General features: G+C 43.3%; 1 protein-coding gene across 1 annotated transcript; it reads right to left on the bottom strand.

Moving 5' to 3' along the window:
• Positions 1–54,850: 54,850 nt before the first annotated feature.
• ABCB7 (ATP binding cassette subfamily B member 7) lies at positions 54,851–121,167 on the bottom strand. Its single transcript, XM_063141755.1, has 16 exons — positions 120,989–121,167; positions 109,012–109,089; positions 103,548–103,634; positions 95,616–95,735; positions 83,952–84,084; positions 81,081–81,349; positions 79,388–79,476; positions 79,211–79,298; positions 77,069–77,243; positions 75,979–76,136; positions 74,742–74,905; positions 74,467–74,596; positions 72,218–72,389; positions 66,250–66,353; positions 64,890–64,997; positions 54,851–57,502 (listed from the first exon to the last, which is right to left on the bottom strand). The coding sequence occupies exons 1-16, from the start codon at positions 121,157–121,159 to the stop codon at positions 57,284–57,286; spliced, it is 2,265 nt and encodes a 754-aa protein (XP_062997825.1). The 5' UTR covers positions 121,160–121,167; the 3' UTR covers positions 54,851–57,283.
• Positions 121,168–121,896: the final 729 nt, after the last annotated feature.

Genomic DNA, 121,896 nt, shown 5'->3' on the forward strand with positions numbered 1-121,896 from the left:
AATCAGGGGGGCTACCATTGAGACCGGTGTGTCCCCTTTGCCGTCCTTCAAACCTCCCTCGGAGGAGGGCTGTAGATGACAATGGTTGTGTAGGGGTAAGTTCATATGTATAGAAGTTATATGTATAGAACTTCTATACATGTAAGTTCATATGTATAGAAGACCCTTCAAATGCCCTGGTCCTAAACCATTTGGGTTTGAAAGGTCAAGATCAGCACTTTCATTTTAGAATCACTGGGAAAGAACTTCTCTTTGAATTCATTTATAGACAGGACAACTGTTCTTCACCCACAGCAGGGGTGGGCAACTTCAGGGGGTCTGGGGTCCATTTACGACCCCCACCCACCCACCCCCACAGGCCACACTCTGGCCACTGCTATCAAAAGCAGCGGGGGGGGGGGGGAGAAAATGAACACATTTTGTTGTTGCATTTCAACAGCAAACCACAAAGGAGGTTTTCAAGCTACTTTTAAGCTTCTGTTGTGGTTTGCTGCTGAATATGGCACCAATATGCAAATCTGTTTGCTGGGGAATTTCAGCAGGGGCCACACTAGAGAATGGGCAGGGGGAGGCTTATGCAGCCCGCAGGTTGCGTGTTACCAACCCCTACTCTACAACCTCAAAACAGCACACATCGGGTTCCCCACCGACTCACATCCAAGCCTGCTCATTGAGTAAGTGGTATTATTCCAAATGTTCTTCATGCAGCCCAAAGGATGGTCAGTCAACAACATCATTTCTATTCCAGGCTTGCATTAACTACCCACTTGGTCATTCATGGCAAATGAAGATTACAACTAAGAAAATCCCCTAAGAGCTAATGGGGGACACACTGAAGCATTCTGATGGCTGTACACTGGACCCTGTCCTTGGGCTGAATTGTGCATGCATCTAGAATCATAGAATAGTAGAGTCCAACCCCCTGCTCAGTGCAGGAATCCACCCTAAAGCATCCCTGACAGATGGCTTTCCAGCTGCCTCTTGAAGACCTCTAGTGTGGGAGAACCCACAACTTTCCTAGGTCATTGGTTCCATTGCCGTACTGCTCTAACAGTCAGGTTTTTCCTGATGTCCAGACGGAATCTGGCTTCCTGTCACTTGAGCCCATTATTCCATGTACTGTACTCTGGGGATGATCAAGAAGAGATCATCCCACACACTCCTCTGTGTGACAAACCTTTCAAGTATTTGAAGAGTGCTTTCATGTCTCCCCTCAATCTTTTCTTCTCCAGGCTAAACATGCCCAGTTCTTTCAGTCTCTCCTCATAGGTCTTTGAACTGCTTCCTCATTGCTTGGTTATTTAGCCACTGATGACCTGACACTGAGGAACAATGCATATGAGATGGATATTATTATTATTATTATTATTAATAATAATAATAATAATAATAATAATAATAATAATAATAATTTATATAGCACCATCAGTGTACATGGTGCTGTACAGAGTAAAACAATAAATAGCAAAACCCTGCCGCATAGGCTTACATTCTAATAAAATCATAATAAAACAATAAGAAGGGGAAGAGAATGCACCAAACAGGCATAGGGTAGAGTAAAACTCACAGTATAAAAGTCAGATCAAAATCAAGTTTTAAAAGCTTTAGAAAAAAGAAAAGTTTTTTGCTGAGCTTTAAAAACTGCGATTGAACTTGTAGCTCGCAAATTAATATGAAGGGCTATTAATGTTCCACCTGATTATTCAATTGCAACAGTTCATTCACACACGCAAATGAAAACACCGTGCCAGAGGAAAGTGCTGTTCCTGTATTGAGACTGGTAGGGAATCTGACCAATCAGACCAAAGACCAAGAAATTCAGGTCGTTTAGGGTGCAGTCCTATATCCTGGAAGGAAGCCACAATAAATTAAATGGAGGCTTACATGTGAGTAGACACATATAGGATTGCACTGTTAATGAGGCAGCAAAGACGACTCTCCTTGATTTATCAAACTAAGCACAGCTTTTCTTAAGTCTCTTTTTAAGCTTTAGTAGTAGTTCTGAAGACATTTAAAAGGCTTTGGAAGCTTTAGTTTTCAAGCCTCACAAGTTACTTATGAAAAATGCAAGATCTGGAAAGAACAAGAGTAAGAAAAAACCTTCTGAAGATTTAATATTCTTTCTCTGGGCTCTCCTACTGCCAGTGGTTACTGATGTGACTAATAAAATAATTAATACCAATAAATAAGCTTCTCACAAGGTCTCTACTTCCTTTTCCATCAAAGACTTATCCTTTCCTTGTAAACTGTACCAGGCACAACATTCTTCCAAGTTTTCAGGGTGTGCAGTTGGCAGAAAGACAGTCAAAGTTCCAAGGGGCAGGGCGTGTGAGGGATTGTGCAGAAGCATGAAAAGAAAATTCAAATATCATTATTATTTACATTTACATTTCTATACTGCCCAATAGCAGAGGCTCTCTGGGCAGTTCCAAATAATTCATAAAAATATAACATGAAACACATTATGAAACAATATTATAATAAGATGTGGTCTAAAATATTTAAATAGCTAAAAAACAATTCAATTTCAATAACAGACCTGTTCAAGACCGCAACATATAAATGGCAGTCTTCTAGATGATAGAGTTGGTATTTAGAAAGGTGGAGGGGCCTTGTTGAACAAGGCACTCAGATTGTAGCATCATCTTGGTGGGCTGAGCAGTGCCACCCTATTTGGACATGGACATGGCTTACTGGCCAGAGGTCCTGCCTGTCAAGTGGTTTTGAACAGGCCCACGCCTCCTCTTATAAGCTGGAGCAAAGGTGAGGAGACTTTGTGAGAATCATCTTTTGACTCATTGCCCAAAACCCCTCCCTGTTTGGATTCATCACCGTTTAGGACTTTGAAAGCTCTCTGCACATGGACTCTCTTCTATTTGGACTTTGGATTATACTAAGGATTGTGCCATGAAAAGTACAGTGAGGCCATTTTTTATCAAGTCAGACCACTCACTGATCCATCTAGTGGCTAGATTCAAGCCCATTACTGTCTTCTCCAGCATACCGCAACCTCATTCACTCCAGATACGTTGGATTACAACTCTCATTAAACCCCCAGCCAAAATCTCCAAAATATTGGGCAGGGGAATATCCTGCCCTGATACTTGAGATCCCTGAAAATCCCAAAGATTGGCACTGGGGCCTTCTACATGCGCAGCATGTACTCTACTACTGACCTTCTTCCTTGTGAAACCCATAAATTGGTGCCATTTAAACAATTAAATTATTAGAGAGTCTGAGCATCTTATGCATCAAGTGACAGATGGGAAGGCACACCTGGTTCCAGGATTGTATTGGCACATGCATGGCCATGCCCTGAAATACATGCACTGCCCCAACCCCGGTCTTCCACATTTAACAGTACCCAGTGAACAGGCCCACGAACAGAGCTGATGCCTGGATAAGCACTTCTCTAATTGCACGGCAAACTCTAGCGCAGTTTGGTATGTGGGCAACAAGTGTTTTGCCCATTAAAGTCCTACTGAATACACAGGACAACCACTGGATGGTGGCAACACAAATAAACACGAAGAAGAGAAACAGGTTCTCAGGATGCAAAAATATGGTTATTAACAAAAAGTTTTTGTTAATAAATGTATTTATTTATGCATCTTGAGAACCTGTTTCTGTTCTTTGTGACCCACTTTCGATGCTCACGTCCCTCTGCTTTAACACTGTAAAACAGCCTTCCCCAAGTGGTGCCCAACAGATATATTGGATTACAATTCCCATCATCCCTGGGCAATATTTATAATATAGCTCCAAGAGCCCAACTAGCTGCCTGCCCTTTACTTAAAACTATACAACCTGCAGGCTCAAAACCACCCTGTATATTAATTATGAACTCATTCTCAAAGCATGGATCTTTATGTAGCCAAAACTGTACCATCCACGCACAAAAGGGAGATATCAGCAGGCTTGAGGAAACCCCAAGGTTTGTAGAAGAACAACGCTAAAAACCTTTATAATGAGGGACACCCCAAAAACAGCCCAATAGAGATTGAGCATAGCTGACTGTGTGTTTGGAAAGGGGGGGGGCAGGGCGGGAGATACTGAAAACCAGGGGGCAGAAAGAACGGAGCCTCCTGGGAAAGGAGATGGACAGCCATCTCCCTGAAGGGAAGTACTCTATGCTGCAACATTTGAAGAGTGAATGAAGTGTATGAAGTGGCAAAGGCAAAAGCTACTGAAAGGAAATTTTACCCATACAGAACTTTTAAAACTCCTTATTAAACAACACAATGTTTGCTGTTCACAGCTTATAGCTTGGAAGTTCCCTACTAAACAATATAGTAAGCGCCCTAAAACACATTCATAAAATATTCTAACTGCGGGTATTTTCAGATCTTCACAGCAGTAAATCCCAGAGGTACATGAGGGTCCATCAGCATGTCATGAGAACTCTCCTTGAGGGTCAACAAACTACAGGGTGAAGGATGGAGACAAAGCAGCCAGAAAGGAGAATAAAGAAGGGCAAACAGGTGCTGAGAGAGAGAGAGAGAGAACGTCCAGTCAGGGAGCGCGAGTGATTCACAGCACAGCCTCAGCCTCTCAGAGTTTGGAAGTCTTTACTTCCATGCACAAAACAACTCCCATGTTTTTAAGACTTAGGGATAATTTTCAAGAGCATCATGAAACAGAGCTAAAGCATCATTTGGGGGAGGGGGCAATACAGAATTGTAACACAGGCCTCAGCCCACCCACATACACAACACAATCCTATCCAACACATACAATGACTCTCCACATATTCTGGCCTACAAATCCCCTCATCCCTCACCACTGACTATGCTGGCTGAGGCTGATGGGAGTTGAAGGCCAAGACATCTGGAGGGCCACAAGTTGCCCACCCCTGATCTAGGCACACTTAACCAGACATTTACTCTCATAAAATTTAGGCACTGTAAAACCTACCAGCAGAACTGGCTGCCACTGTCCCTGGGATCAATGTCCCAGGGTATTATGATGCTTTTTCTGCCTCACCAGCTGCCTCTCCCTCCTGCCTATGCAGAAGGAATTCTGAGTCTGGTAGTTCTTGATAGAGCATGTCACAGACAAAAGCCCAAATCTCCCTGCCTCTCATCCTGCAAGTCCTAGTTTAACCGCAGAAGCACATTTTTTTTCTGTTCTGGGCCAGCAAACCACTGTTCAAAACATTGCTTGTTCTACTTCTGATTGACTCCAGCAAGTCTCACAAGATCTGGACAACAGCTGCATAGATACAAGGAAACAAGTTTCCATAAATATCCTAAATTATGATCTACGACTTAGCCTCAGTTTATTTTCTCATGGTAATGGAATTGCAGTCTGAGCTGGCCTGGGTCCCACTGGAATTCCAGCCCCAGGTAAAGTGTATTGTCTGGCCACCCTGCGATGTGTGGGCTGACTAAAGGGATTTCCTTTCCAGCACGTGAAGCGAGTGCACACTGGCTGCTTTTAGTAAAAGGATTGTTGAAGTGACAGTATAGTATGACAATTCCTGAATAGCAGTGCGGAGACATTTAGACTGTAAGCGCTCCACCTGACGTTTGTGCACAGGACTCTGCACAGAAACCTCTGCACATAAAGTCCAGTGCACGTAGGTCTAATGCAACCAGTCTTTACTCATCAATGCTGTGGTGCACTTACTAGTGTTATTTATTACCTATGCAATAAATGTGTGTAACTTAATAAGCCAAACCTGGTTTGGATCATCATTTAGGGGCATTTACTATTGTTGCAAGGTGGCAAAACTGCTATGAAATTAGACCACGCAGGTTTGCAAAATAAAGGTTTTGCAAATTTAATCTAAATAAAAGACTAGGTAGACTCAAGTGGTGCTGCATGGTGAGGTGGGGTGGACTGGGGTGGGGGAGAAACCGGTGGGGGGGGGGGGGAACTAGGCTTTTGTCTTTCCAACCTCTCTAGCTACAGGATCCTAGGATGAGGACTTCAGCTGCCTTAAACCAGCTCTCTGCCAGCCCATTGGCTCCACTGCTGAGGTGTTATGAAATGTTTATAAACATTCTAACTCCTCAGACTTTTTTTTTTAATCCTGCACACCTCACACGTCGAAACCTAGATGAGGGTTTCAAATAGTAACATAGTGTGTTGCTGTTACAGCTGTACTATAGATGAAAGTTTCCTCAGCTTTCATGCTAAACAAAGGAATAAGTAAAGAACCTGGGTGTCCAAGTAGATCAAAGCCTGTGCTTCAGCAATACATCCAACAAATATATTCAGCAAACATTTTACATTATTTCCCCCCCAATAGAAACCTAACTGGAGCTACCATCTAAATCAGCCTTCTCTAACCTGGTGTCCTCCGTATATTTTGGACTACAGCTCCCAGCATTCCTGACCATTGGTCATGTCAGTTAGGGCTGATGGGAGCTGAAGTCCAAAACATCTGGAGGGCAACAGCGTGGGAAAGCTGATCTAAGCCAAAACTAATGCAACTTGCTTTTGGACAATTCCCACTGTGTGCTATTTATGGGTTATCGCCCCACCACCACACAACAACAACAACAACAACAATAATAATATATTTCTTACCCGCCTCTCCCTTTGGATCGAGGCGGGGAACAACATTAGAACAGGAATCAATACATCTTAAAAATTCATGATTTTACATTGATCTGGATAGGCCTGCTGGAAAAGGCTAGTCTTTAAAGCTGCCTTAAAATCACACAGAGAGTTAATTTTTCGAATCTCCTCCGGCAGGCCATTCCACAATCTGGGGGCGACAGAAGAAAAGGTCCTCTGGGAAATTGATGTCAGCCTAGTTTTAGCTGACTGAAGTAAGTTCTCCCCAGAGGACCTGAGTGTGCGGGGCGGACTGTATGGGAGAAGGCGATCCCGCAGGTAACCTGGACCCAAACCATTTAGGGCTTTAAAGGTAATGACCAACACTTTGTACTTTGCCCGGAAACTAATTGGAAGCCAGTGGAATGATTTTAATGTTGGGGTAATATGCTCACCCCTAGATGTACCGGTGACCAACCTGGCTGCCATATTTTGAACTAGTTGAAGTTTCCGAACTAGGTACAATGGTAGCCCTATGTAGAGCGCATTGCAGAAGTCAAGCCTTGAGATTACCAGCGCGTGTACTACTGTCTTTAGGTCTTCTGACTCTAAGAAGGGGCGCAGCTGGCGTATCAGCCGAAGCTGATAGTAGGCACTCCTGGCCGTCGCATCTATCTGGGCTGTCATTTGGAGCGACGGATCCAGGAGCACCCCCAAACTGCGAACACAGTCTTTCAGGGGGAGTGTAGTCCCATCCAGAACTGGCTGACACACCTCCAAACCTAGGTCAGAGCCCTTGACAGCAAGCACCTGTGTCTTGTCCGGAATCAGCTTCAGTTTGTTTTTCCTCATCCAGACCATTACTGCCTCCACACATTCATTCAGAGGAGACACACTATCCTTAGCTGATGCTGTTGTCGAAGGCATAGAGAAACATATTTGGGTGTCATCAGCATACTGATAGCACCCCGCCCCATGCCTCCGGATGGTCTCTTTTTCCTTCACAAAAAGGAAGTATAGAAGAAATGAATCAGTATCTGCCTGTATGTTAGGATATCAGCAAAGACAACACTGTTAGGAGGTGTGAAATGGATGCTATAATAGATTTTCTGCAAAAGCTGCACCTAAATTTTGAATATCTTATGCAAAGACCCATTTCTGACACCCTGAAACATGAAATAATCCATTACTTCAAGACTATTACATTTGCTCCATGCTCTTTAAGGAGATCCCATCTTTTTATTCAGCTCTACTGCACTGCAATCTTAGCTAATATCCTTAAGAGAGCTTTGGCTATTGGGCGATATAGAAATGTAATAAATAAATATAAATAAAAGGATGTGGTTTTCACAACTGTGCCCTGGAGAACCCTGAGATTCTTCAGCAGCTTACAGTACAACCCAATGCATAAGTGGAGCTTCAGTTACGGGGCAGTATAAAACTGCAAATAAAGAGAAAAGAGAAAAAAGAAAAATTGGCCCAAAAAACCGCACTGCATAGGACGCATTACACTGTAATCTGGAACCCACAAATAATCCAAGAACAATCATACAAATGGCTTAGGAAGGGAGAGCTGTTTTGTGAAACAAGAGGGTTCCTAATAGCCATACAGAATCAAGTTATAGCAACCAAGAACTACCAAAAATACACCATAAAAGTTAACAGTGTAACAACAGATTCATGTAGGAAATGTTATCAATTCCAAGAAACAATAGAAGATGTAAAATTCTGGCAGGAATGGACTATACAGACAGACACAATTCAGCCTGCAAAAATAATTCTGACCATCAAATAATAATAATAACTGAGCATCAAACTCAACCTCATCGAACCTACACCATACTACACATACTTACCTGAAACAACCTTGGAAAATGCAGATCATAACATATACTGGGACGGAACAATTCATAAAGACAAGACAATACTTTGCACTCGACCAGACATAACAGTCATTTTAACTTTTGAAAACTGCCCAGAGCGCTTCGGCTATAGGGCAGTATATAAATGTAATAAATAAATAATAACAAATAAACAAACAAAAATGAAAAACACACCTACCTCATTGACATAGCAGTACCTAATGACAAAAATGTTGTAGAAGAGGAAAAGAGAGAAAAATATACACCACAGGCTATGGCAGTTTAAGAACTATGGCAACAGGGAAAACTTACAATTATTCAGCTAGTCACACCAGTCTTCAGCATCACATCAAAAGTTTTTACAGAAAACCTGCAGTAACTGGGCCTACCAAAATACATCCACACCAATATCCAGAAATCCGTCATACTTAAAACATGTTTGATAGTTCCTTTCAACTAAGAATTCTTAGTGGACACAAAAATAAGCATGGTTACTCAGAAGTAAGCTAGGGACACATTGTGATTTGGCTAAAATTGGGTAGGGAGGAATCTGGGCAGAGGGGCCTCTGGATTTCATTTAAAAAACAAATCAAAACAAAATCACCCTTCCAGTGTTGTCCACCTGTCCAGGGCACCACCCAAAACACTGCCAAGGTGCAGCTATTTTAAGAGCATTGCCCTTTTAAGAAGCCAGCAGCCTAAGTGCAGAGAATGAAATTGATTGCTTGGCGTGGCCCCCTGCCCTGGAGCTTGCTATCAGGAACCCTCCGTCCCTGCAAATTGACAAAATTCCTACATGGAAAGCTCTGTCTGCCCTGTTCCTAATGAGCGTCAGAAAAGGCAGCAGATTTTAGTTTCCTCCCTGCCACTCACCATCCCTCTCCTCTCTGCTCCCACCCCTGCTCACTCACCACAAACTATCTCCTTTCCTGGCTACTCCTCAGTGCTCCACTTAAGTCTCTACACTAAACTTTGTTGCTGAGCAGACACAGAAGCACATCAGAATCTGGCAGGTAGGCGGGCAAGAATCCTCCAAGGCTCCGAAGGCCACTACTGACCAAAGCAGGGGGGTGTTTGCTGCCTTGCACCTTTGCCTATCCCATGTTCCTGAGCATAGGGGCATGGTTTGACTAGCGCAGTGCCAGGGCGGCTTGAAGTTTATTGATTTCTACCCCACTTTTCTTTCAAAAAAACGGCACTCAAAGAGACTTACAGGCATAACTAAAATGGATTTTAAAAAATAAAATACGTTAAAATACAATAAAAGCGTAGCAATTGCAGAATAAACAATAAAAAGAACCCAACCCAACTTTGCCTACTTACAGGCAAAAGGCCTTCTTGAATAAAGCCACTTTTGCCTACCAATGGAAGGACAGCAGAGAGGGAGCAAACTAGCTTCCCTTGGGAGGGAGTTTTGCCGCCTGGGAGTGGCCCCTGAAAAGGCCACCACCAAAAAGGCCTCCTCTGAAGATCTTAAGAACCGGGCAGGCAGGGGAGGAGGAGGAGGAGGAGGAGGAGGAGGAGGAGGAGCAGTATGCTATGTATCTTCATAGAACCTGCTCCCCTTTTTCTCATGGCGCAGTTGCTGAATTAACATTGACTGTACAGCTCACTGGTCTTGTCTTGGGGCGAGGGCAAGAGATGCGAAAGGTTGCTCCATCAGGAGGAAAAGTCAACCACGCTGGCTTTCCTCCCTTGGGCAGCAGGAGCAGGGAGAATTGTTGTAAACCGCCCAGAGAGCTTCGGCTGAGGGGCGGTATATAAATGTAATAAAATAAATAAATAAATAAATAAAAAGTCACCAGCAGAAGGGGCGAGGGGTGCAGGACGGCTTGTTCTGCCACTCTCCCTAGCTGGCGCTTGAATCACATGCTTCACCTTGCCTCATAGGAAGGCCACCCCTGAACAAGCAGTTTCTGCAATGTGGAAAGCCTCTACTTTTCCACCCAAAGGGCAGAAATAATCTTGCGGTACACAAAAGACCCTCTCAGGCATCCAGTGGAGTGTTCACTGACTACAGGATTCAATTTGGACCTCGATTCAATGCTTTAGAAAACAGCTTGATTTGGCTTCAACTGTCCACTTCAAAACAATTTGCCCACTTCAACATGGGTACCAAGCCTGAGCCAAGATTCAGAAAATTCAAGGCTCCATGCATCCTCCCATGCCTATCATGCAAAATCAAATAATGGCTATAACTCTTTTCTCTCTTTCATTCTTTGTTCGGGAACTAGATGGGATTTGCAGGCATAAGACAGTTTAGGACAAGATTATACCTGCCAAATTACTGGAAAATAGGTACCATGTGTCTTTGTATTTTGTTTTTCCCAAGGGAACCACCAATCACTTAATATTTTTTTGCCAAAACTGGATGACAAAGCAGTGACAGTTGCCCCTTTTGAGGGGATCAAGCCTGCCAAGTTTGGGATGAAGAGGTATAAGGAGTTTTGTGCAAGGTCAGCCTTTACATTTTGAAGGTATCTCAAAGAAGATGGGCTTATCTTCGTATATTCCTTATCGACCACAGACCACCATCTGTCAAATATGCTTTAAACTAGATTCCTGCACTGAGCAGAACTCATTGTGAATGGTCTCAATTGGACAGTTTGCACAATCAGAACAAGCCACCGTGGCTTAAACAGGAGCAATTTGTCCGAACACAGCCAAGGAGTTGGAAAAGTCCATTGAAGCCAATGACCCAGTTTGCATTATCAAAACAAGCCTCCATGGTTTAACTAAGCCACAGTGGCTTGTGAGCTGTGGTGCATGCCAGGCACAATCTGCATAATCAACAACCCACCACAGGTTACCATGTCATCCAAACCCGGGCAGCATGGCTTGTTGGAGGGTTAAACACTCAAACAACTCGTGGGCTGTTGTAGGGGTATTTGAGTGTTGTTTAACCCTCCAACAAGCCATGCCGCCTGTGTTCAGATGACATGACAAGCCACAGAGAATAGAGATGTTGTTTTTCAATTCCCTTCTGTACAAAAGTTAAAACGTCTCAAAATAAAACAGAAGCATGAACCAAGAAGCACCTGAATGAGCATATATCATATATAATATTTTAAATTTACATACTATTTAAGATGTACTGTGGCTAAAATAAATTGAGATTTTATTAAAAAAAAACATTTACAAAAATCCAAGACTGTGTGCTAATATTTCCTATGCCATAGTTCTATAAACCAAATGTCTTTATAAGCGTTTCAGGAGATGCTCTTATGAACATTCTGGTGTATAAAACATGAAACTAGCTATGATTTTCCCCCCATGGGAAACATCCAAGACAACATCTTACATCTGGAATACATTATTCCTGATTCTTTTCCTTGAGACAAGAAAGGAGAGCAACAGTATAAAATTGGTACTCTCAGATTCCCTGCAGGAACCTGGCCTCCTGCCTCTGGACACAAACGCCCACCTGGAATTTCAACTCTGCAGCTGCAACGTGTGGTACAGATACACAAAGAGCCCCACACAGGTGGAAATCTTACCATGGAAGAGGAGGCATGGAGAGAAAAATGGGAAACTCTGATTTAAACAGTCTTTTCCAACCAGCAGGCAATCGCTTTCACAAAAAGAAGGCATGGTAAGTGTGCACAGAGCACAACCGGGAGTCCACACGGGCAACAAACTCCAGACTTCATATAAATTCTTGCCCTACAATCACGAAAGCAATGGGCAACATCCATGGATGCAGGCTGAATTCACATTTGTGGCCAGACAGGGATCTCTGTTCTACAATTCCAGGCAGGAGTGCCTAGTTCAAATATTTAGTCGAATGATTTATATCCTACCTTTCCACTGCATTCTGGGAAGCTTCCAACAATTTAAACACAATTAAATCTAACAGAAATTAGCAAAGCAAGTAAGCAATATGGCCCTTTCTATCATCTCCTCTCAGCAAAAACTCTGGTCCACGTGCAAAGTCATCTCTAGACAACTAGACAGTAGAGGGGGTTGGCTATGGGTTCAGTGGGGCAGTGAATCTGCTCTGAGTTTCAGTCAGAACCAGTCAAAATCCTTAAGAGTTCTCCTTTAGAGTTCTGACTGATTCCTTGGATAGCTCATTTAGAGTTCCGACTGAAACCTGGAGCGGATTCATTGCCCCACTGGCACCAGAACCACAAGCCGCAATCTTTTCTTTTCTTTGCTGGTCTCACCTTGGTCACCTCACCTCTAGCCTGCTGCCAAAATCAATCACCTCTCTCACTGCTCTTATCACAAGACACCAGTCTTTAAATCCCTACACTGGCTTCCTGCCTATTCCCAGATCCACCATAAACCTCTCAATCTTCAAAGGCACTCATGGCCTTGTACATCACCCATCTCTCTGCTGTTAGATCTCAAAACAACTCTGCCCATGACCTTCTCTTCACCATCCTCAGTCTCCTGAAGGCCTCCTCCTGCCATGCTCTCTTTCTATCCCATGCAAGGAAGAGCCTCCCAGATCACCAGTACCATGCCATCTGACTTACAGCCCTCCTCCACCCACACTTACCCAGACAGAAAAAGTAGTTTACAGCAGCAGCACCCAACTGAGCATCATTGGCAGTGTTTAATAAAAGTCTCAAGGGACGGAGTTGTACGTCTATGTTTCTATGGTAGTTTTAAGTGGGAATCCATCAAACCTTTAATGTAAATTTCTGATCTACTTGTAGATGCCGAGAACTCAAGGAATCCATCTTGGGAAATTGTTCTTGGATTCCACATCTCATTGGACCAGATATTCGATGAGCCACCCAGTCATCCTTCCACAAAATGGTGACATAGGCATGCACAAGGGGTGTGCCAGGTGTAGCCAGGTACATCCTAATGTCTCAAGCAAAAAAGCGCCAAGTTGAGGGGGCCATTGAGTAAGGATCCAGACACAGCAAGAATGGCCTTCCAGCTGCTCTGCTGCCACCGTCGCCGACAGTGCGCCATTGCACCTGGCAGCAGGAGTGAAAAGGAATTGCTCTTCTGGGAACCTCTCTGCCGGGAGCTACACTTCAAAGAGGCCAGGAGGAGGGACCCCGAAGGCTAATATCACCTCGTAAACCCCTCCTCCAGCCAGTGTCACCACAACACACCACCAGTGCTGGGGCTTGAGGAGCGTCTCCCCATTCCCTCACACCTCCTGTGGTCAGGTAAGCCGAACGCAGAGTAGGGCATCAGGGTCTACAGTGTTTAATAAATAAATGAAGAAAATAAAGTCCTCTATGATTGAGTATTCAATAAATCTGGGTGCATACCTTAATGAAATGTGCCGTGCACACCTATGAATGGTGACTGGATATAGCCCCCCACTCCCCACCCCCAAGGGGGCCAGATCCTCAACATGAGGAGTCTTTCAGTAAATTGCTCTGACAAACCAAGTGAGGTTGCAGCTCATGCACCTTCCTATCCCACTCGACTCGTCCTTTCACTCACCTGTCTCTGCTGCCTTTACTTGGCAACATTACAGTTATGGAACGTAGGAAGCGGAGTTAGATCCTTGCTTCATCTAGCCCAGTATTGCTAGGGCTTCAGGCAGGCATTTTTTCAACCCTACCTGGAAACTGAACCTGGGACGTTCTGCATGCCAAGCAAAGAGACTCTACCACTGAGCTACAGGCCCTCCCATTACAGTGGGCAAAGACTGTATGCAGTTCCTGCCCACTGGATACAGGCTATGGCTGAGTGTAGGCAAAAGGCCCAGTGGAGGAAAAGGCAGGAGGTGCAGTGGCTACAGCAGCATTCCCCAACCTGGTGCTCTTCAGATATCATTGGCCATGCTGGCTGAGGATTGTGAGAGTTGCAGTCCACGTGGAGGGCTCCAGGTTGGGCTACAGTCAGCTTCAATGTTCTGTAATGTCTGAAAGTGTGCAGAGTCTCCAGGCAGTGCAATGTCCAAAAAGACTCTTTTGAGCAAGACTTTTGTATACTTGGGCAGCCACAGAAGCAACATCCAGGAGTCGCTTCCAGGTCTCTCAAATGTAAGAAGAGTGTAAAGAGAAGGGCATTATGATGCTATGCATTCAGAAATGGGATTAGATCCTCTTTTTTATCTTCAAGGCTTAGAGAGGAAGAGCTTCCATAGCAGCGTCTATCTCCAAATCATCACCTGAAGAAAACAGGAACCAAAATCCACCTTTTGAAAATCTGGTTGCATTGTGAATGCAAAACACTTTTTGAAATATCTGGCACCACATACACGGTTACCTTCCAGATGAAAATAGGTACCACATGGGATTGAACTATTTCTCAACTGTCCCTTTAGTCATATTGTCTAAAACCATGAATGGACTGTAAATTGCAATTACTAATCAGCAATGGTGTTCTGATTGCTTCACACACACTAATTGCTTCACACACTCTAATTTCATGGCTTTAAACTGCTGCCACCCACCCACCTGAAACCCAAACTCCCACATTGGCCTGGTTCAGACAACACACTAAACCATGCTGCTTAACCACAAAATGGTTAAAGGAACCATTTTGTGGTTAAGCAGCATGGTTTAGCGTGTTGTCTGAACCAGGCCATTGGCAATAGAAAGGACCTTTGGGAATTCCATGGTGCCTTTCATTCTTCCACTATTCTAGAAGGACAGAAATCTTGCTTGAGGCATAGATAGATTGTGGATTGGATTATGACCAGCCAATCTTCAAAAATGGAGAAGAAAAAGACACCTTTGGTTAAGAAACGCAGATAAGATGTTGAAATTATGGGGCTCTGGATAATAGAGGTTTCCACACAGAGAGTGATCAACGACGTTCTACGAAGATGTGAAAAACAAACCATGGTTCTCACTGCCATTTTCTTTTCAGGTTCCAGACAGGCAGCTGTTTTTGCCTACTGCAGCAAAAACAGTCTGAGATTAACACTTCATGCATCTGTTGAAGCGGACAGTGTCCACAAAAGCATATGCCAGAATGCATTTGTTAGGCTTTAAGCGCCATAAGATTCTTTGTGATTCTTTTCAGGTGGAATTAAGGGAATTCTGAGAAGGGGTTATAGACTTATATGCTGCTTGTGCTGACGACGAAAAGTCTTGGCAAAAGAAATGCTTTCAAAGAACGTTTACACGTTTTATTGCAGATCAAATTCACTTGGCACATTTATAATTGACCTACGTTGCGGCAGTTAAGCAAAGTATAGTTCACAGTCTTTATGGGCAGAGACAATTTTGTGAAGGAATGAATGATGGGAGGAAACAGAGCACTAGAACAGAAATGCTTTACAAGGAGTCATCTGAAGAAATGAACAGAGACCCAGGCCATAGCTAGACCTAAGGTTTATCCCTGGATCGTCCAGGGGTCAAACCTGTTCCTCTAGGTGACACACAGGGAATCCAGTGCTCAGGCAGAGGTGAACCCTGGAGGATCCCAGGATAAACCTTAGGTCTAGCTGTGGCCCCAGGCAAGCTTCTTCGTTACTACTGTTGCCTCATTTTGGCTAAGACAGAGGACACCTGAACCACTGTCCACCAAACACATGAAGTGATATCGCACAACTGACTTAAGCCATAGATTGTGGGGTGTGTGGATATTCTTCCTTTAGTTGGGAGCTTTGGGGATAATAATTCACTGGAACTGTTCCTGCAAGCAAAGAGCCCTAAATATACATAGCTTTATATGGTCCTCTACCATTTTCAAAGCCAATAATCAAGCCACGGATCAGTAACAATTATCACCATGAATTCCTAAGCACATTTGTGTGCAAATGTTTCAGTATATTAGTCTTATCACCTCTTGATCTCTCCTTCACCAATTACGGAATATAAATGGAATGCCGTCAGGGTGCCAGTTCTATTCCCAAAACAAAGATATAGGATTTGGGGTATAGGATTAATTAATTAAGAAAGATTTAAAGCATGAAGTTAAGTTCATTCTCTCCTAGAAATGAAATAAAGCACTGGTGCATAGCAGATTTATTCACTGAACAGGTTGATTTAACAGACATGATGCACGTCAAACCCTACTCATGGGCTTACATAATTGTTGACTACTTTAACCAGTCTGCTCTTTTGTCAAATATTTGTTTTTAAAAGCAGCTTACTGATTATTGCTGCCTTCTACAATATATTAGCAACTATATCCAAGCCAGCTGAAAGTAGAAACCGGATGTTTTCTGCCTCAGTATTGCTAGCCCCACCACCCCCACATCAGAGATAATGCCATGTCCATACTGACGATCATTGAAAGAAATACTCAAGTACCATCTTTGCCGGCCTGCCAGCTCTTTGGAAGTAGAAGCATTGGATCCTCTCCAACTGCTGTCATTTTGCCTGCTGAACAGCTTTAGGCTAGGGAGGAAGGTGTCAAAGGAAGCCTCTATAGCCTTAAAATTGGGATTCCATGACTTATTATTTAAAAAATACTCAAGCTATCCCCACCCAATGTTTTGGACTTTGCAACACCAGCCAACATAGCCAGGAGTCAGGAATTCTGGGAACTGCAGTCTGAAACCTCTGGAAGGAACCAGGTTGGGCAGAAAGTAAATCTCTAGATGTTTTGGACTTCAACTCCCAGGATTCCTGACTGTTGGCCATGGTGGGAGTTGAAGTCCCAAAAAACTGGAGATCTACTATCTGCCCAGTTACAACACAGACAATGACAACTTGGTTGGTGTGCAATCAGTCAAATTGTTTCAGAACTTTTGATGAAAGGCAAGCAAATGGCATTGGCTGCACATGAAAGGTGGTCTTATCTGCGATGTATTTCATAACACATTGCCTACCTCAAGTCCACTGGATTGAGTGGGCTACAAAATCTAAATAAAATGCCATACTATTTACTTCCTTGCTTTCCCACATTTCCCCCCCTGAAGGCAGGGTAGCTACTGCATTATCTTGCTTCTCAAGTGGTATGAGCAAGTAGGTACCTAAACAGTTGTAAATGATAGGGCTTATTGATAGCAGGGAAGGAAATTCAACCATAGAGAAAAGCAAACTTGATGGGCAAAAGCAGGAGTGAATACAAATAGGAGACAGGGCAGAACCAATTCCAAGGCCCAGAAAACGCTGACACAGAAAGAATCCACACACACGTACACACACACCCCGCACACACCCCTTCCTTGCAATGCCTCCTTTCATAAACATACGCTCCTTTAACTGATGTGAACATAGAACAGCCTACTTCAACCTGAAGTCCACTAGAATGGGGAAGGCTAATATAGAGTTATCTTCAGCCAAAACTAGACTTCCAGATGGAGCCGAAGACACGAGTGGATTCTTTGCTGCATGTTCCTTCACAGTGTGGTGTAGTGGTTAGAGTGTTGGACTGGGAGTTGGGAGATCCAGATTCTAGTCCCCACTCGGCCATGGAAACCCACTGGGTGACTTTGGGCCAGTCACAGACTCTCAGCCCAACCTACCTCACAGGATTGTTGTTGTGAGGATAAAATAGAGAGGAGGAGGATTATGTACACCACCTTGGCTTCCTTGGAGGAAAGAAGGTGGGATATAAATGTAATAATAAATAAATAATATATTGTGATGATAACTTACGCAATTAGGCAAATGCAGTTAATAAGAGAGTTAGGCGCAATTTTTTTTAATAGGTCAGCTATCAACATCTACATAGGTAAAATGCTACACTTTGTAAGTCAGCTATGCCCTTCTTGGATGGCACAAGTGTACAAGCATCTGAGAAATTCAGGCATCGAACTAAAAATTAAAAACTTTAAAAGCCCAATTTATAATTGCTCACAGGACAGATGTTTAATGATATTCATAGCTGCATTTTTCACTGGAGCAGAGTTTGAAATAATCAACAGTTTTTATTGGATTAGCTTGTTTAATGTGGAAAGTGACCATTCACTTTAATGATTTTAAGGGTCTTTTGACCATTTCTCTGCCCCCTCTCCCCCCACCCCGATATTTCCAGCATTTAAGCTTCTCTGCTGTAAATAAGCGGCACAGACTCATGTTAGGCAGTGTGTAAAGAACAGCACAGAGGGCTCACTTGTGGCCTCTTTCACCTCCATGATCTGAAACATTTCCCAGTTGTTACCAAAAACAAAACCCTGATTACTATCAGAATGCCAAGAAAAATGAAGACGACCCCCCCTCCCCTTCCCCGGAAGTGCTTTGAATGTCAAAAATTATACAGGGCTCTAAATTCCTCAGCAGAATCCTTTAGATAAATTATTGAACCGTTGACCAAGAACTACCTGATATTTTTTTCTCCATGAACACCAGTAAAGCAGGTACGTTTCCATTCTCAAAGAACGCGCGACAATACGTGTGTTTTTAACCGATTGCTGCGTTTAAGTTTAAAGGCAACGAGATGTCAAGAAAGAGGCAATTGGGGATCCATCGCGCACAGGCCCAGCGCGCACATCCTCGCGCAGAGACCCCGCGTTTGGAACAGACAGACACTCACTTTCCAGCAAGCCAGCAATCCCAGGCACGCACCCGCACATCCCGCTCGGCTCCCCCCCCTCTCCCGGGGGATCATACATTAAAACAGCTGCTAATTAATTATGATAACCTCTGGCCCCGGCATTCCACAGAAAACCAGGAGCGAGAATCCGGATTTTAAAGTATTCCACCACGTTTAACAAAGGCGATGGGATTGCGAACGACGTCCCTCCTCTTTTTAGGGCGGCGGGGGGGGGGCAGGTTTACAAATAAGAGACTCGGGAACTTAAAGCCACGCGCTCCTTCTCTGCGCCCCCCCCTCCTTGCGACCCTCCCCGAAGCCCCCTCGCGCCCCCCGCCCGGGATTGGAGGCATTTCCATTGGCACGATCTGGGCTCCTCTTTCTGGCACCCCCAGAACTGCTCGCTCGCCCCGACGAAGAGCCATTGCGAAGCCGCAAACGACCCCCCTCCCTCCCCCCCCCCTCGGCCAGCCCTCCTCCCTGCGGCTCGCTTGGCCTGGTCTCCCACCCCGCGCAAAGACGGGGCGGCGGGGGCTCCGGAGGAGGACTGCGGCGGGGCTCGGGCTGCCCGCATCCGCTCGCTCCCCACCCCCTCCTCGCGGCTCGCCTCCTGCCCTCCCCCCTCTCCCCTCCCCTCCCCTCCCCGCTCTGCTGCAGCGGCAGCTCCGACCAAGCCCGGAGAAAAAGCCGCCGCCGCCGCCGCCGCCGCCGTCCTCAGCCCCCTGGCACAAAAGGGGTCCGTCTCCCCGACCCCTCACCTCGCCCACGAGCAGGCGGCGCGGGCTCCCTTGCCGAGGGCTTACCTCCGAGCGCAGGCGGCGCCGAGGCCTGCCCGGGCAGCGGCTCCTCCTGAGGCGCGAGAGCGGGTCTGTGGCGGCGGCGGCGGCGGCGGCGACGGCTGCGGCTGCGGCACTCGCGGCTGCTTCTCCAGGAGCCCGGCGCTCCGGCGCGTGCAGGTGGACGCGCCTGCCTCTGCCGCTGCCGCTGCCTCTGCCGCGGCTCCTGCTCCTGCTCCTGCTCCTGCAGCCGCCTCCGCCTCCTTCGCTGGGAGGGGGGAAGGATGGAGAGGATGCCGCCGCCGCCGCCGCCGCCGCCGCTCGTGGTGCAAGGGGCTCCCCGCAGCCGTGGCAGCAGCCCGCAAGCTTCGGCCCCGCGCAGCGCTCGTCGGCCGGGCAGGGAGGGGGGCGCGCCTGCTGCCGCCGCCGCCGCCGCCGCTGCCTCGCCTTCCTCCTCCTCCTCCTCCTCCGCCGCCGCCGCCGCCGCTGCTGGAGCTTCCGCGCCTCCTCCGCCTCCCAACCCACCCGGGTTGCTTTTGCCCATTCAGAAGGTGCCTATTGCGCTCCCGCCGCTGCCATTGTTGCCTCGCCGGGCTCGCTCGCTCAGGCAGGCGCCCCTTCGCCAGGCGGGCAGGCGGGCGCACGGCCGCTCCCCCCCGCCCTCCATACTATGCACTCCCTCTCCCCGCTCCCCCCCCTCCGCTCAGCTTTTGAAGAGCGGCGCGCGCAACGACGCGCGGCCACCTGGCATATAAAGGGCGCGCAACCCCCGGCGCTCGGGAGGCGCGCTTGGAGAAGGCTCTGGCGCACGCGGCGCGCGCCCAGCTGGCCCAGGAAGGGCTCCCGCGGCAGGAGGGGGAGGCTGGAGGCGCCAGGCGGCGGCGGCTCTCGCTTGGCGTGGGGAGCAGAAAGTTCTGGCAGGGAGGGGGACGTCCGAGAACGGCCCCTTCCCTTCCTAACGGCCTTAGCAGTGGCCGCCGCCGCCGCCGCCGGGGCTCCGCCTGTACAGAAACACCCTCCCGAGCGCCAAGGGCCGCGCCTGCCTGCCTGCCTGCCTGCCTGCCTGCCTGCCTTCTCTCGTGAGTGCTGCTGCGCGCTCGCCCTCAGCTGTCCTTACAACAAGCCTGTAAGGTCGGCCGGCACTGTGTCCGACTCCGAGCTTGGCCTTTCCTGACGGAGGCAGAAGGCCACTCTCACCCAGACCCGCTTCTTACCGGAGGAATTTAGGGAGCTGCCATATACCGGCTCGGACTGCTGGCCCAGCTAGGCCAAGAGGGCAGGCAGAAACTCCCCAGGATTGTCAACAGGGTTCTTTCTCAGGCCCATTGGACCCAAGGTCTTCTGGGCTAGAAAGTCGCTGCTGCTTTAGCGCGGTGTTGAAGTGCGCCGATAACTGTTGGGGCACACGTCACATTCCCTTACATCGCTTTCAGGGCGTTCTTTCCTGCTCTTTATTCCACATTCACAACGATTTGTCACAAGGTGAAGATCTGGGCCTGGACGCAAGACTGCAGAGGGCCCCCTCTTATTTATTTATTTATTACATTTATATACCGCCCCACAGCCGAAGCTCTCTGGGCGGTTTACAACAATTAAAAATAGTAAACATTAAAAGTATACAAAAATTTAAAAAACAAAAACAGTATAAAAGCAACAGTATCCATTTAAAAACAACAATTCTGGGGTCCATTAAAAACAAACTTAACGTTGTTAAATGCTGTTAAAATGCCTGGGAGAAAAGAAAAGTCTATAACGACTATACTAGATGTCTATAGTATTGTTGTTTTGTAATAGTATTTAGAAGTTGCTTGAATGCAACATATATTAAAAGCCAACAGTTCAGTGAAATAATAAAATTCACTAAAATCCAATATTGTCATAATCAAAGAGAAGGTTTTTATTAAATAAGAGGAGATGAAGTAGATGGGTGAGTCTGCTTCATTGCACACAAGAATTTCTGTTCACACCACATAAGCAAGCAAAAGAGTGCTTCCTTGCCCCATACAGTATATCACTATTACCTCCTGCAGACCTCGGCCATAGCTAGACCTAAGGTTTATCCCTGGATCGTCCAGGGGTCAAACCTGTTCATCTAGGTGACACACAGAAATCCAGTGCTCAGGCAGGGGTGAACCCTGGATGATCCTGGGATAAACCTTAGGTCTAGCTGTGGCCATAGTCTTATAGCAAGAATACATAAAGCAGAGTATATTAGAAGTCACACGTTTAATTTAAAGTAGAGGTTTCACTTCCACACCTTCTTTCCAGTGCGAAATCATAGCGCTCAAAGATGTGATATAAAAATAAAGGAACAATTTTGAGCATATTCAGAATGCCCGTTCCCTCATTACCCCCTCATTACCAAGCATCCTCTTACGTCTGGGCTCTTTTCAAATCATGGGGGCAGGAGGCATTTTAAAGGGTGGCAACGTTTCATCCATGGGACTAATAGATGCATCAATTTAGACCTTGTGTAATTAACTTTCAATCACAGTAGCAGCCAACCACAAGTACAGGGCTCATTTAAAAAATAACAACAAACACAAGTGAACTTAGCTCAAAGCCCTATATGGCTGAAAGACCGTCTTCTCCCTTATGAACCTGCCCATGCTTTGAGATCTTCTGGAGAAGCCCTTCTTTCAGTCCCGCCATCTTCACAGGCGCGCTTGGTGGGAACATGGGAGAGGGCCTTCTCGGTGGCTGCTCCAGTGCTTTGGAACTCTCTTCCGGGGGAAGCTAGACTGGCTCCCTCCATGATGGGCTTTTGGAAGCAGGCTAAAACTTGTTTGTTCCAGCAGGCCTTTGGAGAGTAATCTGGTCCTCCATCTATGTTAAGGACTTGTAAAATTGTCATTTATTTTAAACCTTTAAACCTTTATATACCTTTATATTGTAAATAATAATAATAATATATTTATTTGTTACCCGCCTCTCCCTCCGGATCGAGGTGGGGTGCAACACAAATGCAAATGCCACAAAATACATATTATTAAAACATTCAAAACTAATACATCATTAAAAGCAGCACATTATTAAAAAGGCATCCTAAAATACAACTGGGTAGGCCTGCCGGAAGAGATCAGTCTTTATAGCTTTCTTAAAATCCAGAAGACTGTTAAGTTGACGAATCTCTCCCGGCAGGTCATTCCATAATCTGGGAGCAGCAGAGGAAAAGGTGCTCTGGGTAATAGTTGTCAGAATTGTTTTTGTTGACTAGAGTAAATTCTTCCCAGTGGACCTGAGTGTGCGGGTCGGATTGTACGGATTGTATTTTATTTTAATTTTTGTACATTTCTTTTCCTAGGTTTTAAAATGTATATGTTTTAAATTTGCCCAGTATTGGGCAAAAGGCGGGATACAAATTATTCTCCTATTGTGTTGGGGGAAACCCTGAGGCTGAGAGAGGGTGTTTGCCTGAGCCCACCAGGGGTACATCTTGACGGGGTGTGTGTGCCCCGGGGTAGATCCGCAATGGCGGCAGATCAGTTATATGATGCAGCCGCCATTGCGGAACCTTCAACAGGGCGTTCCCATCATGCACCAATTTTAAAAAGTTGTGTACTTACCCTGACTTTTCCCAGTTGGAGTGAGACCACGACAGCAGTCTGTCACCTTGCTTCAGAGCTGCAGCGGAGGCGTGCCCCAGCCAATGGCAAACCCTGATTGGTCCTCATCGGCTGGACAGGCGAGGGACACAAGCACACCTTCCCCCCCATTCTTCATTTCCCTTTTTGTTGTACTCTCTGCCTTTTCTTTTCTTTTAATGGAAAGGGGGACATTTGGCAATGCGAGCTGCTGGATGGAAGGCAGGCGGGCAGGGGAAAGAGACGGTAGCGAGGGCTGGCGCAAAGCGAGCTGCCCATAGAATAATGCCTCCGCACCTCTCCAGCGTGGCAGAAGGACACCATGCCGGAGAGGCACATAAACGCCAAAAAAAAGTTTTTTAAAAATACTTTAAAAACTGGGGGCGGGGGATGCGCTCCCGGTGGCAGCGGCTCCTTCCAGCAAACCCCACACTTGTGGTCCTTCCCATGCGGATAGCGGGAAGGAACGCAAATGCGGGGGATCGAGGACTCACAGCGCCAATGCGCTGCCAGCAAGACAAGGCCCAGGTAGGTCTGGCAGGGGTGAGATGACAAACCAGGACCTCCTGCTTCATAGATCCATTTCTTAAGGAGAAATCCTATGCATGTTTAGACAGGAAAACATCCTGCAATTCCCAGCATTCCCGAGCCATACACCGGATCATAACAATTACAAAAGTCACACATAATGAGCCAAGGTGGATATTCAAACCACTCACAGTTCCATTGTCAGGGTGGCATATACACTGCATGGCAACAGTCAACATGCTGCATCACGTTTACTCAAATTCTGAGCCAAGAAAAATGGGATTTTGTGACATGTGTAGATGTTGTGCACAATTGTTTCTGCTTCTAGCAGAGAAGTATTTAGGGGCATGTCTACACGCTCCATTGTGGCTGCAAAGTGGTGCACCTTTGATTACATGACCCAGCCATCAATTCGCATCTACATCATAGTTTTCATCGTAAAGCTGCATATTTTCGAGGTCTCATTTTACCATGTATTTTTACTGTGTTGTCGCCACGGTTGTTTGAGTATGTATCAGTGGCGGCTTGAGGATGCCTCACCTGGACACACCTCTGTGCATGTGTGAAGCATCAAAAGACTGCAGGATAGGGGGTGGGATCCAGATGAGTGTTTACAAATTGTCAACATGGCAACAGTACAGTACAATTGTTGGACAAAAGCAAGGACAGTAAATGTGTTTAATGCAAAGAATCAATGAACTGTCGCTTCGTAGGTTCACAGATACAGACTTTCAACGCTGCATAGTTGCGCAGAGAAAAAATACTCGATCTTTGATATGCATTACTACCATTACTCCCCATTACTTGATTTTTGCTGTGAATTTTATGGGCAGGCTAGTCTGTGTTCAGTCTATAATAATAATAATAATAACAATAATAATAACAGTCCTGCCATGTATCGCTGTCGTTGCCACTTCGCAGTTACACTGCTGCATGGTTTTCGGGAGATCAGCAGTGAAAGTGGTGCCGTATAGACGGCCCCTAGGATGAGCACAACTTGGACAGGGCCACAAAATGAACATCAAAGAATCATAAAATACATGGACATTCCTGAAATAATTCCAAACTCCATGTTGTTGTAAATACCTTTATTAGGCCAACCCCCTCCCAAATGTGCAAGTTTTAGAGATCCCCAATCTCTTCTTCAGGCAAGATGTTAAAAAGGCAGGTGCGGGGAGTACTGTTATGGGGGAGTGGGGGGAAAGGTGACTAGATGGTGAAATCACATCGTTTGCAAATCCAGGCATGACCTGCTAACCTACAGACTCCTCCTCCCACATGACACCCAGGATTATCTAGTCTGGATTTGCAGAAAATATGACTTCAGCATCTAGTTACTTTTTTATCCCTTCCCATCCCCCCTCCAGAGCCTCGTGTGGCGCAGAGCGGTAAAGCAGCAGTTTCTGCAGCTGAAACTCTCCCCACGGCCTGAGTTCGATCCCAGCGGAAGCTGGTTTCAGGCAGCCAACTCGGGTCAACTCAGCCTTCCATCTTCCCGAGGTCGGTAAAATGAGTACCCAGTTAGCTGGGGGAAAGGTAATAACGGCCGGGGAAGGCAACGGCAAACCACCCCGCTATAAGGCCTGCCAAGAAAACGTCAGCGAAAACTGAAGGGTCATTACTGACCCTTCAAGAGTCAGTAATGACTGAGTGCTTGCACGAGAGGTTCCTTTCCTTCCTATCCCCCCTCCACCTGCCTTTTTAATATGCCTGAAGAAAAGATCTGGAGATCTCAAAACTTTGCACAATAGTGGGGTTTTGGGTGGCTGGGGTTGGTGATCGTTCAGTTGGCGTAATAGAGGTATTACAGCAACATGGATTTTGGGATTATTTCAGGAAGTGTCCATATATTTCATGATCTTTTGGCGTTTCTTTTTTATTAAATGGTTGATACCATGCTTTCTTTCTACTATGGAGTTAAGAATGTAAGAAGAGCCATGCTGGGTCAGAACAAGGGTCCACCTAGTCCAGCATTCTGTTCACACTGGCCAACGAGCTGTTGACCAGGAACCCAGAAGCAGGACCCGAGTGCATCAGAAGCCTCCCACCTATGTGCCCCAGCAACTGGTGTTCATAGGCTCACTACATGTTTCAAAGATATAGTCAAGCTATAGGTTACTCAAAGGCTTATTCAGGGCAGTATGCTATGCCAGGTGAAATGGCAGTAGTGCAATGTTCTCAATGGCTCTCTGCCTGCAGCCTAACTCAGTAAAGCACATTCAGTTACAGAACACAGCTGGTGGAGAAAGAAAAACAAAGATATGCAATATTAGACAGAAGCAACTAATGTGTTGTTGTTTTTAAAGCATTTGGATATGTTTCCCCTGTGTTACAAGAAAATGCAGTGGCTGTGTGAATAGAATTGTAGTAGTTTGTACTTTGTTACTAGCACAACTGAAAGCAATGGCTTTGACCTATAAACACTTTACCCTGGGCCCAGGCTGTTATCAGAAGGGTCACCTTCCTCTGCAAGAACCTACCTGTTGATTCACATGGTCAACAGAGGCCCTGCTCTAGGATTAGTTTCAGGTAGTTATAGGGGTCTGATCCAGACTTTGTCATGTTTAAAGTAGACCCATTGAAATAAATGAAGCGTATGTTAGTTGTGTCTAATTCAAACTCCCACTGATTTCAATGGTCCACTCTAAATATGACTAAGCCTAGTCATTAGCTAGGCTGAAAACTGTATGGCAGGAATAACTGGGGCTTTCATTAGGGATTTGGGGGTTTCTGTATGTACAACAGGACTGCTACAGACCTCCTCCAGAGCTTCGTCTTTCTTTATTTTGCCCAGGCAATAGTGCAACATCTTTTGGGTCCTGGCTCAGGTACGGATGCTCCATTTCCCTTTGCGTTTGCAGCTTCCCCGTGTGGGGGGCTGAATACACCAAATCCTCCATGAATATATATATTTTTAAGCCATCTAAGCTTGTTCCCACTGCCCTTTCCAAAGCAAAAGAGGTCAGCATTGCACATTTCCAGAATTAAATCTAGAAAAGATTTTTTTAAAAAAAGAAAAAAGAAATTAGGAAGTATTTTAGCAATTACAGTAGGCGAAACTCTTGCAGGAAACGCAGCTGTGGTATCTCTTGATACATTTAATTTGGATGAATAGGGTTCTGCAAATGAAAAGTCATTAGCTTACCTGCCCAAATCAGGAGGGACACCACATTCATGAAGATAGATTTGAAACTAAATTAGGGACCTCTTGAAATCAGGAACAGCAAATTGATGATACAATTATTATGACATTACTTGAAAGGAGTAGGAAGGGAGTGAGAAAAATCACTCACAGAAAAAATGAAAGACAGTCTTTACATCAACATGGGTACTGAGGTCAATGCTTCATTTGTACAAGTCCGCCAGTCCGCCATGGGGGTGAAATTAAAGGGCATGTTTTTAGATAGTTTACACTGGAAAATTTAAGCTTTGCAGATCATTTTAAATGGAGCAGTGGAGGGTTGCCTAACATAATCTGAAAACATGTCCATTTTTCACAAAGAGAGATAAAGTCATTCTCGTAAACTTGCAAATCCAAGAGTATTATGCTAACTAAGCGCCATGAAGTGACCCAAACTACATAAAGCTAAATTACCCTTCCTCATTGGCCATCCACGGCTTAATGGAAAAGGTAAATAAACTTGATGAATCATAGTAGAAAAGGATTTTCCATTTTGAAGAGTAAAAATAAGATTTTAGGGATTATGCAGAAGACTGCGGAAACAGTATATGCTTTCTAATTCCAAATGTGTGATTGATTGACTTGTGAGATTTGTATTCTGCTCTTCTTCAAAGGAGAACAGTTCTGATCGTGCTGCTTCTCCTGCACACAACAGGAGTTAGTGGCCACTTCTGTCTTTAAAATAAGTCAGACTTACTGGGGTGGTTTTTGTCACGCGAAGAAAGCTAGAAGGGGCGGGAGGCAGACAGCGTCCTCAGAAGGACCCGCAAAAATCTGTGAGTGCCCAGTAACGAGAGTACAATAAAACGCTCGTCTGATGGAGCTCCTAGGCTAGGCTTCAGATAGGGAACTGTATATCATGGTCATGCATTTGAACTAATAATGCCCAGTGGCTATGCTGGCTGAGGTGATGAGTTGCATTGATCATACTGTCTGGGAATGATGGGAGTTGCAGTCCAATGCACCAGCCTTGTGAATGCTGTTCTAAAGCAGCTGCCTATGTTACTGGGGATTTCTTCATGTGAAGAAGCCTGCTTGGGAGATGACTTCATTCCATTGTCTTTTTTGGGGGAAATTGTTGCTCTGTAAAGCAAGTTTCTTTATTTTAAAAATGTATAGACTGTGTTTTCCATGTAAAATGCCCAACTTGGAAGCTTTGTAAAAAAAATTGTATTAATTAGTGTGGTTTTGGTTTTCCAATTTCTGATTATGTATATAGTGGAGTACACTGGTGTTTTATTGTTCTGTATTCATTTAGAAGTTGCTGGGTGCCATATCATAGAAAACAGGAAATTCTGTAAAATAAAATCATTACTGGAGGGATGGAAAGTAGCCAATGTAACACCAATTTTACCTATTATTTATATGGGGTCAGCGACATATGTAATGTTCTACAGAGCTAGCATAAGCAAAGATAAATAAAAATAAATAAAATAAAGACAAAAATAAATCCCTGCCCTGGAGAGATTATAGTCTAAATACTGATAACAGGGAAACACTGTTTACTTCTCTTTTTTCCTTTGTAACAGAAAAAATGACCAAAAAAGGACAGGTGGGCTACAAATGAAAGGTGAACAGTGAGGTTCTCTTACAAGTCAGTGCCAATTAAAATCTTCATGAATTATACAGAGTCATGGGTGAATAATGAGGTAGCCACATCTGCAGAGGTGAAAAGAAGTTGGGACTTCTAGATTCATTTTTTTAAGAAAGGTTCTGGACATACAGAATAGAAAAATGCTGATGGGGACATTACCTAAAGAGGTGACCTATTTATTATTTATTATTTATATTCAATATTTATAGACTGCCTGTCATACTACTATTTACAGGTGATATGCAAGAAGAGTAAAAATATATAAAATTCCAACTACAATATAGGATATATATAATAAAACCCAAGACTCTAACATGCATAGTGAATAAGAACTTAAAAGCATAACAGCTGGCATTACAAGCTGCCAAATGCGAAAGTAAACGAAGAGGTCATAGAATCATAGAATAGCAGAATCGGAAGGGGCCTACAAGGCCATCGAGTCCAACCCCCTGCTCAGTGCAGGAATCCACCCTAAAGCATCCCTGACAGATAGCTGTCCAGCTGCCTCCTGAAGGCCTCTAGTGTGGGAGAGCCCACCACCTCCCTAGGTAACTGATTCCACTGTCATACTGCTCTAACCGTCAATAAGTTTTTCCTGCTATCCAGCTGGAATCTAACTTCCTGTAACTTGAGCCCGTTATTCCAAGGATCGAGAAGATCATAAAATCACAGAGTAGTAGAGTTGGAAGGGGTCTATAAGGCCATCGAGTCCAACCCCCTGCTCAATGCAGGAATCCACCCTAAAGCATCCCTGACAGATGGCTGTCCAGCTGCCTCTTGAAGGCCTCTGGTGTGGGGGAGACCACCACCTCCCTAGGTCTTCAGCACGCGATGAAATTGTCACACATGTCTTATAACTGGGTGAAGGCTATTCCAGAGCATGAATGCTACTATAGAGAAAGCTCTTCTCCTGGTTGTTGCCAGATGAGCATGTGAGCTGGTTGTCATGTAATGAGAAGCCACCACATGGTGCATGAAGGGGTGGTGGCAGCAGTCTGAATATTAAAAAATTCAGACCGCTGCAGCTTATTGTTATGTGCAATCTGAGCGAGGGTGATTTGTTGAGGTGGTTAACAAGCCACTTGCAAACCTAAAACTGGCTGCCACGGCTTGAATTTCAAAAATGCAAAATGGCCCCACAGGGAAATTTGCCCATAGGAGTGTGCTGTTATGTGCGAGCCAGGAGAGTTACTGAAGGTGACAGGTCTATACGGGATAGACAGTCCCTCAAGTACCGTGGTCCTGATCCATTTGAGGCTTTATAAGTCAATAACAAAAACCTGGCAGTAAATGGGCAGCCAGTGCAGATTTCTCAACAAAGGTGTCAGATATATGTGGCCAGTAGGGCTGTGCAGGGACCCCCCCCAATCTGCCTCGGAGGCCAATCTGGAGCCCCCGAAGCAGCCCCGATCTGACTCGGGGCTGAAGCTGAGGTGAATTTCGGACCCTCTGAGGCGACTCGGAGTTTTCTGGGTGCTGGCTGTGCAGCCGGCACCCAGAAAACTCTCCCTATTTACCTGGTGCCTCTGCCGTCCACCACGGCTTTCAGCGTCCTCGAGTGGAAGCCGCCAGACGCAAGCTGGCAGCGGCGGGCACAGGTAAAGGGGGGAGAAGGGCTTATGTGGGTCCGCCGCCGCCTTGCATCCGGCGGCGGCAGCAGACACAGGGAAGGGGAAGGGGGGGCTTACTTGCTGCCTCCATCACTGCCACCATCTTTCTTCTGGCAGCTTCCAGTGCTCGCCAGAAATGAAAGGGAGTAGGCCATGCGATAACTTAAAATCGCACGACCTACTCCCTTTCATTTCCGGCGGCGGCGGGACTAGAAGCCGCCAGAAGAAAGATGATGGCAACGGAGGCAGCAGGTAAGGAGACGGGGCGGGGGCGGCCTGAAGCTTTGGAGCCAATTGGTTTCGGCTTCTGACTGCCTCGGCCTTCTCCCAAACCACCTCGGATCCGGTTCGGAAGGGTCCGAGCCACCCTGATCCGCTTCGGATTTGGGGTTCGGATCCAAGGTGGTGCACAGCCCTAGTGGCCAGGCATACCAGTCAATAGCCTGATCACCCCATTCTGTAAGCATGTGAGTAGCCCCACATAGAGCACATTACCATAATCAAGCTGTGGGATTAGCAATGTGTGGGTCACTGTAGCTAGGTTTATAGATTAGTCACCTTTAGGCTGCAATCCTGTGCACACTTTTCTGGGATTAACACCCCAACCCTCCTGAATACAGTATGCCTTACTTCCAAAGAAACATTGCGCTGTTAGGTTTTGGCCAGTGTCTTAACTTAAATAACGTGACAACATAAGAAGAGCCCTGCTGAATCAGACTAAGAGTTCACCTAGTCTAGCATTCTGTCCACACAGTGTCCAACAAGCTGCCTGCACGAAACCCACAAGCAGGACATGACAGCAAGAGCACCCTCCCAGTTGTGTACATAGGCACACTGCCGCTGATACTGGAGGTAGCACAGAGCTGACAGGTCTAGCAGCCATTGATAGCCTTCTCTTCCAGGAATCCATCTGATCTCCTTTTAAAGTCATCCAAATTGGAGCCCATCACTACATCTTGTGGTAGCGAATTCCATAGTTTAACTAGAACCTATATAAAGAAGTTCTTTGTTTTATCTGTCCGGAATCTTCCACCAATCAGAACTAAGAGAGGGAGAAAAATGTCTCCCTACCCACTTCCTCCATTCCAAGGATAATAATGTGTTTGTGGGATAGCTGATGCCAGGAACACCCCCCCCCCAAAAAAAGAACCCTCTTTTGCTCACTCACAGAGATGCTGAAGAAATTGATCCCCCCACCCAGGTTCCTTTTAAATACAGGAGGTCTCCATGCAAGGGTAAAATCATTGTGTGTGTGTGTGTGTGTGTGTGTGTGTGTGTGTGTGTGTGTGAACTGCCCAGAGACCTTCGGCTATTGGGCGGTATAAAAGTGTAATAAATAAATAAATAAAAATAAATAAATAAATTTGGAAATAAGATTGCAATGGTCAACAGTATTGCTGAGTATGAAATCTCACTTTTACCAAATCGATTTCTGTTGAGTTATTTTCCTGGTTTTGTCTAACATACTCATTCTGAGCTCTTGGGAAATCTTTTAATTGCAGGAAGAATCTGTGTTGCTGGTTATTGGAGAATTTAAAGTTCTCCATCTGTGAACAAAAGGGTTTCCTTCGTTACAGAGATGAAAAAGCTGATGAGATACAAACAGTTGAATTGAGGTATACCATTCAAAGACAGTTTTCTTCCAAATGGAATTTCTTTGCATGTTGCAAGAATGATCATTCTTTATATTCTATTGATGAATATAATATTAAGAACATAAGAAGAGCCCTGATGCTGGATCAGACCAAGGGTCCATCTAGTCCAGCACTCTGCTCATACAGTGGCCAACTAGCTGTCAACCAGGAACCAACAAAGCAGGGCATGGTGCAACAGCACCCTCCCGCCCATGATCCCCAGCAACTGGTGCACACAGGCTTACTGCCTCAGATACTGGAGGTAGCACACAACCATCACAGCTAGTAACCATGGATAGCCTTCGCCTCCAGGAATTTATCCAACCCCCTTTTAAAGCCATCCAAATTGGTGGCCATCACTACATCTTGTGGTAGTGAGTTCCATAATTTAGCTATGCGCTGTGTGAAGAAGCAGTTCCTTTTATTTGTCCGGAATCTCCCACCGTTCAACTTCATGACAAATAAAAGGAAGTACTTCTTCACACAGTTAAACTATGGAATTCACTACTACAACTTTGTAAATGTATGCAACAATCCTATGGTCATTGGGAATAATAATAATAATAATAATAATAATAATAATAATAATAATAATAATAATAATATCCAGAGCCCATATGTTATAGTGGTATTCCAACTCTGCCCACTAAGAGAAAGGTCCTCGGAAGCCTTCCTCTGTGCAGCAGTGCAAAGGTCTGCCACTGTTACTCCAATAAATTAATTTTAACTTTGCTGTTTTAAAGTTGTATTTTAAATTTGTATTTTTGAATTGCTGCTGTTTTTATCTTGCTTTTATCTTGTATTTTATATTATGGTTTTATACTGTTGTTTTATACTTTGAATTGTCTTAATTTTGTAAACCGCCCAGAGAGGTTCGGCTATTGGGCGGTATAGAAATGCAATAAATAAATAAATGGAAGAGGAGGCACAAGAGAAGCACCCTTCCAAGGACAGGTCAGGGGACTTTGAACCCTATTTCCTGACATACCTCAGAATGGGTGGTTGGGCTATGTTGTAATTTATTTACTCACACATTTGGACCCCTCCCCACAAACAGCCATTAAAGGGCAAAGGGGGGTAAACAACACCCCCATATTTCCACCATGGTGGTTGGGCACCATGAATTTCTTCTGCTCCTCTTTGGTTGCTTGCCTGATACGTTCATTTGAAGTGCACTATTAGAAATGTCTCATCTCTAAGAAGGCGTGTTTTGATAATTCTTCAGATATTTTCATCTACAAGGAAAATTCAGCCTCTTTTTGTCTTCATACAGTTGTCTCTTGAGTCTGTCAGAAAGTTAGTCTAAATAGGTCTACAATTATGTTGCTTCACTGAGTAGTAAACCCAATTTAATATATCTAGGATGATCACCAACACTTAAAAACTCAAATAAGTGAATTTGGTATGGTGTTGAGATAACTCAGTAGAGACCTTCACATACTTGTACCTTAAAAGATTTTATTCATTTAAAACATTTATATTCTGCCTTTTCTCAGAAGAACTCAAGGTGGCTAACAGAGGTAAAACCATAAATTAGCAGTTTAAAAGATCACTCATAAACAAATACTAAAACAGCAGCAAGAATTAACAGAATATGCCAGCAATAAAAAAAAAAGTTATACAAAAACCAGACACAGCTAAAACCCATTCAATAAAACAACCAATTCCAATCCAGATGCCTTCCCCAAATGGAAGGTTTCCACCATCTTCCAAAAGGCCATTAAGGAAAGGGCAAGATCCAGGGCGCTGGTGCCGTTGCTTTCACTAGGGAAGTATAAGAGAGATGGGGGGCATGTCTACACCAGCCCTATATCCTGAGGTAGTCCCTGGATCAGCCCTGTGGGTCCAAATGGGCAACCCGGGATGACCAAGGACTTTCCCCAGGATATAGGGAACCGCGGAAAATCCGACTTTTCTGAGGTCCTGGGACCATCTCAAGGATGGTCACGTGGTCACTGCTCCCGGGTCCTGCTGTCCTCCCCATGAATAGCCGGGACTATAAAATGGGCATGGAGCTGCATGAGGGCGGTCCGTGCCCATTGAGGGTGGGGAGCGGGGGTCAGGGCTTTTTTCTTTAACCTTTTTTTTTTGCGGAGGAGTACAGTTGGAATCTTCCTCCCTCTTCAGGAAAAAAAAGGTGGCTGCAACATCCTTCTGGGATGTCACGCAGCTGTCAAGACGCTGGGGGAGGATCGCAGAAGCTGGGAAGTCTGCGATCCTCCCCACTCCCTCCTCTACAGTCTATGGTGTAGACATGCACATGCGCGCACACACACACACACAGAGGGTGCTACTCTAGTCAGTAGTAACGTAGCAGCCCCTGTACTTAGGTGAGCTTTCATGGCCCACCAAGTTGAATGTAGCTCCCCAGCCAAGTATCATGGACCACCAGGGACTGAATCAACCACATTGTGTTGTTTTTGCCTGGGAGTGGAAAACTGAAGGGACAGTGGCGCTTAGCAGGGCACAAAAGATAGCTGGCTGGCAGAGCCGGCCCAGGCCATTTTGCTGCCTAAGGCAAAGAACAAGATGGCGTCCTCTCCTGTGCCATGTACAAAAAGCCAACTGGAGTGTTTCTTCAAGACGGACAACGGAACAGCATCCTCCACTGCACCTGAAGCTTTCGGGGGCAGAGCAGGCCACTTGGCACTCAGCTTTCTCTTCCAATACCTTGTTGCTGCCTCTCAGCATCTGCTCCCTGAGGCGACTGCCTCACTTTGCCTAATGGCAGGGCCGGCCCTACTGACTGGTTACATTTGGCTTGGTGTATTGCAAGTTGTCTAGGCCTGGATTAGTATATATTAAACCATAGTGTAGCACAGCGCCACAATGCTTCCATTTCTAGGGTTTCTCCTTACTGCCCAGGTGTACCACAGACTCCTGCTGATAGAAGGGCTGCCTGCCCCAGTACCAATCAACCGGGGATTTAATATCGGTCAGGCAGTCTTTGCTTGTGCTGCTCTTGAGGAATGTGGCCCGTGGAGTTGTCACATGTGACAGAGGCTTGGTGGCAGGACCCCAAGATTTGGCTGTTCCCCACACGGTTGTCCGTTAAAGAGCCATGGTTCATTGTGTTGTCTGAATGCAGCATATTTTCCACAGGGTTGGGTAATATGCTGTGTAAACATAGTGGCTGAGTTTGGACTCAATGGCCTTATAGGCCCTTCCAACTCCACTATTCTATGATTCTATGGATGACATGCTAATCAAGGGTTGTTTACCATTCTGTCCTTACTACCACAACCCCATTTGATTAGTGTGTCATCTGAACTCAGCCAGTGTGTTTTCCACAGGGTGGGTTATCTTGTTGTCTCAACGCAGCACATTTTCCGCAGGGTGGCTTGTTAACCATTCAGTGTGGTTTATTTTTCTCAAACAAGCCACCTTGAGAACCCCTGTCGTGTTGTTGGGTTGTAAAGGTGGTGTCTTAAACCAAAGTCAATACACAAAACAAAAAGGGTTTAAGAAAAGTAGTGCAATACAAGGTTCAAATGGAGGTACCACTATGCATATTGAGATAAAATGTAATGAAATAACTGATCCACACTATTTAGCATAAAAAATAGGGGCAGGATCTCTTCTCGATCATCCCAAAGTGCAGGACACGGAATAATGGGCCTGATTACAGGAAGTTACAGGAAGCCTGATTCCAGCTGGACATCAGGGAAAACGTCCTGACTGTTAGAGCAGTACAACAATGGAACCAGTTACCTAGGGAGGTCGTGGGCTTTCCCGCAGTAGAGGCCTTCAAGAGGCAGCTGGACAACCACCTGTCAGGGATGCTTTAGGGTGGATTCCTGCACTGAGCAGGGGGTTGGACTTGATGGCCTTGTAGGCTCCTTCCAACTTTACTATTCTATGATTCTATTCTATATTTGTCATTTTAGAGTTATGATTTTAATAGTGTTCATGTATTGCATTGTTTTTATATGGGTTGTTAGCTGCCCTAGGCTCTTTGCAAGGAAGGGCAGGATGTAAATATAAATAAATAGTGCTGTAGGTTGCCCATCCCTGGTTTTGAAGTACGTGAGGTTGTTACTGTATCTTGTGAGCACATAGGGCTGACCCGAGTCAGTCGCTTGGGAAAACAATAATTTTCAGAGCATAAAAGGAGCAGAATGTGATCTTGCTTGCAGCCTGGGATTTATTATAATCCTGCAGAGGATGCTGTTGGGACAAGCAACTCAGGCTGCAGGTGCCGTCCCACTGGAGCCCCATGAGTGAATAAACTAGGTCAAGTGTAAGAATACCTGCTCAGGTACTTTGCAGACTGCATTATTCTGTCCATAAATGGCACCCATGTTGCCAAGATAGGCTGGATGATGGAAGTCATTCAAGTATTTATGCTGGCAAGGTATCCCTCCATAAAACACTGGGCTCAGAAACTGAGCAACATTACTAAGAATTGGACGGTATGTTTGTGATTAAGCCAGCTTAGTCAAACCTAAAGGCCGGAGTTCTACCCTTGTGCCACCCAACTACACTCCACATTATTGAACCATCTTCAAACTGCCCTTAGAGGCTGACTCACCAATGTGTGATACTGCATGCCTCAACAACAGCACACCATGCTTGACCGACAGAGATGTAAAGGCCATGGGAATTCTGTGCACTGAACAGGGTACACCAAACATTGCCTAGGAACTTTGGATGAAAGGGTGTTAAGGATTGTTTAGAGGGAGAAACTGTAACAAGGTAAGAAGGTTTTGGTGGCAGGTAGAACAGGGATGAATGGTGTCAGGTGACTAGGAGGACCAGGTGCAAACAGGTGGTGTGCTGGAATTTTGAGTAGTTAGTAGAAGATGACTTCTGTTGCCTTCCCCAAACCCATGGGGTTCGCGAAGAAATAGTTTGCATGTGATAATTGGGCACCAGCTGGGCGGGGTCTTTCGTGTTCCAACCTGTTTCAGCTTGACATTTCAGGACTAAACACTTGACTGAGGTCAACTTCAGATTATGGCTGCAGTCTGGATGCATAAACTGACCACTTGAACATCCAACTCTCAGATAATAAAGAGCTCCAAGAAACACCTTCCATTCCCTGTGGCCCCCTAAATTATTTTGTCTCAGCCACTCATACCTTAGAATAGGCAGATACAGGCCGCCCCGCTGCCGCCCCCAACCCCTGCATATTTTTCTTTAAACGCCTGCTTGCCCACCACAGCCAGTTCTTTCAGAGAAAGGTGCATTAGGTCAACCTCTTACTTGCTTGCAGGAAACGGCAGATATCTGATGGGTTTTATGAGGTCTGGCCCAGTCATGCCAAAACATCTCATGAAACATCATGGTACTCTCAGGAGCAATACTTCAAGTCATGCTCCATGTTTTGAGAGCTGTCAAAACAGCCACAACGAGAGGGAGCCAAAGCAGAAAACCACTTGGAGGACTCTGGAAATCTGTCTCTACCCACAGCACCTCTGAAACTATATATACTCATGAAAAGTTAAGATGCAAATGACCAATTGCACTTTTCTGGCAGAGGTGATAATCCTAACAATGAGCCCATTCATGCATTACAGCAGCCGGTTGGGGGGGGGGAGGGGCGCACATTTGCATGGGAAAGAAGCACATCATTGAATTCATCTGTCTGAATCCTGCATCCCTATTGTTACTAGGACAGAGAAATGTGTATGAACTGGGCCTTTATGGAAGTATGCACAAAATGTGATGCTGGCCATGGACATCTTTCTCCTATTGCAGCAGACAGGCATGACCAAGGCACAAGCTTTCAAAATAACGTACGTGTTACTGACCTGTTTTTAGAACCCTCATTAAAGGCCTATGAAATGTTGGCTGCAGGATGAGCATGGAATGTTTGCCTTCCCCTAACTCTTGCCCTGTCTCTGGCCCTCTGATCGCTCCCTCCCCTCTCGCTCCCTCCCCTCTCCAAAAAAAGAAGATGCCCTTCTTGGTGTAGCTCAGTGATAGAGCAAACGCTCAGCATGCAAAAGGTGCCAGGCTTACATCTCGAGACGGGGCTGGAAAAGACCCCTCCCTGGTTACCCAGCGAAGCGAACCACTACCTCTCAGTGTAGACCCGGTCTGGGCAGCCTTTTTTGGGTGGAGCGCTACCCTGATGGGCAGGGCCAAGGCCTGTAGTGGGTGTAAGGATGGTGGGCAAGGCCACAAAATATGCTCACACTTCCTCCATCAGACAGACACACATATTCTTGCCCGCGAATACAACCCCCCTCTTAACAGATTTGCAGAGGACACCAAATTGGGTGGGATAGCTAATACCCTGGAAGACAGAAGCAAACTTCAAAGTGATCTTGATAGGCTGGAGCGCTGGGATGAAAACAACAGAATGAAATTTAATAGGGATAAATGCCAAGTTCAACACCTAGGAAAAAGAAACCAAATGCATAGTTACAAGATGGGGGATACTTGGCTCAGCAATACTACAAGTGAAAAGGATCTCGGAATTGTTGTAGATCACAAGCTGAATATGAACCAACAGTGTGATGTGGCTGCAAAAAAAGTGAATGCTATTTTAGCCGGCATTAATAGAAGTATAGCTTCCAAATTGCACGAGGTATTGGTTCCCCTCTATTCGGCATTGGTTAGGCCTCGTCTTGAGTACTGCATCCAGTTCTGGGCACCACACTTCAAGAAGGATGCAGACAAGCTGGAGCATGTTCAGTGGAGGGCAATGAGGATGATCAGGGGTCTGGAAACAAAGCCCCATGAAGAGAGACTGAAAGAACTAGGCATGGTTAGCCTGGAGAAGACTGAGGGGAGACATGATAGCACTCTTCAAGTACTTGAAAGGTTGTCACACAGAGGAGGGCCCAGATCTCTTCTTGATCATCATCTCAGAGTGTAGGGCACGGACTAATGGGCTCAAGTTACAGGAAGTCACATTCTGGCTGGACATCAGGAAAAACTTCCTGACTGTTAGAGTAGTATGACAATGGAACCAGTTATCTAGGGAGGTGGTGGGCTCTCCCACACTAGAGACATTCAAGAGGCAGCTGGACAGCCATCTTTCAGGTATACTTTACGGTCGATTCCTGCATTGGAGTTGGACTTGATGGCCTTCTAGGCCCCTTCCAACTCTACTATTCTATGATTCTATAATGCCTCTCTTTCATATTCACACATATTCCTATCAAATCACTCCCCCATTCTGCCAAAGATGGGTGTGGGGGAGAATGCAATTTGCAGGGGGAGGGTGGTGCATCAGGAGAGGAGGATTAATTACCCTGAATAGCTCCATTTGAGTTCTGACTGAAACCCAGAACAGATTGCCTGCCCCACTGACATCGGAGCCACCAGCTCCACAATCCCCTCTCCGTGCACTCCAGTGCTCCCATGGCCATGAGGAAAAGAAACGTTGCATGTGAGTTTACCCCCAATGGCCATGTGCAGGCTGCAGGTTGCCCACAGTTCATATAGGCAATACTGAGCTATCTGGACCAGTGGCATATCTCTCCTCCCATCAACCTGCACCTTCTGCCCATGCGTAGCCTCCCTCCCATCCAAAGACAGGTCAAAGATTGGGAAGAGTAATGCACCACACACACAAGGCTTCCTCCCTTCCCGTCTTGCAATGCTAGGCCACAGATGTCTATGTGGATGCGTCTGCATGTTGGTGGGGGGAGGCCGAGCCAGGAAGCTCAGAAGAGCCTGCTGGATCAGGCTACAGGTAACCCTATCCCAATCCCCTTTAAATCCATCCAAACCGGGGTGGGTGGGTGGGGCTCACTGCATTTTGTGGTACAGAACTCCATAGTTGAATTTGGGCACGTGTCCTCCCCCATTAATTTGTTGCCTGCCACCTGTTTACTTGGCCTGGCCTGAGTGTTACAGCACAGCGCATGAGAAAGGGAAATAACGTTGAGAATTGGCTATTATGGAGAGCTGAGCTTAGGGGAGAATTTCCAGCACATTAGCCTTAGAACACTGCACCAAGACAGGGCAGATCACCCTTCAGCTTGGACATAGTAAAGGTCTGTGATAGAAATTTAAAAAAAGCTGACTCAATATTTTGCAGCATCTGTGGTTCAACTCAGCAATCACACCAAATCTCGGTTAGTCCCAACTAGTTTAGCATCCAAACCATGGTCTTCCAAACACACAGGCCAACCATGGTTTACTGCTGCCTATCTGCTTATTTACCCATCTGCTCAGCACTCCAGTTTCTCGGTGCAGTGCATGCCAGCAGTGGAGCAACAGCCATCACTTTGGTTTATATATCCAAGTTTATAGAACCACCCAGGGAGCTTCGGCTATTGGGTGGTATAAAAATGCAATAAATAACTAAATAAATAAAATTGCACCAAACCATTGGTAGGACAAAATTATGCTTTTTAAGTCCACTTCATACCATGGTTTTCAAAAGCGTTTCCCTGACCACAAATCATGGTTTGTCCACTCAGGTACTATGCTAAAATGTAGCTGTACTTCCTTGACCATGCTTTGATGTGAAGCCTGAACTGAGCCATGTCAGCTAACATTAAAAGCCATCATCGATCTTGGTAAATTTTGAAGGTTAGTTAAAGAAGCCGACCACTCCAGTTGGTGCAATTTCAAGGATCCTAGCAGGAGCAAATGTTCTTCCCTGTGTGGAATGCTATTTTGCCTTTCAGTTTTCACAGGGAAGAAGGCAAATAAAAATTAAAAATGCATTAGAAAGCGAAGAAAACAATGTGAGGTGTGGTGTTTGGGGGATTTTTTGGGGGGGTTGTTTTTTGATACAGGATCCTTTTTGAACATATATTTATAAACAGCTTGAATCCTAAAGCGTGACCAGATGGAAACGTGCCTGCAAAGAATTGGACTTCATTCAGGAAAGGCCGGCAGCCAAGAGATGAGCCAACGTGCACCAACATAATGCCAAAAATGGTCAATTGTGTAATCTTTAAGTGTGACCCCTTATGCTGCAGATATCAAATCTGTGCAAACAATTTAAACTGTCTTTTAGGAAGATGAGAGAGCATTGCACCAACTAAGAAAATTAATAACAATGCCCAATTCTTATGGAACCTTCCTCTTAGCTCCAACGGCGCCACAGGAGGATTATAAAAGCTGAAATCCTCTAACGGCCTTGCTGAATAAAATCTTTCCAGTCCATCTTAGGCTCATTTGGTCTCCTCCCCCGTTCCCCCCCCCCCCCACACACATTGTACCTTGTAATCACAGGTACTTCAGTGACAAACCCCAGTTTACTTGGAACATTGAGTAGGAGGAAAACTCTAAATGTACAAATACTTTTGCGACATCTCCTTGAAGAAGAGTGCTCACTTTCTGAACACAGAAACAAAGCTGCAGAGAGGCACCTGAAAATAGAGATTAATGCATTGGCTACTGTTTTCCTTCCATGGGAAGACACTGGCAGAGATCCAGAGGATGGGACCTTTGTACTAACAATCCAGACAAGGGAAATAATTTGTACACAATGAGAGCATTTGGAGACCATCTAATGACCCAGGAATACCAGATGACGTCCCTGCAGGTACTAAGCAAAGTTGGCAGGGATGCAAACCTGGCTTAGGCGACATCAGAAGAGCCCCCCCTCTATGCATCCTTAGCAATAACTGCTCTCCTGCTAGTGAACACAGAATTAACAGGCTCTCTTTGTCCTCTCTCTGGTGGCATCCCAAGCTTATCACAGCCATCAAGTTGGGGGTGGGGGGGACAGACGGACGGATGGACGGACAAGAGCTTCGTTTGCTTTGCAGTGGCCTAAGCAATGGCAGGTTCAGTGCAACCTTTACAGGGAAGGTTTTCTTTGGATGACAGCACTCCACCGACTTACAGCAACTTTGCTATTATTTCCAAACTACTGTAAAAGCCCATGTCTCTATGGGCACTAGTCGTGGAAGGCTAAATCATGCTGTTGCTTGACTCCTACTGCTATGTCAGTCCTCCAGAAGCTGTATGGAAGTTACTTCCCTTCAACACAACTCAGGATTTTTGGCGTTCGCTTCCTCACAAAGGTCGCCGGTGAACGGCATTCGCTTCTTCTCTTCAAGCCTCAAGCCCACCTCTGTCCCCCTTCCCCCACATTTTAAAACCCAGCTTTTCCTAGGGCTGCTTCTTTTCCTCATGCAATTTGGAAGCTATCAGGGCAGAGTTAGAGCCATTGGGGGACACCAGCGGGCCAGAGAGCCATCCCAGGAAGCCTGGATTTGGTCCCTGGTACTGAGGTTTCCCATTTCTGCTATACACAGTGATCTGGGAGCCATCTCCATCGAACTAAATGGGACGTAGTTTCGAATGGGCAGGCTTGGGATTGTGCTGTCCATCATTACGGCTCCAAAGCAACAGGGTTCTGTCTCCTCCCTCCCCCAAACCAGGTCATCTCTTTCCCAGCCAAACCCCAAACTGGTGCTTTCAGGTCTCTTCACTCTCCCAAGCAAAACCTGGTTCCCTTCCCAGCAGGGCGAAGGGGAATCATTTTGCATAACGACTCCTTCTTCTAGTGTGTGGCAGGTTTCCAGGGTAGATTCTCAAAGATTTATGCCAACACTGTAGCCAGCTAAAATGACTATCCATTGGTCTTCCAAAAAGATGTGTGAATATTCAGTTTACTACTCCTACTACATGTCACTTGCAGACAGGCTTGTAAATAGCCACTCGCCATGGCCACCTGTGACAGGTAAGAACTGCCTCCAGGTGATCAGAGTGGGAATTAAGCCTCCCCCATTCCAGGCCATTAGCCACATGGCCTAACTCAGATCCCTGCTGGTAAGCCCCAACATTGCTGTTGGAAGCCATGAGCCTCCCAGGCCCAACTTTGTTGACTGGCGACTTGCCTTACTCTACCTCTCTTGTGCTGGGGTTAGCCAGTAGGGAGGAGTATCATTCAGTTCAAGCAGCCTTCGCCAATTTGTGCCCTCCAGATGTGTTGGACTATAATCCTCATCATTCCCAGCCCAGGGAATGATTGGAGCTGCAGTCCATCACATTTGGAGGGCACCAGATTAGGAAAGGCTGAATTAAAGAAATCTTTGTGGGATTAATTGTACGGGTATTCATTGATCAATTACATTTGCATATGAGTAAAAATAGTGCTGAAACAAAACAACCACTCTTTGTTTTTAAATGATGGGAACCCGTGTTGTAGCAGGCCTCATCTCTCAGGGGTGAGGCAGACAAGTGGGTGGGCTGAAAGAAGAACTCACTCTGGGAGAGTTTGGTTGTCTGGATGGGTTTGCGGTAGAACAACGCAGCCTCCGTGGCCGGTTCCACGATTCTGCACCTTGCTTCCCCCCCGGTTCTTCAGCCCAGTTTGTTCACTGCCGTATCAAAACGAACAGCTTTTTGGCACTGACTTCTGCTAGCTTTGTGCCCTTTAAAAGAAATGATGCAACTGCTTTTCTCTGTGGTTCATTGCTTTAAAAGGCATCTCAACACAAGTCCATGAACCTCCATCGAATCTCGACGCTTCGGTCCTCGCGTGAGCAAAAGTCACGCTTGCTGCCTTTTCATATTGCTATGGCTGTCAAGACATATGGTGAGACTGGTTGAAAATGTAAAAGGTGCTTCTAATGCACTTTTTCAAAAAAAAACACTACACACCATGTGTTTAAAGATTTTAAGTATTTAGATGTTATGTTGCACTGAGGTGGTACTTTTTGATGTGCAGGGGCACATCGTAATGGTCCTGAGAGCTACACCCCAAAGGAGAGTTGTGATGTTACATGTCTCTCTCTACATTATGAACCTGTGGGTTTATATGTGTATTAATGTTATAACTCTATGTTTTACAGTAAGTAGATCTAGGGTGAAGTGGTATGAGTGACAGGAGGTTTGTTGTATTTGCATATGTGAGATGATTGGCTGAGTGAGTGGCAGGGGTGGGGCACAGTGCAATGGCGCATGCTATATAAATAGGGGGAGTAGTAAAGAGAGTAATGCAGGTCAGAATAGAGGCCAGCATGTCCTCACATTTCACAAAGTAAAGGGGTTGGACTTGGGGTAAAGGTCCTGGTGGCAGTATTAATGTGGTGGTGGGGGAGTGTGGGAAAGGCCTTCCCGAAAAGGTATTTTCACTGGGAAATAGGCAGGAATGACACAAGAGCCCCAAACTTCAGGCTACTGAGTCGATCCATATCAACAAACCAGTTCTACCAGTTTTCATCTCCATCTGGAGCAGGTCCGTTATAAAGTTTGGGGCCTTAATTGCCCGTTCAAGACCAAGCCACCCCAAAATTCTTTGCATTTCAACGGGAATTTGTTGCTGGGAAAATTCATTTCCCACCAGCTTCTGTGAGGACTGCAACTAAGCTCTGCGGGAACAGGGGATTCTGGGGTGTGATAATGTCAGCATCCCTACTAGTCAGGGCCGGCCCTACCATTAGGTGAAGTGAGGCGGATTCTTCAGGTGCCCAATCAAGGAGAAGACGAGGACTAAACTTTTGAGAAACAAATTGCCAGTGTTTCAAGGAAGTGTGATGTAGTAGTGATGGGGGACTTCAATTACCCTGATATTTGTTGGGAGACAAATACTGCCAAAAGCGGCCCTTCCAAGAAATTCCTGACATGTGTGGGTGATAACTTCCTCCTACAGAAAGTGGAGGAAGGAACTAGAGGATCGGCAATCCTTGACTTGATATTGACCAACAGGGATGACTTAGAGGATAAAGTGGCAGTTACGGGAACTCGGGGGGAAAGTGACCACATCATACTTGAATTCTTGATTATGAAGGAGACAAAAGTTGAGTGTAGCCATACACATACTCTGGATTTTAGGAAAGCTGAAGTTACTTATCAGAACTGTGATAAGTAAGGTCCCGTGGCGAATGAGACTAATGAGAAAAGGAGTGCAGGATGGGTGGGAGTATTTAAAAAAGGAAATTTTAAAGGCACAGTTACAAACAATTCCAACAAGGAGAAAAGATAGAAGACAACAGAGGAAACCAATGTGGCCCCACAAAAAGCTTAGCGATGACCTGAAAACAAAAAGGGATACATATAGGAAGTGGAAGGAAGGCCAGGCTACAAAAGAAGACTGCAGACAGGTGGCGCAGAAGTGCCGAAATGGCATCAGGAAGGCTAAAGCTCAGAATGAGCTGAGATTAGCGAGGGATGCTAAAAGCAATAAAAAGGCTTTCTTCAGATATGTGAGTAGTAAAAGACAGAGGAAAGAAATGATGGTTCAACTGCTTAATGAGGATGGCAAATTGATAACAGATGACAAAGAAAAGGCTGAAGTGCTCAATTCCTACTTTGCCTCAGTCTTCTTCCAAAAGCTGGTCTATGACCCCCCTGGAAAAAGTGAAGCAGAAGTTGAGGGGGCAGGATTGCAGTTTGAGATTGATAAACAAATGGTCAAAGAACACCTAATTTCCTTGAATGAGTTCAAATCTCCAGGGCCCGATGAACTGCATCCAAGAGTAATGAAGGAGCTAGCGGAAGAACTCTCAGAACCTTTGTCTATTATCTTTGCAAAATCATGGAAGACGGGTGAGGTGCCGGACGACTGGAGGAGGGCTAACATTGTCCCTATCTTCAAAAAGGGCAAAAAGGAGGAACCTGGGAACTACAGACCAGTCAGTCTGACATCCATCCCTGGGAAAACTCTGGAGCAGATTATAAAGAAGTCGATCTGTAAACACCTTGAAATCAATGCGGTGATCACTAGAAGCCAACATGGATTTGTCAGGAACAAGTCCTGTCAGACTAAATTGATCTCATTTTTTGATAGGGTAACCTCCCTTGTGGACTGTGGGAATGCTGTGGTCGTCATATATCTTGACTTCAGCAAAGCTTTTGACAAAGTACCACATGATATTCTGATTAACAAACTAGCTAAAAGTGGGCTAGATGGAACAACTATTAGGTGGATTCACAGTTGGCTACAGAATCGGACTCAAAGAGTGCTTATCAATGGAACCTTCTCAAACTGGGGAGAGGCAACGAGTGGGGTACCGCAGGGCTCAGTCCTGGGCCCAGTGCTCTTCAACATTTGTATTAATGATTTGGACGAGAAGGTGCAGGGAACGCTGATCAAATTTGCAGATGACACCAAATTGGGTGGGATAGCTAATACCCTGGAAGACAGAAACAAACTTCAAAGTGATCTTGATAGGCTGGAGTGCTGGGCTCAAAACAACAGAATGAAATTTAATAGGGATAAATGCCAAGTTCTACATTTAGGGAATAGAAACCAAATTATTCTGTTAGTCACAGCAGTCAAGAGCATCACATCAATTTTTTTTACCGAAAACCTTCAGAAGCTAGGCCTACCAAAATACATTCACACCAACATCCAGAAACCTGACATACTTAAAACATGTTCAATAGTCAGGAAATTCCTGAATCATGTAAAGATAGCATGACTTGGCAAAGCCTGTCATGTTCATCTAGAAAAACCACCATGAGCAAGAAAAGAGAAATGATGATAATACAGAGATCTGAGGGTTCAAAATTGTTGTGCTGCTTTGCACCTACACCCCCACCCAGAGAGAGAATTAACATGCACAAAGCAAACGTTACCAAAACAAAGAATCATTAAGGCTTCTATGCTATCATTCCAGGATAATTTATTTATTCATTCATTACATCTATATACCGCCCAAATAGCTGAAGCTCTCTGGGTGGTTTACAAAGGTTTTAAAAGCTTGACCAAAAATTTTAGAACATCTGATTTACTTGGTAACTCTTCTCTGAATTTTATCATACAGGCTAATTTTATTTTGTTGGTTTTTGTTCCTCCCTTAATATGCAAATTAGTTCTAAGACAAATGTACATGCTAGTTTCTTACAGGGAGATTCCCCCCCCCCCCCATTTCTTCATATATTCTTTTAAGATGATACCATATCAAGGGCCTATTTTAAAGAGGCATTTTTATTTCTTTGCTCCTTCCCAGAGAGCCACCAATCACAATGTGTATGGATTGGGTTTTGCTGTCCCCACCTTTTTATATTTAAAACCAATTCTACCAGTTGGATTATTTGCCTTTATTTACTTTATACTGCTTAACCTTCCTTTTCTTAACTAAAAAGGATCATCATTAGGACAAAAGTTGACTGCTCCTAATTTAGGGATGGGGAATGTACATTTAGGGTGGATTCCTGCATTGAGCAAGGGGTTGGACTCGATGGCCTTGCAGGCCCCTTCCAACTCTGCTATTCTATAATTCTATGATTTCTCTTACTAAATAAACTTCTTTGTTCCAATACCCATAGAAGCACACTCTTGAAGTACAAACTAATTAAAAGCCAGGCATCTTTTAGTTTTTTAAAGGTTTCCAAGTGCTCAGATTGTCTATTTTAAAAGCAATCCTCAAAATGACCTTTACAAACAGTAGTGTAGGTGCTGAAAACTTGGGACAGGGGCAGTGTGACAATTCCAGTAGGACTTATAACAGCATCAGGTAAATAGGTGGCACCTCTGTGGCCTTTTTAAATGAACACAGTTTTTGAACTTATTTATAACAAGGCTGCAGAACAGAACATAGCAGGATTTCTTTTAAGAAAGTCTGAGTGCATAAAATTTAAAATACACCAAAAGATCCTGAAGCATCTATCTTATAGAGCTGAAGAGTTCTGGAAGAAGGACTGTTCTCTTCTATGCATTTCTGAACAAAAAATAACGTAAGATTTTAACAGGACCTCCCCCCTACCCCACCCCACCCCACAAATTAACATAATACCGCAGATTTCCACATGCAAGGCTCTGGCCTTTGGAGTTGAGGTGGATGGAGAGGGAGGACAGGGCCTTTTCAGTAATGGCACCCTGGATGTGAGATACCTTTCCCAGGCAGGTTCACGGGGTACCAGCATTATTATGTTTTATTTGATTTGATTTTTTTAATAATATTTTTATTTGAATTTTATGTTATCTGTACAGCACCATGTACATTGATGGTGCTATATAAATAATAATAATAATAATAATAATAATAATAATAATAATAATAATAATAATCACACTACATCAACTTAATGTACCACAATAATGAAATTTAAAGAGGACTTATTAAAATAATATAATAATATCTCATGCACCCCACCCCCCGGGACCCTTATTCTCCTTTCCAAAATTGTAGTGTATCCTGCGACGGTGTACCCTGGGTGTGAGATACCTTTCTCAGGCGGGTTCACGGGGTACCAGCATTATTATGTTTTAGACAGCAAATTTAAATCTTTTATATTCCCAAAGGCTGAGAGGAAGGTAGAGCACACAGTTTCCAAGAAAAATATTTCAGGTTCAGTCTCCTGACCAAGCTGGGGAAGACCTCACTTGTCTGAAATGCAAGAGAGTCTTCAAAAAGAAAAGAAGCAGGTAACACGAAGTTCGGCGAATACTAACCCTAATCTATTATTAGGCAAAAATGGAAGGGAAAAAAAATTGAGGCTTGTGAAATCCCCTCCTGTCAGCTTAGAGAAGACTGAACCGCTTGTCTTACCGCTTCCCATGTTTAATGGGCGATCAATGGCGCTGCTGTGTTCGTTTTTAAAAAAAATTGTTTTAACTTAGAGTAACGGATTCCTTTGCCAACCTGTAACTTCCTACCTGAAGGCTGGACGTCCAGGAGGAAGACGTGATGAACTGCAGGGGAGCTAAGCTAATTTAAATTTGTTGCAAGCCAGACGTGGAGGGAGCTGCAATAAAATACAGATCCTGGCAATAATTTGTCCAAATGTCCTAGGAGTGTCCTGGCAGGAGGGAAAGACCACTGGTGGGAGCTCTTCAATCCAAAAGTCTCTCCCTAGCAGACCACACATGACTGTCCCCAACAACGGGGGAAGAGGGTGACCCTTTTCGGATTTCTCTTAGACTCCAAATGCCCACTTGCATTTGAGTGTGCATTCCTTGTTTCAATTTCTTATCTTTCAACCCATAAAACAGTCTCTGTCAACTCTCCAATCTCCTCTTTTGTGCGAGCTTTTTCCGGTCAACAATGTTTTCCCCTTTTAATTTGCTTTATGCAGCTGTATCCAGGCTTTCCTATTGTCCTCCTTCCATTCCATTCCCCTCCTTTTATATTTTGAATTAGTCCCTATCTCTGAGAATTTGCCCTATCACACTTGATCACCTCTACTGCGCTTTGCATTAGACCCTCATCCCTCTCCAATATGCCTTTATTAGTTTTCCTTTCTATCAGCTCACTTTACACTTCCTTCTCCAAGAATGCATTTCAAAAGCGTCAAGGTTTTTTTCCTTTCATTTTTGCCTAGTAACAAATTAGTAGTTTCCACTAGTGTTAGTAATAACCGACCTTCCCGTTACAGGCCTAATTTCTCTTTGAAAAGCCCTCTGAATTCTCTCTTTCATTCCACTCCTCAAAATCTTCCTGTGTTAGGAAAATCTGAGCTCAAAGCACACTTATTTGAACATGGATTCAAAAGGATGCTACAGTGCAGAGTTCATTCTGCTTTTTGCGTTTGACAGGTAAAATCCCTCTTTAAAAAGAAGACCACACTGCACACGCACAAACACCTAAGGCTGAAAGCTTTAGAGAGCACATTTTAAGGTTGGAGGGATGCGTTCTCCTTGACAATTTTATTGATGGCTGCAAAGCACAGAAGAATAGCAGTGAGTGTGCCAGCAAGCTCGGATGGCGCGTTTGTCTTTCAGCCCTTGAGATGCAGCTTTACATGTGGCCTTAGGCAGGTTTTTAAAGATTTGCTGTTCTTTCTTTACATCATAAAAAACACACACCACGCAATTTAGTACAATCGGTTCTGCTGGCTGAAGGGGAAATAGAGAATAATACCAGCATGTTATATAGTAGCAAACTTGGGTGGAGCTAAAGAGCTTTTGGTTGAAAGTATGTATGGCACCAATATGTACCCACACAGAGATGAACCAATCAGGAGTGACTTGTGACCAGACATTTTCTGAGGCTGGGAAATAAACCCAAGGTACCATGTTAAGCTAGTAACTAGGACAGTGATGCCATTTAAGATTCTGCCCATGACGCCTTTATCCCTGTTGTTTCTTTCCTTGTGAATGACCACAGTTAAGAGAAGCCTGGATGTGCTACGCAAACGTCAAATCACCTCCACCCAGAATAATTTCCTTTTCCCTTGAGATCTTGTTAAGAAGATCCGCTTGGCTTCCCCCACTGTCTGAAGTACAGCAGGGATTTTTCTGTGGTGGCTCCTAAATCCTAGAATGCCCTACCAAGAAGAGGTATGTGCTTGCCAAGATGACTTTTTCCCACAAGCTTTTTTAAGATATGGATTTTGAAAGGGAATCTTGCCAACTGCAGCCTGAAACGTAAATTATTATTATTAATAATATTACCCACCTCTCCTGCTTTAAATTTTTAAAAGATTGTTAATGGTGCACCAGTGCAATTTTAACTTGTTAATTTTGGTTGTTTATTTTAAACTAGCCAATACTTGCTTGAATCCTTGAACATTCCTTTAAAAGGGCGAGATAAAAAATAATGAAAATAAATCAATGTTAATGACTGCCTCTCTAACCTGGTCTCTCTAGACTGGGAAATTCCCTACCGTTTTAATTTGTCTGAGTAAAACAGGGGAGGTTGATCCACTTGACTTGGAGATAACCGTAGTCCCTGGGGAGGTCGGTCACAGAAAGGTTGCTGCCTTGTTCCACCTTTCATAGAAATAATCGCTGCCATAGGCTGTTTGATTCAAAATAGAAGATTCCCTTGCTACCTTTGCCAGTGAGTTGGAGGATTTATTTATTTATTTTCATCAAGGTGGCTAATAAGAATCAACATGTAAAATAAAAAATAAAAAATATTAAAACAATTATAAAACAAATATGCAGTAAGAAATACCCAACAGAGCAGCCGACGTGCTCAGGGACTGCTTGAATAAAATGCCTTTGCCTGCCACCAGAAGTACAGTAGAGAAGAAATCAAAAGACTGCAAGTTCTACAGTCCAGGAGCAGCTGCCGAGAAGGCCCTCTCCCCACTAAGCACTCCTCTGACAGTGACGGTACCAAGAAATGAGTCTTCTCCCCCGAAGGTCTTAAAACGTGACCAGGCTCATATGGGAGAAGGTGGCCTCTCAGGGTTCTCATGTCCCACAACACAGCTCAGACATGCTGTGCATGAGTGTTCCAACTGCACTGAGAGCTTACGGAGAACAAGGATGCAAACTGCTGGAGCTCGACTTTGACATCCAGGCACTTCTAAGTTTTGCTAATTTCCCACTGATCCTCCCTCTGAGTCTGCAGCTGGCACAAGGGGGAACCAGCCTCCATTGGAACTCCTGCACGCCTGCCTTCTGCTTCCTCCAGTTCTTTTCCTCTCATCCGGGCTCTGCCATCAGTCCGACTGCACTCCGGAGAGCCAGTGTGGTGTAGCAGTTGGACTGCCAGGTCTACATTCAAATCCCCACTCAACTATGAGGCTCAATGGGTGATCTTGGACCAGTCACATCAACCTAAACCATCTCACAAAGTTATTCAGTTTATATTATTTTATCTATTACATTTCTGAACTGCCCAAAAGTCAAAGCTTTCTGGGCAGTTCACAAAAAGAAAAACGACGATCTGTTAACTATCTTGCTGCACTATTTTGAACTAGCTGAAGACTCCAAACTGTTTTCAAAGGCAGAGCCACATATAACCCATTGCAGTAATACAATTGAGAGGTTACTAGCAAGTACAACTGTATTTAGTCTATCTCTGTCTAGACAGGCTGATACTGTGACCCAAGCTGACAGGTGTTCCATGACACTGAGCTCACCTACGTTTCCAGTGACAATGCTAGATGCAAGAGCACTATTGTCCTATGGACCTAGGGGAAGTACAATCCCCACTAGACCAGGCTGAACACTACTAACAGTATCTTCATATTGTCTGGATTTCATCTCAGTTCATACACCCTCATCCAATCCATTACTGCAGCCAGACACTGATTCAGAAAACCCACAGTGTCACCTGGATTTGATGAGATAGAAAGAGCTATCAATGTTTTTGTGACACCTTAGTCTGCATCACAGGGTCATCTCCCATACTGGTTCCATGTATAGGCCGAGCAGCATAGTGGACATGGTAGAACCCTATAGAACCCTATAACTGCCAATGGATAGAGAAATAATCTCCCAGCACTAACTTCTGAAATTGGCCACCCAAGTAAACTTCCCAGAGAGCTTTGGCTATGGTGTGGTATATAAATTTAATAAATAAATTAGGAGTGGAGCCACCACAATGCAGTACCTCCAACATCCGGCCTATTCAGAAGGATATCATGATAGATGGTATCGAAAACTGCTTAGAGGTCCAAGAGAATCAACAGGGTCATGCTCCTGCTGACCCTCTCTTGACAAAAACCACCCTACGGGATTAGTAAAATGGGGCAAAGCTCTATGGAGGAAGGGCACAATAATAAACAATTGTAAACAAACAAGTATTTTGGTAGCTGTAGCCAAACGTTGACGCCATTTTAAAGCTGAGCTTAGGGGTTGGGGAAGAGAGATCTTCACTACCATCCGCTTAACTCAGAGGCTTCCTCATCCACGGGTATTGTTCAGATCTATGTAAATACTTTGGTTTCTCACTTACAAAGCTTTGGTCATGTGCACCACCACCATTGGCTGACATCTTCCAAGACACAGATAGGCTAAAGGCCAATTGTGACCAGGGCTAGATTAAAAGACGTAGTCGAAGTTAATTCCATCTCCTTGGTTAGATACTGAACCTGTTTGGGCCTAACTGCAGCATCAGGAGGCAATTTTGGATTGATTAATAAATACACAACTTGCAAGGATGCACCCTGTGGCATAAGGCTGAAACAACCTACTAATGCAACACATTCGTAGTTTGTTTCTGTGACAACTGAGCACTTGGAGTGGTTTGAGGGTTAAACAAACCCAAAGTAAGCCATGAACAAACCATAGGTTGCTGCTGGATGCTTCTGCAATGTCCAAACAGGGCCATTGTTTCTAACAGTTGGCCAGTTTAGTGTGCCTGTACCTGGTGATAGTGAACGAAGTCACAAGACTGGCATTCTGTTAATATGGCCTAATATGGGTTTTATGACTTGCTGGGGCCACATTGACTGGAGCAGCTCAGGAATTTAAGGCTGGCCTGACAACCATGGGCTTGCCTGAAATTATACCTGGCTTTCTGTACTGGAATAGGGGATGGTACCTGTGGGTGGGGGAGCAAAGTATGACTCCTTTGTCATGGACAGACCAGATTTGGGCCTTAGCCAGACCTAAGGTTGATCCCGGGGTCGTCCCTGCCTGCTCCTGGGATGTCCTGTGTGTCATTTACATGAACAGGGATGACCCCAGGACGATCCCGGGATAAATCTTAGGTCTAGCTAAGGCCTTGGACTGCAGGCTGCTTCAGATCTCTGCATGGGTGGGGGACCAGTTTAACGCTCCATCGCCAAAAATGTACCAATACAGAAGGTTTCCTGATATTTCCAGGGCACTTTCCTAAAAATTTCCTCCCCCGCTCCTTGTCTCGGCTGGACTTCTTTCCTGCAAAACGACTTTTAGTCCAAAAATAATCACAAACTATTCCTTCTGGGCAGAAAAAGCGTGTTATTAAAATAATCAGGCCCACTGTTCTGGACACGGGACTGAGAAAAGATTGGTTTTCCTCTTGGGAGCTCTTGATGAAGCTGCTACTAAAAAGAGTAATTTTAACAGGATAGCCATTTCTATTCAAAAAGAAATAAATCATTTATTCCAGAAATAATTATCTACACACATTAAACTTGAGGTATGATAAGGCTTCCTAATGAACATTTTATGTACAATAATTTTACTGTTTTTTAGTGTGAGTTTTTTGGCCATTGGTTATCCCTGCTATACAAGTTGCATCTTATTCTATGGAACTGAAATGAAGGCCTGGATAAAATTAAAATCTGAATTTAAGAACAGGTTGGTTTTTTTAAGCGTTACAATTTGCAATCTCTCCGCCCCCCACCCAACTCCAAGTTTCAGTCAGGAATAAAAGCCAAAAGAATCTGCAGAAAAGCAGGCGATTTCCCTCCAAAGACAGACGGATGCAAAGACTACTCAGTCAGCCAGGATTCTGCATGGGCTGAAATGAGGAAGAGGCATCAGGGTTCTGGCCTCCTGACCTTTCTTGGCCAGCAAAAAATAACCAATGAACTGGGAGATCCAGCAGTTTTGGACATGGGATCTTCTTGACAACCCTGGGATAAAACCTGCAATTATATTCTACCCATGAACACAGTGGAGGTTGGTAGCTCCAATGTCAGTGGGGCAGAGAATCTGCTCCAGGTTCCACACTTTGGAGAGCTCCTTCAGAAGTTCTGGTTGGAACCCAGAGCAAATTCACCATCCCACTGACATTGGAGCCTCCAGTATATAAACGTATCCCAAGGTTGCTATTGATCTCCTGAGTAAAATTCCATGTGTGAAAAGAAAATCTGAACAGGCCCAGACTCTCTTGTCAACAGGGCAAACTATTTAGTCTGCCCGGTTTTGATGTTATATATTGTGATCCTACTAACCTGATTGAACTGTGGCAAAACAGACTGACTCCAATTCAAAGACCATGCAAAGATGCATACAGAGTTAGGGATGCTAATGGTAGCAGCCAATAACACTGGCTATTAAATAGCTTCACCGCATGTTACAAAACAAGACTGGTATAAAATTCCAGATAAAGCCATCTTAACAACATCCAATTGATTTATCAAAAATCATTGGAAAAACCAATGAGCCTTGGATAACTATGTGACCTCTGACTAAAACCTATGATGGTAAGCAAAGTTTTGATATGTAGTAAGTGAGATGAATAAGAGTTTTCTGGGATTTTTTGTTTTTAAATGCTAGCACAATTTGTACTGTAGAAAACATTTAAAAAATGAACGTCAAACTGCTACTGCTTTTTAAATTTCTACCTCCTGAACAAATAAAATGTCAAAATCTATCAGGTTTACTGTAAATTAATAAATAATGCAAGTTAACAAGAACTTCGAACCTTCCCTTCCCTGCAAATATGCCCCCCCCCCACACACACACCAGAGAAGTAAAAAAATAGAGGCCATTAAGATATGGCTCTTTAGGGCAAGGGTGGCAGATTAGAACAGATTTACATTTGTTTTTCAACAGATGTTAAAAGCGCAAAACATACAGAGCGTGCAAAAAAGGGGACATGCTTATTTCTTTGCAGCTACGCATTAGACGCTTCCTTAAATGAGAGGAATCTGCAAGAGGAACAAAAAGAACAACAGACGACCAGGTTGCAGGCAGTAACAGGTAAAGTACGTTTGAATTAAACATGATGATCAACCCAGTATGTGAAAAGGTCAGGAGAGAGTCTTCACTTATGGGAATAAATCATGACACAGAGACAACTTCACTTCATACGATAACCATATTATCTGGGGTAAAGTTGCCCCTCTGCTCCTTCCAAATGCAAACAAGTAGGTGACCTGGTATACTAATGGCAAATTAGGAATGGTTATCTAGGACTCCCTCCTCCAACCTGGTGTCCTCCAGGTGTCTTGGGCTACAATCCCCATCAATCCCAGGCAGCACAGAAGGCGTATTGAAGAGAGAAGCAGGTCCGTCCTCCAGTACGACGAAGGGAGATCTATCTCCACAGGCAAAACATAAGGAACTCTACAGCACTGCATTACAACCCATTTCCTGGAAAACCCCTGTGGCTTTCCCAACAAAGTGTCTTAAATCAACTGTCAAGCACATTGTGGCTCCCAGGCTAGTGTAATTTGGGGAGGCCTCTTGGCTATGAAACCCCCGGTCCAAAAATGTACAAGAAACCAATCATGATTCAGAATTAATGAGTGAAATAAAATCTGCATGAAGAGCACCAATAGCACATCACCCAAATCCCAAACTTTTTAAGATGCACAGCTTGTGTTTTGGCACTTGCACAAATCTCTTCTATGCTCCGGCATGAGCACTGTCGACGGTGAAGGATACTTATAACACGCAAGACTAGATGTCTAATGAACGGAATTCACAAATTAGGACCGTCAACGTGATGCAGAGGTGCTGGTGCGCCTGCCTGTCTGTGCAAGCTCCTTTGCCCATTGGAGTGGAGGGCTTTCCTTACATGAATATATCTGCCCCGTCCAGTGTACTGGATGAGGAAGCTCTGATCGGAGGGGACATAAATTAGGGCTCACGTATGCACAGAAGATTTCTGGATGAAGGTGCAGGTCTATCAAGACAGACAAAAATAGAAGCCTAATGCTTTCACAGTACAAAAGAAGAAGAAAACAGAAACAAAAAAAACATATCATTTCCCTGCCCACAGCTGTCAATTGGTGTTCTCTCCTCCCTCCTTCCTAAACTCCCACAATGGCACTATAGGAACAGATAAAGAAGTTACAGAAAACATTTTATCAGCTATTTCTAATATATAAAGGGCAGGATGCAATGGCGGCCAGATCCGCCCGTCCCAACGTGTGCATGACCGGCTGCCCCCACCACTGGCAGCTGCGATGTAATGCTTCCAAGGGCACCCCCCCAAAGACCACAAACGCTGATTTCTGCAAGGGGTGCGCGCAACCTGCCCCTTCCAGAAATAAACATTTCGGCATTTGCCCCTGGGAGCGCTACATGGCAGCTGGCAGTGGTGGGGGCTGTGTGCACACAGCACATCTACCCACACCTGCTCAAGGGCAGCATTGGACCCTATCCAGTGAGATATATTACATTCTTTGCAGCCTCTGCTATTCTCTGCACTAATTCCAAGGAAGAGACATATCCAGTTAAAGAGCATGAGAACAGATCATAAATTAAAATCAATTCTGTCCTGACACCACACGTTGGGCAAGGTTTTGCTTTGCACACACAAGAGGACAGCTATCGTTGTATAGCAATGTCTACTCATTTTTAAAACAGGGTCATTTAATGCACCAACTTCTCAATTTTTCCAAACAAATACATTTTCTTCACCAATATGTAGGACATAATTGGGTCCAACTGATAGGTACTCCAAACTGTGCCCAAGGATTTTAAGGTATTCTGTGCCACTTATTGGTTAGGCAACAGCTCTGACAATATCTGTATTGAATTTTCATTAGAATTTAATGGAATCATTTCCTTGTGCATTTCTACAAATACTAGAGAACTGAGATGAACTGACTTATTATTTTGCCTTGCAATTTGCATCGGCACACGTTTTCATTCATAGTTTTGAGATCGTAGCCCTTGTGGAAACATGCATGTTTTGTGGGACAAGTGAGAAAAAGTGTTGAGGGGCGAAGGAAAACATTCTCTGCTTGGATTTGTTCTTATAGACTTCATGGTCATTATTATTTTTTTATGAAACAATAGAAATTCTATCAAACCCAGCAATTATTTAAGAATGTTAATTATTCATTCCCCCCATTAACACACACGCTTGAGTTAATTGGCTTTTGTTAAAGTTCATATATAAAAACATTTTTAACCCACCATCAGTGGCAAAGAACAAGATAATGCAAACGCTTTACAGTATTCTGGCCAGATGATAGAGGTTTATGTCACTTAAAAAGCAATCACTGGGAAAAGCGTCTAGAGCTATCACCAAAAACATTTGTGTTAACCAGATATTCCGAGGCTGTTGCGACCTGCTCCCACTGATGTCAGTAAATATCAGAGAGGCTGAGAGGCAGATGCAAAATCCTTTGGTTAAAGAAGTTGCGTTCCAGGGAGGAAAGCCTTTTTACAAAGCCCAACGACATCACTAAATTGTTTATTCTGTTGAATGCAGAAAACAGCTCCGGTGCAAACTTGTGTCACCCTTAAACCGAGAGGCGTCGAGGTCCGGACTCAGATTCAACACGAACAGTTCCCACAGCCCTTCACGCTGTTTATGATTTCTTCTTGCAGCTTCTTCCTTTCCTCCTCTTTGGACATGTGGTTGCTTCTCTCCTCCCATTTCTCGTCCTTATTTCTATTCAGCATCCGGCTGCTCTGCGTGTGCCACATCTCATAATAGAGGCTGCTGGGGCTGGTGAGCAGATCTAAATGCTTGCCACGCTCTGCAACTTTACCCTGTTTTAAAAAAACATGAAGTCAGTGATGAAACAGGATCAGCTCTCCAGAGCAGGAAGGCATCCAACCCACAGTCTAGAGAACACACGCCACACAGGCAGCCCACTCTCATTTTAATAGGGGCACAGCGGTCCGCCCAGACAGAGGCTCAGACTAAGTGCAGTGCTGCATGCTGAAAGCATCCACAGGCCGCCAGGAAGAGAGCCGTGGGATAGCCACACGTGTCTCCGATGGGACATGCTCTGGGCATAGGAGCAGATCATCTGAAAGCAATAATAACATAAAGTGCAGCGTCCAGGCCATCATCATACTCTGCTGCGAGCTGAATTCTTTATCGTCTGAAAAAGTTATGCGAAGATTTACACATGTGTTTTGCAAGGCAGGTTATTTTGAACCATGTATTATTTTTGCTTGCTATTGGGGTTTGGACATCAACCCTGTGTCTCCTGACCAGCGGAAATGTCCCTTCAGACATGCCTCCAGGTTTGACAATTTTACAGTTTCAAGCTCTGCTTTTCAGCTAGATATGCAAGAAATTGTGTTGTCGTTATTTTAAACACAAATATGAAAACTAAGAATCTTGGGAAGACACAAATCCATGATTATAGACCAGAAGTTGTCATACCTGGAGCCTAGCTACATTTGTCAGGCCAAAACACATGTAAGCAAGAGGCTCTTGGAGGCTGAGAATTCTGACGCTCCCCTGGCAGACAGTCCAAGGGGAACACAGAGCTGCTGGGTTCCTTTCTCCCTCCCCTCCACTGCTGATCTCTAGTCTTACTGCTTTTGAAGGAGCTAATTGGCCTAGAGGGGAGACATGAGAGCACTCTTCAAATACTTGAAAGGTTTCCACACAGAGAAGGGCCGGGATCTCTTCTCGATCCTCCCAGAGAGCAGGACATGGAATAATGGGCTGAAGTGACAGGAAGCCAGATTCTGGCAGGACATCAGGAAAAACTTCTTTACTGTTAGAGCAGTACCACAATGGAACCAATGACCTAAGGAGGTGGTGGGCTCTCCCACACTAGAGGCCTTCAAGAGGCAGCTGGACAACCATCTGTCAGGGATGCTTTAGGGTGGATTCCTGCATTGAGCAGGGGGTTGGACTCGATGGCCTTGTAGGCCCCTTCCAACTCTACTATTCTATGATTCTATGCCCTGCAAAAGGTCAGACTATTTGTCCATCTAGGCTAGCTCTGACTACTCCAACTGGCAGGGGCTTCTCAGGGTCTGAAGCAGTGGTTTCCCTCCCCCACATCACCAGGGCAATTTTAAGCAGAGATGCCAGGGACTGAACCTGTGCCCTCCCACTGAGCTAGGGCCTCTCCCCTGAAGAGAGAGCAACCAGGACATTTAGCTGCTAAGAGGGAGGAAGGAAGGAAAATGGCCACCCCTCCAGCTCTCTCTTCCTGCTTCCTGCAGAGCTTCAGAATTCTCCACAATCAGAGCCTGGCTCACCCGTCTCGTTGTCAAAATGGCGATGACTGTGGTGAACGTTTCTTTTCATGTGTCTGCTGCCCTGTTCACATATCAGGTGGTAGCAACGGGCATGAGAGGGCTCCTCAACGCTCCCTTGTTCCTCCCCTCTGTCCACTGCTTCTAGCACTTTCCTCCATGCCTCACTGACTTCCAGCATCACAGCCAGGCAGGCAGGCAGAAAAGTGTGTGGAGCAACTGATTCAGGGGAGATAGGCTGCAATAGGGTGGTGGTGGTGGGTATGGAAATTCAGTATCTCTTTTCCCCACACAGCATAGTCTGTCTAAGACAGACTACCCCCCCCCCCCCCACCATCCCCATCACATCTAGTTTGGCCCTTCTTCATAGCCAGACTTAAAAGTCCTCAAGAGTTACAGGCTGCACAGGAAGGAAAAAATGCTCGCTGGGTTTTCTGGCATGGGAATGGTGTCACGTCTTCTCTCCACCTGTTAAAAACTGGGAGCCTAGAAGAGCTGCATCAGCTGAAGCTGATTAGCCTGAGAGACAGCCAAGAGAGTCCGGCCATTAATACGGCTGGCTCCGTTGCAGGAGAAACCAAACCAGGAGAAACTAAGCCAATCGTGTCAAGGCAACCTGGTCTATTTGCTTTAGGGAAATTGTTGGTTGGAAGTCACTGGAATTGCAAACACAATTTTTTTTGGTAAGGAAGTGGATCTATAAAAGGTTTGCCTAATATGCAGGTGAATATACAGATACCCACATATCTCTCCTGAATTGTGCACAAGAAGCAACCAGGTGACCAATTCAAAGCACCAGATTTTTATTAGCAAGAGGGGGTTGGGGCGGGGAGAGGTACTTCAAACCCCCTTTTAAAAGTTTCATGAAGTATTTGAATTAAGGGTTTGGTATCTTTTGCTATTCCAACTGCTGGAGGTTACAATGACATCAGAAGCACAATTGTGATTTAAACTTCTGGTATATAACCAAAGCTTTGCAGCCTTTGCAACATCTGCTAGATTAACAACGGGGACTCTGATTCGCATTATACACAGTTTTCTTTTGCTTTCAATCGTTTTTTAAATCAAGCTCACAATAGGTCACCCTAATTTACAATTCATCAGTGGAAAAAGGGAAGAGTTTGGAACAGACTCCAAACCGCAACCTTCCCATCCTGCAAGGAAGCCAGTGCAAAACTCACTGCCTAATACTTTCGAAGAACAGCTATTTATTCAGACAGTTCTATTATTCATTAAATTTCCCTGCAAATATTTATATTGTGCAGGGAAGTGGCTGCGTAACGTTTCAAGCCCTGATTTCTCCCCGACCCATTTCCTTTCTTTCTTGTTCCATCTTTATTTGACTAGCTGGCCTGTAGCACTTTGCAAGCCACAAGGGCAGAGCTAGCAGCGTTCCGCGGAGCAGAAGTCACTGGCATTTTACGAGCTAGCCGGCAGTCAGACATGCATCAAGCCGCCTCACTGAGATCATCATGAGGTCTCCACTGAGCGAGGGCTTTCAGCAGCAAGGCACTTCACGGGCCTAAGCATCCCAGCTGTTCCATTACCACTAATGAGCCAGTTTAATAGGGTCTTTTTAAAAATCCAGTAATTATCGTTTAGTTAGTACAACTCATCCTTACTATGCCAATATATTACACTGTTAAACTTGCTGCGTACAACAGATATGGGAAATACAGGTTTAAAAGCACAATGAAGACTGGCATTTTAGATGACGGACCAGGCATTGCCTGGAGCTTTGGTTACGGGGCGGTATAGAAATATAATAATAAATGAAATGAAATCTATGAGCATGCGTTGGCATCAAACATTAAGCAGCCAGATAGGACATGCATTTACTCCTGCCTCATTTTTGTATCTGTTATTTGTATCTCAGTAATACCAGTTCCCAGGGCTGGGCAGAGGGCGGCCAGTTGGCATGGGCCTACGATTTTGAGGGGGCTTACTCCAAGTCCCCCGGGGCAAAGTTGCTTGATTTTTCTATTGTTGATGATGAATTTGCCCAAAGAAAAGCATGTAAAGCATTTCTGAATGTGAAGAAGTGATGTCTTATATACAGCTTGAATAGAAGTATTTGCCATTACCTTTTTTATAAATTGTTCTAGTTCATATGTATTTAGAACTGATTAAAAAATACTTAATGAGCAGTTTGAAACGGGGCCTACATTTCCCATCTGGCCCGGGCCTACTACCAGCTTTGCCCGGCCCTGCCAGCACCGTATCACTTTGGCTCTACCGTATTTAGTGGCAACACTGCCTTTGAATGCGTAACAGCGCAGAAATAAGACATTTGCATGCTTTTAGACTCTGTAATGGTTGCCAACAGAGGAGGTCCATGGACATAATTATGGACCTTGACAAGCATATGAAGCCTTGACATTCAGCCAGCAGCATCCCAACTCTGAGAGAATGTTTTCCAAGTGGATCTCCTGGGCATTTAAGAACTTCAGAAGACCCCTGCTGGATCGGACCAAGGGTCCATCTAGTCCAGCATTCTATTCACACAGTGGCCCAACAGTTGCCCATGGGACATCTACACGCTGGACATGACCTCAACAGCACCCTTCTACCCACATTCGCCAGCAACTGCCTGTGATTCTGGAGGTAACACATACCCATCAGGGCTAGCAGCCATGGATAGCCTTCTCCTCCAGGAATTTATCCAACCTCCCTTTTAAAGCCATCCAAACTGGTGGCCATCACTACATCTTGTGGTAGTGAAATCTATAGTTTAACTATGCGCTGTGTGAAGAACGACTTCCTGAATCTCCCACCAATCAGCTTCATGGGATGACTCTGTGTTCTATATTATGGGAGAGGGAGAAAAATGTCTCCCTACCCACTTTTTCCACACCATGCATAATTTCGTACACCTCTATCCTACCTCCCCACACTCACCTTTTCCCTAAGCTAAACAGTCCCAGATGTTGTAACCTTTCCTTACAGGGGAGTGGCTCCAGCCCCTTGATCATTTTAGTTGCCCTTTTGTTAAAGTTCACAATATTCCTTTAGGCACAGTCTGACTGTTCCATAGATTAGTATAAAGGCAGTATGATATTGGCAGTTTTATTTTTGATACCTTTCCGAATTATGTTTAACATGGAATTTGCATTCTTCACAGCAGGCACACACTAGGTCAACGTTTTCTCAACTCCAAGATCACTTTCCCAATCAGTCACCACTATCTCAGATCCCAGCAGCTTATGTGAAGTTGGGATTTTTTTTACCCCAACGTGCGTTCATTTACACTCGCTTACATTGAACTGCATTTGCCGTTTTGATGCCCATTCTCCCTGTTTGGAGAGATCCTTTTGGTGCTCCTCACAATTAGTTTTTTGTTTTAGTCACCCTACATAAGTTGGTGTCATTGGCAAACTTGGCCGCTTCACTAATTGCAGATCGTTTATGAACAAGCTTATGAGAATAGGTCCCAAAATCGATCCCTGTGGGAACCTGCTATTTACTTCCCTCCACTGAGAGAATTTACCATTTATTCCTGCTCTCTGCTTTCTGTTCTTTAACTAGTTACTGATCCACAAGAGGACCTCTCCTCTTATTCCATGACTGCTAAGTTCGCTCAGGAGTCTTGGGTGAGGAGCTCTGTCAAATTCCCTCATTTGCTGCAGATGCCTTGCCTTTCTGGTGGCTCCAGGCATTCCAGGACAGATTCTCAACTGGCAACAATTAAGTCCGTGTGGACCGAGGGCACACTGAAAGGGGGTTGCCACTTTTTTATTATTGGCTTTACAGTTAGTTCCCTCAAAAGCAGGCTGGCATGCAGAGACCCAGCAAGTGAACATTTTCCTAGCATGGGGATAAGGGGATGGGAAAAAGCTTAACTTCCTTGATTTTTACATGACCGGCTAATGTTGTGAGTACAAGAAGCAGGGCCTGTAGGGAAACTTGGTAGATCTACTGCCAAACTGTTCCTGAAGAAGACTGAAGGCAGTGGGCTCCACCATTATTAATGTTCTCATCAAGGGAATCTTGATAAGCTTTCAAGGCACCACAAGGCCCCTGGAACACAGCTGGAAAAGGCACTTTCCTAAGACACCACCTGCCAGGGCCCAAAGGAAGGACATGCAGTTGTGGGACTTGGCTCATGCATTTCAAGCTTGTTTCCTTTCAGGCATTTCCACTGGGGAAGGAACAAGCCACTGTTCCATTCTCTCTTGCCTGCATGCCCTAATCAAGGTCCTACACAAAACACTTTTGAGTTTGTACTATTTGAATAGGCCCGCCAGACAATAATCATAAGATTACAACTGCAAAAGTGCAGTTGTAGCCATTGTATTAAGCAATGTTTTTTTGCCTCCAAACAATTATAACTGTCAACAATAAATCCTATTACATCCTTCTATGACCTTTGTAATTACTAGCATTGATGGTATAAATGAGTAATCCAGCCTTCCACAACCTGGTGTTCTCCAGATATGTTGAACTACAACTCCCATCATCTGCAGCCAACATGGAGGGCCACATGCTGGGTAAGGCTTGAGTAATCCAATGGATGTCATTGGGGGGTTTATGTGATTTTATGACGGTTTGAGTTTTATTATTTATTATTTTTGTATTGCCTCAAATGCCTATTAGGAGGACAGGATATTCGTAAATGTATTAAGCAAGACAAAAACATTAAAGAATTGTTGGGAAATTCTGTTATAATTTCATTAAATCCCTAGTGGATCCTTGGAATATGGAGATGGCTCTAGCAAATGGACAACAGAATCACTCTTAAGCACCTCCTATCATTTGCTAGAGCCCATTCAACTCCTTGGTTTTCTTGGGCGTTTGGGGCAGTGAAGGAACCAGAATGGTGGTACAAATGCAAGGAGCAATTGCCTTGGAATGCCACCTCCCCAAAGAGGAAGCTCCCTTTATAATGCAGTCCCAACTTGCATTCTTGAGCCAAGTAAAAACCATTTTAATCTCTTATACTTCCTCCTGAATTTAGATTGTATTGTTTCTTATGAGTGGGACCCGCAGCAAAATGTTGTAGTTCAGAGCGCTCCTACCATGCGAGTCACACCCCTTTCAAGGACACTCCATTCCATTCCTCCTTCCCTCTAGAGAGCTTCAGCTATTGGGCGGTATAGAAATGTAATAAATAAATAGTTCTCCATTTCCTTCCCACCTCATGCAGCCAGACAGCATTCGGTGGCTACTGAGAATGCTCTGTCCTGTTTTTGGGTCTCCCCTCCCCTGGGGTTTCCCCCCCCAGCCTCAGCTTTTTTTGGGGGGGGGGCTTCTGGAAAGTTTGGGGTTCCCCACAGCTGCTGATTCCTTTCCTTTTGTGTGTGTGTTGTTTTGGCTGCATACGGAATGACATTTGGAGAATGGAGCTCACAATGTAACCTGCCTTTGGCACTTATGTGGAAAGGTGAGTTAGGAAAAAAAATCAAATTAAATATTCCAGAAACATCCAATTACAAAAGAGGAGGGTCATCAAACTTCTTTTCTAATTAAGAGTATCAAGCCATAAAAGAAATGCCCACGGGGACATGTTTTTAGTGTCCAATCTTCTCTTCTGTTGAAAAGCAAAACAATGTATGCATCTGAAAAGTAGTCACTCCTGGTATGATAAAAACCATGAACTAGACACATGTTAGGAATCCGGCATAATAAGTACACAAATACACTAGAGTTTAAGAAATGCATGATGCTGCCGCCATCACTAAGCCACCCAGTGAAAATAATTGATAATCCACTTAGAACGCTGATACGTGCAGTTGGTTTTCTCTCTGTCCCACAAACACACCCACACACGTCTACACATAAATATACATACACAGTTTCAGACATTGATAATGGAGCATGCGTTACTAGTGAAAATGAACTTTTAAGAGAAGGCAGCTTGACTGTAAATTGTGGATCCTCTAAAGACTCACACAAGATTACTAAAGCAACTTTGCATCAGGAAGTTGGTTCTCACCTGATCTAGGACAATTATTTCATCTGCATCAACCACTGTTGACAACCTGTGTGCAATGAAGATGGATGTCCTGTGTCTCACCATGTCCCTCATGGCATTCAAGATGTTCTGTAAGAGTAAAGATATGTGCAAGATAGAACATTTCATGCCTTTCAGATGAGGGAGGGGGAACTCAAGGTAGATAAATAAAACCATTCAATTACTTATTAGGAAGGGTGATCAGCAGTTCTAAAGCCACAAACTAAGACAGAGGCGGAAGGTGAACTTAATTAGTAGAAGCTGAAAAATTCAGGTGCCATTCACTTTATGAAATCCTCCAACACTGATATTTCACAGACTCAGTCGCACAGAGATTATGTGTCTTTGTAAAGTCTAGACACCCCCAGGGAATGGGGTCAGGGGGACCTCTTTGCCAGGCTTCCTTTGTTTTTGCTTCCTTTATAGGACAACTTTTTTAAAAAATGCAGTTGAGCAGGGCAACATACACATTTTACTTTCCTTTAAATATAAACTTCCCTCTTTTGATTGCTTAGTGCACACTTTGGGGGAAAGAGTCATTTTTATTAGCTGCTTTTGAAGTGCAGCTGTGTTGTGTAAACACCCAGCTTCGTTTGACAACCTTGTAAATATAGGAAAATGAAAGGCAACAAATAAGTAGAATGTTCACTAGAAATTCACACTGCAATCTGTGAATGGGAATTTAAGGAGGTTACCCCTGACAGGTGCGTCTTTTATCTTCCTACACTCTAGAAAGAACTGTGCACATTGACTACCAGCAACCTCATGATTGGAGGTCAACAGGTAAGCCAAGTAACCTAGCACAAGCCATGACAACAGCTTTGGCTATAGACAAGAAGAATAGTTTAGGAAATTATTGTTGATGCTGAGATTTCTGTATTTAACCACTACGAAGTCTGATGCAATTGCTACAGTCTTGTCATGACATCTGTGTCACAACATTCTGATATTTCACAGCTCCGTCTGCAAATATAAATTGAATATACCAGGCTAGAGGTGGCACACACCTGACTTGCATCTCGGTAAAGATGCTCCACAATGAGAATTATGCAAATAATTATGCAAATAATTTAATGAATAGAGGCAACCAATGGCTTCCTTTTGAAAAGAAGTCTTCCTCTCTCATACAAAGCAGGTTAGGCAATTCCAACTGGTTCACATGATGCAGGATACTGTGCTAGAACCTCATTCAGAACTAGACCTAATTATTTCTGCATCCAGCTCTAAGAAGGTTGGGCCTCTCAGTGATCCAGCATTTGGTCTTCGAGAGGCCAGCAGAGTGGGAAGGCAGACTGCATAAGGATGCAGCAGGAAAAGTGGCGCGTTCTGTAGCTTAATTTACCTCTTCTGTAATTGAATCTAAAGAAGAAGTAGCTTCGTCATAGAGGATAATGGGAGGATTCTTCAAGATGGCTCTTGCTATAGCAATTCTCTGCTTTTCTCCTCCTAAAAAAAAATACAAGATCAAACCAATGTATTTTCGCCTTGAATGTTACTATGAAATGAAAGAAACTACACTCAATGCTTGCATATTGTATTTGCTCCTTTAACTTTCTCAAAACTCTGAGCTATTGCAGTTTAAGTGCAATCAAACAATAAATAAAACAAATGCAGTACTGAAACAGCAAATGCCGTATTAGAATGAACAAGACTTATTCTGGCAAAGCAGAAGCATACAAAACATCGACTAAATCTTACACCATAGCTAAGCTCTTTTTAAAAGGTGCACCCAGATGGGGTTTTCTGAATATCAGGCAGGCTGATCCAGTATGTCTCACACCCACAAATTACAAGGAAATTGCGTCTGTTAGAGGACTAAACACTAGCAGAGAGAGCAGAGGCCAGAAGAGAATCTGCTGCATCATATATACCATGTTACAATTTATAGCCCAAAGTGTAAAATCAACCGTGGAGGAACCTGGTGTCTGTGCAAACCCTTACTGTATCCAGGGTACCATTTTCTCTCCATCTGCTAAGGTTACCATTAGGACAGTTTTTCCATGCCCCTACATATACAATTATTGTTATTATACAGGCAAGCTTGTTTTTAGAAATTTAAAAACCGTTTCAGATTTTGGAGGCATCACAAGTAATTAATAGTTATATATGCATCTGCCTTCCTGTGCTACATTCCAAAGATTTGACAAGGCTTCTGTTTAATACCTTCATATTCTCGGTGATGTGCCCTCCTAACTAGCACTGACTTGTTTTAGCAAACCACTTTAGGAGGATAATAATCTCATTTTACTTTGAGCCTTAAGTGGTTGTGCAGAAGCTGAGCAATAAACAGAAATTGAACTATTCACCCAAGATGTGATTTCAGCTTCACTCTCCCTTTATACAAAGCATACTCTGAAGTGTGTTGAATTTGCTATTGCCAGTATGTGAAAAAGTAATGACCCTGTAATGAAGCACCTTTCGTTAGGTCCACTCCCATGCCCATTTCAGAGTCTGTGCCTGTCAATGTCATGACAAAAAATTAAGTCATGACTTCTTCAGCTTGTCACAGCCAAGACAGATAGTAGTATGGGTTCTTGGAGCATGAAGGACATTTTAGGTGTGACTAAATTACTACACAGAATCATAGAGTAGTAGAGTTGGAAAGGGCCTATAAGGCCATCGAGTCCAACCCCCTGCTCAATGCAGGAATCCACCTTAAAGCATCCCTGATAGATGGCTGTCCAGCTGCCTCTTGAAGGCCTCTAGTGTGGGAGAGCCAACAACCACCCTAAGTCATTGATTCCTTTGCTGTACTGCTCTAACAGTCAGGACATTTTTCCTGATGTCCAGCCGGAATCTGGCTTCCTGTAACTTGAGCCCGTTATTCCGTGTCCTGCACTCTGGGAGGATCGAGAAGAGATCCTGTCCCTCCTGTGTGTGACAACCTTTCAAGTATTTGAAGAGTGCTCTCATGTCTCCCCTCAATCTTCTCTTCTGCAGGCTAAACATTCCCAGTCCTTTCAGTCTCTCCTCATAGGGCTTTGTTTCCAGTCCCCTGATCATCAGACCTGCTCCTGGTGGTTCCACCTAGATCCATCCTCCGATTGGAATCCACCAGGGGAAGGGCCTTCAGCGTGGTGGCCCCCCTCCTGTGGAATTCCCTGCCTCTGGAGGTCAGACAGGCTCCAACCTTGTACTCCTTTCGGCGCCTCCTGAAAACATCTTTATTCCAAGAAGCCTTTCTTTAACATGCAGCCTTGGATTTCTGTGTTGTTGTTTTTTGCTTCTTTTTAACTGTTTTATTCTGTTTTTATTTTCATTTTACCTTGTACACCGCTCCGAATTTTTTTCAATGAGGAGCGGTATATAAATATTCTAAATAAATAAAATAAATAAATAAATAAAATCATCCTTGTTGCCATCCTGACCCTACTCTAGAAAATGCTTCTGCATAAGAATCAGAATAAATTCTGTTATGTACATGCACTGCAAAACTGCAATTAGCTGTGACTTCCCAACATACACAGTTTAGAGCATTCTTGCACATGTGTCTCATTTGACAGTCTCATGGCACTTTGGCCTGATACAGACACAGCGTCCAGCTAAACACAATCACCAGATGGCCAATGTGCCATACGTCCATGCACTCCCCCCACCCGCTCAAACGCTTGCTTTAATAAAGGTGTAGCCTTATGTCTGCACTGGGGCAAAGAGTAATTAACACCAACTATATTTCCTTGTAACCAGAATGTGTAAACCCACTTCAAACTGAGATTATAAAGGGTCAGGAATGATAGCTATGAATAGGGGTTAGAAACAAGAGCGTTTTCTGTGTTGCAACCTAATCACATCTGAAGCAACTCTTAAACAGCCATTTCACTGGAAATACTATTGCTTATTGTTCACTCCACACCACCCTGCAAAGCAGCATATTTTTTGGATATTTATAATTGTAGTTTCTATGCTTCAGATCACAACAAAAGCATTACAATTGTATAGACAATGCATCCCCATTCCATCTTCAAATCCTCGTGACTGCAATCCTGAAAAGTTATGCATGTGCTGCTCCCAGCAAAATTAACACTAAGCACATAAAATTACACAAAAGACTGCAGCTATTGGCTGTGCCCAGAAGAATTCCATAGCATTTATAATGGCAATAAGGTTTTAAACGGATTGTCTAAGGATTTCATTATAACAATTCCTTACCACTGCGTTTCCAGCCTTAGGAAATGAAGGCAAAGCTCCTCACCATTTGCAGTGGTTACAGTGTTTGCTATACACAGCCATGTGTGTTTTACTTTTACGATAGTGGCCTATTTGCTACAATTCTGCCCACGGTAAGTCAGCACTATAATTAAAAGTACAGCATTTAATTAAGGTAAATTGTCAACTTTCAAATTGAGTTACTAGGCTGCTGCAGTATCCACTTTAGAAATTAAAAGCCTAGCAAGGAATCAGAAGGATCTTTATGACAGTAAATGCTGAGCTCATATATAGAGTGTTATTTAAATCATGAACAGACAAATGCCTCTACCTCTTCCTCAGGCAGTAACATTTAGGAAGTCCCCAAAATGAGTATTACCAATAGAGAGTGCTTCCACACATTTACCCATCTAGAAAGACTTCTTTTAACAGACATGCTCTTAAAATCCTTTGCTTAATATGGTGAAGCTGCCTTTGCCACTATTAGATCATCCCTACTTGTGACGAGTGATCTATTAGAATGTCGCCTCTTTCACTGGTAAACGAAGATGTTTCAGAGGGGCCAGCTGTCAGGCACCCAGATGCCAGAAGGCGCAAGGCAGTGACACAAGGTTGGTTCTTTGGGGTCACTTGATTTTCAGGACCAGGGGGATCAGAGACCCTCCTCTTACTAGCAGTCTCTGCAGCAGCAGGCAAAGGGCATCAATTCCTGACTTGTAGAATTCTGGTTCCAGCCTCACACCAAGTGAGACATCCTTGTGTCTCAATGACATTCCTTTGCCTTCTCTACAGCATCTGGCTTAACTAGCGGTCTCAAATCATCCAGTGCATTTTGGTCTGCAGGAACGGTAGCATTCCCACGGTTGCTCTTCCAATTCAATGATTATACAAGAAATGCAGAGTTACCTTGCTGCCCCACGCTTTCGAAACATGGAGGAAGAACTAAGGGCTCCATGCAAATTCATGACTTCAGTAACCAAATACTTGGGAGCTATTTCAAGGCACTGGTAGATTTCAAAGCTAAAGAAGAGGCAGTTTCCATTTAGCTTAACCCATGATTGACTTTAATTGTTATTGTTCTTTTTATACTGAAAGGATATATGCCAGCATCACCCTAAGAATACCAATTTATTTATTTATTTATTTATTTATTTATTTATTTGTTACATTTATATACTGCCCCATAGCTGAAGCTCTCTGGGCGGTTTACAAAAGTTAAAAACAGTAAACATTAGAAGTATACAAAATTTGAAACATAAGAACAGTATAAAAACAACAGTATCCATTTAAAAACAACAGTTCTGGGGGTCCTTAAAAAACAAACTTAGTGTTGTTAAATGGTGTTAAATGCCTGGGAGAAGAGGAAAGTCTTGACCAGGCGCCTGAAAGATAACAGTGTTATCTTTCAGGCGCCAGGTCTAATTAATTGCATGAAATATGTAGTATTTGCTTCCTATGATTAGAGGATCTTTTCTCCCATGGCTGCAATTGTGCTGTGCAGGATAGGACCTGTTTCTCAGAAATCTTGAGGCATTTCATAGCTTCTGTTTCAGAGTGCAAGACTCTAGACCTATAGTGAGAAATTTGAGAGTAGGGAGGACGGTCTGATAAAAGCTCAAAATCTGATCAGATCTTTCAACAGCCGGTGTGGGGACGCAGCTACGACTCAGGATTGCACAACGTATAAGGACTCCCGACCCTCAGTTCCAGTTCACCTATCTTAATACTCTGCGGAGCTACGTAGCAAGCTACAAATAAAATAAAGCCTACCAGTTTTCTTTTTCATGCTAAACAAACCAACCTGTGGAGCAATGCAAATGAAAGCAATTTTTCTAGTATTGCATAGTATCTACTTAAAATGTTTCTTTCCCTGATAATACATTTAGGGTTTATTGTGAAAGAACGGTGATGTTAAGGCCTGGCAAAACACCAGTAAAAAAAGAAAAGAAAAAAAGATGGGGGTGGGTGGGGGCAGAGTCCTTTTTTCCAGCAGCGACTTTTTTTGTCCTTGACAAAATCAGAAGGTTTTTTTTTAACCATCGCACACAACTCTCCCCCCCCCCCCCCCGGGCCTTCACATTTCTACCAAAGAATCTGAGAGATTATTATCCCACAAGACAAATCATCCCTTCCCCCCCCCTTTTCCCATCACACCTAGATGTTTGATATCAAAGAGGTTTGCAAGAAAAGCTAAACGGCCGCTCTTGAAGGACAAAGAGATGAACAAGTCCTCCCTATACAACCCATCACCATTTACCATCATCCCCCCTTAAGGTTTATTTTGCCATTAAATCTTCATATTTACACCCAGCCGAGCAGCACATTAGCAGGATCATAAAATCATTCCAACCTTTAAATTACTTCATTTCTAACATGACCCTGCTAACACACACTAGCATTTATTACAGAGAAGTTACACATTTACAGCTACCCGTTTATGCTCACATCAGATGCATCACGAAAGATCTTAATATACTTGCCTAACTCTATAATATGCCACATTTCACTCCACAAAGCAGCCATTAATCATCTCAATTCTATCCGAATATTTTGTTGACCACTGTAGCCCACGTTGCGTTTTCGGAGGGAAGGGATGAATCATAGACTAGTAGAGTTGGAAGGAGCCTACAAGGCCATCAAGTCCAACCCCATGCTGAATGCAGGAATCCACCCTAAAGCATCCCTGACATATGGTTGTCCAGCTGCCTCTTGAATGCCTCTAGGGCTGGACAGCCCACAACCTCCCTAGCTAACTGGTTCCACTGTCATACTGCTCTAACAGTCAGAAAGTTTTTCCTGATGTCCAGCCGGAATCTGGCTTCCTGTCACTTGGGCCCATTATTCTGTGTCCTGCACTCTGGGAGGATTGAGAAGAGATTCTGTCCCTCCTCTGTGCGACAACCTTTTAAGTATCTGAAGAGTGCTCTCATGAAGAACTACGGCAGCTCTTTGTTGCCAGTAATATAGTCTTCTGACCAGCATGCTGATTAGTGCTGGAATTTCAATGCTGCTGGAGGACCATTTAATATTAAACCCAGCATTTACCTTACTGCTAAGGAAGCCATATTTCCAACAGACGGGTTGAGGTATAAACGGTGCAACAAGCCTGAGGCTAGACAGAAAGAGTGTGGGAGGGGAGACAAGTTGCACGTTTATTAACCTACCTGACAGCTTCAGACCCCGCTCACCCACTTGTGTGTTGTACCCATTGGGCATTCTGAGAATAGCATCATGGATTCCTGCCAGCTTCGCCACAGCATAGACTTCTTCTGCAGAGGCATGGATATTGCCGTACAAGAGGTTGTAAAAGATGGTATTATGGAAGAGAACAGCATCCTAAGACACATGCAAGCAGAACACACCTCTTAAACACAAAATGCTGATTGACAATTTAGAGGGGATTTTGAGAAGTCAATAGCAAATTGTCTAGAATCTTTCACCAAACCCCTTCAGGCAACAGTGCTTCCAGGACATTTTAATGAGAGGTTACAGAGGCTGCAAGAATAATTCTACTCCAAGCAAGCAAAAAAAAAAGTGGGGGAGGGAGGAAGGAGGGAGGGAGAAGCAGAGATTTGTTGTTGTTATTTTGGCATGAATAGGGATGATTATACAACTTAAGATGCAGCACTGAAACTGTAAAGGGTTATCTAGGGTAGCCTTATTCACAATCAGATACTACTGAATTGTCGATTTCTCAAACCATGCAGATTCTGCACTTATTTAAAATGCTTGTATACCACCTCTCTACAACTGCAATCAAAATACTTGAGATAATAAAAAACTTACAATATAAAGTCACATAAAAGAAAAAATAGATGGCAAGTTAACACTCAATGCAAAAATAGAAACAATAATAATAACGATAATAAATTTCTTACCCGCCTCTCCACTTGGATCGAGGCAGGGAACAACAGCGAATATAAAACACATAGAACAGCAAGACTGCATCAAGTAAAGGCTTGCCTAAATAAAAGTGATGTTAACGTTGTGAGTGAAAGACAGAAGGGAGAAGCAAACATCTTGCAAAAGGAAGTCCCACAAAGTCTGGGTGCTTCTCCTGCCTGATCACCTGCCTAATCTCAGGCAGGTGGTGCACCTGGAAACAGGCCTTAATTAATTATCATATATGGGCTGCTTAATATTTGAGATGGCAGTCTATTGAGATACCCTGAGGCTTTACATGTTATACTCCAGCACTTTGAATTACACCCAGAAACAAACTGAAAGCTGGTGCAGCTCTATAAGCACGGGGGGGGCGATATGCTCAGAGCAGCGAGTTCCAGCTAAACACGGGACTGCTGCATTCTGAACCAACAGTAGCTTCCGAAAATGTCTCAAAGGCAGGGTTGTTCAGACAACACGCTAAGCCATGGTTAGGCCACTAACCCCTTTGCAGCAAATGGTTAGTGTGTTTAAACCGTGCGCCTCGTGTGGCGCAGAGCGGTAAAGCAGCAGTTTCTGCAGCTGAAACTCTCCCCACGGCCTGAGTTCGATCCCAGCGGAAGCTGGTTTCAGGCAGCCGGCATAAATCCCTATTAAGTATGAACCTGAGCAGGTCTTAAGATCTTTGGGAAAGAACTTTATCTTTCCCAGAACATCTGAACTGCATTTGGCACTTTTCAGAGGCTGCACCTAGGTGCTGCAACTTGCTTCCTTTGGAGTTTATCCCCCACCCCACCCCGGTGGACTTCCATCAACAGATTAAGACCTTTTTATTTGGTCCGGACTTTGTTCTATCATGCTGATATGTTTTATCTACTGCTTCTGTGTAACTGGTTTGTTTCACTGAGCTACTTGTTGCCTGCTCTTGTTTTATACACTACTCTGCATTTTACAGAATTGATTTATTTTGTATTTTATGCCATTTGCTTTTAGGTGCCTTGGTACCATTGGGTGAAAAAGTGGGATATAAATTGAAGTAATGAAGTATTGCGGGTGTGCATGTGTGACCACCCATGCTTTAAGATCGCCATCAGAGGCCCTTCTTTGAAGCTACTGGAGAGGGGCCCTTTTCAGTGGTAGCAGCTTGGTTTTGAAATGCTCTCCCCAGATAAAGAAAGGTCTTTTGTAGCACCAGGTAAAGACCTTTTCAGTTTTCCAGGCTTTTAAAGCTTTTGTTGACCTGTTCTATTTAGATGCTGCTTTTAGAGAGTTGCTAGTTTACCTTATTGTAATGTTTGGGTTATTTTATTAATGTTTTATTTTATGCTGATAATGCCCTTGAAAAGTAGGGTATGAATCTAAAAATAAATATATGGAACAGGCTCTAAGCACAAGCCCTTGTTCATTTTCAGTCAAACTTGTTTTGATTCTTCCTTCCTTCTGTTATCAAATCATCAAGCGAGATATCTCTAGCTGCAGCATCAGTATTTTAAAACACGTTACGGTTTTCAAAATAAGAGAAGCACAATACCTGAGGTACGACTCCAATAGATGTCCTTAGGCTCTCCAAACTGACATTTTGTATGTTCTGCCCAGAAACATAAATCTCACCCTTCTGAGGTTCATAGAAGCGAAACAATAATCTAACTATTGTGCTTTTCCTTAAAAAAAAAAAAAAAAAGAGAGAGAGACATAAAGTTAGAACTTGGATTACTTGCTTGGCATTTTAAAAATAACTGTTTAAAATCACCATTTAAAAAATGAAATCAATCAATGATGCAGAATTTTGCACATCCGCTTACCCACCCTGACCCACTGCCTCCTACAATGGCCACTTTTCTTCCTGCGGGGACTTCAAAAGACACGCCACTGAGGACTTTCTGCCCCTCAAGGTATTCAAAATGCACGTTATCAAAGACGATGGTAGAAGTCTGAGGTGTGATCTGCAGGGGCGGAGCCAGCGCTTTATCCTATTAAAAGAAGAGTGCGGCTTTACATGCTGCCCAGAAGGTATTATAAAGAGCTTAACGAGCTAAACAATTGATCTAATACAAAATGAGGTGCAGGCAAATGCTGTAGCCTGAAGAAGTTAGAAAACTATCAGTTTCAACCACACAGTTAAGTCTCTGGCTCAGTTCAGACAACACGTTAGTCAACACAGTGTGAAAACTCCACTCTACGGTTGAGTTTCTAGGGGGTACTCCCCACATAACATGTTCTAACTCCACTGCTGTGTGACTGTGGGCTACCGTGTTGAGTGAAAACCATCGTGACGTTGGATTGACAGTTCCAACGCCACCTCTCCTCCCTGGTCCTCCTGATGGTATCCCATCAGCCATTGCTGCAAAAAAACCAATCCTGGTGGCTTTCCTAGACTGGCACTTGCTCCTTTCGCTGCTCTTGTCAGGGAACTCTGTAGCCAGTAGGAAAAGTCAACTCAATGCAATGGAAAATTTCACGGAGCCCACACACAACACGCAACACAATGGTTGTGCAGGAGCTCTCCTCTCCACAGTATGGAGTGTTTCCCCTCCCCCCAAAAAAACCACTGTTGGGTGGAATTTTCCTGCCAGACAACACGTTACTCAACGGTGGTGTAAAAACTCCACCGTGGAGTTCTAAAACCACCGTTGATTAACGTGTTGTCTGAACTGAGCCTCTCTCTCTCCTTCAACCCTCTTCTCTCCCTAATGCTCAAGAATGTCTGTTGTAACAGTCCAGCTTCTAGACAGCGTTTTGCACAATAAATTCTGCATCATTAATTAAAACGATAAAAAAAGACTTCAATGCGAGGTGCACAAAGTGCAAAGATTGCAAATACTGCTTTGACGTTTAAAAAAGGCTTTCAGAAATGCAAGATTAAATAAAGCTTTTGAACTAACCACTCTTACAAAAGCACAACCTGAAGTTCCCCATATACAGCATTCTTTTTTGGGATGAAAATAAATTCTCAGAACGAAGCTAGATTACCACCAAAAGGTGACCCCATTCATTCTAATATATTCTTTAAGGCTTTAAGAAACATTTTACAGGCAATACTCACTTTAATTTTTGTGTCTATACTAAGCAACGTGAACAAGGTATTCATGTCTATGAGCGCCTGTCTTGTCTCTCTGTACACTGTTCCCAGGAAGTTCAGGGGTAAAGAAAGCTGGAACAACAGTCCGTTCACCATTACCAGATCACCAACTGTTAGGTTACCTGAATGACAGAGAAAAGGTAGAGTTTGAGTATTCCCACTTACCACAAGGAAATCTTTCTGGCCATCTGGCCATCTTCTTCAACATAAGTTGCAGCAACTTCAAAACAAGCCTTGATTAATCCAGTTCAACTCTGCACTCAACATCCATTCACAGGTTAAAACTAAAGTCAGACGATTACTCCACTTCAGGTTATTATTATTATTATTATTATAACCCTTCTTGAAGGCAGATATTTGAAAGGAGGAAGTGCGAAAATAAGCAGGTGGTGGAGAAGGGGGAGTTGTGAAGGGAGTCATGAATGGGGTGGGGGTTATCTGAATACTGCCATTGCTCATGAGATCAATTTCTATATGGCAGCAACATAATTTTGTCTTTCCCTCAAGCCAATTTCCACCATGACCAAGAAGCGGGCTGTTCTTCGAAAACATCTTATTCTACACCTCCTTTTTTACCTAATGTTAAGCAGCCATCTGGGTGTCCCACCCACAAGGCTTCCATGGCCAACTGGCAGATTCTGCACCACACCTTTGAGAAACTCTGCAATATGCTACTGATAAAAACTGTTCCAAGATCCAAATATCGTCCTTGAAAATAAATATCCCTGAAGAGAGAACCATCTCTAAAGGGACAGGCAGACATTGTTTGCAACATAAATGCAATTAAAATAGCCAGTTATTAATTTAGACCACTCACTGCCTTTAAGAACTTCCATTTATTTAAGTACGCAAGCAAGACTAGCCACTGTTTTTCTGGTTCCTTAGTTTTATATTGAACAATTTTAATTTGCTTTTTACATCTTCTTTCTTTTACTGTTTATACCTATGTTCACTGCTCCAGAATCTGTTTTAGATATTCAGCGATATATAAATATTGTCAATAAATAATAAAAATAAATAAAACAAAACTATGTTTATTCACATGTGAAGCTACCTGCAAGAATTGCCTTGCTAGCCAATACCATGACACCTGTTAGACCGATACTGAATATAGTACTTTGTCCAAAGTTGAGCAGAGCTAAAGTAGTGGTAGTCTTCAGTGAGGCATTTTCATAATTCTTCAAATAGCCATCATACTGCTGGGCTTCATACTTTTCGTTATTGAAATACTAGCAAACAGGGGGGAAAAACATTGTAAGGAGTCACATCCTTAGGAGTATACTGGGTAAATGATGATTTAGTTGGCACATAATTAGCTGTGCATTCTATGAAGCAACACTATCAGTGAACCATTTGGCCAACAAATCAGCCACAGTATTGGACCTGCCAACCCCAGACACATCACATTTCATGCCCGATTCCGGTTCCTGGTGGTCAACAGCTACTGAGTTACAGCTGCCATTCCCTCCCCGGGATATTTTGTTCTGTCCCAACACTTCCGTTCTAACATTGTTATCCCATCCTTCTTCTTCCAAGGAGCTCAGGGCCTCATACACAGATCTCAGTCCCCCGCAACAAGCCTATGACATAAATTAAGCTAGGAAAGCGTGACTGGCCCAGTGTTACCTTGGAAGCTTCCTGGCTGAATGGGAATTTTAACCCAGGCTGCCTTATTTATCACATTTTTATACTGCCCAATAGCTGAGATTCTCTGGGCAGTCCAACACACTAACCACGACGTCACAATTTCTCCAACATAAGCAGCCTAACAACAGGCTCCTGGAGTAAAATGCAGAATATACCGTATTTCTTTGATTGTAAGACGCCATCGATTGTAAGACGCACGCTAATTTCAGTACCACCAACAGAAAAAAGGCTTTGATTCTAAGAATAATAATCGCACCCGCGATTCTAAGACGCACCCCGTTTTTAGAGATGTTTATATGGGAAAAAAGTGCATCTTAGAATCAAAGAAATACGGTAATATAAAAAAAAATGAAAATCAAAATTGAATATCAGTATTATTAAAATCACATTACTATGTGGTATAAAATAATGCAGTGGCGAGGCAGATGAAGAGGATGGCTTGATTTGGCATAAATAAATATCTAGATAGCGCTGACTTAGGAACAGGGTCATACAACACTGTGTACAGTTTAAGAGGATTTATTTGTACTGAAAAATAGCAAGGAGCTCCATAGGTTGCTCTAAATATTAAGTTCCACATCACATGATCATGTGATCCATCTAAGCACTCATCAAGGCATTTGGGGTGGGGGGAGTACAATATGCACAATGTTTTGCTGAACCACATTTGAGTATGAGCAGTATAGTATGGTTTTCTGAGCTTGTAGATAGGTATTGGACGGGGTTGGATAAATTCCTGGAGAAGGCTATCAATGGCTACTCCTGATGGCTATGTGCTACCTCCAGTATCCGAGGCAGTAAGCCAATGTGCACCAGTTGCTGGGGAACATGGGTGGAAGGGTGCTGTTGCACCATGCCCTGCTTTGTTGGTCCATTGCCGAAAGCCGTTTGGCTTGCGTGAACAGAGTGCTGGACTAGATGGACCCTTGGTCTGATCCAGCAGGGCTCTTCTGATGTTGTTCTTTTTCTTGCATGAATACTGCTGCTTGTACTTTCTCGGTGCAGCAGCGAGATGTAACAAGCCAAGAGATTTTGAGGGCTGGCTAGTGAAGATCACACCAAATCTAGAGCAACTTGCATGAAAGGGGGAGGGAGACTTCTTACTTGTTCACTGGTCTGAGCTCTGTCACCTCTAAGTTTTGGCGTCCATTATGGAGTAACAGTAACTAAGAAAGTATAGCCAAATATGGTAAGCAGAATGAGAATTCAAGGTGGCTTGCACGTCACTTGAAAATCAAATCAAGGGGGACATGATCTCCTTCATATAAGTTAGAAACAGTAAACAGACACAAAAACAATGGTAGGCTCTTCAATTATATTTCCCCAATGAGATACTGCTTTGTTTGAAGAGAATACATAAAGGGGTGTGTGTGTACTTGAACCAAAATATATCCTGAAGAAATACTTAAGCAGGGTTAATTCTGCAAGTCATTATTATGAACAGAAGGAAGCAAATACAAGTTCCTTTTGAGTAAAGAAAAAAAGGCATTAATGGATAAAGTCTATAAGTTAATGAGAATATGAAAAGTTAAAAATGTTAATGGCTCACCTTCACAGTTTCATAATTCAGCAGAGAGTCAATTGCTGCATTACCAGCATCATTATCTGCTTTGTTCATTTCTATCCTAAATTTAGTTCTGCAAGACAAAAGGTATGCATATAGAGTTGCTCTCATTGAAGCTCTACAAAATAGTTAATTCCACTTACTTTGGGGGAAATGCCTTACCTCCATTGTGTAACTCCTATTGTGAACATTGTGTATGTTCCTAATGTCCCCAAGGTTACCAGTGCAAAATGTGTACCACATTTATAATACTGGAAGAGGAAAAAAGAGAACAATATCAGTAAGTTTTTTTTTTGGAGATTTACCATTTCAGTTTTGGTATTGACATAGATGAAACTATCTAGACTATGAAAGGTAAGGGTAGTGATCATCTTCAAGCCAAGTAGAAGTGCAGAGGGATGGCTGAGAGGACGGTGATCAACACAACACTTTGATACCGTGCACATTTGGGGCTTTCCATAGCCCTGTATGTTCTTCAATACGTTCACACAACTAGCACGTGTGAACTGCCCTATTCGTATCAGGGGAGAAAAAAAAGATCTGACACACACAGATAGGCCCTCAATTGAAATAAATGGAAAAGCTGCTTCAGGTGGGCAAACTTCATAGGAACATGGAGTTCCAGACCACAGAAGAGATTGACAAATTGTCACAAGAGTCTGGAAATAATTCCCAGTGATTTCAACTGCATATGGTTATATTTTACAACCATAATTGTTGTGTCAAAGTCGCTCCCCTGTGGCTGCTTGCCATGCTGTAATCTTAATGCATAAAAGGAGGTACTTTCCGTACCAGTACCACTGAAGGCTTTCCAATGATGTAACTAGGGCTATCCACATGATCTCAACATCCATAAGTTATCAGTGAAACATGGGAGTGAACCACTATGGATAGGGGATGGTTTTGCAGCCACAAAGATAATGTATGAATCAGATCTCAGGTGTATTTAGGATCATGGCGCAAGAAAGTCAACGAAACAAATTCTGGGCTGATTCTTGTGTTTCCCTTTACCACCCTTGCTAGCATTTCTTGCATTTTGCATGTGGTAAAGCAGTTGTGAGACACCCCACCAGAAGCTGCAACTCTAATCTGGCACACAATTTCTCAGCATAATCCAACCAAAGTTAAATATCTATAAGCCCCATTGATTTCAACACCAGAGATAAAGGATGAGATTAACTCTGAAATCAATGGAAGACTGAACAAATACTTAACTTTGGGATGGATTGCATTAATGTCATTATGCTCCTATTTTGAGATTTAGCAGCAGAACCTGTGGAGCTATTTGAGAGAAAGTGTGGCTAATTTAAAGGTGAATTATTCTGCATGCATACTTCAAGCATGAGGAATGCTGGCTTGGCTCAGGTGGTATAACATCCTCTGTCCAGATCAGGTGGGGGCCATGGAATGGATTAAGTAACATCTGACCCCGTGTAACCACACTGACAAGTGCCATGAGCTGGCAATGATCTGCAAAGGCTCTCTCTCCCTTCCATTCATTGCTAAGAAGTGTGTGTGTGTGTGTGGTGTGTGTGTGTGTGTGTGTTTACAGTTGGCATGAAGAATGTTGCAGCACATAAACTGGGTCCATGTGTGGTTAAGTTGTAGAAAATATTGCCTTTAAATACTGGCAGATTCTTTTGGAAGCAGTTGTAGGAGCCAAAACTAAAGGTTTGTAGATTTGGAATGGGCACTGGAATCAGTCACGAAGTCCGAGATCTGTATAAAATCAGCAATCTTGTTTACAGTACACAGGCTGCCCTTTCTGTCTAGTCAATATCACATTCAAATGGTCAACTATGTTGCTGCTATAAATAAAATTATAACTGCTGTAATTTTGCTAAGCAACACATACCAAAATTCCGCTAACAAGAGCCACTTCAAACAAAGTGGGCCCCAAATTGAACACTAGAGCACTGAGTACAAAGCTGATGCCTCTTGTCCCTCTGTCAATGGCTTTTGATAATGCTCCAGTCTGCCTACTCAGGTGGAAACTCAAGTCCAGGTTATGCAGGTGGAGGAAGACATTCCTTGCTATCCTTCTGATGGAGCTTTGAGCTACTTTTCCAAATACAGCATTTCTAGCTTCATTAAACAAAGCAGACCCAGCTCGTGAGATGCCATCTGGTGAAAGAAACAGTAAGATGTTATTTTTAAAAACACACACACATGGATGAATCCAGATTTAGTCATACTTAGAACAGACCCATTTTCTCCCTCTCTTGTAACACTAGAACCTGGACTTATCCCATGAAGCTGACCAGTGAGAGATTCAGGGCAGAAGGACTTTTTCACACGCTGCAGAGTTAAACTATTTTCACACTCTGCCTATATGTTTCCGAGCCCAATTCAAGGTGCTGGTTTTAACCTATAAAGCCCTACATGGCTTGGACCACAATACCTGATGGAACACCTCTCCCGACATGAACCTACCCATACACTGCGCTCAACATCTAAGGTCCTGCTCCGAGTGCCTACTCCGAGGGAAGCTCGGAGGATGGCAACAAGGGAGAGGGCCTTTTCAGTGGTGGCCCCCCGACTGTGGAATGATCTTCCCGATGAGGCTCGCCTGGCGCCAACGTTGTTATCTTTTCGGCACCAGGTCAAGACTTTTCTCTTCTCCCAGGCATTTTAAACCGCTGGGAGAGGTAATCCGGAGATGTGGGTTGAAGTGTCATCAATATGCGGATGACACCCAGCTCTACCGCTCCTTTTCATCAAACCCAGGTGAGGCAGTGGCTGTGCTGAATCAGTGCCTGAGCACAGTAAAGGACTGGACGAGGGCCAACAAACTGAGACTCAATCCAGACAAGATGGAGGCACTGTTAGCGGGTGGTTCGCCTGTCTGGCTAGGTGATGTTCACCCTGTTCTGGAAGGGGTTGCACTCCCCCTAAAGGATCAGTTTCATGGTTTCGGGGTGCTCTTGGATCCAGAACTGTCACTTGAGGCACAGGTGAACTCAAGTGGCAAAGAGCACCTTTTATCAGTTTAGGCTTATATACCAACTGCGCCCTTATCTAGACAGAAATAATCTAGTTACAGTTATCCACGCTCTGATAACCTCTCATCTGGATTAGTGCAATGCGTTATACGTGGGGCTGCCTTTGAAAATGGTCTGGAAATGTCAGCTGGTACAAAACAGGGCAGCACAGTTACTAACAGGGACTGGCCAACGAGACCACATCATGCCAGTCCTTTTCCAACTTCACTGGCCGCCAGTCCAGGTCCGGGCCCGATTCAAAGTGCTGGTATTAACATTTAAAGCCCTAAATGGCTTGGGGCCAGGCTATCTGAAGGAACGCCTCCTCCCATATGTACCTGCCTGGACCCTAAGGTCATCCTCAGGGGTCTTTCTCTGTGAGCCCCTGCCAAAGGAAGTGAGGCAGGTGGCTACCAGGAGGAGGGCCTTCTCTACTGTGGTACCTCGGCTGTGGAATGAGCTCCCTAAAGAGGTTCGCCTGGCACCTACACTGTACTCTTTTAGATGCCAGGTGAAGACCTTTTTATTTTCTCAGCATTTTAACAGTCTATCAAATTACTTTTGACTTTGCTGTTTTAAATTTGTATTTTAAATTTGTATTAATTTCTGCATTGCTGCTTGTTTTATCCTGGCTGTGTTTTTGTTTTGTATTTATATTATGCTTTTATACTGTTTGTTTTCTATTTTGAATGGTTCCTATGGTTTTAATTTTTGTAAACCACCCAGAGAGCTTCGACTTTTGGGTGGTATAAAAATGCAATAAAAAAATAAATACACCAGTTAGTGGAGAACACGACCAGGCAAATGGTGTTGCACTCAGGTCCTGCTTGTGGGCTTCCAGTGAGCAGCAGTTTGGCCACTCTGTGAACAGAATGCTGGACTAAAGGGACCCTTGGTCTTATCCGGCATGGCTCTTCTTGTGTTCTTAATGGGACTTAAGTCATGACTAACTTAAGTCTCATTGATTTCAACGGGTCTACTCAAGTATGACTAAATTTGGATCCAACCCACTTATTTTACGGTGCTTTGGTAAGACCTGAACAGGTACACAACATTTATTTTCAATATTTCTCCGCTTTCTCCGCTGTGGCACCCCGGTTGTGGAACGAGCTCCCCAGAGAGGTCCGCCTGGTGCCTACACTGTACTGTTTTCGTCGCCAGCTGAAGACCTTTTTATTCTCTCAATATTTTAACACTTAATTTTAACTTAAATTTAAATCTTACTGTTTTAACTCTGTATTTTAATCTTATATCAATTTTGCTGCGTGGTTTTATCCTGGTTGTGCTTTTTGTACTGTATTTTGTAATTGTGCTTTTAACCTGTTGGTTGTTTTATTGTGGTTTTAATTTTTGTGAACCGCCCAGAGAGCTTTGGCTATTGGGCGGTATAAAAATGTAATAAATAAATAAATAAATAAATAAATATTACTTATTTAGGTTGAAACTTCACATATATTACCAGTTAAGTCATTTTTAAGCTCAGACTTCAACTTTTAACAAGCCCAGAGAGTGAACTGTTTTTACAGTAGATTATTGCTATAGTTATTATTTTAGTCCAAAACTGGTGGTATAACAGAACAACCCCTCCCCACAACATGCTAGAACTGGATGTCAACAAGGTAGAAAAACTCCACAGAATAATATCCATCCCAGATGCTTAGCAGTGAAAGGTCATGTGCGTTAACATTCCAAAACCTTCCCAAAGAAAGTCAGCACCTGTCAACAGATTAAAGAATCACACTTACATCCAATCAGAACAGCTGTTGCCATGGTTGCAACTGTATTTGGTGCATCATTCAGGTTCAGAACATTTCCAGACATCTGGTTGAGGTTGTCTACTGCATATTTAAACATGAAGGGAACCACTATATTCATGGCCTAAAAAACACAAAACACAGCAATTATGCAAGATGTTCTAAAATGTTTATTTATAAAGTATAAATATTTCCCCTGAATTAGCTGCAATTATGATATTTTGCTATTAACTACTTAGCGGGGCGACACTACAGATTTCAGGGATAATGGCCAATGCAGCGAGAGGCCTGCTCTTCCAGAACAGAAGTGCACGCTTCCCACTGGCTCTTCGTAAAAATCAGTTTTCATCTCAGCTAAACAGTTCATTGAGAATGTGCTTCACCTCGTTTTGGAGGCTCATTAAAGCAATGGCAAGATTGGGAGACACAAAGTAGAAAGACGCTACACAGCATATATTTATAGCGTCATTAAGTTATGAAGAGTCATCGGAGGCTGTTCAGAGCATTTCTGCTGGAAATATTTATAGAACAGAATGCAAAAGCCTTTCTGGACAAGTGGGCGTTGGCCAAGAGATGCAGCGGGGTGAACAGCAACCAAGCACCCTTTCCTCATCCTGAAGTGTAAAGAACTGAATCTCATGCAAGGAAACTGGATAGCAGGAAAAAGGAAGACCCCCAAGCTTCCACGATAGATGGTGTGACTGAAGGAGAGTCCGAGTTATAACGACCTGAACAATTTTATTAGTAAATATTTTGCAAAATTGTCTTTCAAGAGGGGGGCAACGGCCTTATGGAAGTTGCTTCCTTAACCCTACAGTTACTTATGGTGATGCAGTGTCAGCCAAAGGCTGCCATGGTCCTGGAACTGCAGGTAAATGTGGGTGGGGAGGAGAGGGAAGCATGGCCATGCTGGTCTCTTTTCGTGGTTGATGATATATCGAAAGCCATCAAGCGGTCCAGGAGATTTAATAGGGCGGTATTTGCCCTGTTCATTTCCCAGCATTCAAAAGTTCTGGATCCATAAATGACAAGGCCCTCGTCCTAGTAAATATTCATTTACTTCAGGAAGGTATTGGAACCTCAAGTAGGGCTTCATTAGCATATCTAATTAAGCCCCTCCCCACTGCTTCTCCTATGACAACTGTGTAGTACCTGCTGTTTGGTATCAACTAAGTCCCCACAACACCACTGTCTACTGCTGAACATCTAGTTCTGCCCTTAGGCACTAACCAATATCAGAATTATGCAAAGTTCCTGAAGATTTCATACACTTGAGATTTTAAGATTGAAAATCACTGCCAGGGGAAAAACAAACAGGTTGTTGGAAAATAACTCCAGACGTTGAGCTCCAAGGAATTGAAGGTGTGTTACGTATTTTCTTAAAGCTTTAAGGAAACATACTGCTCTGGAATCTTAATTTCCAAAAATGCCCCTCAGGTAAAGAAAAACAAAAGTTGGTCAACTCCCTTTGGTGCTACTTGCTTAGAAACTCAATTTTCAGCCATCCTTACATTTTTAATAAGGCATAACACCACTCCATCTGTGTTACATTGTGATGACCATCATTTAGTGGGCATAAAACAGGTTTCCCTGGGAGATGCTATTCAGTAGAAATGAAATTTATTGTAATGCAGATTGCCCTGATTCGCTGCAGATTCCTGTAAGTCCCTCTGCAGCCATTTTACTTTTCAAACACAGGCTACACAGTATGATTTAAGCTACACTTACAATAGCTGTGGTTCTATTTCTAAAGCTAAGAGGTTGTAGCCCCCTTCAAGCATCCATCTCAACCTGCAATTACATTAATTGGCATCACTATGATTTTGGAAGAGAATTCCCTTCCCCTCCAATGTGGCTCTACCTTTAAAAGTGATTAAATGAAATCTGAAACTGGCCTCTCACTCGAAGAGGATGAAAACATGAATCAGAATGAGGCAGTATAATATTACATCCCATTCACAACTGGTTTGTGTTCCCATCCTCCTCCAACCCTCCCCGCTCAAAACAAAAGTGACGGTTCCATTGTATTTTACCCCCTGAGAATGATGGATTAGATACTAAAAGCAGCCCCTTCATGGCTTGGCTCCCAGAGAGCCACTTTAGGCATATCCAGAAAGTCTTGCATGAGCCCAGTAGGATTTCTTTTACACCATTTCTTCTCTGAACAGCACCTCCCCCTCTCCCTATAGAAATTGCTTTTGAAACTCCCCCCTCTGTTTCCTGAGCAGTTTGCCAGGTGACTTGGAGAGTTGCTGCTCAAGAAATACAGACTCAAAGCCTCCTTGGGCGAGCAAAACTAGAGTGAGGTTCTTTGGGCCAACGCTTGCATTAACGATAGCATTTCCAGAATACAGCACTCTCCTAATGCTCAAATATTAGACTCAGAATACTGAAGCTCAAGCTAAGATGATGGCAGAAGTCTGTGTATGCACACGCACACATGCCTATGTAATACTATAATTTAGATTTGTTAATCGCTGATATGGACTGGTATAAGAGGAATCTAAAACTCGACATTTGTACTCTGAGAAGAATGGAGGATAGGGATACTTTGTTGGTAATGCAGACAAAACGCTGCCTTGCCCTGGAGTATTGCAAGACAGAAAAATACAGTACAGTATGCAAGCAGGAAGTCTTGCTGTGCCTGCTGTTGCCGGCTTGTGTCGGGCACTTCAGTGTTTTCCCTGCTAGACTACCTGAACCGAAAAGGAGAGCAGCTCACCCATCTTGCTTCATGCTGCTCGTGGGTGAGCAGATAGGAATGTAAGAAGCTACCTTATAGAGGAGTCCAGCCAAGTATTAGTAACACTGACTGGTAGCGCCTCACCAGGAGCTTCGGTCAGAATTCTCTCCAAACCATACCTGGAGATGCAGGAGACGGAACTCGGACCTTTGGCATGCAAAGGGGGTGCTTCTACCCCTGAGCTGCAGCCCCCCCCCAACCCCCATCATGTGGAAATGGCTGTTAAGTGCTTGCATTGAGCACATTTCAGCATAAAATATCCTCTCCTCCCATCTGTGCCTACCCTGCCCTAAGTTTTATCTATGGGGACTCTTCTCGAGGTGCCCCCTCATTCAGAGGGGTGGCTCCTAGAGAGAGGGCCCTCTCAGTAATGCCCCTCCACCCCCCCCGGAAATTTGCCTGGCACCAACACTGTCCTTTCTGTTTATTTATTTATTAAATTTATATACCACCCCATAGCCAAAGCTCTCTGTTGCCAGTTTAAGATTTATGTTTTCCACCCAGACTTTTTAAACTTTTTCTATTTTAATCTGTATTACATGCCTAGAAATTCAATAGTTTTTTATTATTGCATTCTATTGGGTTGACTTGTTATTGCATGTTTGTTGTCATGTTGCCTTATATATTTGTTGCTGTACGTTTACCATGGCGGTTTTATGTTTTTAGATCTTTGTATCATTGTTGCTTTTTAAGCTGTATGATGCCTTGAGAATCTGTTTTATGGGTATCTTAATTTAAATAAACAAATAATGAATGAATGCTGTTTTAAGAATAGTGTATACCCTGAAGAGTAATTAATGCACACATTCAGGGAAAGCCTGGGATTTTCCTAACAGTAAGAAGCATTACCTGCACAGCAATGACGGGTTCCAAACGAGCCCAGAAACCTCGATACGCATGCAGCTCTCCTCCAGAACAGATACACTTGAGCAATTCATTTCATACAAGTCTTGAATTTCCCTTTCCTGCTCATTCCAACATAGTATATGCACATAAATGCACAATTTTTGTTTTCGCAAATGCGGCTTCTCTTCTGTTTTAGCCCTCATAGGACACAGATAAGTTGGTCTCAATCCAGCAAGTGTTTAGCGCACATGTGGAGAAGCAAGGTTTTGAAAGCCAGTATTTTGTAATAGAGCTAATAAAACCCAATGAACACTTCGATTGTTAATTCATCTGGAGATGTGTGTGTATCTGGGGTGTGTGTGTGTGTGTGTGGCAAGGAAGAGGCAAATGTAAAACCATTTTTATTAGCCTAGATGCATATAACTGTGTGTTAGGGTCCTGCTGAGTTTAAATTTTTGGGTTTTTCAATGCCCATTTTTTTCAGTTTAGAAGTAAAGCATTGAGAAGCCTAAGAATGCCTGGAGATAAGAGGGGTTAGGCAAGCATCTTCACTAAGGTTTTAAAAGCTCAGTGTTTTGAGACTCACTATCCACTTACTATGGATTTGCAAAAGCTCTAAATTTGGGTTAAAAGCAGCTGCGCATATAATTGGCCTGCAGTAATGTTACAATGACAGGCACAAAGGAGTGGCGCAGTGTGGCGCAGCGGCAGATTGGAAGGGAAGAAAACAAGGCTCAAATTCCTATTCGGCTGTGAAGTAAACTGGGCATTTTTTGCTGGACCAGCAACGTTCCCAAAGCTTTTAATTGCGGTTAAGGGATCTGGCTGCAGGACGTCATACTGCCTTGCTACCAGTGCAAGTTGCCCACGGCTAAGATAAATCGGGGCAGGTTATGATTAAGGACAGAACTGACATAAAGGATGGGGGAGGTAAGAGCACACGATCCGAGAATTAAGAAATCAAAAGCGTTACTTTTGTACCAACCCTGGTAATGTAAGAGACTGCTCTGAGCTCCCAGAAAAATGGGCGGATGCAAATGTAATAGCTGTATAATCGGAAGACCAGGAGCAGAGGTCAACAGCTACAGCACAAAATGCTGTCAGATCACTACTACCAGAGACAACAACATTAGTGGCAGGTAGGAAGATGAGCAGCGCTTTCCAGCTTCTTGGGACGTGGCCCTAGCAGTGGCTTTAGGAAAAGGAAGCCAGTGGATTTTTCATTAAAAGACCATCCCCTAAGGGTTCATAAGGCTGACTTGAGCTAAATGAGTTTAGATATTGCATTGACATATCCCCTGCTGATTAGGTAGATAAGAAGTACTCGCGAGGCAAGCATATCATCCATTTTAAAGTTCCCCTGGCGTTCAACATGCACGCTTTGCATTTTCAGCTAGCTCCCCTCCCAAATGTAGAAAATTAACAGTCAGTAGCAACGCAGATACTGCGGAAGATGAGCCTGACTCATAAATAATGGATGCTCAGACCATGAGCAAAAGGCCAAAAGACGGCAAACGTGACAGGAGGTGACAGCAGCTTCTATCAAACAGGTGAATTCAATCCAGCTACTATGGAGATATATGGCTTGATCCACAACCCAGCAGAACTGAACGGCTTAAGCCAATTTAGGCCACCAATGTTATCTCCACGCAATTGCAAGTGCTTCAGGTGGAAATATACCGTAGACAGGCTATTATTGCCAGCAATATGGCCATGGTTTTTGGAACAGGGAAGTTTATAAACAATGCTTAGCTCAGACTACCCCCAACCTCGTGCTCTCCCAGTGTTTTGGCACTGCGATTCCTATAATCCTTGGCCATTGGCCATGCTGGATGTGGCTGATAGGAGTTGTAGTCCCAAGCTCCAGGAGGCTGTCTAAAAATTACATTTCTTCGTATCCCCTAGTTTGTAGTAACTGCACATTACTATGCAAAGCACCAAGCAACTGATGAAATAAACTTCACTTACTCACACCATCTACCCTACTGCATCCATTGCGCTGTTTACTCAAACGAAGGTGTTTTTTCCTTGTTCAAAATCATTGAACACCAGTGCCTGAATACATAGTAATATTTTAATTTTAAACATTTAATAGATAGCCTCTAAATCCTCCCTGATGAAATAGCTCCTTTATATCCTTCCCAACCCTAAGACAAGACAGCCATCTCTGGTACTAGTGCACCAGCTCCATTCCTGCTGTTGCTGCTCTGACGAAGGTTGCTTTAAAGAAGAAGACAGGATGTTATGTCTACACACCAGCACTGGAATACATAGTGCTACTTCAATTAAAGTAGCAGAAATTGACAGGAACCCCCTCCCCAACCCAAACCAGTTTGGAGAAGCCTCTTCATTGCAGAGATGATAAACTGATAATCCCCCCACCCCCACCCCACACACAACCCCTCTCCATAATGGTGGAGAGAGGGGGCAGTCAAGGTAATGCAGAGGGGTGATGGGCAGTAAAGAAGAGATGTATCATCACACACACTCGCCAACCATGTAAAAAAGTACAGCTGTAAACCAGATGAGACAAGTAGCACTAGTCAGTTCTCATTGCATCTGAAATTCTCTGCTGCTACTGCAATGGAAAAATGCTAAAAATGGCTATGCTATAAACCAGCACTTTTAAAGAAAAAGGTAGCAGCAAAATGACAACCGGAATGCAATGAGAGGAAAGAAAGTTGCTTCGATTCTCACAGGAGTAGCTTCCTCCCATAAACCTGCAACAGCATCCAATGTAATTCGAGATGCCAAGCCTCAGCTGAATGAGGTATTCGAGCTGCTCCTTGTTCCTATTTTTCAAGTGAGATACTTTGGGCTATTACAAAAATTCAGAACATTTACAACTGAGACCTACAACAAAATGTTGCAGTGTTCCTGTTCACGGCATCCATTCCATTCCCCATCCCCCCTGGTTTTCAGTCTGCTCCCTCCTGCAATCATCACTCCATGCTCAATGAACATGGCCATTCTTCACTGTATTATTTTTTGGTGGCTTCCCAACACTGAGGTTCCCCCCACCGTCCACAAAAGGTATTTTGTACTTCTGCAATATTTGGGGTTTTTCCAAGCCTGCTGGTAACTTCCCTCTCGGGTGTGGATGGTGCTGTTTTGACTATGTAAGAACCAACACTGAGTCTTCCCTAACTTGGTGCCCTCCAGATATTTTGGACTACAGCTCCCAGCATTTCTGACCATTGACCATGCTGGCTAGGGCTGGTGGGAATTGGTGAAAAACATACGGAGGGCACCAAGTTGGGAAATACTGGTATATGTCGCTCCAAATGACAGCCCAGATAGATGCGACAGCCAGGAGTGCCTACTATCAGCTTCGGCTGATACCAGCTGCGCCCCTTCCTAGAGTTGGAAGACCAAAAGATGGTAGTGCACACACTGGTAACCTCGAGGCTCGACTTCTGTAATGCGCTCTACATGGGGCTACCTCTGTTCCTAGTCCGGAAACTTCAATTAGTCCAAAATATCGCAGCCAGGCTGGTCACTGGTACACCTAGGGGTGACCACATTACACCAGTTTTAAAATCTCTTCACTGGCTGCTGATTAGTTTCCGGGCAAAATACAAAGTGTTGGTTATTATCTTTAAAGCCCTACATAGTTTGGATCCAGGCTACCTGCGGGATCGCCTTCTCCCATTCAATCCGCCCCGCACACTCAGGTCCTCTGGGAAGAATCCACTTCAGCTAGCAAAAACTAGATTAACAACTGTTACCCAGAGGACCTTCTCTTCCGCTGCTCCCAGACTGTGGAATGGCCTGCCGGGGGAGATTCGTCAACTTGACAGTCTTTTAGAATTTAAAAAAGCAATAAAGACTGATCTATTCTGGCAGGCCTATCCAGTGGAATTTTAGAATGTTTTCAGGATGTTTTAATCATGTAGGGTATGTTTTAATCCATTCATATCATTTTTTATACTGTTTGTTTTATACTTTGAATTGTTTTAGTTTTTGTGAACCGCCCAGGGAGCTTCGGCTATTGGGCAGTATAAAAATGCAATAAATAATAATAATAATAATAATAATAATAATAATAATAATAATAAATGATTGAATGCCAATCAGAGCCATGCAGAATAGAGACAAAGTGTTTACAGTCTATGTGAGGGGCAAAAGGGGGCAGGAAAAGGCTGAGCAGAGGGCAGGGGGGATATATAGCCTAGCCAACTTTCACACTATGGGGGACACATAAAAAGAGAGGATGGTTCAAAAATTATTTGCATAGAAATTATAACATTTGGTGCAGAGAACACATGGCAGATGCTTGCTGCTATGCTGAGCAGAATTTGGCCTGGGACAGAATCCAAAGAACTATATATGCATTGCCCACCTTCCCTAAACGCAACCTGTTAAATCACTCTTGAAATGCTTTCCAAAGCAGTTTGTGATACAAGAGAGATAAAGGGGGTTAGACAGACAATGTACACACGTACTTTATAAACCCATGAAGATCTAAATCCATTTCAACCCAGGGGAGAACACCCCTCTTGGTTGGGTTGGCCTGCAGTGGCTTTTGTTGCCATTGAAAATGGTCTTCTTCTGGGTTGGTTGCTTAGTACGGCATCTGGAGATAGTGTGCTGTCCTTCCAGGAGGAGTGATCTCAGAAGGAGACTAGAGTTTATTGTTCACCTTTATCATTGAGTTATGGTGTCCCTCAAAGAGCCATCTTGTCACCTATACTGTTTACCATTTACATGAAGCTGCTGGAAGAATCTAGCTGGATGCTGAGGTAGCAACCGTGGCCAGCAGAGGTTTTGCTGAACTTACACTGGTGTGCCAGTTACATCAGTTCTAGAAAGGACAGATCTGGCCATGGTGACAGCTCCATCTAGACTCTACTACTGCATGGGGCTGCCTCTGAACAGGGCTGCCTCTGAACAGGGCCCAGAAATTTTAGCTGGTACAGAATATAGCAGCTAGAGCAAAGCCAGTTCTTGGGAGAGCCCCACTCCTTTATTGTAATAATTGTACTGGCTTCTGGCCTCTCTTCAGCTATACTTTAAAGGTTATCACTTTTTAAAGCCCCAAACAGCTCAGAACTGGAATATCTAACAGTATTTCATGTTTCCACCTGTTCAATATGATCTACTAAAAAGTCTCTTCTCCATATTCCATTGGTAGATTATGTAGAGAGTCTTCTCTGTGGCCATGCCTAGGCTGAAGAGCCCCCTATGTAGGTAGGTTTGTCTTTTGCCCTCTCTGATGGGTCTTCTGCTGTATTGAAGAGGGGGGAAAAACTCTTTCCCCACAGTAGGCTGAGGCCTGCTGAACTGGTTGTTCTGCTGATCTGCTGGAGAATGATTTTTTGTTTATTTTATCTGCTACACTCTTGTCTTATCTTAACTGAGTACATTGCTTTTAAATCGGAAGACAAGGCATAAAAAATTAATATTAAATAACAACACCGTTAAAAAAAAACACCCCATATTGAGCTAGCAGGAACCCCTAACATGAGCCAAAGCAGCTTTTTAGATCTTGACTATAATATCCAACTGGGAACTGCAAGAAGCTATACTAGCAGACAAGCAATCATCAAGCCAAAGACAGTGAGAACTAAAACGTTGCCTCTTCCACTTCTGTTCAGCTAAAATAAAGTGGTCTCTTTTTATCATCTCTATGCCTTCTCCTTGCAGCCTCCTCCCTGTTTTCTTAACAACGTGAATCTGCTGAACGTAGATAAGAGAATGTTTGGTTCAACCTGGTTTAGCACTGAAGATTATTTCTCACCAACACAGACTTTTTCCTCCAGTAAAATATTCTCTTTTGGCTGGAATTTAATACAGCTGCAGATTCATTTCAGCCCTGTGGGATCATAATTACCCTATGCACTAGTTTGAGCCACTGGATTCAAATTCAAATTAGTCGTTGGCAATTGTGTGTGTCGTTAGGCAAAAATAAATAAATCTGTATGTAGATATGAGGAGGGAAGACAAAAACAGGCTTGTTCTTCGTATATTACTCCAGATTCTTTCAGAAGCCTTTTGGGATAGCTACTGAATACAACACAAACATATATTATGAACCTGCTCCCTCAAAATAAGATCACCATGAATCAACATTTTTAGGCTTATTTTATTTCTTTATATTTCTGTACTGCCCAATCCCAAATGGATGTGATGGAATTCATTAATGTAAAGCATTAGGAAGTTCAAAATAAAAGCTTATCAAATGTCCCCAAGATTAAAATTCCGACTATTTCCCACCCCTGAAATCTAACTTGGTTCCCGGTTAGTGAAAGCCTGTGTAAATGAAGGTTCTACAGCAAAAGATTCTCTGACTCACTCCAAGCGTAGAGGATGTTAAAGCATCACCAAAATACTCTCTCCCAGGACTGATTTAAATTGGAAAACATGGAGGCAACCAACACGTAGCAAGACTTTTATCCAAAGTGTGCCACTAAGCAGAGAAGTAACATATTAACTGTGTGTATTATCTGCATGCTCATCTAAATGGGAGTTTGCAATTGTACAGGGCAAAGATGTCTTCTCTCTGTGGCAGACAACTCTTGGTGGATAGTTACATCTTCAGGCAATTACATCTTCAGAGGCCTGTTTATTGGGGCCTATAAAGAAACTGAACTATACTGAGGGCCACCGTTTAGTAGAACTAACCCTAAAGGTCTTTGCAGCCAAGACTGTGTCCCATCTTCTTTACGGTGCACCAATCTGGGGTAGCCACTGCAGAGATGAACTTGATGTAATCCAAAACAAGTTCCTGCGTATGCTCTTGGCAGTGTCGCACAGTACCTGGTGCATTATTAAGGACTGAAGTAGGTCTCCCTTCTCTAAAAGCATGTATACACAAATCCACAATATTGTATTGGAAAAAATTACTATCGTTACCGGAACAACATTTAGCAAAATTATGCTTTTTGGATTTGCAGAATAGAGAAGGCTGGGTACAATCTTGGAGATGACTGATGTTGAGCTACACAAGCCCCTTAACAATGACAATGCAGGATGTATCCGATCAAAAGATCTGAGATACTGTGTTTGGTGAAGATGCCAAAAGAGATTCTGAATACATAAAAAACTGTACATTTGCTACTTGGTATACCAAAATCAAAACAGATCATAAAAGGGCTACTTATTTGTGAGACCCCTGTTAGGCATGGTTTTACCTAGCTCAGATATCAAATGATACCCACTGAGTATCCGGTTGGAAGTTTTTCTAATAGACCTGTAAAAGAGCGCATTTGCTTATGTGAAGCAGGACATATTGAAGATCTCGTATATTATATCCTATACTGTCCATTATATAATTTGCCCAGGGCTAAATTTATTTTCCCTTTCCAGGCCACCTTAGAAGGCCAATCAGACGATTTTAAAATTAAATGGCTGTTGGCTGATGTGGACAAATTAATCAGCTAGAGGACAGCTTTATTTGCGCTATCTGCAAGGAAAATAAGAGCAGCCTTTCTAAATCATACCACTGTCAAATCCTAAGGGGGTTAAACAGAAGAAATGTTTTAAATCCTGATCATTTTATTGTATTCTTGTTTTATTGTATCAAATGTTTTTCTGTTTTATACTTGTGTGCTTTGTGTTTGTATTGTGATGGCCATGGGCTATAAACAATAAAATCTTGAGCGTCTACACAGAAGCAGCCACCAGGAGGCTACCTAAGTTACTCTGAAAAGCCCACTGAATCACATGCCCCCTTCCTCCAGGCCCTCCCACCTGAAGGGTAAGGACCACCACCACCCCACTTTGATTGCAATTAAGCATTACAATGGAACCAACAGTGACTGCAGCTAAAATGTAGTTAAGGTATCATAGAATCATAGAATAGCAGAGTTGGAAGGGGCCTACAAGGCCATCGAGTCCAACCCCCTGCCCAAGAAAGATGAGGGGTGCTGCTGGAGGGACAGAGCATGAAATCCTGTTCAAACAGGGTCATGCATCTGAGAGTGTTACATAAGCGCATAGACAGTCGCTGAGATCACGATGGTATGCAAGAAAAGGCCATCTTTCAAAATACAGAAGCTGAGCCACTTCTAGCACTTACTGCAGAAGCCTTGCCCCCTGTTTCAACTCAGTGAAACAGCTCTTACCTTTGCACCTGCTAACAGTCCTAGCGATATGGCAACTCTGGCACGCAGGTCAGGCCTATCTTTGGGCCACACATACGAGAGCATGGCTTTGATGATCTTTCTGCCATCTATTTCTTTCATCTGTGGAAACAAAATACTGCATTTCAGAAGATAATCCGAATACATTTCACAAAACTGATGGCTGCAGAATCTCAATACAGAGATGCAAGTTATTTTCGGATCCCAACGGTAGTATAAGGAAGAAAAATATTCAGCACAAACCGAGATCCTTTCAAAGGGTACACAGTAATGTCATGCCTAAGACCAAGAAAATTGTTCTAGGTGGTTTAATTGTGTGTAAAATGTCACCACTTCTTTTTAACAGAATGGCTCTGAAGTTGGTTAATCATGCATTATGAGGCTGTTAACAGCCAAGCGAAGAACTATAGCTTCTCCCATAAATTGAAAGACTGTCCTGTCCTGTGTTATTAATTCTTTGTTTTAAAGCGCAAACTAATCAAACACAGCTGCGACCTTTCTTCTTTCATTTTATTAATCTTTCTATAGTGTCAGGTAAACTCAAAAGATAGCCAAGTATTTTTACATTCAAGTATAAAAACCAGGAAAAACCTCATAAGCTAACGCCACACAGCATAAAATTGTTTATCATTTCAAACCCTGCCTACACCACAATATTATAAATGGCATCTATAGCAACTGTGAGCAGTAAGAACCGGAGGAGTAGCAATGTTAGCTAGCCAGTCAAGGGGATTACATACTCTGCCTCTCCCTTATTGCACAGAAAGCTGAGAGCAGCAGCAAGGCAGCACTGGACATGCCTGTGATGGGAAGTCTGCAACTATCAAAAAATCTAAGCAGCCAACGCCTCTCTGGCATTGGGGTCTTTTTTATTTCTGGACACTTGCAGACTCCAGTTGATTAAAAAAAAGTAGGTAGCAATAGAAAAGTAGTGAGTCATTTCAAAGTGGGAAACTTAAGAATAATACTTATTCTTAATACTGGCAAACTAACACAAAGCACCAGAAACAATTTAATTGCAAATTGGGTTTCACAGATGCGTTTCTTAGCTCTCATGGCACAAGCTTAACGGATGCAACTCTCCAGAAATCATATAGCTGATAGCAATTAGCTATAGTTTCAAAATGTAATTCAAAGAACAGTCAAAAGTTAAGAACTATAACTGTGTCAAAGATCAATACAACTTCATTTCCCCATTGCAATCTCTATGGTTCACCGTAAAAGTCTCGAGTGATTCCTGGCATCCCAAGCAAACAAAGACAAGGCTTCTAGAAAAAGGCCTAAGAGATTTAGTCCAAACTTGAAATCTTTGTTGGTACATCCACACTACATATGCCAAGCCCTATCAAATCCAAGAGTCAAAACCAAGGTTCAAGAGCAAGTCCAAAGTAAACCTACACGCACAGAGATTTTGATGACCATAGCTTTCACTTTGGTGTCCCCATGTTACATGGGTCAAGGCACAGAAAAATCCAAGAGTTAGAATTAATCCAAACCACAGGCACTCTGGGATATTGAAGACAAAGATGCACAGTGCATAGCAAACAAGAATTCAAGGCCCGTTAAAAGTATAGCAATGCCTTCAACTGCTGGTTCTTAATGATTCACAATTTACGTGGAATAAGCCAAATCCAGGTGAGAAGTGTTTTTCACAGCTCAAGGGGGGGGGGAATCAAAAGGGTTTAGAGATGTAAAATTTCCAGAAATTTTGAAGCCACGGGGGGAAAAAACACAAAAATGAAAATTTTCAGAAAAATTGAAATAATGCAATACTAGCCCTTTTTACAGATTGAGAGTCATTTTGTTACTTTAGGAACATAAAATGTAATTATGTAGAACTTGGTTTGGCATAACATTATTACATTCGGTATATTAAAAGTACAGTGTATTCAAACAATTATTACAAATTGAATTTACTTTTTTTTTTTTTACTTCTTTTGGTAACAAATGGAGTTACAAGCTCCTGAACTGTTAGGAACACCTGAACTGTAAGGAACCTCTTTGGTTTTGCCAGTTTATGAGGAGCAGGCAAAAAATAATTTAAAACAACAACAATAGAATAATCCATTAACATTAGTAACAAAGGAAACATTAATATTTTCCTTTGTTACTAATGTGATGGTTTCTTCTGGGTTTCTTTAATTGTTTTTTGCCTGCTCCTCATAAACTAGCAAAACCAAAGAGGTTCCTTATAGTTCAGGTGTTCTTTAAAGATCAGGAGCTTGTAGCTCTATTTGTTAACAAAAGAAGTAAAAAAAAAGTAAATTCAATTTGTTATACTTGTTTGAATATACTGTACTTTTAATATAACAAATGTAATAATTTTTTGCCAAACCAAGTTCTATATAATTACATTTTACGTTCCTAAAGTAACAAAGTGACTTTTAATCTGTAAAAAGGGCTAATATTGCTTCTTTTCTTTTTTTCAATTTTTCTGAAAATTTCTGTTTCCCCCCGGAAAAAAACTTGTTTATTTCCATGGCTTCAAATTTCCAGAAATTTTACATCTCTAACCATTACACAAATAACTTAGGCCTCAGCCTTCCCTTTGGACCACTTCTGATCAAATCCTGACTGTAAACTACAGGAACCACCGTCGCACAGTGGCTGAGTCCCAACGTAATGCATTTATTTCTTATATTTTTAATCCACTCAGTAACCAATGTCTCAAGTACAGTAGAAGAAAAACTGCAGGCCTATATGGGAGAAACCAATAAAATCCAGATTCCATTTGTTACAATATTCTCTTCTATACCTTATCCTGCCCCCACCAGAGGCAACCAAAGTGTTAAGATATACTTGAGGATGTTGACAATCTAAAGTATTTGAGAGCGGTACCATTGTAAGTACCTTTCATATATATCCTTCCGAGGGAGTATATTCTCTACTGACGACTTATAAGTCTCAAGTGGATACAAAATAAATGTCTGCTTATTCCTCATCACTAAAGAACAGGAGAAGAGTGATAGCATACGCAGAAATCTTTCCATTTTAGGTACACATGCATAGACAGTCCCACATTTCAAGCAGATGGAAGAGATATTTGAGCACCATTAATGATTTGAAAGGAAAGAGAACTGGTGTCCAGTTAATATGAAAGCTACTTGGGAGTTGTTCAAATTATACACTGCTGTTAGCTTGTCTCAATTTGTAGAGGAAAGCTATTTGAAAAACCAAGGAGGAAGTACTTACAAACAAGGAATTGAATCTGACTTAGGTTACAAGGCAACACAGATAACGCAGAAAGGAGTTACAGGGCAGCACGTGGATTGCCATGAACAATAAAGAAGGGCAAGGAGAAGAGTAAGGTAAAGAATGTGTAAAAATATGTATTAGAAAAGAAGTCAGCATGAAGTAAATCAGGATACAAAAGCAGAAAGTTGCTAACGCTGATGTAAAGGTCTCACAGATCCATTAAGAGTGGCTTCCACACAAAAATAGACTGGTAAATTCTTCCCTACACCTTTAAAATAAGCTTTTTAAAAAGGTTATTTGTATCTATGAATAGAGTACAGATATAATTCTAGTTTAATTGATACCAAAGAAAAATCTAAGTCAAGTTGGTGGTATTATTCATTTTCAGAGCGTTTTTAACGGCTATTCTGTGGCTAGCATAGTTGGACCCAATCCAGCTGCAGCCCTTCCGCACTCCTGCAGCAGAGGCGCTAAGAATGCACTAGCTGCAAAGCAAGAGGGCTTAAAGTAGTTTATGCTTTTGTTTGAAAGATAAAGGAATGCTAACACATACATGGCACACATACAAAGACATGTGATGTACCACTTATGAAAACTGCCTCATGTCGCTATCTATGCACATTTACCTGGGAGTAAGCCACTGAACTCAGTGAGACTTCCTCCCCTTTACTAATAATAAAGAGGGCCTTCTCTGTTGTGGCACCCCGGCTGTGGAATAAGCTCCCTAAGGAGGTTCGCCTGGCACCTACACTATATTCTTTCAGATGCCAGGTGAACCATTTTATTCTGTCAGTATTTCAACAGTCTATGAATTTAATTTTAAGTTTGCTGTTTTAAATTTGTATTTCTGCACGGCTGCTGATTTTCTCCTGGTTGTGCTTTTATATTGTATTTTATATCATGTTTTTATACTGTTGTTTTATACTTTGAATGGTTTTAATTGTTGTGAACCGCCCAGAGAGCTCCGGCTATTGGGCGGTATAGAAATGCAATACATAAAACACAGGATTGAGCTGCAAGTATTAAATAACTAATGGTAACAGAAATGGGAAGTCAGCCTTTCCTTCTTTGTCCCAGAATACAATGCGTTCTCTGCAACACCTACCTGCAATTAATTCTTTTAGAGAGCCATCCCGTGGCCCCTAGACAGAGTCTGGGTGGGGTGGGGGACAGGATAGTTCAGAGTCCGGGATCTGAAGTTAGAGAGACCATGCTCCAACCTTGGAGTCAAGAGTCCGAGACCCATCCTCCCCCCTACTGGTGAGGACAGAACTGTGCCTGCTGCCTCTCTGAGGTCACAAGGCAAACTCAGAGGCAAGTTATAGGGGGCAGTCCCATGAGCGGGAAGGGGAGGCTGGTTTATGTTGAATCCTCCACCCTCTCCAGCCTCCTTTCCTTTCCCTCCCCTCCCATCTAGCTACACTGCGGCGTGGGAGGTGCGGCGGAGGCAAGGATCACTTCCGCGGGCCTCCCACTCTGGACTGGGTATTTGTAAGCTCCCAAGTTCAGAGGCTTAAGAGTATCAAGGGCGGATTCCATAGGATTAAGCCCCTAGCCTGCAGTCTCCATTTTGATCCTCAGACTTCACAGCCCCAACTTCAGGCCTAATTTTGTGATTTTCCTTTTTGTTTCTTCCCCTACCCCCTGCTTTTTGTACCACCTCGCCTGATGACAAGTTCTGGATAACTCAAAAACTTGCACAATCTTCTTTGGCATTTTGGTTGGTCTAATAACAGTATTGCCTAACTGTGGAGTTTTAATCAGCTTTTTCAGATATTTTGCATTAATGTTGAAACTCTGGCGACCAGCCAGAGGATCAAGAGCCATGGAGAGTTGCATCCTCTCTCTCTCTCTCTCTCCCAGGAAGAGGAACACAACAAGGAGAAGAGCACCCAGGCCCCAGCTATCCGGTAGAGATTAAGCTACTGCTGGGAATTTGCCTCCAAGCACTTCATCAGAAACGACTCTCTGGCGTCTGCCAGGGCCGAGAAGAACAAAGGCCTGCGGGTAGTTGCAGCACTCTACCCAAGTGAGAATACCAGCAAGGGAAGATGGGCCTGGCCCCAGCTGGATAGAAATGTCCATTTACAACTCACCACTCCATTCTGGCATTGCCAAATGAATCTCTTCCTTCCTCCCTCCTTCCCTTGTGTGTCTTGACTTTTTAGTTTATAAGCCAGAGGACAGGGTCTGTATCTCTTCCATTCAGGTATTGCGCCTGCCACTAGCACTCCAGCGGATTTTTGATTTGAATGTGCCATTTTGGAAGTCAGTATTTGGTCTAAAAAGTGAGACTCATAATCACAGCAACAACAGCAACAACAACAATGAACATGAATGATCGCAGGCTTGGGAGAGTACTATTGTAAGAAGGATCCAGTTCGGTTCCTCTCTAAAATAAAGGAAATCCATGTGGCAGACTTCAGTCATTCCACTCACCATGGCAGACATGACATAGCCAGCCTTCCTCCCAACTCTGAAGCTGCAGAGAAGGTCAAAGATCCTACTGACAGTTGCATGGGGTTCCTGCCACTTTCTCAGGTCCACAATTGGGAGGAAGACGCAGGGTTATTCAGTATCTGCCCAGCCAAGGCACCTGAGGAACCTTGGCCACGCAGGACCAAACTGGCAATCCTCCCACATATTTGTCTTTCCTGCCAGAAAGGTCGGGGAGGGGGTTTGATGTTATTGCCGAACACTGTTTGTCGAGGCATTCTTCCCTTAGAAAATGTTGGCTGGGTTGGGAGACTGGGCAAGGGATGGGTGGGAGAGAAGAGAAGTACAATACAGCAACTACAATTTTTGACTTCACCAGCAATTGTAGACTCCAGTCACCCATGCTTTCCTCTCCCCAATCTTCTTACTGTTCCTCCCAAATGGACGCCTATTTTTGGTTGCCTTACTAGGATCATTTCAGCGGCTATCTCTGGCAGAAAATAGCGAACACAGAGGCTTACGATGAACTGAAATGCAATTCTGCACATGGCTGGATTTAAGCATCAACAGGAGTAGCTACACCTAAAACTTAAGGGATGGGCATATATTTAAATTTGACAAAGTACCTCACCAAATAATCCTGAGCAAATTTAGTAGTCATGAAATAAGAGGTCCTCTTATGGATCAGTAACTGGTTAAAGAACAGAAAGCAGAAAAAAAGGAATAAATGTCAAATTCTCCCAGTGGAGGGAAGTAAATAGTGAGGTACCACAGGAATCGGTATTGGGACCAATGCTTTTCAACGTGTTCATACATGATCTGGATTTAGGAGTGAACACTGAAGTGGCCAAATTTGTCGATGACACCAAATTATTTAAGGTTGTTAAAACGAAAAGGAATTGTGAGGAGCTCCAAAAGGATCTCTCCAAACTGGGAAAATGAGTATCAAAACGGCCAATGCAGTTCAGTGTAAGGAAATGTAAATTAATGCACAATGGAGTAAAAAAATCCCGACTTCACATATAAGCTGATGGGATCTGAGCTAGTGGCAACTGATCGGGAAAGTGATCTTGGGGTTGTGGTGGTCACAATAAAAATGTCAACCCAGTGCGCAGCTGCTGTAAAAAAGGCAAACTCCATGTAAAAAAGGCATTATTAGAAAAGGAACTCAAAATAAAACTGCCAATATCACAATGCCTGTATACAAATCTATGGTGCGACCACACAGTTCTGGTCACCATACCTATAAAGAGATATTGTAGAGCTGGAAAAAGTGCAGAAAAGGACAACTAAAATGATCGAGGGAAAGTAACAACATCTGGGATTGTTTAGCTTGGAAAAAGAAAGGTAAGGGGAGACACAATGGAGGTGTAAAAAATTATACATTTTTCTCCCTCTCTCATAATACTTGAACCTAGGGTCATCCCATGAATCTGACTGGTGACAGTACTCCTTCACACAACACACAGTTCAACTTTTGGAATTCACTACCACAAGATGTAGTAAGGGCCGCCAATTTGGATGGCTTTAAAAGGGGATTGGATAAATTCTTAGAGGTGAAGGCTATCAATGGCTACTAGTCCTGTTGGTTATGTGCTACTTCCAGTATCCAAGGCAGTAAGCCTGTGTGCACCAGCTGCTGCACTCATGTCCTGCTTCTGGGTTCCTAGTTAACAGCTGCTTAGCCAATGTGTGAACAGAATGCTGGACTAGACAGAACCTTGGTCTGACCCAGCAGGGCTCTTCTTAATTTAAAATATTTTTGTACTGCCTTTCAAGACCATTTACAAAACCAAACCATAACATAATAAAAATATAAAATGCAATTAACCAAAACAGCACTTTTCATCCTCATCCCACCAGACCCTTTAAGAAAGAATCTTATATATATGGCACATTTTCACTTATAGTCAACCACGTTGGAGGCCTATTGTCAGGCAAAAAATTTAAATAAATATTTTTTAAAAAAATAGGCCATGTCCCTGAGGATCATGACTGTTATGATGTAATCAAGGATGCAGGGAGAGAGGAAGAAGCATTCATGCCTAATGGAGAAGCTAGTCCTGTCCATTGTTTCATGACTCATAAAAACTGCTGAACAGACTCATTGAAAACCTCAAAATGGATACCATCTGCTTAGGGCAGTCCTTTCAAAACATGGGAGGATACATTGGCTTTATTCTTGCTTCAAAACTAATAATCCAAATCCGATCACTGTGTGGACATTTGTTTATATTGTGGTGCTATGCAGAAACATAAATGTGTGTCAACAACGATATTTACCCCATCCTTTGGATCCGAATGTAGTCGTCCACCTGCATGTCCGTGCCAGCATGTTCTTTTATCTATCTGGGACCACCCCTGAAGATTCTGCACAAGGAAGAACACAACGAACACTGACTTCAACCATTACAAATGTTCTAGTGAAACAGATTCCATTGAGTTCTGCCAGTATGTTAAGAGGACTTCATTCAATTCTGCTTTCATTGAAAAGGCTTGGCCTGGTGCGAAGCATAATGCAGTCGGGGAAAACTGGGCGTTAGAAAAACTGTAACTATCCTCATAAAAATAGGGCTAGCCATCTGGCAGTTGATCTTCACTTACACCACCTCAAGAACAGCACATCTACAATACAAAGATATTTTTCACCAGTACAAGACTCTTCCTAACACCAAATGTCTTTTGAAAGAGATGAATCTGCGTTCCCTTGGAAAGTCAGAAAGTAAGAGATACTCTGGAGCTCATCTGGGGAAGTTTATGTCAGAGCCTCAAGTCAGTTGCATTCAAGATCCTGCTCCTTGCTTCAGATATCAGCACCTTACACTCTGAAGTAAAGTGGAGCAGAGTCCATAGACCACAAATAGTGGCAGGACTAAAGCAGTCCTAGGCTGTGAAGGTCTCTTTAAAAAGGCAAGCGATAGCACCTTGAATTGATTCCATAAGCTGCAGCTGGCTGGGAAAAATGTGACTGGCTGCAGCTTCCTAGCACATGTAAACCAACCACACAATGAATAAATTGCACACACGAGCAATCGCCAAGGCACAGCTTGCCATGATGAACTAACGCATCATTTATTTATTTATTTATTTATTTATTTTAATCCGAGGTCTTCCATTTTCAAGTAAGAAGAGAATGATGCATTTAGAATGTCACTTTTCAAAGTGCAGCTAGGCTTTAATCAAAACGCTTAACATCTCTATTACGTTCGAACACCAAGAGCAATTTGGCAAGCAACATAACAACAATGTAAAGCACTTATACAGACCTTAGGAAATGCTTACAAGTGCCTCAGAAAGCATTAATTCACTGCAATTCTTCACAGAAAACATCATTGCTTCTACTTTGAAGAAGGGGAGCTAGGAGGTTATAGCAAAAGAAGCTCCATAAAGAAAAATAATCTAACGTGCCTTGAATAAATATTCAGAGATCAGAAACAGCATAATATGTGCACTATATCACACCTGGGCCAAGTTAAAGTTGTTTGGATGCTTTAAGTATGTGTTTTGATATTTGCATTTTTGCAAAATGAAGCCACCACTCCCAATTATAATTATTGATGGTGTGGGGAAGGGTGTTGTAGGATATTTTAATGTAATTTAGTATACATTTCTGATTCTAAATTTCACGTACCATGGTCTAATTCAGGTTTTAAGACTACGTATCAAATTACTTGTTCTATGCAGATACTATAAGCCAGCCTTCCTCAACTTCAGTAAGGATGTGGTACAGGAACTTCTAGCCAATTTAAATGTCTTCAAGTTCCCAGGCCCTGATGAAATTCGCCCTAGAATATTGAAGGACCTGGTTGAAGAGCTGTCAGGGCCTCTGTCAATTATCTTTGAGGAGTGCTGGAGAACTGAGCAGGTGCCAGAGGACGGGAGAAGAACAAATGTACCCCCCCTCTTCAAGAACAGGGGGGAAAAGGAGGACCCCAGTAATTATCGGCTAGCGAGTCTAACATTAATTCCCGGAAAGATGTTAAAGCAGGTAATAAAGCAGACCATTTGTAAGCATCTTGAAGACAATGCGGCGATTACTAAGAGTCAGCATGGCTTTGTCAAAAATAGGTCATGTGAGACAAACCTTGCCTCCTTTTTTTGACAAGGTAACAACTCCAGTGGACAAGGGGAATGCTGTGGAAGTAATCTACCTTGATTTCAGCAGAGCTTTTGACAAAGTTCCATATGACATTCTCACTGTCAAGCTGCTAAAGTTTGGCTTGGATGGCACCACAGTAAGGTGGGTCCACAACTGGCTCGCTAACCACACTCAAAGAGTCAGCATTAATGATTCTGCATCGTGTTGGAGAGCAGTAACCAGCGGGGTACCCCAGGGTTCTGTCTTGGGGGCCAGTATTATTCAACCGTTTTATTAATGCCCCGGATGACAGAATGAGACTGCAATCAGATTTGGACAGGTTGGAAGACTGGGCTGAGAGGAACAAGATGTTCTTTAACAGGGAGAAATGCAAGGTATTACATTTAGGGAGGAAGCATGTAGCATACACATACAAGATGGATGATTCATGGCTTGGAAGCACTACATTAGAGAAGGGTTTGGATGTGGTCGACAGCAATCCGAACATGAGTCAGCAGTGCAAGATAGCTGTTAGATGGGCTAATGCACTTCTTGGCTGCATTAGAAGAAGCATTGAATCAAAAATACGTGAAGTCCTTCTTCCTCTCTACTTGGCAATAGTGAGCCCACATCTGGAGTATTGTGTATGATTCTGGGAACCACTTTTCCAGAAGGAAATTGACAGATTAAAACAGGTTCAGAGGAGGGCAAGAAAGCTGATACAGGGACTTGAGACCATGCCCTATGAGGCTGAAGGAACTTGGGATTTTAGTCTAGAGAAAAGAAGACTGAGGGGAGACATGTTAGCAGTGTTCAGATACATAAAAGGATGCCACAGGAAAGACGGTCAAGAATTATTTTTCATGGCCCCAAAAATTAGGGCCTGAAATAATGGGAAAGTTACAGCTACCTAGATTCTGATTACAGATAAAGAAAAACTTCCTGACGGTAAGATCTGTACAGTGGAACAGTCTACCTATGGAGGGTTGGGTTCTCCATCTCTGGAGGTTTTTAAGAAGAGGCTGAACAGCCACCTCTCATGGATGGTTTAATTGGTTTTTCTGCACATTACAGAGGGTTAGACTAGATGATCCTATGTCCAATAGCTACGGTGGCGGGGGTTGATGTGAGTTATAGTACAAAACATCTGGAGGGCACCAGGTTGGGGAAGGCTGCTATAAGCACTTGATAACAGTATGATGTCAGAATCATGCAGATTTTGAAATTATTTATGGCATTTATATAGGACGCCCAACAACAATGATCTCTGAGCAGCTCACAAATGAAAAGACCATAAAGAAGGTACCAGGAGAGCTTCTCTGTGGTGTGTGCTAGGATTTAGGCAACCTTGCTCCCTCCAGATGTTTTAGACTTCAACTCCCATAAGCCATAGCCAACATGGTCAATCAGAAGGGATTCTGCGAATTGTAATACAAAACATCCAGAGGGCAGCAGGTTGCCTGTATGTCTACTTGCCTTATCAGGGAAGGAGAGTCAACCATCTGAGTTGAATGTGCCATCATGGCAGCCATTTTAAGTTTATGAGAAGCCAGAGGTTTATATTTCCCTATTTGTGTCAGTCAGCAAGATTTAAGCTTACCCTCAAGCATGCTATTGCTCCTGGTGTTCAATTCTGATATACAGGGTTTCGGATCACATGGTGATCCCAGCTCCTTCCATTGGTCTTTTTATCATGATCACACACATGTTGTAACTATAGACCAAGAAAGTTACTCATCCTGTTCAGTGCCCATTAAACAGAAGACAAAAATTAAAATAAAATACACTAGTTCTTTTCTCTAACAGGAATCCAAATTGGAAGGATCAGCACTTTCTGATGAATCTGAAAGCTACATGGAGCTGGAGAGGTATAAGTGTCCATTGTATTTATTCAGTTGTAGCTGCTGAATACTATAGTTTTCCTTACATAAAAACCATCATGTTAAATATGTGATATTAATATTAAATGTTACTATTAAGAGCATTGATCATTGACATGGGGAAAATCCTATATTTTAAAATGCTACTTTAAATAAGCATTCTTTGTTAATTCTAAAAGCAAATAGATCATAACCATTATCTCCCCAATGTTCCTATCACTGCACATAAATCATGCCCTTATAGCTCTTAACATTGAGTAGGGAGGAATTGTCCAGCTTTGTCAACAATGGGAAGTGGCTCAGTGGAAAGTGAAAAGTACTCTGCATATGCTAAGGGACAGCTTTACTATATTCCAGCTAGCTAGTAGAAATAATAATAAGAGCCATACTGGATCAGACCAAAGGGTCCACGTAGTCCAACATTCTGTTCGCGGGCAGCCAGATGCCTGTGGGAAACCTACCGATAGAACATGATTGCAGTACCCTGGACACCATTTGTTGGCCTCTCATAAAGCATTATACAAGCATTAAAAGAAAATGACTGGATGGAGAGGGAATCTACACGTCGTTGTGGGGGCGCATGTAAGCGCCCTCACAACGACGTGTAGACCGAGAAAGAAGAGACGGAGGAGGCGGCGGCTGGGGAACCGGCTGCGCTCTTGCCGCCGCCTCCTGCTGCCGGGCTAAGAGCCACCCAGGTCGGAGAGCTCGGCAGCGAGCTCTCCGACCTGGGTGGCTCTTAGCCTGGCAGCAGGAGGCCGGCGGGGAGGCGGCGGCGGCAAGGACGCGGCCGGTTCCCCAGCCGCCGCCTCCTCCGCCTCTTCTTTCTCGGTCTACACAGTCATTGTGGGGGCGCATGTAAGCACCCTCACAACGACGTGTAGATTCCCTCGGAGTCACTCCCAATGAAGAGTCACCTTTGCTAGCAGAAAGCTGTAACTGGTACAGTATGCCTTGCTTTCTCTTCCTGTTCTAAACTTAGTTAACTAATGACATTGTACCATCTCCTTTCTATAAATACCTTGAATATATTTGCTTTTTGTTAATAAATGTTTTAAAATCCAACCTAAATATATGTGCATCTATTTATGAAATAACTCTGCTGGTTGTGGATTATTCCCCTATCCTAGGTAGGGTTACATGGGCCTGTTCTAATGGAAACAGTGTTTTTTTAAAAATAAATAATTTTTTAATTTTTTTTTCTTTAGTTCTGGTTACAAACGTCAAATAATACTATATATATATACACAAATTCAGTGTCTGTACAAATATAAATTCATGTTCCAGTCTGGGTTTTGAGGTTATTTAACATTAATTTAATTCTGCCCACCCCGGAAATTAGTTACTTTACCCATCCATTTATGCTTGCCATAACTCTATATATGCTGTAGGCGGTGTTCGGAAATAGTGTTATTTAAGTTTAAACAGGCCAAATAGATTTCTGAACGTGCTCCCAACATGAGCCTGGACTTGGGTCATCCTGAAAGGCCCTCCTCCACTTTCAGAATGGGGGCACAACAGGAGAGGGGGGCCTTCCTGGTTGTGGTGCTTCTGCATGGAATGCTCTCCCCAGTGAAGACTGCCTATTATTTTTCTTTACACAGCACCAGCAGTTTCTGTGCTGGTTTATGGAGTATAAGGACACACGTGTCTCTGCCCTGAGAAATTTTGTTTCTTACAGACATCTTCTTAAGCTATAAAAGGAAAATTATAGAGATTGAGCAAGACACATTTTTCTCCACTAGCAGAAATAAAGGGGGTGGGGGGAGAAAACACTGCTCAGTCCTACCTTAGCTGCATCCAATAACTGCCTTGAATAGCATCTTCCTGAACTTTGCCATGAGAGTCTGTTTAATATTGGTGGCATCTGCAAAGAAAAGCGAGTCTGTGGTAAATTAAGAGCACAAAGTCCACGATCAGAGAACACTTCAGCATTTCATGTATACATGCCTAGCACACTCAAAGCCCATTTACTTCTGAAAAGCAACAAAAGGAAATATGAAGAATTGTGGGGAGCATGTGTAAGATAAAACGACTCCAACTAATAAAAATGCTAAATGGCAATGAACCTTCCCCTTCCCATCCTGTGTTCTCATAAGACTTGTGTTCCTCCATTTTCTGAAAGCTCTAAGGCTCTTCCAACTTAAAATTTTCTTCTCATTTGGCATGTGCATTAATCTGAGATAAATTTCAGTTTTTCTCTTGTACATTAACATGTTCTCTTTATACCTGATATCATCTTAATATAGTCCTTGTTTCCTCAATCCTGGTTTTCAGTGAGTTTTTCACTTAGAAGACCAGATGAACTCATGGAGATTGTGTCTCAAGGTAGTGCCATCATAGCCTGGCATAAGGTTCTTTATCAATTTCAACAAAAGGGTTGTCTGGTAGACCCTAAGAAAAACTATCTACGGAGACTATTCAAGACAAAGACTGGGTTCAGACAACACAATAACTAATGGTGGATTAAATAGTTGATGGTTGGTCATTTAACACACCATGGGTTAGCGTGTTGTGAGGAGGGAGTTTTTTAACCAATGGTTGGTTATTTGGCAGAAATAACCAACGCAAATAACCAATGCTGTGCAGGGTTAGCTATTTGAACCACCATTGGTTATTGTGTTGTGTGGAGGGTACTGTTGGTTATTTCCCCAGCCACCACTGGTTATTTCGTCAGCCACAGAGTCCCAAGGCTAGAGCAGTCAAAGCGGTGGCTGCCACTCTAGTCCAGCTGGCAGTATAGATTTTCGGCAGCAATGGCTGATGGGATACTAGTGGGAGGACTGAGGGGGAGAGAGGGCTGGGGATCAGTGAGTCAACTCAGCATTGATCCTAATCCACACCATGGTTGATTATTATCATGTTGTGTAGGGAGTACCCCCTAGATAAACAACTGTCCAGTTGTTTATTACCCCATCATTGACAATTGTATTGTCTTAACAATAGTCCCTCCCAGACCAGAGCTGGAAAAATACCAAGCTTCTTATGCTGGAGACATCTCTCACATCCAGCTCTTCGAGGCTCTTCATTTCTAGGCTAATCATAGATCATAGAATCATAGAATAGCAGAGTTGGAAGGGGCCTACAAGGCCATCGAGTCCAACCCCCTGCTCAATGCAGGAATCCACCTTAAAGCATCCCTGACAGATGGTTGTCCAGCTGCCTCTTGAAGGCCTCTAGTGTGGGAGAGCCCACAGCCTCCCTAGGTAACTGATTCCATTGTCGTACTGCTCTAACAGTCAGGAAGTTTTTCCTGATGTCCAGCTGGAATCGGGTTTCCTTTAACTTGTGCTTTAATGTGTGCTGTAAGAGACGATTTGGGGGCCTGCGGGTGACACTAAATGACACTAAATAAGAAATTTCACACATTATGCATTATGCAGTCACATGTTATGTTGCTTATAGCTTACTAAGAAGCAACCACCAGCTGTTCAACATGTAGTGACCATTTTGGGGTTTCTAATTTGAAATCCTAAGCCTTTAGCCCTGTTGCCAAAGGAGGCACATGTACAAAGGAGAGGGCCTCCTAAAATACAGACAAACCATAGAGAAAATCAATGGTATCTGTGAACAATATATAGTGGGTAAATATTACTAATAGAAAATGCATATGGAACCCTGTTCTAATGTACTAGTTTCCCGCAAAGTCTGGAGTTTAAAGAATTTTGTAATCCTAATAATAATGGTTTGAGATCCTTTACCAACTGTAATTCTACTTATATTGTATATATGATTATATATATGATTATGTATCTATGTTCAAAATTATATGTTGGATAAACCACTAGGATCACTTAAATTGGGGATAATGCCACACACTTCCTGGACTACTGCTGTACTTCCTCTGATCACTTTCAAAAGATTGCCCTTGGATTTGCTATTTGCTCAGTGGAAAGTATTTCGGATGCATAAATTAAATATGATGTTCCCTATAGGACTGAATGACAAAATGGATTATCAGTGTTTTTATAATGATCTATAAGTGCTTTCCTGATCTAGAAAATTAGTTTTCATCTGAAAGAGCTGCTTTTGCATTTAAAAAAGCTTGTGGGTTTACTCATGTGTAATTAGTCTTTTCATGTGTAAGTAGCTAATGATAAAAATGGTTGATGTTGTTTTTAATCTTTGTAACATGGACAAAGATTAATTACCCTACGTAACAGAGGGAGAGCTTCTACTGTACGCACAGATGAGGTTCCTCTCTTCTGACTTCCCCCAGGAATCCATGGATAATAGGAGCAGGGCCAATGGGGATGCAATGGCAAGGAGGGGGGCAGGTGTCTGGCCCCCTCCCCCCCTCATGTAACATTAAACATGTGAGGAAGTAACAATCAAATAGCACTACTATGAAACTTCATTGTGTAACAGTGCCTGAATTTGATTATTTCCCTCTTCCCACCTTGCTCATTTTGTCATTGATCCTTGAATGTAAGCCAGCCTTCCCCAACCTGGTGCCCTCCAGATGTGTTAGATTGCAGCTTACATCACGCCCCAGCCGGCATGGCCATTGGTTGAGGAAGGCTGTCATAAGCCATTTGTTTTAATTGTAAAATACCACAAGTGTTCAGGTGGAAAGACAAAAGGGCTCAGTGCACACAACACTTTTCTCTACTCTGTGGGAAAACTCCACTCAACTGTGGAGTTTGTAGGGGGTACTCACCATTGTGTGGGTGAGTACCCCTTACAAACTCTAATGTTCCAACTCCACCATTGTGTGGGTGTGGCCTCCTGTGGAATGGAGTAAAAGTCAATGCAGCATTTAATTGACAGTTCCTCCGCCCTCTCTCCTCCCCCAGGCCTCCCAATGGTTCCAGGGAACTCTATGGCCACTGGGAAACTCCACTCCTCATCAGGAAACTCCACAGAGCCCTCCAGACAACATGGAACACAGCAGTTGTGCAGGAACTCTCCTCTGCCCAACATGGATATTCAGGGTAGAGTGTTTTTAAACAAACAAACAAAACTCCACAGTGAGATGGAGTTTTCCCTCCAGACAACACTTTTCTCAATGGAGGTGTAACAACTCCACAATGAGCCAATATAAGTTCGTCCAAATTTTAGTATGCCACTTATCACTGGATTGCTTTGCATTTTACTTTAGGGGGCATGTTGTTTACTTAATAAGGTGTAAAAGAAGTCACATATCGCATGGATACACTCATCATATGGCAGAAACTGGGCACTATTCCCACTCTATTAGACAATCCATGACAAACCTGGGCTTGCTACAGCATGTGTAAAATGGCCTTACACCCAACTCCTACTGGAAGATGATGATGATTTATATAGCACCAACAACGTACTTGGTGCTGTACAAAATATACAAATAAAACAGCGATACCTGGCCTAGAGGCTTACAATCTAAAATCACATTAAAACATATGAAGGGGGGAAGGGGTTCACAAAGCAGAAATAAGAGAATAATCATAGTAATAAGAACAGTAAATATAGTTAACATGAGCCTCTTTCTAACCATGTTTCTGAAATTCCAGTGTGACATCACTTCAGGCAACATTAATGTGGCAAAACTATATGGTATTTCCTCATAAATACATGCATATGCAAAATTATGCATGGAAAGTAGCTAGTTTTTCTCCCTCTCATAATACTAGAACCCGGGTCATCCCATGATGCTGAATGGTGAGAGCTCCAGCAGAGGTGAAAGGATGTACTTTTTATGCAGTGAATAAATTATGGACTTACTAGTGCAAGATGTGGTGATGAGAACCAACTTGCACAGCTCTGAAAATGGATTAGACAAATTTGTGGAGGAGGAATTTCTTCTAATGGCTACTAATCATGATGGCTACTCATTAACTCCATTATCAGAGGTAGTATGCCTCTGTATATCAGTTGCTGGGGAACATGAGTGGGAGGGTGCTAATGCATTCATGTTATACTTGTGAGCTTCCCACAGGCAGTTGGTTGGCCACTATGCGAACAGAATGCTGGACTGAATGGGCCTCTAGTAAAATGGAGCAGAGCTTTTCTTAAATTATATAATATATCTACATGCCTATATGACAGGGGTGGACAACCTCAGGAGGTCCAGGGGGCATTTTTTGTCCTGGGGACATGCCCACAGCACACACACACACACACCACGCCACTGGTTGGTACTGGAAAAAAGAAAAACATCATTTTTTCTCATTCACTCCATTTCCCCCTTGAATTCTCTTCTTTCCCAGAGTGTTTATGGCTTTGGGTTAGCTACGAATATGTTATATGGATTTTCTGCTTTTGTCCAATTAGTTAACACTGAACAGGCTTAGATTAGAATGAAACCTATTTGTTACCTCCTTGTAAAGTAGCTTGTTCATGATCCATGAAAACCTACCTGGAAAGATTAAACTCTGATTTTACACATATTACATGGCAAGTCCTATTGATTCCAATGTGTAATGTGTTTAGTGTCAGGGTGATTGTCAGTTTAGGACTTGGTTTATTGCTTCAATCTAATCCAGCAACTCTCAAACTGGCCTTTAGTTGTGACTGCAGGCACGGCTGCAGCACTTATATTCCATACAAGTCAATGGAGACAGCGAGTGCCAAGTATCCTGCTGCCTACTATGCTCCGTATTCGAGACGGTATACAAACTGAGGGAACAAACCTAAACAGATTTTAAGTTTCAGTGACTGAAACTGGACTGTTAAATCAACAGAACATGAAAGTGCTTAAATTTGTTTTGATCATGAACTGGTTGTTTGGATATATAAGAATAACTGATCAAATATTTAAATTAAACCAACTGTTAATCTTAGGTCCATTTTTCACACGTTAATATGAGAGAGGAAACTTTTCTGGAGTCCTTAAGGATCTTACCCATCATCTATGAATTTAGCTTCTCTTTGCTTCTCATATGGGGACATTTTTTGTTCACATTAAAGTAGTTTTCAGTTTAACACAGTCTCTTGTCTATTAATCTAGCGGTTGTACCATTTCACTACTTAGAACTGTCAGTATAGAATTTTAAGCAAGAGTTAAATGTAAATGAAGCGACTCAAATAATATGATTTACAACTAGAATTTGGGATAATTGTGAAGGTTTCACTCCCTGTATTTGCAGCCTGGGATTTGTGTTTTGCCTGTTTGCTGGCATAATGGGGGTGTACCTTTAGGCTACAATCCTGTACCTATTTACCTGGGGTTAAGTCCCATTGAACTCAATCGAGTTTACATAGACATGTGTAAGATTTCTGTTTTAATTTATTAAAGTAATAGCAATGGAGTTTGGTTGAATTCCATTACTAAGGGTACCATAATAAATTAAAACAATCCAAACCTTAGTTTGCCTAACAGTCAAAATTACTTTTTGCAGTAATGCTATCAGAAACAATGAAAGAGAGAATAAATATACTTCTACCATGTGCAATTTGTCTCTACTTTTTCTCATTTCATTTTACTGCTGTAAAACCAAGATAATGCACAGAAGACGTGTACAAACTAATTTTTTTTTGCAAAAGTAAGGAGATTAGAGAGATTTCTTTAAGACTGTTATGATACAAATTACCTTAGTGATGTAGTCTGTAACTACACACTATTTATCATATATGTTTATTGATTATTTCAGGTGTACTATTTCAAATACTCTAACAATATTATTTATTTATTTATTTATTACATTTTTATACCGTCCAATAGCCGAAGCTCTCTAATTGCTAATGTAATTAGCAAAAAAATTACATTTGGATAACTTCTACAAGCTCATCAATTAATTACTTGTTTTCTTCAGCTGTAGGTTAAATCAGCAAAGAGGTAACAAAGCTCTTGTTTAATGGGAACAAATGCAACAAATGTAAAGGATCATATAACTGAATAAGGTTACAAGAGTTTAAACTAGGCACATTTTTTTTTAATTTACCAAGGCAGAGTGCTGGTCTACTCTGCCCATTTGCTCCTTCTGCAAGCAGGAACTGCTAAACAACCCATGGACCTGCCATCTGTGGCTTGTTTAGCTTTATGTGTGAACCAGGAACTCTGGCTTGTCTCTCCCATGACAAACCAGAAAAATAACCCAAGAACAAACCATGGGTTCTTTCTCTTGCTTGTCAGGGGGCGAGACAATCCAGAGTTCTTGCCACGCACATCATAGCAAACAATCCAGGGACTGAGTTGTGAACCAGGCCAATGTATTATCCAATGCCTCGACAAATGTAAAAATAATTTAAGATCATTCGTTTAACCTTCAGCATTTGGATACCTCTGCATGGGATGTGTGTACTCAACCAATTACAGAGAACCTCTAGCAGTGCTAAAAGGGGGGACCATTTCCCCACAAACAGTCAGAGCTTTTGAATATGCTCTAACTACAAACCAGTGGTGTTTTCCAGTCAGGAACTGCTAACATGCACCATGACTCTGGTTTGAGGACATACCTTCCTGTTCACTTTCATTAATGGGCTCTTATCACCCTCAGAATAGGAAACACCAGTGCTGTTGCCACTAATGCTATGAGACAACTAGTGACTTCCAAGTTCTTTTGCCAGTTGGCTCTTCAGGGCTGGCTGGCAGGTGGGCCCACCAGGACAGGCACACCTCTTCTTTCTCACTGTCTTCTCCTCCCTGACTCCAACCACTGGGGATTATTGCAGGTCCTAATCTGTTAACCCAATTTCCAAGCCTTTACAAATTTCAGAACACATACCATTTTATGTGTGTATGTATTTAATTCATTTTAGCTGTCTGATACAACTCTTTTGAGAAAAACGGAAGAACTTTTATGGCAGATATATTTCTATGATTGGCAACCGATCTTAACAGCAATGAGACAGTGATAAATAATGTACTAGCCTGCGAAAGTACAAACCACTCTGCACTAAAGTTTAAGAGATTCCAGCCAGATCTAATCAATTAAACCAGATCTAACCATTTACTTATGAGATATGTTCTCTTTCATGTGGTTTAGTACTCAAACAACGTGGATAATGGCTCAGTCACCACAATCCAGCTTGCAGCCCATCTAACAAAATCCACACAGCACACAGGAAAATTGTGGGATAGAGCTTATGAGCAGGAAACTGAATAGTGCGCAAGTGACACTGGTTCAGTTTTTAGAATAAGGGAGATCTCACATTTCAACTGTAGACTTTTTCAGTTGAAATGTTACCTTCTACACTTTCCTTCTAGTTAGTTGTTTGCAGGGAGGTGATTATTTTTAAATAAAAGATAAAAAAGACATCCCTCATCTGCAGCCTGAAGATATACAATCTTCTCTACCATTTCATTTTGCTCTATGTAAAAAAACAGACCTCTATTTAGAAAGCAACAGGTCTGGAACGAAATTGCGACTGAAAAACTGCAATATCTATTGTTGCCCATGAGTTAGAATTGCTACATTCCCCCCTCAAAATATATACAGGTGTACATATACATTATTCTCATACAAGTCCCCCTTACTCTGCTATAACTTGTGACACCCCCGCCCCAGCCCTGATGATTTGGCCTCCAACTTCCATCATCCCTCACCATTGGCTATGCCGGCTAGGGCAATTGGGAGATGTAGGCCAAAACATCTGGAGGGCCACAAGTTGTCCACTCCTGATTATTATTATTATTATTATTAAATGCATTTTTATACTGCCCAATAGCTGAAGCTCCCTGGGCGGTTCACAAAAACTAAAACAATTCAAAGTGTAAAACAAACAGTATAAAAACATGATATAAAATACACATTAAAACAAATTAAAACATACCATACGTGATTAAAACATCCTGAAAAAATCCTGAAAGCATTCTAAAATTTCACCGGATAGGCCTGCCGGAATAGATCAGTCTTTATTGCTTTTTTAAATTCTAAAAGACTGTCAAGTTGACGAATCTCCTCTGGCAGGCCATTCCACAGTCTGGGAGCAGCAGAAGAGAAGGTCCTCTGGGTAACCGTTGTTAATCTAGTTTTTGCTAGCTGAAGTGGATTCTTCCCAGAGGACCTGAGCATGCGGGGCGGATTGTACGGGAGAAGGCGATCCCGCAGGTAGCCTGGACCCAAACCATGTAGGGCTTTAAAGGTAATAACCAACACTTTGTACTTCGCCTGGAAACTAATCGGCAGCCAGTGTAATGTGGTGTAATGTGGTCACCCCTAGGTGTACCAGCGACCAGCCTGGCTGTGATATTTTGGACTAATTGAAGTTTCCGGACTAGGCACAGAGGTAGCCCCATGTAGAGCGCATTACAGAAGTTGAGCCTCGAAGTTACCAGTGCGTGCACTACCGTTTTTAGGTCTTCCAACTCTAGGGAGGGGCGCAGCTGATATGTACGATGCATCTTAAAAACAAACCCAAAGGGATGCATTAAAAGCCATTAATCTAATTAAACACGAGTATTCATAAGTATCTTTGAAAATAGCTAAGATAATGGCTCAGCCTTAACTATGAATGTTAACATTAACCTTTACATGTTGGAAATCAATCTATTCTAAATAAATAACTGTTGTAAGGGGGTTGGGGAAGAAGAATAGAAATACTGAACAAATGGCAAGAAAACTGACAGATAAGGGTGGAAAATGTCAAGCAATGGCCTGCCAGGAGAGATCAGCCAACTCAATAGCCTTTCTGAGTATAAAAAACCAATAAAGACTGATCTTTTCCGGCAGGCCTACCCAATCGAATGTTAAGATGTCTGGCTGTTATTTTAATATATTGGTTTTTATATGTTTTAATCAGTTTTACATATTTTATAATATTTTGTATTCTATGTTGTTCCCCGTCTCGATCCAGAGGGAGAGGTGGCTAATAAATAAATAAAATTATTATTATTATTATTATTATTATTATTATTAAGCAGCATTACAAAAGCAAATAAACTGGAAAGATTGTTGCATTCTAACCAGCTTGCAAATAGCCAGTGCAAATAAACTGCTTCCTGGAAAGCATTTCCCAAATATAGCAGTTACAGGTAATCTAAAATTGCCTCCAGGAGTGAAGCAGCTAAGCTTTGGTAAATTGGAATGTTGATTTACCAATGGTATTTAATATTGGTATGTGTGGCAAGGTTGGATACTGAAAATGTTTGTGGGCCAGCAACATTTGCAAGCTTATTTGGAAGACTGAAGAAGTCATCTGCTTGCATGGATCCACCAACAATTACCACTAAGCGAATACATTAATGACAGCATTGACTTGGTTCACATGATCATTAGAGCCTACTGTGGCACCTGTGGGCATCAGGTTGCCAATCCAAGCAACTGCACCTTTTTGTGCCTCCCTGATCAGAAAGTGTTATGGATGACTTCAAATATCCTGACACAGACCAATTAAATGCATGTTCCAGATATGACAAAGAGGTAAAATTTCTAGATACCCTACTGTATCCTAGAACAGTTGGTCAAAAACTGAGCAGAGGGGAGGCGACCTTGTGATGCCCAGGACCTAGTGCGACATGCAAGCGTCGTTAAGCTGCTTGGAAGCAGTGATCACAATGCTAGTTAATGTAATGCATACGTAAGTGAAGAACGACCAAGGAAATTCAACACAGTCACATTTGACTTTAAAAGAGGAAACTTCTCCAAAATGAGGAAATTGGTAAAAAGCAAGCTGGAAGGGAAAGTCAAGAGGATCAAATCTCTCTAGAATGTTTGGGGTTTACTCAAAACTACAATAGCAGAAGCTCAGCTAGAGTATATACTGCAGCTCAGGAAAGCTAGCACAAAATCTAAGAGTTCACCAGCATGCTTAATGAGAAGTGTCAAAGAAGCTATTATAGATAAGAAGGTTTCCTTCAGAAAATGAAATATAGGATACAAAAAAAGAAAAGAAAGAATATTATGGAGCATATCACTAATAATGTTAAGACTAACAATACATAAATAATAAATTATTGTTAATATTTATATACCAACTTTCCACAAATGTCACCAAAGTGATGTAAATACATCGGAAGCAGGAATCTGCTAGGGAGGCTGTTGGACTGGTAACTATTAAAGGAAAACTAAAGGACAAAAAGAAGATTCCCATGAAAAAAGCACATCAGGGGAGTCATGATAGGGGTGTACAAATTTATGTATGGTATGGAAACAGTGGACATTTCTCTCTCTCATAATACTAGAACATAGGGTCATCCCATGAAGCTGAATGGTGGGAGATTCAGGACAGATAAGAGGAAGTACATCTTCACACAGCTAAAGTTAAAATTAAACACAGTTAACCATGTCAGATTTGTCACAACCCAGTAGGTTTCTGAAGCTTCTGAACCAAAATCTGCTGTAAGATCCAGTACAGCCATGGGAGTCTTCTCTGCCTAACTTCTCAGCTAATTACTGGAGAAAGAGGGGCAAACATCAGGAGAGCGGGTTGCCATATTTGAAGAGCTGCAGACTCTGGTCTTGGCTTGAGTTGTGATTTATTAGCTGAAAAAACTTCTATGGGAACCGGGCATGTATACTTTTGTATACTTTTTAACGTTCACTGTTTTTAACTTTTGTAAACTGCCCAGAGAGCTTCAGCTATGGGGCGGTATAGAAATTTAATAAATAAATAAATAAATTACAAACCTGATGGCTATGGAACAGACAACAGGACTACCCCTGAAGATCATCGTGGTCTGGAAGATTAGGAACATAGGAAGCTGCCTTATACTGAAGTCACCCCCAGTGGTCTATCTAGCCCAGTATTGTCAACTCGTTTTAATCTTAATTTTAGAATTTCTGTAAACCGCTCAGAGAGCCCTGGCTATGGGAGCGGTATATAAGTGCAATAAATAAATAAATAAACAAACAAACAAACACTGACTGGCAGAGGCTCTCCAGGGTTTCAGGCGGGATTCTCTCCTCACCCTACCTAGAGAAGCCAGGAATCGAACTTGAGACCTTCTGCATGCAAAGCAAGTGCTCTATCACACTGAGCTACAGCCCCTTAAGAACAAAAGAAGAGCCCTGATGCTGGATCAGACCGAGGGTCCATCTAGTCCAGCACTCTGTTCACACAGCGACCAAGCAGCCATCGGCCAGGGAGCAACAAGGCAGGACATGGTGCAACAGCACCCTCCCACCCATGTTTCTATCAGAATGTAAGCCTATGCGGCAGGGTTTTGCTATTTTATTGTTTTACTCTGTACAGCACCATGTACACTGATGGTGCTATATAAATAAATAAATAATAATAATAAACTGGTGCACACAGGCTTATTGCCTCGAATATTGGAGAAAGCACACAACCATCAGGCTAGTAGTCATTGATTGCTATAGAGGTCCAGGCTGCTGCCACATCATCATCATCATGAACAACTACCTTTACTACTACGTGACTTGCACCGTGCTGTATAGAGCAGCAAACCAGAAGCCAGATCCCAGCGCCAAGGAGACTGCAAGCCAGGTTTCGATCCCAGAGCTAAATACAATTATATTGTATTTTATATTATGGTTTTATACTGTTGTTTTATACTTTGAATGGTTTTAATTTCTGTGAACCGCCCAGAGAACTCTGGCTATTGGGCAATATAGAAATGTAATTAATAATAATAAATAAATAAATAAATTCTTCCCCGTCTCTTGGTTACAACAAAACGTGACAGACGTATACTGGGAACCGGCTTTCACATGCGGAGAAAATTTCCACTCGGGAGGCGGGATTTCTTCCTTAGGCAGGGGCCGGGGCCGCCAGGCCAGGCGGCTGCCCTTTGTCCCCTCAGGGTCGGCCCAGCCTGGGCTCCAGCGAAAGGAGGTCGCCGTCGTCGTCCCCCGCCCCTCCCCTCCCCTCCCCTCCCCCGGCTGGCGACCGCGGTGGGAGCCTGGCCGGCCGCCCTCTTGCCTCAGCCCTGCCTGCCAACGCACCTGGGAGGTCTCGGGGGGCGGGCGGCCCCTCTTCCAAGCGTGACCCCGGGCCGCTCCGGCCGCCGGTCGCCACAGCAAAGTCGCCAGGAGCAGCCTGTGGCGAAGAGGACAAGCGGCGGCGTCAGCTGAGAGCGGCGTCGCCGCCACCGCCAGAGCCCTCAGCAGCGCCATGTTGGGGAGGAAAGAGGAAGAGGGGATTGTGGGATATTGGAGGACTGGCAGGCAGGGGGCGGGGCGGGAGGAGAGAGCGAGGGAGGAGGAGGAGGAGGAGCGCCGGAAGTGAGGGGGTGGTGGAGGGAGGAGGAGAGGTGACCTGGGGGGCTGAGGTGGGCAGAGTAGCCCTGGGGTGACCCTCTCGCCCTCTACCCTAGTTGTGGTGAGGAAGGAACGGCGTGGACACAGACATGGGGAGGGTGGGATGAAAAAACCGTAATAGCAATAGACATCATCCCTAGAGTTAACAGTAATAAAACGTGAAGCTGAAAGACAAAAGTAATAAACTGCTGGTATCAATTGGTCAGTTCCACCTTCTCATGCACAGAGTACATTAGACCCATTGAAACCGATAATGCGCCATTCGTTTCAATGGGTCTACTGTAACTATGGCCACAGCTAGACCTAAGGTTTATCCTGGAATCAACCAGGGTTCGCCCCTGCCTGAGCACTGGATCCCCTGTGTGTCACCTAGATGAACAGGTTTGACCCCTGGATGATCCAGGGATAAACCTTAGGTCTAGCTATGGCCCAAGACTCTCATGGTCCAGTCCATTGATTCCAGCAATTCATTATTTCCTTGTCCCAGGCTCACATTTTTATCATTTTCATAATATTAGTTTTCAAATGCTGGGGAAATAGTAATTATTACTGTTTGTAGTAATAATTTACCATCATGTGGTGTGGGAAGGTTA

The sequence above is a fragment of the Elgaria multicarinata genome, chromosome 15, assembly GCF_023053635.1.
Source record: "Elgaria multicarinata webbii isolate HBS135686 ecotype San Diego chromosome 15, rElgMul1.1.pri, whole genome shotgun sequence".
Taxonomy (NCBI): Eukaryota; Metazoa; Chordata; class Lepidosauria; order Squamata; family Anguidae; genus Elgaria; species Elgaria multicarinata.

What these genes read in the sequence shown, in the direction of transcription:
- ABCB7 (XM_063141755.1), bottom strand. Translation starts at nt 121,159, where the DNA reads ATGGCGCTGCTGAGGGCTCTGGCGGTGGCGGCGACGCCGCTCTCAGCT. An exon ending in CGCCCCCCGAGACCTCCCAG is followed by an intron (nt 109,090 to 120,988) that starts GTGCGTTGGCAG and finishes TTTTCTTTGCAG; the next exon opens with ATGCCACCAATATTAAACAG. An exon ending in GCGGGGTCTGAAGCTGTCAG is followed by an intron (nt 66,354 to 72,217) that starts GTAGGTTAATAA and finishes ATTTTTTTTTAG; the next exon opens with GAGGAGAAAAGCAGAGAATT.